This window comes from Canis lupus, chromosome 25, assembly GCF_011100685.1.
Source record: "Canis lupus familiaris isolate Mischka breed German Shepherd chromosome 25, alternate assembly UU_Cfam_GSD_1.0, whole genome shotgun sequence".
Lineage (NCBI taxonomy): Eukaryota > Metazoa > Chordata > Mammalia > Carnivora > Canidae > Canis > Canis lupus.
Genome location: NC_049246.1, coordinates 36,997,167 through 37,141,345, shown reverse-complemented (window position 1 = coordinate 37,141,345; position 144,179 = coordinate 36,997,167). Strand labels below are relative to the sequence as shown.

The 144,179-nt window shown below is 39.1% G+C and overlaps 2 protein-coding genes across 8 annotated transcripts; one reads left to right on the top strand and one right to left on the bottom strand.

The window, feature by feature from the left end:
- Positions 1-57,377: 57,377 nt before the first annotated feature.
- SLC18A1 (solute carrier family 18 member A1) lies at positions 57,378-102,526 on the bottom strand. Of its 7 annotated transcripts, none has more exons than XM_038573922.1 (19): positions 102,384-102,526; positions 101,627-101,688; positions 88,691-88,886; positions 82,498-82,710; positions 80,312-80,533; positions 79,239-79,599; positions 78,545-78,603; positions 75,419-75,502; positions 74,237-74,329; positions 71,942-72,031; positions 71,477-71,520; positions 69,394-69,454; positions 69,175-69,270; positions 62,306-62,384; positions 61,327-61,378; positions 59,689-59,752; positions 59,111-59,230; positions 58,760-58,893; positions 57,378-57,940 (listed from the first exon to the last, which is right to left on the bottom strand). In XM_038573922.1, exons 5-19 carry the CDS (start codon positions 80,433-80,435, stop codon positions 57,827-57,829), a joined length of 1,575 nt encoding a protein of 524 aa, XP_038429850.1. In that variant the 5' UTR covers positions 80,436-80,533; positions 82,498-82,710; positions 88,691-88,886; positions 101,627-101,688; positions 102,384-102,526; the 3' UTR covers positions 57,378-57,826. The 7 variants fall into 7 exon arrangements, with proteins under 7 accessions (XP_038429850.1, XP_038429846.1, XP_038429849.1 ...); XM_038573918.1 differs by having other exon boundaries at positions 57,519-57,940; positions 88,691-88,883; XM_038573921.1 differs by lacking the exon at positions 88,691-88,886 and having other exon boundaries at positions 57,519-57,940.
- A 206-nt stretch (positions 102,527-102,732) lies between these two features.
- ATP6V1B2 (ATPase H+ transporting V1 subunit B2) lies at positions 102,733-128,007 on the top strand. Its single transcript, XM_038573923.1, has 14 exons — positions 102,733-102,910; positions 109,203-109,258; positions 114,585-114,683; positions 115,449-115,542; positions 115,675-115,752; positions 116,186-116,325; positions 116,700-116,801; positions 117,151-117,248; positions 118,381-118,504; positions 120,102-120,252; positions 122,195-122,277; positions 123,684-123,788; positions 124,644-124,773; positions 126,574-128,007. Exons 1-14 carry the CDS (start codon positions 102,775-102,777, stop codon positions 126,711-126,713), a joined length of 1,536 nt encoding a protein of 511 aa, XP_038429851.1. The 5' UTR covers positions 102,733-102,774; the 3' UTR covers positions 126,714-128,007.
- The last annotated feature ends 16,172 nt before the right edge of the window (positions 128,008-144,179 follow it).

Sequence of the window (144,179 nt, the reverse complement as noted above, 5' to 3'; positions counted from 1 at the left end):
CTCACTAAACTTTTTTTTTATAAGTTTTTTATTTATTTATGATAGTCACACACAGAGAGAGAGAGAGAGAGAGAGAGAGAGGCAGAGACACAGGCAGAGGGAGAAGCAGGCTCCATGCACCGGGAGCCCAACGTGGGACTCGATCCCGGGTCTCCAGGATTGCGCCCTGGGCCAAAGGCAGGCGCCAAACCGCTGCGCCACCCAGGGATTCCCCCTCACTAAACTTTTATGTTGTCACTTTATCAGCCTTTTATCGCTATTGATTTTGAGTCATAGTAAGAGCTTTTCCACTCAAAAGACATAACAAATCTTCCATATTTTGCTCTAGGTCTTTAATAAATTTGTTTCTTACATTTTAATATTGGATTTATGTGGAATTTATGTTAGTTAAGTAGTTATGTTCGGAGTATAGATCTAATTCTTTTGTCCCCAAATGGTCCCCTAATTGTCATTTATCAAGTAGTACTTTTCCCCACTGATTTTGAGATGCCATCTCTATCATAAACAAAATTCCCATGTGCACGGAGTGTATGTCAGGTCTTTGAGAACTGTGACTTCCAACAAGTGAATCCACCAGAAAGTGTAAAATTGTTGGAAGGCAAACAAGAAGAGCATGGGACTTTGTCAGGAACATTATCATCAATATGACCCTGTGTCCTATATTCCTGCTATTTACTTTAGAATCTTTTTTAATACTCTGGAGGAACTATGCTACAGGAGGTGGAAGTTTCTGGGCAGGAACTGGTTCTACATTTGTAGAGAGTATATTCATTATGGAATCACATCAAAATAAATATAAAATCTACTGTGGCTGGACTGAGACTACCTGTGTCTGTTGAGGGTCATAAAAGTCATAAAAAGATACCTAGCAAATGGAGTCAGATTCAGCCTCAGTTCTAAAGCTTCTAGTGTCCCTAGGAGACAGAGCAAAAAACTATTTAATGCCATTTTTCTTTACATTTCTCTCTAGTTACCCCTTCAAAGTTCAAGTCATTGTAATAATAATAACTAAATGTATTGAGAGTTCTTATGGGACTAGACCCTGCTAAGTGCCTCATTTACATTATCTCATTTGATCCTCACAGCAGCTCTGTGAAGGAGCTTTTCATATCAGGTTTTTTAAATGTAGACAATGGAAGCCAACTCTACCCAAGTCAAGCCCAAGGAGAATTTATAATAATGACATGAGTAAAGGATGGTCACAGAATTCAAGGAATAGCTGAAGAAACAGATTTGGAAAGGGCAGGGAAGAGTAAGTAGGATTTGGATGAACAGGAACTAATTAATATACTGGTCTGTTGGAATTTCCCTGAAGAAATGAATTAACGTTAGCCCTTTCTCATCATTTTTTTTTTTACATCACTTGAGCCAAACTGTCCAATAAGCCCAATTCTTTTCCAATTCACCAGCTAAATTCAACCACATAAGTGAACTCAGGTGAAACCAGCAGAAAAATTGCCTATCCAGAATTGTGAGAAATACCAAAATATTGTTGTTTAATTGTTAAATTTAGGAATAGATAGCTGATGTTGTTCGATTGATCTAATTTGAGTCATATCTACCTCTTGCCTCATGCCCTTTAAGAGAAAGCAGAGAATATTAACTAATAGTTCAATTAGGACTAAACACAAATGAGTGATATCTTAAGGATAGGGGAATGTATAACCAGTGATCAAAAAACCCAGCAAATATATACTAGACTATGGTCTTATGTATATGTATATTATAATCATGGTATATATAGTATATCACTATAACTATTATGCTTTATAATACTATAACCATTTTATAGAAAATAAAGGAAATTAAGACTTAGAAAGCAAAGTCTTTTTATTTTTTAATTTTTTAAAAAGATTATTTATTTATTTATTCATGAGAGACATATTGAGAGAGGCAGAGATATATAAAGGCAGAGGGAGAAGCAGGCTCTCTGTGAGGAACGCAATGCCAGACTTGATCCCAGGATCCCGGGATCATGACCCAAGCCAAAGGCAGATGCTCAACCACTGAGCCACCCAGGCATCCCAAAGCAAAGTCTTTTTGTTCTCTAAAGCAGTGAAATATTATGGGATTCTGTTACACATATTTTTCATTTTGAAATAGTTTCTCACCAAAAATTTCAAAAATAGTATAGAATGTCATTATGTACCGTTCCCTCAACCTCCTCCAATGATAGCATCTTATACACCCATAGTCTGTTATCAAATCAGATGGAATTGGTTTGAACAGTTTTATCCTGTTCTGAAGTCCTCATTAATAATGAGGACTCTGAGTCTCAGAGTTGTGCTCATTACACACTAGCAAGAAAAAACATCAATTTATCTCAAGCCTATTTCTTTCCTTCTCCTTTATTACCTGACTGCTTCTAGCAAGAAGAATGCTACCACAGTGGGGTGTTCTCTGGCTTCATGAGTGAAACCATCTTATAGGGCCTCACATGCCGCCCCTGTAATCATCTCTCCAACTGGGAGATACATTCTACATAGTCCTAAGTCAGCATCTATGTGAGACCTTCCGGAGAAGAATTAATAAGTTCTTCCTATTTTTGAAATAGCTGATACACAATTTGTATCAAAATTATTCGAATTTCAATTAGATCATGAAGCTTTCAAGACTGGCAGACATTTTATTCATTCTTATAGACCTAGAAGTTAACACATTCTCGGTAAATGTTTGCTGACTTAAAAGAAAAGGAGAGGATCTTCTATGATTTACTATGGCAAAAGACTTTTTAATTTATTGAATATTGGGATCCTTGGTCATCTCGACTTTACATTTGCTTGTTTCACATCATTAGTATTGGTTGAAATACAGGTTCAATCCTTTTTATTTATCTCAATTATTGTACAGCAAACTGCACACCAGAAACCACTATTGACTTAGCTAAGAGACAACAACTCAAATGACTAGAAGTTCCATCATTCTCCCCACCATCACCCACCTCCATTCTACCTTTTCCAAAAAATGGAACAACAACAACAAAAATCCTCAACAGCAAAAACTATGCAAGATGAAAATGGGTTTTTTATTTTAGTTATCTTAAAACAGTGCTTTGAAAACTAGATGTACATCTATTTCATCTTGGGATCTTATTAAAATGCAGATCCTGACTCTGTAGATCTAGGGCTTAGGAAATATGGTATCCTACATTTCCAACAGCCTCCTGGAGGAAGTCAAGGCTACTGGTCTGTATATCACACTTGGAGCAGCTTGAACCTAGGGAGACCAGCTGATAGAGGTGTTAGATAAACAGATGAGCAAAAAAGATCAGAAAACCTGGGAAACACTTATCTCAAAGTTAATGGATTGCTTTTGGGTCATCTGTAGCTGGTCTCCCAGTTTAATTGACTAACAGAGTTTGCAGCTGTTATAAATTGAGAAATGTCTCCTATGACAACTCTTCCACAGGACATTCAGAACTTGGAACTCAGCCCTAACACACTGATAAATTTCATAAAGCTACAAATGTGTGAAAAGAGCAATGGATGGCTGTTTGTGTGTTTTTTATTTCAACAATATGTGCCAAAGCCCACAATTTTGGCACTTGAACTTAATTTCTTAACTCAATCGGAAAACCCTTGACTTGTTGACATTATTCTATATGATTTGAACCCAAAGATGCATCAGATATTATAACTGATTCTATTTATGTAAGTTGATAAAATATAAGACTACATATGTAATCTATGCATCTGGTGAGCACCTAGTATTTACTCATACTGTGAAGGAGAAATAGAAGTCTCTATCCATAAGATGCTTGAAACAAAAATGATGAGAAGTTAACTATAGTATAGAGGGATCCATGGTGACTAGTATAAGGTAGAAATAATTCAGTGCTGAATTGTGTGGTACAATCCACACTAAAATCCCAATGGCCTAGCATTAATCTAGTTTTGAGAGTTCAGCTTTGAGTTCCATAATAAGATAATTAGAGATAAAACAATTAAAAAATAATAAATGAGTCACTTTCAAAGAGTACAGCCCAATCTCAAGGGCAAGAATAATCTGACCAAGGTAATAACTAGTTCCCACCAGCACTTTGCTCTTTTAGATCTACATCCTTAATGGTGTAGTTAGCCTCTGTCATTAGCTCTTGGTAATGGTAATGGTAATAGTCAGCAGGTTGTGGTAGGCATGCAGTAGTCACCCACTTTCCCACCCATACTTTACCTAACTTATTTTGCCTTAACCAGAAACAAAGTTCCTTATCTCATCAGACTATAGGCAAGAGTGGGTGAATAAAATACACATGGACATATTGTCACCTTCTAATAGTAATGAGAAAAATAATTTTAAGTCTCTAAGAGATGATTTCCCCATGTGAGGGTAGTTTCTTCATGTTGCTATCAGGTATCTCAAGGGAATAAATAAAGGGATATTAGCAGTAGAAGAAAAATCAGGCTCCACCTTAATGTTTATGTTTTATTAAAGACTGAAAGTAACCTTATAGTGATAACAGCTAGCCCCTCAAGGTCCTGAGAACATTGCTTCCAAATTCCTTAGAGACTTACACTATCCGTAAACCCCACTAATTAAAAAAATATAATCAGTTCCTCCTCACAATCCCAGTGCAGTTCTTTCTGGCCACAGGTCCTGTCTCTGTGCTATAATAAAATCATGTTTTTGCACCAAAAATGTCTCAAGAATTCTTTCTTAGCCATTAGCTCACAAACCCCAAAACTTCCAAATTTCGTCATTACCATCTTGGAGAGATAGCCATGGGGCTCTCTCCCTTTGATGAGTCTGAAAGGTAGAGTGACTAGGCGTTAGGTCTTAGGTAATTTTAAATACAGGTTTTATTATTTAGGTACAGCAAGGCCAACAGGTCAGCATCATTGAAAAGATCATCTGTTAAACTCACAGATCCCAAGAAAAAGGGGCCCACGTTAGGCTATACAAGGTCACAAGGGAAGTATCAGGGTTGGTCAAGAAACACAGGGAGTGGGGGGAAATGAGAGCAAGTGCTTTTATTGTGGTTTCCATGGGAAGGAGCAAACAAAGAAAGATGAACAGGCTTTAGATTCACTGGTTTGAATAATTTCAGCATTGTAGATTGTGGCTCAGATTGTGAGAGCCAGATAGGAAAGGTGGTTATGAGTGTAGGCTCTGGATTGGCTAGTTTGCTTTTGAAAGGCCTTCAGTGTGAATTGTTTACTAGCTTTGTTAGAGCTAGGAGGAGCAGTATGTTGTTAATAGGCTATCAGATTTCCTGGCAATGAAAATATCCGTGGCTGAGGTTGGAGCTCCAGCATTAGGTAGGTTTTTGTTTTCCAATTTAGCCAATATGTGTGTGGGCCCTTTTTCTCAGTCGTTGGTTTCATCAGTGACATTCTTTGAGTTATAGGGCTAGTCTTACACAACTAGAAAGCACATGAGTCTCAGTATTTGCCATGTCTGGTCAAAATAATGGTTTACTTGGAAGATTTGGGCCTCTAGATTGCAAATCAATGAAAGCCACCAGATCAATAGTAATGAAACCAACAGTCAACAGAAGGGTGTTGAGCTGCACTTGACAGTTTTTGTTTTCCCTTGATTTTATAAGGCAGAAGTTTATGATCAAATGGATTCCACATAGATGAGTAGGTACCTGGGTCATGGGGCAATCTATGGTCAATGAGTCCTTGGTTAATATTAGGCATTCTCCAACTGGTCTTTAGCCTTTATGGAACAGAAGCAAGATCAAACATGTATAAAGAAAGAGGAAGACAAAGGATCTCATATATATTGAGTCTTTATATACACAGATGTGACACATATCCTCCTTTACATATAGGGAAAGATGAGGAGAAAATTTTTTTAAAAAGATTTTATTTACTCATTCATGAGAGATACAGAGAGAGGCAGAAACAGGCAGAGGGAGAAGAAGGCTTCCTGTGGGGAACCCATTAGGGGACTTGATCCCAGGACCCGGGGATCATGGCCTGAGCCAAAGGCAGATGCTCAACCCCTGAGCCACCCAGGCATCTGGGGGACAAAATTTTTTAAGTTGGTACTCAATGCAAGTCATTCAAGGAATCTTCAATTAAAAGAGATTGAAGCCTGGGGCAAGGTGGAGATCTTTTTAGGGATACCCAATGCTAAAATGACTGAATAAAGTTTGGCTAATTGTGTTGATCTTTGGATCTTATTACTTATTGGGGACATCCTGGCCAAGGAATGGAGAGTAGCAGCATTTCACTGAACTCCATTATTTTGATGGTTGGCAGTGCAATTGGTATATTCTATCAATTCTCATTGCTGTTTACTTAGTAAATCCCAAGTAGCCAAGGGATCTAGGGTAAGGGTGACCACCTCTAGCACTATGGAATCTGGTAAAAGGTTGAAGTCAAAGGAGACCACCCCGTCCTATAGATGGAATATGCCAGAGACCTCAGGTTTGGCTCTGTTATGTATTTCAGAGATCTTGATAGACATCCTGAACTTGTGGAAACTGTTTCCATGACTCAAAGAAAAATGGGCAACTAGAAATGGAAATCACAGAGGTTTAGCATCTTTAACAGCCTCTAGTTCCCACAAAATCCAGTAAATAACCAGTCATTTTGTTTTTTGTTTGCTTGTTGCTATTTGTCTTTAATGGTATATAGCACGAGGCTGAGGAGGGCAGTTTCTGGCATCAGAAGTCCTTGGGCAATTCATGGACATCAGAGGTGATCCAAAGATTTAAGTGGGAAAAGTTTGTCAAAGTCTTTATAGTGAAAGAGTCACTGAGGCACTAATGGGAGTGCCTGTTGATTTCAACTGGGACAGTTTTTAAGTCTTTTGTTGGAGTGAGCCCAACTTAAGGTGGGCTGATTTGTGGCAGCACTAGTAAGATTAAGTAAAATTTGTAAATGAGGAATATGTTGCCACCAGAAACCAAAAAAGACTGAAAAATGTTGGACATCTATGTTCTTAATTAGTCTGTCAAAGGAATCTCCTTGGAGGACAATGTCAATGCAGCAACATTTGTGTGCTTCTGGAGAGAGGTGGGTACAGTTAGATCTTGTCTGCAAAGATGGTGTGCCATGGCAAAGTAGTTGAGGTACCTCAGGGGTAGCCTTGAAATGTATTGTGTGCTTTTGAAGCTGAAGACAAACTATGGCTACCCATCTGCTGAAATGGGCACTGAACAGAGCATATTAGCCAGATCTATATTAGTAAGATGGGTACCAGTTGTGGATTAGACAAAGCCAGTGATTTTAATAGTGGGCATTGGGCATGGGGACCCCTGCATTAGGGTTTCAATAATCTACCATGAAGCACCATTTATTTTTTCCACAGCTAAGAATCAGAAAAATTGGGCTTTTGACTGGAGAGGCAATGGGGATAATTGTCCCTTTATTAATGAGATTTTATATGTTTTAATACTTGAAGGCCCTATTTTAACTTAATTTGGGCCGTTTTAACTGGGAGTCCATGGAGTTCCATTTTATCAAGGCCAAATTGTAAGTGCCAAAGACTTGATTCATTTTAATTTATTACTCATGGTGTTGAGAATGTCCATGCCCAATATGGGACATTTTAGAGCAATAGCTACTACGACTATGAGAAATTTAGGCAAGGTTATCATTAAAATGAGTCATACTTACTTTTCCTCTATTCTATTCTTAGTTACTTTCTTAAAATTATAGGGCGTACAGTGTTCAAACTTAGCAGTATCCCCAGATATAACTATAATTTGAGCCTCAGCATTAAGTCTATGAAGCTGTGTCATTTGAGTGCATTTTAGCAAATGCAAGAATTATTTAGAGACTATGCTATAGACACAAAAAGTTGATCAGCACCTTTATTCAAATTAGTAAGCTTTGGTATATGTAATTATTATATATCATTTATTATACATAAATTTTAGTATATAAATATTAATATAACCCTAACCCTCATCCTAACTCGAATGCAGCAAATATTTTCAGCCACAACACAAATGCACACCAGCAGGCAGGGATACCTTCTCAGGCTGCCGCTGCCATCTAGTGAAACCAGTTAGCAAGCCAAGAACAGTCTAGTGCTATGTCATTGCAGTTTGAGGCCAAACCTCCCTGCTCACTGCATCAATTGTTTTAAATACAGGTTTTATTATTATTTAGGTGTGACAAGGCCGACAGATCAGGAAACGATAGCCATTGAAGAGACAGTTCGTTGTACCCACAGTTCTTAAGGGGAGGGGCCCACCACACATTGGAGGGTCATATGAATAAGCACAGGGTCAGTCAGAAGGCAGTGGGGATGGGGAAGTGTGAGGAAGAGCCTTTATTGTGTGCCAAGTTTCTATATATCTCTTACAGGGACATTTGTCATTGGATTTAGGACCCACCCAGATAATCTAGGATGATCTCCTTATTTCAAAATCCTTAAATTAATTACATCTGCAAGGCTCCTGGGTGGCTCAGTCAACCAAGTGTCCCACTCTTGATTTTGGCTCAGGTCATGATCTCAGAGTCCTGGGATCAAGCCCTGAGTTGAGCTCTGTGCTCAGCAGGGCTGTGTGAGGATTCTCTAACTCTCCTTCTGCCCCTCCACCTGCTTATGTCTGCTCTCTCTCTCTCTCTCTCTCTCTCAAATAAATAAATAAATAAATAAATAAATAAATCTTAAAAAAATTAATTACATCTGCAATAAGTTTTCCAAACAAGGTAATACAGGTTCCAGGGATTTGACATGGATTGTTTTTTTCTTTTTTCTTTTTTTTTTTTTTTGGATTGTTTTTTTCTTTTGTGGGAGGAGGAGGGAGATTCCATTCAACTCACTATAACTGCCTTTTAATTATATCACAAATATGACCAAATCTCACCATCTCTACTGCTACCTCCTTGGTCCCAGATATCATCATCTCCCCCCTAGACAAGAGCAAAAGCTCTTTACTGGTCTCTCTACTTTCATTCTTGCTCCTGAAGGAGTTCAAAACAATCTTCCCCTCCACCCTCCCTAAATATGCCACTTTGGCAGGAGGCTTATTTAGAACTAAAGAAAATCTAAACCCATCGGACTCAGGAAAAGCTCTTTACCACCTTTTTAACTGCCTAAAAGAAATACAGATCTCCCCATACGTGGGAAAACCTGGAATTATAAAGGAAATTTACACTGGAAAGGAAGAAATTTACATATTACCGGGAAGAAAGCTATTACCAGAGATAATTTTTTTAAAAAACAACTAATCTACAGGGCAGGGCAACCTTTGTTTGTGGAACATTTCCTTCTCTCAGCTTCCTATGAATTGACTTCCTCCTCTGTAGCCCCAGCTCCCTACTCCTTTCCTTGGCTCAGGATGGTATAGAAGACTCAATTGTTAGCTGCCTTTTGAGTCTTCTATCTTTATGGGGATCCCCTACATGTACATAATTTTATTTTTCTCTTGTTATTCTGTCTTATATCATTTTAATTGTTAGAACAACTAGAGAATCTGGAAGGGTAGATGTAAAAGTTTTTCTTCCCCTACATCCCCTAACTATGTATTCTCTAAAATGCAGCCAAGATTATTCTTTTAAGATCCAAGTCAAATCAAAATCATATCACTAGTCAGCTGAGAAACTGCATTGGCATAGGCCTCCTTCTCATGTAAAATAAAATGTGAAGCCCTTATTCTTGCCTTTGTAATTTGGCCTCTAGATTCCTCTTCAATTTTTATCTCCTACAACTTTTTTTCCTGTGACCCCATTCTCCAGCTTGCTTGCTATTCTCTCAAGCAAGCTAAGCAGCTCCAAGGCTTTCACATTTGGCCCCCACCCCAGCTGGACTCCTCTTCTCCAGTATGTATCCCTGGCTTGTTCTAGTACCTCATCCTGGTTTCTACTCAATTGGGTCCCATCTTTTCAAAGAAGCCTCCACTGAATACCTTACTTGACTTAATTCTATATCTTGCAACTTTTTCTTGGCACTGTGCGGTGTATAATATTCTATGTGTTCACTGTCTGTGCTCCCAGAAGGCAAGAGCTTCTCTGTTCCCGGATAGTACCTAAAACAGTGCAGGGCACACAGAAGGCTTAAAGAATGCTTTCTGTTGGAAGGAATGAACAGATGAATGAATGAATGAACAAATCATTCTGTTGAGGATTTTCCTAATTAGAGTCATTTTACCATTTGCCAAATTATACCCAGTGGCTGCCCCATTTCTGAACCAAAGTCCACATAAAAGCACTACCTGTATTCAAGGGAACAATGAGAACGTTGAAAATAAAAATTTTTATTGAAGTATAATTTTATTGTTTTTAATTTATGTTTTAAACAGTAGAAACTGGGCTTATGTTGAAGAAACTAGGACATGAGAATTATGTAGTTTATTGCTTAGGAAAATGTGCAGCGATATCATCGTTGTTTACACATAGACAAGGGAAAAGCAACCATAAGGATAATTCCTTTCAAATCCTGCTTTCTAGGGATATGGGAAATGGCCATTTCTGACCAAACTCAAATTGAGTTTGAGTTCTCTATAATGGCCAATTCTATTGAAATTAATTATTAATGATTTACTGCATTTTTACCTGAGTTCGTAGGTACTAGATTGAGAAAGAAAAACTGTGTATTCTGTATAAACAATTATGTAAACAATAGACAAATTAAATAAAGAAATGAAAACATAAGAGAATGTTAAGTGATACAGTAAGCACAGTTGAGAGAGGCAGCTGGAGATGAGCTGCTCAGAGCCAGGCTAAAAGTGTTCAGTATCATGCAATGAAGGGCTCAGGGGCTCACCTTAGATCCAGACCCTTCTCTGCCATGCTCCTCTATCAGGGCACTGCATCCTGGTCCACATTTCTCCAGCTATTGGCTGAGAGTAAACATAATTCTTAGAATAACAAGGTACTTTCATATGATGACTCTCTTATCACCTACTGCTTGGAATTCCTTGTCAGCTTCCCCACTGACTGGACTGACCTCTTAATGTGCTTTTGTAAGCAATGCCTGATTTAACCTCTGCCTGAACAAGGCCAGGCCAGGACTCTCTGACTACATGTGCTAGGACTGACCTCTGCAGTTGTATGGGTTTCCCCGGCTGCTCTCTGCTCCTACCTGGCTCTGTTCTCCTCCTCCCAGGCGCCTCCACCTCTCTCACTCATCATGTTATTGGCCCTGAGCAGAGCCAAACTCTCTCTTGGTCCTGTGCCCAGCCAGTCTCATGTGTTCCCCAAGAGGTAGCCAAGAACTGGAAGTCCCTTCTTTCTGTGTAATTCAGATAGACCTGCAGGCAGACTGTAGGCAGGCAAGTGCCCCAGGCCATCTGTCTGCCCTGGAAGCTTCTGTTCACAGCATAGATTGGTAGAGGGGGTGGGTGATTTGAGGCAGGCATAGACACAGGATCTGAATTTTTTCACTTCTGTTTCACTTCTCAAACCTCTCCTCTGAAATGCCCCTTGCTAAGGCCTCTAATGACCATTATGTGCCCAAATCTTATTCACCTAGCTATCAGTCCTGATTTTTTTTTCTTTCCTTGCTTATTTTCCTGTGGCTGCCATAAACTGAGTGACTTAAAACAACATAGTTTCTTTTTTCTATCACTTTTAGAAGGCTTTTATTAATATGATTGTATATATTGTGACCTGTGAACCACAGTGTGGTTAACACATTGGATAAAATTACACTGAACTCTCTAAAAAAAAAAAAAAATACAATGAGCATTCTTGGAAATTTTTTTTTCATACATGTGCCATCACAGAATATTTTAAAGGAAGCACCTTCTGGTAAACATCTTCATTCATAGAAATAACACTACTCTTTTTTTTTCTTCAAGATTTATTTAAATTCCAGTTAGTTAACATACAGCATAACAGTTTCTGATGTAGGATCTAGTGATTCATCATTTATATACAGCACCTGGTATTCATCACAGCCAGTATCCTGCTTAACCCATAACCCATTTGACCCATCCCACTGCCCACCTCCCCTTCAGCAACTCTCAGATTGTTCTCTATAGCTAAGAGTCTGTTTCCTGGTTTGCTTGTATTTTTCCCCATATATTTATATGTTTTGTTTCTTAAATACCACATATGAATGAATTTACATGGTATTTGTCTTTCTCTGATGACTTATTTCGCTTAGCAAAATACACGTTAGCTCCAACTGCATCCTTGCAAATGGCAAGATTCCACTCTTTTTGATGGCTGAGTAATATTCCATCGTGTGTATGTATGTGTGTGTGTACCACACCTTCTTTATCCATTCATCAGTCAATGGACATTTGTGCTCTTTCCATAATTTGGCTATTGTTGAAAATGCTGCTATAAACATCTAGGTCAATGTACCCCCTCTTTGAATAGTATTTTTGCACCCTTTGGGTAGATACCTCATAGTACAATTGTTGGGTTATAGTGTAGTTCTATTTTTAACTTTCCGAGGAAGCTTCATGCTGTAAAAAACAACAGAAATTTATTTGCTACGGTTCATGAGTCTAAAATCAAGATGTTAGTGGGGTTGGTTCCTACCAGGGACTCTGAAAGAGAATCTATTCCATGCTTATCTCCAGCTTCTAGTAATTACTGGCAATTCTTGGCTTTCTTTGGCTGGTGGAGGCATCTGTCTAATCTCTGCCTCAGTCTTCACATAGACTCTTTCGCTGAGTTTCTTTGTCTCTTCTCTTCTCATGAGGACACCAATGATTGGATTTAAGGTCTACTTTATTCAATATGATCTTATCTCAATCCTTAACTAATTATAACTGAAAAATATACCCTATTTCTAAATAAAGTCACACTCTGAGGTTCTAGGTGGATGTAAATTTTTTGGGCGCACAATTCAATCACTACATCTACCTAGTAGCATTTAACAAACTTTCCCACTCCTCATCTTTCTGTCCAATTGTCTCAGTACATTTTCCATCTATAAGAAACATTTAAAAAAACTGCACATACAGTTTCTCTTGAGAAATCTCAGAGCCTATGTTTCTCATCGCTGCTCCTTTTAGATGATGACTACCCATTAGTACTTGCCTAATCCTATGAGTATTTGAGTTTGTGATTCCATTATATGTAAAAGACTCTCTGCAGATAGTATAGGATGAGCTGAAATAGCAGTAATGACACAATAAAATTTCTATCATGCTGGGAAAATCTATTTATTGATTTCATTATGTATCAGATAATGCCTAAAAAATGAATGTCATCTATAGGGTAAAATCTATACTTGGCACTAGATATTCCATTTTCAGCAAATGTTGATACACCTGCCTTAGTGGAGCTTCTTGTCTAGTAAAGAAGAAAGATACAAATTACACAAATAAATAAGAAATACACTTATGATAAATCTTATAAATGAGAGGTCCATGGTGCTGGAAGATAGAATGGGAGGGATTTTAATTAATCTGAAGAGTTAGAGAAGGCCAAGATATGAAGGATGAGGGATTTAACTAGATAAGGAAAAGAAGCAATTCAGGCAAATGGAACTATGTGCAAAGTCCTGTGGCTGGAGGGAACATTATATTCAACAAGACTAAAAGAAGAACAATATAGTTGAAGTGGGAGAAAAATGTGGAAGAAATAAGGAGAGAGAGGCAGCAGCCAGATGCATTACCCTGTTAACCATACTAAGGTGTTTATATTTATCCTAAGAGCAATGGGAAGCTGTTAACATGTTTTAAGAAACAGAACATGTGTAGATTTGTCTTATTAAAAAGATTACACTGTATGCAATTTGTAAAGCAGATTTAAGAAGGGTGAGGGCAGCTAAGGGTACGCAAATTAAGAATTTTTTGATAAAATCTAAGTGAGAAATTATGGTATTTTGGAATAGGGTAGCCTGATAGACATGGACAAATATGAATAGATTTGAGAGAAGCTTAGGAGGTAAAATCCACAGAAATTGATAATGGGTTAGAAATGGGAGGCCAAGGAGAGGGAGGCAAGGGTAACTCCTAGGTCTAGGAAGTATACAATATGCTATTCACTGAAGTGAGGAGCAAATGCTGGTCTTAAATGGTGGGGCAGGGAAGGGGATGTGAGTATGTGCTTGCTTTAGGACTTGTTAAACTTGAGATGCTATTGAAACCCTCAAGAGGAGATACTGAGGTAAGAGATGGTGATTTGAGTCTAGAGCTCAGAGAAGTTTGGGTTAAATTAGATAATGTGTAAAATGCTTGGTTCAGCATTGGTTCATAAGCTCCAGCCAACACTATTATTTTCCAATAACATGTTTAACATGTTATTAACCACATGTTTAACATGTGGTCAAAACTGACTTGATAAAAATTTACATGATTAAATGTGATAACATATTTTAAGTACTCAGTGCCCGGCACATATTAAGAGCTTAATAGAAATTAGGGAGAAAATAAAAGAGATTATCTTTCTGGAAACCTTTTTATTTGTGCCAGTACAATAAATTATTATGAATTCAAAGTTTGGCCTAGCTTTGGGAACTTCACAAAAGAGATAAGTATTTGAACCCATCATTTAGAAAATCTTACTTTGCTTTCTACATAGAAATTTAACATTTCTTAAAAAAAAAAAAAAAAAAAAAAAGCCCTTCATACTGTTATTTAAAAGCACTGAATAAAGAGACAAGAAACCTAGTTCTATTTTTAACCCAAACTTCCCTATTTGGGTGACTTCCATTGGGTCTCCTGAGTGAATTATATAAGATGATCTCTTTCAGTTTTAAAATTCCATATCTGATTTCTAAACATCTCAGGAAAAGACAGCCTTTTACCACTCGGATGGGGGAGCCCACAGGAAAGACACAGAAAACTGGACTCCAACAGAGAAACTGGGCCACATGCTCCATTACTACATTTCCAGTTGTGATGATGATACAAAATGGCATGATCATCTTATTAATAGGCATTTTAGACTTTGTATGTCGAAGGTCAGTGATTTCCCCACTTCCTGCTTCTAAGACTGACAGAGAAAAATGAGAAATGCAAATACAGCAGGGTTCAGAACTCTGGCGCCTAGGGACACATCTGTTTAAGGAGTGAGGATGTGGGTGTACTGAGCCACCACTCTGGGCTCCCAAACCCTTGGGACACTTGAACCCTGGGAAATGGGTGAGGCAGCAGCAAAGAGCTGAAAGTAGATCTAACTGAAGACCATCTCTACCAGGTGACACTTCCAAGAGGAAGCAAACATTTAGGAGAATACTTGGGGACATTGATTGCTCACAGTGACTTCTGACTACTGTGTACCAGAGTAAGACTGCAGATCACAGATTTAGGGGAAAGGAAAGGTCTTTTGGTGGATAAGGTGAGTTGAAATCCTAGCTTGGCCACCAACTCTGTGGCCCTCATCAAGTCACTTTCTGAACCTTACCTCTGTCATCTATAAAATATTCATTATTCACCTGATTTATCTCACAAGATTGTCATAAAAATAATAGCATTACAAGTGAGGGAGCAAACCTCAGTACCTAGCACACAGTAAGGACTAATTTCTCAGTAAACATCTTAGATTATCTACAAGGCAGACTTAAAATTTGACTTATAGTGTTCAAACTTTACTGTTTGAGATGTTTATAGGGATACATTATTTTCTTGGTCCTTATTCCCTTGGCGTGATCTTTTCACAGAATTCTGTTGGGATAAAGGAAATAAAGGAAGAGGAATAAAGGAAAAAGAGAGAGGCAGAGAGAGAGAGAGAGAGAGAGACAGGCTCTGAACCTGTAAACTCCAAACTCTGGAAAGCCTGAAAGGGGTCAGTGGAACAGTTTTGGGAGTGTTCCGCCTGTGTTTTCAACCATGTAGAGTACTACAAATGTTTTCTGGATCATGGGTCTTTTGGAATGCATTTGTAGGCAACTTTTTGGTATAAACAGAGCTATTCTGAGAGTGTGCCAAATCATGAACTCTTCCCAGGGTCCCAAGAGAAACAGGAAAATAGATCTAATGAGTAAAAAATTGGTTTTGTCTATTGCATGTAAACTTTGAAGACAATTTCTTACACTGATACACAAGAAAGAATATTTTCTTTTTTTTTTAATTTATTTTTTATTGGTGTTCAATTTACTAACATACAGAATAACCCCCAGTGGAAAGAATGTTTTCAAAGTTATCTTTTTATGTTCCCTTTAACTTTTATTAAGCTCTTACTATGTGCTAGCTACTGTTTTAAGTATTATCCATGTGTTACTGTATACATCATGTAAGTTTAATCATATTAGTTTTCATTACAATGTTCCCTCTCCCACCACTATTAGAGGTAAAGGGCAAGATATTCCTACTTTCCTCATATCCTCTGTTGGTTGATTTGACAGAGAACATCCGTCAAACTCCCTGTGCCTCCTCTGCCAACCACACACCCATTAGAGTAGCTCAGGGGAAGATTCATAGACTTCTGTCTACTTCTGTCAAGACCCCTGCCACCTCTCCAACACCTACAACTTTACTACTACATCTGCAAAAAAAACCCCATCAGGGCTAATCTCCTGATAACTGGTCCCTGTTAGCCTGCAAAACAAATGCCACTGGATCACTCCTCACTGCCTCTTGCCCAGACAACCCTCACATTCCACAGTCTGGCCCAATGCCCTCTGTGGCCTATTGCCCCTCATCAGGAAAATGCCATCTAATCTTAGAATCTTCCTGAACTTTACCTTCATTTTCTTGCTCTAACTCAGTGGTTTTTCCCTGGCTGCACATTTGAATTGCCTGAATGTGTAGAAAAAAATTTAAGTTTAAAAATCCATCTTCTCTCTCCCACTAATTAAGTCAGAATTTGGGTGGATGGGGTACAGTACGGGCACTTTTTAAAAGTTCAAATAGGAAGTGGTTTATCAAAGAATATTAGGTATTAGTTAGTGTACAGGATCTTCAAGAGAGTCAGAGCACCAGGTGGATCAGCTGGACCACTAAGAATAAAGCTCAACTCTCCTCCCTGGGAGCTACCCTGGAGATGGGGATGTTTCCACTACCACCTTCACCAAAAAGTTGAATCTACTCATTGCTGGCTTCCCCACAGCCCAACTACTGGTAAAAGGGCTGTTTTGTTGTTTATTTTTTTGTAATTAATATATAGAGAAATTGACATTTTAAGTTGGCATACAACTATATGATTTTTAACATGCGTACACAAAACTATTCCATCACATCAAATAACTCAGGAACCCCTCTGTAGTCACACTCTCCTCCTGCTGTCACCTACCTTGTCCCCATGACTATAATTTTGCCTTTTGGGCAGTGTGATATAAATGGAATCATACAGACTGCCTTTTTTTCACTCAACATAATGCCCTTGAGATGAATCCAAGTGGTTGTGTATCAACAGCCTGCTCCTTTTTATTACTGAATAGGTGTTCCATTGTATGAATACACCAGTTTACATATCCATTTGTCTGTTGAAAGACATTTGAATTATTTCTGGTCTTTGATCATCAGCAATGGAACTGCTATAAGCACTCATGTGTAGGTTTTAGTGTGAAAAAAAATTATTTTTCTTGGGTCAATACCTGGGAGTGGGGTTGCTGAAACATATGGTAAGAAACTGCCAAAATATTTTCCAAAGTGGCTGTACAATCTCACCAGCTGCTCTATCTCCTCGCCAGAAGTTGGTATTGTCAGTACGTTTGTTTTTCTTGTGATGTGTGCTTTTTATTGAGGTATAGTTGACATATAATTATATTAGTTTCAGGTGTGCAATGTAATAATTCTGTATTTGTGAATATTGCAAAATCACACCACAATACGTCTAGCTAACACCCGTCATCATACATAGTTATAATTTTTTCTTATGATGATAACTTTTAAGGTTGACTCTCTTAGCAATTTTCAAATATGCAATATAGTATTATTAGCTGTAGCCATTATGTTACACATTGTATCCCCATGACTTGTTTATTTCATATCTGGAAATTTTTACCTTTGATCCACTTCACTAATCCCCAATCCCTCACCTCTGGCAACTACCAATCTGTTCTGTATTTATAAGCTTGTCTTGTTGCTTTTGTGTTGTTCCGTTTGTCAGTATGCTCCATCTTAGCCATTCTCATAGGTGTGTAGTACTATCTTTTATGGTTTTAATTTGCATTTCTTATCAGTATTTTTTAATGTTCTCATGAAACTCCAATATGTAGCTAGAATTGCAAGCCATTGAAAAAACTAAAGTTTGTTCACTCAACAAGGCCAGTTTTCCACTATAAACTCTATTAATGCACCTGCGCATTTATGCTGTTTCCAACTGTGACAATGAGTGAACTGCCCATATTCTCACCAGATGCTCCATCTAGATTCTATCCACACACTGGAGTTTGTCCCTTCTTCCCTGTCCAATGATAGTACTTGTGTAGTTGTTCCTTCTATTTCTTAATATTATCATTTTTTCCTATGGCTGGATAATATTATCAACTACAATTTCTTTACCTCACTTTCACCTACCTCTGTAGCTACCACTCCATTTCTCTACTTTCCTTTTAACAAAAGTCTGTTGAAATAGCTACAACTATCCCTACAACCTTCCCCATTCCATATTTACTATCCCTACAACCTTCCCCATTCCATCTTTTTCTGCCATCATCTTTTATATCTAGTGCAACTCTCCTCCAGTCCAAGAAAACTACTCTTATCAAACTCACCAACTGCCTTCATGAGCCAAATTCAAAGTTCAAGCACTCTCAGTACTATGTATTCAACTGTAATCTTCAGAATTGATCACTGTTTCTCTTTTTACATTTTCTTTCTGCTTGTATTGTAGGCTACTCTCCCATCTCAGTAGGTAGTCTGTCTCTGCTTCCTTTTCTGGTTCTTTCTTATCTTTCTGACTTTTATAATTTGGAGTAGCTCTGGGCTCAGTTTCAGATAGCTTCTCTTAACATTCATTTCCTAGGTGGTCTTATTCTATCCTATAGCCTCAAATACCATCTATAGATTAGTGACTTCCAACCATATATCTCTTGGCCTATGCATTTGGATGTCTAATAGGCATTTAAAATATGGGCATGACTGAATTCTTAATCTCCCAATTATCTTTTTTCCATATAGTCTTCCTTATTTCAAAAAACAGCAATTTCATTCTTCCAGCTACTCAAGCTAAAAACCTTGGAATCATGCTTGATTTATTCCTCTCATACCTTACATCTATCCAACCAGCAAATATTGTTGCTCTATCCTTGAGTAGATTCAGAAGGCAAATAATTCTAATTCCACTGCTACATTTCAGTATAAGCCACCATCAAATCCCATGGAATTATTGGAATACCTTTATAAATAGTCCCCTTTTCCCACTTTCCTCCTTCAGTTTATTCTTTACATAGCTCAAGAATAAACATAACGTAAAGACTGCTAACTCTGGGAAACGAACTAGGGGTGGTAGAAGGGGAGGAGGGGGGGGTGGGAGTGATTGGGTGACGGGCACTGGGGGTTATTCTGTATGTTGGTAAATTGAACACCAATAAAAAAAAAGAAAAAAAGAAAAAAAATTAAAAAAAATTAAAAATCAAAGACAAAAAAAGAATAAACATTAAAAACATTCAAACTTTAAAAACATTAGTCAGACAATACCACTCTTTCACTTAAGTTTCAATGGCTTCCCACCTCATTGTGAATAAAATGCAAAGCCCACTGACTTTCCCGTGACCTTGCCTTAACTACCTTGTTAACCTCATTTCTTCCCACTCTACTCATAAGCAATCACTATGGCTGGTAACTTACAGCAAATACAATTGCAGTTGCATTCTTTTTTTTTTTTTTTTTTTTTTTAAGATTTTATTCATTTATTCATGAGAGACACAGAGAGGCAGAGACAAAGGCAGAGCTCTGGAGAAGCAGGCTCCATGCAGGGAGCCCGACGCGGGACTCCGATCCCAGGTCCCCAGGATCACGCTCTGGGCTGAAGGCGGCGCCAAACCCCTGAGCCACCTGGGCTGCCCTGCAGTTGCATTCTTAGTGAGTCTGATTTGGGGGAACAGGGATGAAACTGCATTAGTGTACTCATTGGCCATTCTGAGCAACCTTCCACTTTGGAGGGCCTGCACCTGCTTTTCCCTCTGCTCAGAGGTTCTTCCCACAGATAGCTGCTTGAATCATCCCTCCCTTTATTCAGGTCTCTCTGCAAATACCTTCTATCAAAGAGGTTTCCCTGGCCATCCTTTCTATATTCTAATTTATTTTTATTTGTCTTTTTTATATTTTTAAAATTTAAATTCAATTTGCCAACATATAGTATAACACCCAGTGCTCCTCCCATGAAGTGCCCTCCTCGTTGCCTGGCCATCCTTTCTAAAACAGCATCTCTCTCCTCTGTCACTCTCACCCAGTTTAATTTTTCTTCAAGACACTTAACATCACCTCACAGAGTTAACTCCCCTTGAAGTTCCCTCTACCTTCCACCTTGAATAAAAGCCCTCATGAAACAGTGATCTTTCTAGGTATTCTAGGTTTTAGTCCTTGATTTAATCCATGTGCCCAGTATTAGTGCATAGTACGCTGAAGGAGTTTAGTATGAGTTGAACGAGTAAGTGAATGAATCTTTTAGTGATAATTTTTCTTTCTAAATCTTCTCTAAATTTCATTTGAGCTGAGTTATAATGTGTTTTTCCCAACCACATTTTCTAGAAATGACTCTGAGACCCTAAGTCATGCCTAGGGATGCTCTAGCTCTAAATCAATTTATAATGGCATCACTTCAGAGGAGACTCCTATTTGGAAAATTCACGCGAATGGAAATTAACCACAAATGCAGTGCTCTGGGTTGACAGTTTACATACAAAAATGCAATGCATAAATATTCACAAACATTCACCTACACACACACATAGTCTCACGAACTCACATACAGACAGTTTGGACTCTTTGGTAAATTATATATTTTGTCTCCAAGTAAGATATATGTTGTATTTATTCTCTGGAATGTGTATTTTAGCTTTTCAAATGTTTAAAATAAAAACCAAAGAGTTTAACTCTTTAGGGATTTTTAAAAAGATTTAATTTATTTATTAATGAGAGACAGAGATAGAGAGTGGCAGAGACATAGGCAGAGGGAGAAGCAGTCCTATAGGGAGCCTGATGCAGGACTTGATCCCTGGACCCTGGGATCACGACCTGAGCCAAAGGCAGACGCTCAACCACTGAGCCACTCAGGTGCCCCCATAGGGATTCTTACAGAAATAAGTTGGCAGCTTAAGTATTTAAAAGCAGGTCATCCACAATGTAGAAATAACTAAACACAAAACTAAATAGAAAGGAATTAAAAAAACAAAAACAAAAACAAAAACAAAAAAACAAAAAAAAAAAAAGAAAGGAATTCAAAATGCATCCATTCATGTAATAGACTTATACTTTTAGGACATAAATTGAGAAAATTTTAATCATGTTGATTTTTTTCAAAGTCCTAAACTGGCATTATAGCAAATTACAAGATTACCTGCCTACAAACGTGCTATGTGTGGATAACACTCTATAACTCAATCAATGTTATCATTTTCATGTGTTTCTATATGGAGTTATATTTTATAAACTTAGCCCATCTTGGAAATCTGCATTTACTCCATAATGCAGGGAGATTATCATGGATGTAATTATGGTTATGTCTATGGTATTTATGCTTTAGAGGAACGAAGGTAAAAATAAAGTAGTCTGGACATTTGCACCTTACTGGCTTCTGAGTATTCTTTTCTTACTAAGTTGTTAAAGCATTGTTAAGGATTTTGTACCATTCTAATATCCTTATTCCTTTCATCATCCATTCAACAAATATTTATTATACTTGTTATATTATTATACCTACTATGCACCTGCTCTGAAAGTTTGGGGCATATCCATGAAAATGACTAGAAAAGATTTCTGTCCTTATGGCAATTTTTATTAAGGAGAGACACATAATAAGAATGTATTATTTTTCTACTGTTGCATAAAAAATTATCACAAACTTGACAGTTTAAGAAAACATACATGTATTATCTCACAATTTGTGTAGGTCAGGAGTCAGTGCACAGTCTGTCTTTTAGAAGCTTCCAATATCACTACAACAAAAGAGTCATGTGAAAGTATTACTAACAGTTTATTAGATACTAAAATCTCCTAAAAAATTAGCAACTTAAAAACTAGGTCATCAACTTAATACCATTCAATTTTAGTTTAGGGATGAAAAGACTATAGCTATGATTTCAAATGTACTTCTTAGGGTCGGATTCTAATCGCTGTCTTTTTTTTTTTAATTTTTATTTTTATTTTTTTTATTTTTATTTTTATTTATTTATTTATTTTTTTATTTATGATAGTCACAGAGAGAGAGAGAGAGAGAGAGGCAGAGACATAGGCAGAGGGAGAAGCAGGCTCCATGCACCGGGAGCCCGATGTGGGATTCGATCCCGGGTCTCCAGGATCGCGCCCTGGGCCAAAGGCAGGCGCCAAACCGCTGCGCCACCCAGGGATCCCCCTAATCGCTGTCTTTATAGCAATTTACTAGGACTGGTATTTATAGTGATGACCTTTAATCATATGAAAAAGTAAGAATCTGCTCAGTGTCATCTGTACAAAAGTCTGCAAACATATATTTTAAATTGATTTCTATCCAAAACAGCTAGAATGTATCCATATTTTGGTGCTTAAAGGCATAGGCCTTCTCTCATTAAAATTAAAATTGGGGGATCCCTGGGTGGCGCAGCGGTTTGGCGCCTGTCTTTGGCCCGGGGCACGATCCTGGAGACCCGGGATCGAATCCCACGTCGGGCTCCCGGTGCATGGAGCCTGCTTCTCCCTCTGCCTGTGTCTCTGCCTCTCTCTCTCTCTCTCTGTGACTATCATAAATAAATAAAAATTAAAAAAAAATTAAAATTAAAATTGGCCCTCAGAAATGACTAATTCCCTAATGTTAACTATTCAAAATTTGACTACGCTTTGAAGTTGAAGAGGAAAGGCCGTGAGAGTTTTCTTGGAGAATGCTCAGAGGGGACTTTCCTGCAATGTAGGTAATCCTGAGCACGTTTAGCTTGTAACCTATGTCCCAATTTCTGGTGGACATATGTAGGTTCAAGGCATACTTCCCTGTTTCTCCTTAAATTATTTCTCACTTTCTTTTTAAGTCAAGTAGCAGCATGATTCATACAATTACTCCTTCTCCCACAAAATCTTAGAAAATGTCTTCCAAATGAGAACAACAAAAAGATTACTATGGTTATTTAGTGGCAGGTCAAGATTAGCTCATTGAATTGCAAAATTTCCCCTTCTGCTTTTGATTCTAAAATGGAAAGAGTTGGGTGGGATTCATGTAAGCATTTAGGTTCTGATTCATATCCGTCCCCAATAACTCATTCCTTGTGACATAAGGGACAGTTTCATCCGATAGTACACAGTTATAAGTGGCAACTTTAATGAGGATGTAGACATTCTAGCATTCACAAAATATTTTCCTTTTTACTTGTTGAAAGTGATTAATTACCATAAGTTAGACTACAAAAGAGAAACAGGTAAAATTAATAGTAAAAGGAATGTTGGAGCTCAGAGATGTTACTCTATGATTAAGGAAAAGTCACCTAAACTCAGTCATCCTCACCTGTAAAATGGTGTTTAAGAATATATATTTTGCTTACTTTACAGGCTTGTTTTGAGGATGAAATAAGCAGTATTTTGTAAGCTTGCCTAGTTATAAGAACTACTTGAGCTGCTTTTTTTTTTTTTTAAGTAACAGTTTACCCAGATTCCTATATTTTCCTGAGAACTTAGTAATTCTTATCATTAGATAGGTTTGGAAAACAATGAGATAATAGGAAATGTAATTTGCCAACTGGAGAAGATTACAGAAATATAAGATGCTTGCTTTTCTGATAGTGTCTTATAACTGCACGAAAATTATTTAAAAAATTATTTTACATTTGTCCTTTATCTACTCAGAGTAGAGATTGTTTTGTTATGGTTATTGTTGTCACTTTTGTTACTTAAGACCTAGGTTCCAGTTGCAACTCTGCTACTAACTGGTTGGGTAATTTGGGTGATTTTTTTCATTTTTCTGGGCCTCACTTTCTTATATACAAAGTGACTAGGTGGTATTCATGTGTGAAGTCCTATCTTCCCTCGATAATCTTTCCAGCTCCTAGTCTCTAAGTGCCTACCATTGTGAAGTATTTGATTATTCCAGAGTTTAACATACCATCATTATTAAGGAGTGGTTGTAATTCTTCAGTTATGTCATTTGAGGACTTACTATTTTAAGAATCTATGGTAATATCACAGGAAATTCAAAAGAGTTCAAAACATTCAATAAGATTTTATTTATTTATTCACAAGAGACACAGAGAGAGTGAGAGAGGCAGAGACACAGGCAGAGAGAGAAGCAGGCTCCATGCAGGGAGCCTGACATGGGACTCGATCCCGGGTCTCCAGGATCATGCCCTGGGCCAAAGGCAGGCCCTAAACTGCTGAGCCACCCAGGGATCCCCACATTCAACAATTTAATTGGGGAGAACAGAGATAAGTGAACAATTATGTGTGAACTCAAAAGAGGATACTGATAAGAATGAGATATAAGTGAATGTGCTATGAATACAGATAAGAGAGATAACACTGTAGGTAAGGACAATTGCTAAATGTTTTGTGAAGGTTTTATTCCTCTTTTTATTTTTAATGACAAATCATGTGTATTTTTAAAAAATCAATACTACCCAAGAATAAGCAATTAAAAGTAAATCCTCCTTCATCTGAAACTAATGATGTAGTATATGTTGGCTAATTGAATTTAAATTTAAAAAAAAAGTAAATCCTCCCACCAATTAGATTCCCAACCATTTATTCCTCAGAAGTCAACTTAGTGAATTCTGCATCTCATTTTCCAGAAATATTCTATACATACACACACATGCACACACAAATCCATAATACACACACATACAATGAACAAACCTTCATACCTTCCTTTTTTCTTAAGAATTTTACTAACATATCTTGTAAAACCATCCATTTCAGCGCATAGAAACATTGTATTTCACATCTTTAAAGTGTTTCATATAGTTCAGCATCATTTACTTTACGATTCCTCATATTGATGAATGTTTGAAGGTCTTTTGCCTTTTTGCTATTAACCAGTCACTAAATAGACCTTCATTGAATATCTTTGTACATATACCTTTGCATATATCATAGGGATTATCTGTAGGATAATTCTTCTAAATGGAATGGTTGAGTATATGCATTTAGAACTTTGAAAGATACTGACAAATTATTTTTCCTTTAAGTTGTAGCTATGTAAGAGTGACTGTTTCCCTACACCCATATAAAGATTCTGTTTATGAACAATCTTTTGCTCTTTGACATTTTAATAGATAAAAATGAGGCCTCATTATTTTCCTTTATATTTCTTATAATAAGGCTAATTTTGAGAATATTCTGTTTTTGCTTCCTTGTTTTCTGCAGTTCTTATTCATGCCTATTGTTCATTTTTAACTTGATTTTATTCTTATTTATAAATTCTTTAAACTTTAAGAAATTAACCCTTTGTTTTAACCACAGGTCTTACAAATATTGTTGCTAAATATTTTTGTCTTTCAACTTTGGTACAGTGTTTTTGTGAAGCACAAATTTTTATGAAATAAAACTATCAGTATTTTTTTCTCATAGTCCTGAGTTTTGCTTCTTACTTAGAAATTCCTAACAAAATAATCCCATTTTTTCTTAGACTGTAGCTTATTTTTCTAATGTTTACATTTATGAACTACCAGGGAAATAATGTAGTGTGAGAAGTAAGTAGGACCCACAACTATATGGTCAACTAATCTTCAACAAAGCAGGAAAGAATATCCAATGGAAAAAATACTGCCTTTTTAATGAATGGTGCTGGAAAAACTGGATAGCAGGATGCAGATGAGTAAAACTAGACCACTTTCTTACACCATACACAAAAATAAATTAAAAATGAATGAAAGACCTAAATGTGAGACAGGAAACTATCAAAATCCTAGAGGAGAACACAGGCAGAAACTTCTTTGACTTTGGCTGCAGTAACATCTTTCTATATACATCACCAGAGGCAAGGGAAACAAAAGCAGAAATGAACTATTGGAAGTTCGTCCAGATAAAAAGCTTCTGCACAAAGAAGGAAACAACAAAACTAAAAGGCTACTATGGAGAAGATATGGGAGAAGACATTTGCAAATGACAGATGAGATAAGGTTTAGTATCCAAAATAACTTATCAAATGCAACACCCAAAAAACAAATAATTCGGGATCCCTGGGTGGCGCAGCGGTTTGGCGCCTGCCTTTGGCCCAGGGCGTGATCCTGGAGACCCGGGATCGAATCCCACGTTGGGCTCCCGGCATGGAGCCTGCTTCTCCCTCTGCCTGTGTCTCTGCCTCTCTCTCTCTCTCTCTGTGACTATCATAAATAAATAAAAATTAAAAAAAAAAACAAAAAAACAAAAAAACAAATAATTCAGTTAAGAAATCAACAGAAGACATGAAATAGACACTTTTCCAAAGAAGACATACAGATGGCTAACAGACACATGAGAAGATGCTCACCATCACTCATCTTCAGAGAAATACAAATCAAAACCATGATGAGATACCACCTCATACCTGTTAGAATGGCTAAAATTGACAACACAAGAAATAACAGGTATTGGCAGGGATGTGGAGAAAGGGGAGTCCTCTTCCATTGTTCGTGACCATATAAACTGGTGCAGCCATTCTGGAGACCAGTCTAGAAGTTCCTCAAAAAGTTTAAAATAGAACTACCCTATGATCCCTCAATTGCACTACTTAGTATTTACTCAAAGGATACACAAATACAGAATCAAGGGGATACATGCACTGTGATGTTTATAGTGCCATTATCAACAATAACTAAACTATGGAAAGAGCCCAAATATCCACTGACTGATAAATGGATCAAGAAAATATGGTATGTATACATATAATATTATGGAATATTACTGAGCCATCAAAAAGAATGAAGTCTTGCCATTTGCAACAACGTGGATGGAACTAGAGTGCATTATGCTAAGTGAAATCAGTCAGAGAAAAACAAATACTAAATGATCTCACTCATATATGAAACTTAAGAAAAGAGATGAACATATGGGAAGGGGAGAAGGGAGAGAGAGAAATAAACAATAAAAGATTCTTGATGATAGAGAACAAACTGAGGGTTGATGGAGGGGTGTGGGTGCAGGCTTGGATAGATGGATGATGGGGATTAAGGAGAGCACATTTTATGATGCGCATTCAGTATTGGATGTAAGTGATGAATTACTGAATTCTACTCCAAAAACCAATATTGCACTGTATGTTAACTAAGTAAAGTTCTAAAAAAGGAAGGAAGAAAAAAAGAAAGAGAAAGAGAGAGGGAGAGGGAGGGGAGAGAGAGAGTGAGAGAGAGAAAGAAAGACAAACAGAAAAACAGAAAGAAAGAAAGGAGGGATTGGGGCTCAGTCAGTTAAGCCTCCAACTCTCGATTTTGACTCAAGTCATAACCTTAGGGTCCTGGCTCTGTACTCAGTGTGGGCTCTGCTTGGGATCCTCTCTCTTCCTTTCTTTCTGCCCCTCTCCCAACTCATGTGGCTCAATAAATAAATAAATAGATAAAGAGATAAATAAATAAATAAATAAATAAATTCTTAAAGAAAAAAAAAAAAGGTAAGGTAGGAATTTATTTTTCTCCAGATGGGTAGCTTGTTGTCTCCAAACCATTTATTGAATAAACCATCATTCCTCCAATTAATTGCAATACTTTTTAAAATTACATATTAAATTCACACATACATTAAGTCATATTTCTAAAACATCTATTTTATTATATTGATTGAACTGTAATTATACATCCCACCATAATTGTTTCAATTACCATAATTTTATAATATATTTCAATAACTGGTAGGATTTTTACTTTGATACTCTTCTATGCAGATTTTTTCTAGGTATTCTCACTAGTTTATTTTCTATATTAAAATTTAAGAGAAGTTGGTCTAGTTTCTAAAAAACATTTATCTTGGTATTTTTACTGGGATCATGCTAATTATAAATGATTTTGAGGAGACCTGACCTCTTTACAATATTGAGGGTTTTTTAAAATACAAAACAAGTTATATCTTTCCACTTACTCAAATCTTCCTTGGGTATTGGGAGCAGAGAGAAATGGAAATGCGAAGAAAGGGCAGTAAGATTGAAAAGCTGTAAAAGAAACATTTTGGGAACCTGAGCAGATCTATTGTTTGGAGTCAAAGGGAGAGTAAATAAGACTGGGGGTGTATAGGAGTCAAGTTGTTGAAGAATCTTGAGTGCCAAGTTAAAGAATGTGGACTTGATTCAGGTTATTTATTTATTTATTTATTTTTTCCAGTTTTTTTTTTTATTGGTGTTCAATTTACTAACATACAGAATAACCCCCAGTGCCCGTCACCCATTCACTCCCACCCCCCGCCCTCCTCCCCTTCCAACACCCCTAGTTCGTTTCCCAGAGTTAGCAGTCTTTACGTTCTGTCTCCCTTTCTGATATTTCCCACACATTTCTTCCCCCTTCCCTTATATTCCCTTTCACTATTATTTATATTCCCCAAATGAATGAGAACATATAATGTTTGTCCTTCTCCGACTGGCTTACTTCACTCAGCATGATACCCTCCAGTTCCATCCACGTTGAAGCAAATGGTGGGTATTTGTCATTTCTAATAGCTGAGTAATATTCCATTGTATACATAAACCACAGCTTCTTTATCCATTCATCTTTCGTTGGACACCGAGGCTCCTTCCACAGTTTGGCTATCGTGGCCATTGCTGCTATAAACATCGGGGTGCAGGTGTCCCGGCGTTTCACTGCATCTGTATCTTTGGGGTAAATCCCCAGCAGTGCAATTGCTGGGTCGTAGGGCAGGTCTATTTTTAACTCTTTGAGGAACCTCCACACAGTTTTCCAGAGTGGCTGCACCAGTTCACATTCCCACCAACAGTGTATGAGGGTTCCCTTTTCTCCACATCCTCTCCAACATTTGTTGTTTCCTGCCTTGTTAATTTTCCCCATTCTCACTGGTGTGAGGTGGTATCTCATTGTGGTTTTGATTTGTATTTCCCTGATGGCAAGTGATGCAGAGCATTTTCTCATGTGCATGTTGGCCATGTCTATGTCTTCCTCTGTGAGATTTCTGTTCATGTCTTTTGCCCATTTCATGATTGGATTGTTTGTTTCTTTGGTGTTGAGTTTAATAAGTTCTTTATAGATCTTGGAAACTAGCCCTTTATCTGATATGTCATTTGCAAATATCTTCTCCCATTCTGTAGGTTGTCTTTGAGTTTTGTTGACTGTATCCTTTGCTGTGCAAAAGCTTCTTATCTTGATGAAGTCCCAATAGTTCATTTTTGCTTTTGTTTCTTTTGCCTTCGTGGATGTATCTTGCAAGAAGTTACTATGGCCGAGTTCAAAAAGGGTGTTGCCTGTGTTCTTCTCTAGGATTTTGATGGAATCTTGTCTCACATTTAGATCTTTCATCCATTTTGAGTTTATCTTTGTGTATGGTGAAAGAGAGTGGTCTAGTTTCATTCTTCTGCATGTGGATGTCCAATTTTCCCAGCACCATTTATTGAAGAGACTGTCTTTCTTCCAATGGATAGTCTTTCCTCCTTTATCGAATATTAGTTGCCCATAAAGTTCAGGGTCCACTTCTGGATTCTCTATTCTGTTCCACTGATCTATGTGTCTGTTTTTGTGCCAGTACCACACTGTCTTGATGACCACAGCTTTGTAGTACAACCTGAAATCTGGCATTGTGATGCTCCCAGAAATGGTTTTCTTTTTTAAAATTCCCCTGGCTATTCGGGGTCTTTTCTGATTCCACACAAATCTTAAAATAATTTGTTCTAACTCTCTGAAGAAAGTCCATGGTATTTTGATAGGGATTGCATTAGCTGGTGTTCTGGGGGAGGGGCCTGTTGTGCTGATTTTCAGGTGTTAGCAGTTGAGGGAGCTGCTGTGCCCCTGCCTGGTGCAGGGCTCAGTGGGGGTTGTTTACCCCGTGAGGCCGCAGGAGGAACAGCCCCAGTGGCGGGGCAGCTCTGGAAACCTGGATTCAGCTCCGGCAGGAACTCCGTCTGCAGGGCCTGGAGGCTCCGGGGCGGGGCCGCTGATCTGCTCAGCTGGGGCAGGAGCTTCCTTGCTGTCCTGGGCCCTCCCGGCCTCTGCCTGTCCCGGGGGAGGCGGGATCCTGGGCTGTGTCCCGGCGCCCTGTGCTCCGGAGCCTGCGCTGGTGGATTCGCGCTCCCGAGTGTCCTGGGGACACTCGCCCCGGCCTCAGCCCGGTTCCTCCTGGGCCCCTCCCCCTCGGAGGCCTTTGTTTCTTTACTTCTTTTTCCCCGTCTTCCTACCTTGATAGAAGCGGGAACTCTTCTCACTGTAGCATTCCAGCTGGTCTCTCTTTAATTCTCAGGCCGAATTCATAGATTTTCAGGATGATTGGAAGGTTTTCTAGGTAATTTGGTGGAGACAGGTGATTTGGAGACCCTACTCTTCCGCCATCTTGCTCCTCCCCCCTCGATTCAGGTTATTTAATAAGCTTGCTTCAAGAAGATTCTTAAGAGCTGTCAGTGGTTCTCAACAAGAGGTGATTTTGCATCCAGGGGACATTTGACAACTCCTGGAGACTTTTGTATGTCAGAGTGGCATGGAAAGTACTACTGGCATCTAGAAGTATTGGCCAAGGATGCTGTTAAGCACCCTATAACACACTAAACAGCCTACCACAACAAAGAATGATCTAATGCAAAAGGTCAGTAGTGCCAAGATTGAAAATCCCTTAACTGGAAGGATTAAAAGGCAAAGAGATTCCAATTAGGAAAACAATTTAAGAGGCCGGTGCAGACACAGTGGGCTCTGACCATGCCTTAATGTAATTCCCATTGTCATCTCTCCTTCCAGCATCTACTATTCAAAAGCCGTGAGGCCTAGACAGTCCTAGTAGGCCCCACCGCTGCAAAGGAATTGTTATTTAGTGATTTGCATACTTCATACTTAGCTACGTTAATTCAGACAAAGAAAAATCTCAATCCAGAAAACGTTTTGAACAATTCTTGGTGTAAAACTTTCTTTCAAAAGAAAAGCTTGTTTAGAATTTAAATGCTCCGAATTACAGAAACTACACTAGGCTAATTTTAGAAATTCAAGTAATTGTGGGTGGCTTTTCCGATCTTGAGAAAAACGAACAGCATTTCCTGCTAAGGAACCACATCCCTGAAAATGTTATACTTCCCACTGTTCAAAGTGGGCTTAGTTCCTGGGCCCCTAAAATAACAGCATAATACACGCAAATAGTAGGCACTGATAAATAAAAGTGAGTGAGTACATAGTAAGGGAAAAGTAAATAAATATATATAATTATGCTATATGGAACAATTGAATATTATAATTGACTTACAACAACTAAGTTTATTTTGCCTTTAATATGAGCAAACACTGAGTGGATTATCTCACTTCTCACAACAATGAAATGATGAGATAGGTGTCGTCATTGCACATAAGAAAATAAGGCCCAGAGGGTAAGTGGATTGCCAATGGCCACTTAGCTAATGAGTAGAGAACAGGGATATAGGAAATCTGTCACTAGAATCTATCACGTTAAGCACTAGGTTGTATTGACTTTGCTACTCCTCTTACTAATGATACACAACTCCCACCCTCTGTCTGATTTGACCTTAACAATGTCCTTGAGGGATAAGCATATGGTCGTGGAATTTGAGGATCAGAGTTGAACCTGCCTGAAGTCCTACATCCAGTGAGTCGCAGTATTACGTCTATAGCAGCCTGATGTTTTTATAAGATGTCACAGCCTATATCAGTTTTCAATTCATTGCCTCTTAGATCAAAATTCACACTTCACTGCTTTGTGAAAATTCATTTACTGCTTTGTGTAAATGGAGCTGGATCCCATAAATATATCTCCTTTGCCAGTTGACATAATGTTAGTTTTTGTTAGTAGAAAATGTTGGAGAGACACTGCCAGAGGAGGGGGTTTTTCTCTTCTTGGTTCCAGAGTGCTTCTTTCTTGAAGTTCTGGCAAAGCATGATCTGCCCAACATCCAACTCCTGCAGTGAATGACCTCTTTAGCACCCAACTCCTACTGGGTCCAATGACTGGTACCACTCTTTGGCCACTTCTTGGGAAGTTTTGCAATGAGTTTTGAGACATGGCATTGTCTTGTAAGCAGTGTCCCTCGTAATCCAGAGGGCAGGTTTCCAGCAAGTTCAACCAGCATGTTACCTGAGCAACATCATGGCCATCCAGTGAGTTATGGCTATGCCCTCCAAGAGACCTCAATCTTAGCCTTAGGGAGAGTGACTGCTCTTTATATCTGCAATTCTATATTCTTCAGGCCTCTCTTTCCTCCTTACCAAACAATTCCCCATAAATTCAATGTCCTGTTATAGTTAATCACTCTTTATTTTAAACTTTCTCTATTCCAATGACTGTGGAGTCTCTCTCCTGGTTGGTTAATTCCCTTCAGAACATCTTATTAAGAGTAAGACCAGAAAATTACCTGGCATTCCATAACATTAGCAATAGAATCAGGAGACAGAAGCCAAGGGAAATTTGCTTTTATCTTCTTTTCTTTGTCTGTTATTTCAGTTTCATGGAGTGCAGGAGAAAAGGATAGACCATATTGCGCTTTTTATAACTGACATGTATGAAATATATAAATATTAATAGTTTAATGTTCTAAAATAATTCAAAATCCTATTTATTTCTAAACTTATGTTTCAAATACATCTCTAAGTTCAATAGCCAGCATCCAATTCTCCAATCATGGACTTGATTGTTTTCTATCATTTGTAATCTCAGTATGTCCCTTCTTGCAGGAACAAGTGCTTTTGATCACCAGCTCTCATGAGAACAATATCACCTCACATAAACATGGCAACTTTACATATGTTAGGTCATTAAGCTATCAAAGAACCTCCTGGGACATCCAAAGCAAGTTTCCCTGCGAAACCTGTCACTGGGAAAGTTAAATGACTTTCAAAAGAACGAGTGATAAACATCAAAGCTGCAAGCTAGGAATAAAATTCAGACCTTCCGAGTTTTATTGTTTTTTTTTTTTTTTAAATCTTCCCCTTTTTAAAATCTTCCCCTGCTCCCTATCTCCCTGTTTCTTGAACAGAAGCTTTGAGGAATTTCAAAGATAAACATCTGAGAGTATATAGAGGACTATTTGAGAGGCCGCAAGGTTTTTCTAGCACCCCTCCTATCACTGTTGGGCAGAAAGTATCTCAAGTACTGGACCAGCTACTCCTCCAGCCTGAAACAGAGGCAGTGACCGAGGGTAGGCAAGGGCTGGGTAGGATTGGGGCCATGAAAATAGCATTATATAATCTGAATGTAAATTTAAGATCCTTCCCCAGCAGAGGGCCAAGACTGCACAGAGAAGGAAGTAAGTGTGTATGTAGGAAGAGGGGGGTCACAGTCATTTTGCCTGTCCTGCTTAGATACTAGCAAGGCTTTGTGGAAGAAGTAGCCTGCCATCTGAAGGGGTATGTAGCCTGTCCTTACATGGTGACTTAGGACTTGTACACTAGCGGAGAACTATCATCACTTTATAGATAAGTTTAGGTATATCATGTTTGCACTAGAGCATTAATTTCTGCTAATTATTTTTAGTACCCTTTCACTCTCAAAATTAAATTACAGTCACCATGTTAGGTCTACCACAGACAGTGAACACTGAGATGCAGAACTAAAGGTTGTGCAATGATGCCCCCACTTTGAATGGGAATGTTCATTCTCTCTAAAGAAGCACTTTGAGTAGAATTGATGTTCTTTGAGGTTCCCTCATTTTGTGGAAAAATTCTCTCCTCTTTTCACGACTGATCCAGCTATTTCTCTGCTGATCAGCACCTCCATCAAGGTTTAGTAGAGTAAACTTGAATTCATTCTCTAATTCTGTATCTTGCAAAGTAGCTAAAGACAAATTTATCAATCAGTCAATCAATCAATCATGTTTTCAATTTCCTAACAAATTATGATGGAGTTGGGTAAGAATCAAACTAAGAGAGAGATCTAACCGGGAAAGAAGGTATATGCAGATGTGAAAATTTCCAAGTGAGATATGTGTGTGATCAGAACACCTCTAGGTTTTACCACCTTGTAACAACGATGGCGGCAATGAAGATGACATTAGGAATGATTAGCATTTATTAAGCAATTATCATGGGCCATTGACTATTCTATGCATTTTTATGCACTATTCCACTCACTGCCAAAATAGCCATATAAACTATATGTAAATTTAAATGTTTTAATGTTTAAACTTAAATGTTTAAATTTAAATGTTTTAATATAATATAAAAGGCATAGACACTTCTACCTGTAGGACATCTTCACTCTCCCACACCCTACCAAAGACCTCCTAGCTACAATCCTCCCCCCCCCTATTTTTGGTACCCTGGAAAGTTTCACAAGTACTTGTGTTTTTCTTTTCTTTTTTACTTTTTCAAACTTCTCATTCTGAAATAATTTCAGACTTATATAGAGGTTGCAAAAATAGTACAAAGAATTCTAGTATACTTTCACCCATATTCCTCAAATGCTAACACATAGGCCAATGATCACAGTGAATAAATTAGCATTGCATAAATAACACTATTGTCTAGTCTATTAATAAGTCACTAATGTAACTTTTTCTTCTCCAGTATCCAATCCAGAATCACATTTTTTTTAAAGATTTTATTTATTTATTCATGATAGACACACACACACAGAGAGAGGCAGAGATAGGCAGAGGGAGAAGCAGGCTCCATGCCGGGAGCCCAACGTGGGACTCGATCCTGGGACCCCAGGATCGCGCCCTGGGCCAAAGACAGGCGCTAAACGGCTGAGCCACCCAGGGATCCCCAGAATCACATATTGTATTTCTTATTGTCACTTCTCCTTAGTAACGAATCTGATATAGTTCCCCAGTCTTTCTTTGACTATCCCCAACCCCGATACTTTGGCAGAGCACTGATTGTATATAGTGTTGTTCAATTTGGGGTTGTTTGATGAATCCTCATGATTTAAGTTCAACTTAGGCATTTCGGGCAAGATTATCACAAAAGTGATATGTATCCTTTTCAGTGCCTATCAGGACACAGATGATTTTATTTGCCCCTTTACCAGTGATGTTGATTTTGACTGCTTATTCTCATGCTGTCTATGTTTCTCTAAAGTAACTTTTTTTCTCCTATTATGATTAGTAAGTATCATGAGGGAAGATATTTTGAGCAGATAAACACTGTATTTTCATCATGGCTTTGTCAATTAAGTTTAGTCTATTTTGATGATTCTTGACTGTAACAGTAATAATCACTGCTGTGTTTGCCAAATGGTGATGTTTTACTGTATCAATCCTTCTACATTTATTAGTTGGAATCCTACACTAAGAAAGAGTTTTCTCTTCTCCCTTATTTATTTTTAAAAAGATTTTATTTATTTATTCATGAGCGAGAGAGAGAGAAAAGGAGAGAGAGAGAGAGAGAGAGAGAGGCACAGACACCGGCTGAGGGAGAAGCAGGCTCCATGCAGGGAGCCTGACATGGGACTCCATCCCGGGTCTCCAGGATCACACCCTGGGCCGAAGGTGGCTCTAAACTGCTGAGCCACTTGGGCTGCCCTGTTTATTTATTTTTAAAGATTTTATTTATTTATTCATGAGAGATGCAGAGAGAGAGAGAGGCAGAGACAGAGGCAGAGGAAGAAGCAGGCTCCATGCAGGGAGCCCAATGTGGGACTCCATCCCATGACAGGATTACCCCCTGGGCCAAAGTCAGGGACTGAACTGCTGAGCCACCCAGGGATCTCCTCCCTCATTTATTTAATGATTCTTTCTATATTTATATCAGTGTGGACAAAAAAAAATAAATAAATTTTTAATGCACTATTCCACTCATCACCAAAATAGCTATATAAGCTGTATGTAAATTTGAAATGTTACATTTAATGTAATATAAGAGGCATAGATACTTATTTTATTCCATTGACTCTCTAATCACCTCAGACTTGGCCACTGGGAACTGTTTCATGTTGTGCCAATAGGACTCATGTTCTCTTGAGGCTCTTTCCTTATGGAGGTCTGTGTCTGAGAAGCCACTTTTTGCAAAAGGTGGTGTGGCACCATCACTACCTGAAAATCCTGCTTCCCTAATTCTGTATCCCACTGGGTGCTCCTGCCGCCGCTGCTTCTCTTCTGCAGTTCCTGGCTGCACTGGGTTCCAGGGCAGGAAGGAGACATTGCCCAGTTCAATGTGCAGTTGAGCAGTGACTCAGCAGTGCCTCCAGCAGCACTGCCCATATCCCAGAATCACACATCAAGTGTGTGCATTTTCAGAAAGTGATTTTCTCTAGCTTCTAACTTTTTTTTTAATCTCATGCAGAGACTTTTAGAGGAGTCCTAACAGGAAAAAAATGTGGTGAGTGTAGAGGCTTTGGAACAGCTGACTTCTACAGAAAAGAATCAAAAAGGATCATGGAAAGAAAGTTTAGTGATAAAATGTGAGGTGGAAGGATAGTCTCCAAAACCAAATGCATTAGGACCCTCCTATTGGAACAATAATCACTTTATCAATCTCTTTCTATTAGAGTAATAGTGAGCATCCCTCATATCAAATGCAAATAGTTTCTTTTTCCCCTTCAAATGGCTTTTGCATCCACTATCTGTCTCAATCTTGATGCAAAACAAAGTTGTTATTGCTTAAATCCACTTAGGGATGAGAAAACCGAGGTACTTATAAGATCATACAGGCTAAAGTGAGTATTTAGATGTCCCTGATATAAATGCCTGATTTTACAGTTCAGGTCTTTCTCAGGTCACATTGCTGACCAAGTCACTTTCCTTCTCTTGGCTGGGCTCCTCTAATACACAAAGCTGTGTTTGGATTCAGATTATGTTTATTCTGGGAGGCATATCAGAAATTGGTGGGGAGATGATATAAGACAAAAACAAAGCAGATTGTTGGTGAGAATGCAAACTTGTTTTTTTTTTTTTTTTTTTTTTTGAAGCAAACTTGTATAACCACTCTGGAGAACAGTATGGGGGTTCCTCAAAAAGGTAAAAATAGAGATACTATATAATCTAGCAGTTGCACTACTAGGTATTTACTGAAAGAAAACAAAAATACTAATTCAAAGGGATGCATGCACTCCAATGTTTATAGAAGCATTGTCAACAACAGCCAAATTATAGAAACAGCCCAAGTGTCCATTGATGGTGACTAGATAAGGAAGTTGTGTATGTTGGTGGCAATGCAAACTGGTGCAGCCACTCTGAAAAACAGCATGGAGGTTTCTAAAAAAGTTAAAAATAGAGCTATCCTATGACCCAGTGATTGCACTGGGTACATATCCAGCCCACTCACACCTTCTTCCTCCAAACTCTTGGATCCTGGGGGGATTGAGGGATTGGGATATGAATCAGCTTTCATTGATATAAATGATCCAGAAACGGTTCCAGGTATGTTTTTAGAATGTTTGTGGTTGAGAGGTAGGAGTTAAAGGATAATTTTTGCTAGAAACTAACAGCAAATTTAGCTCAGAGCTTCTCTCTTTTCCTTCTTCTCCTGCCAGGATTGGAAGGAACAGAAAATTAGGTGTTTCTTGGCTTTAATCATAAATAATCATTATCAGCTGGTTAAAAATCAGGTCAAATATGTAATATAAACAGCTATTGTAATCACTGTTTTTATAGATCATTTACTCAGAGAAGGAAATAGGTTCACATTTTAAAGAATCAGGGATGCCTGGGTGGCTCAGCGGTTGAGCGTGTCCCTTCAGCTCAGGGTGTGATCCCGGAGTTCCAGGATCAAATCCCACTTCGGGCTCCCTGCAGGGGGCCTGCTTCTCCCTCTGCCTGTGTCTCTGCCTCTCTGTATGTCTCTCATGAATAAACAAATAAATCTTAAAAAAAAATAAGATAAGGAATCATCCTTTCAGTGTTCAGAAAGTACTGTGGCCTGAAGTAAAGGAGACCTGATTTGCATTCTGAATCTGCCATCTGTTCGTTAAGTGACCTGAGCATGACACTGAACCTCGCAGAATGTCTGTGTCTCCATTTACATAGTGGAGCAAATAATGCCTGCTGTGTTCAATCTGGATCAAGGGAGGGGATTTCTATATGTTGTAAAGTGTCACAAAAATTTAAGATGATATTATTATTATTTGCCATCAGAGACTTTCATCTGCAAAACCTATACTAATTTCCATCTCTCCCAAGACCAAAGGAGACCCTGTCTGTGGTTTTGTTTGTCCCAGACCCACAGAAAGATAGAAGGTTGCCAGAAGCTCTGTTGTTCCTCTCCTCAGAACTGAATGTGCTGTGCGGCTCAATACCTTCAACAGAGACTGCCAGAAACAGAAAGCTCTGTCTTGATCTGAACACAATTTGACATATGATAAGATATAATACAGTGTTATTGCTTCGATAGATCCAGTTTCAGGCCACGCAGTTTCTCAGCCAACTTCCTGTCCTGGGGCTCTGCAGAGCAAGGGTGATTCGACCATGGACCATACTCCAGAAACCACTGGCTTTAGTGTCAGAAATGACTACATCTTTACCACATCTAGCGCCCTGTAGCAGCAGACTTGTGGGAAAAATCAAGGCAGATACTGCTTGCCATTGGTTTGGATTTTTTTTTTTCTTGATTTAAGATTACAGAATTGTGTGGAGAATTTGATCAAGGCCTCTTTCACCTAAAAGGATGTGTCTCTAGCTTTCTTTGCCAAGCATAATGAAATGTCTTTACCACAGCTCTCGGGGGAAAAATGGTCATATATTTTAGAAACATTTGGCTCAGCACTGTGAATTATGAAATGATTTTGAGAGAACTATCCAGTGATATCCATTTGGATAGAAAGAGAATGTGAGTTTTTTGTTGTTGTTTTGTTTTTTAGTGGAAAGGTGAATCTTACAAAATCAAGCCAATTCCCTCTGCTTTCTCTACTTCCCTTCTCCTGTATGTAGGAGAGACAATATAGAGGTTGTCTTCTGTCAGTGTCTTCATACTTCCTACTAGACAGAGAAATCATATTCCTGCCAGTGAGCACATTAATCCCATAGTGACCTCTCAGATGCAGTGTATCTCCTCAAAATTGTTTGTCTCTGGCACCTTGAGATACGTGCTTATGATCTGTTTCTCTGGACTGCCATATGCTTCTTGGCTCTCCTCATGCTGTTCTCTCATTTCCTTGATCCAAACAAGATAATGATTTTGAAGAGTCCCTTGGACTTCTGCACCCTACACTAGATTGTGCCATTTTCTCAATTCCGAGAGAAAACAAAGTCAGAGATTAACAGCTATAATACGGCAACTGCAATGCAAGACCTGAAGCTCTGGTTCAGGCTCTGCTTCTCCCAGGAGGAGGCACTGCTGCAGCCTCCTTCCCAGTAGGCCTGTCTCCTACTGCCCCCTCTCGGTCTTGCATAGCCCTGCCAACATCATCTTCCTGGACCATCCTTCTCATGGAGCTCCTTTCCTATCATCAGTAAGATAAAAGCCAACTTTCCTCAACCTGGCTTTAGAGGTTTCTTATAACCCAGGGTCAGCTCATTGCTCCTTTGGTTCCCATTTTGCTCAACGTGAAATTTATTTCCTATCCCATTGCCTCCTTCTTCCCATTGTCACTGGTGTTTTGCTCAAAGCATCTGTGTGCTTTCCTAAGATACATTTCTGAGCATTTTTGCTCAGCTGAAAATAAGCTTCTTTTTTCTTTTTCGTTTTCTAGTTTTTATTTAAATTTCAGTTAGTTATATAGAGTTATAAACTCTGTTAGTTTCAGGAGTAGAATTTAGTGATTAATCGCTTTCATACAATGCCCAGTGCTCCTCCCAAGTGCCCTCCTTAATCCCCATCACCGGTCTATCCCAGCGCCCACCCACCTCCCTCCATCAACCCTCAAATTTGTTCTCTAACATTGGGAGTCTCATATGGCTTGCTTCCCTCTCTTTCCCTTCCCTTATGTTCATCTGTTTTGTTTCTTAAATTCCACACGAGTGAAATCATCCGGTATTTATCTTTCTCGGACTGACATTTTGCATAGCATAAAATCAGCCTCTTTTTTAAAAAAAGATTTTATTTATTTATTCATGAGAGACACAGAGAAAGAGAGAGAGAGGCAGAGAGACAAGCAGAGGGAGAAGCAGGCTCCATGCAGGGATCCTGATGCGGGACTCGATCCTGGGACTCCAGAATCCTGTCCTGGGCCGAAGGCAGGTGCCAAACCGCTGAGCCACCCAGGGATCCCCCAAAATCAGCTTCTTCTTGAGACTACAGTTCAAACTTTACAGCTTCCATAGTGCCTTCCTTCACATGAACTGATCTCTCCATCCTTTGAACTATTTCAGAAATTTTCTGTATTTTTCACTTCAGTCAACCAATCTCCCACAACTGTAATCTTCAGTAATGGCATCGACTGAATGTTTGTATTCCTCTAAAAGTCATTCGTTGTAGCCTTATTCCTCAATGTGATGATATTTAGAGAGGAGCCTTGGGGAAATAATTAGGGTTAAAAGAGGTCATGAGGGCAGATGCCCTGATGAGATTAGTGCTCTTATAAGATTATAAGACATGAGTTCTCTCTATTCTCTCTCTTCCCCTGCCCCCTGCCTCCCTTTTCTCCCTGTAGGCAGGGACTAAGGAAAGTACATATGAGGACAAGACAAGGTGGTGTCCATCAGTAATCCAGAGAGAGGTTCATCACCTAACCATGCTTGCCCTTAATCTTCACAAGGAAATTTTGTTCTTTTGTTTTATTTCTTACTTTCCCAATGGGATAAGCAGACTTGTCGGAAAAGGTCTTCAGTACCTTAACATCCCCCCCCCATAGGGCTTGATATTAAAAATATTTTTTAAGATTTTATTTTTATTTATTCATGATACATGGGGGGAGGGGGGGCAGAGACACAAGGCAGAGGGAGAAGCAGGCTCCATGTAGGGAGCCCGATCCCATGATCCAGGATCATGCCCTGAGCCAAAGGCAGAAGCTAAACCGCTGAGCCACCCAAACATCCTTGATATTCAAAATATTAATTGGTAACATTTGAATTCAATTTAGCCTTTCAGGCCAATTGAAAAAAGATCTATCTATATTTATGGAAGTATGTTTTTAAAAAATAACCCAAGAGTTATTTATATCCTCAAGCTTTATATCCTCAAGATCATACCTTAAGTAGAATAATGTTTCCTAAAAATATTGCTCAAAAAAACTGTTTTTGAGTCTTTAATGTATACATAGAAATTATTTCCTGATTCCCTTAGTAACTGGATAATCATGTGTAGTCCTTACTCTTAACAAGATTTATTTTTTCACCCTTCCAACAGTTTGAAACTGACCTTCCATCTTGTTAATATGACATCTTCACAAAAGCCCTTTATAATCACAAAGGTTAATGTCAGTTTATCCTCCATCCTGAACCACTGTGACTTTTCAGGAAGCTGAATCAGAATTGGTGAGGTTTAATAACATAAGCATTTTACAAAATACGTTTTCTTTCTTTCTCAGTCCACATTTTGCAAAAGCTTTATTTTTTTCTTAGCATGCCTAGTACTATGTGGGAGAGGAAAAAAAGCCCCCCCCCCCAAAATGGCCAAAGGTTTGTTTCCCACTCCTCTCCTACAACTGAGGTGGGGTTCTGACTCTTTGAAACACGTCCTGAAAAAACTCCAAGAATAGCAGGAAGGAAAGGACTGACTTCTGGGAACTCATTGCACTTCCACTTAGAAATTCAGGAAGACCAGGTGGCCCAGAGATGTCAGCAGCTGATGAAAATAAGTGTGTGAGCATTGGACAAGTGACCTAATTCAGTGGGGCTGCTGTTCGCTCATGGGGAAAAAGTCCACAATGCATTTTCTGTCCTTAAGTAAATGTCAGTTTGTCAGATGTTATCCATAGAAAGCATATGATTAACAGCTCAGTCTATTAACCCCAAGGACCTAGGCATGATTTAGAGTGCTCTCCAATTTCTCCTTTACTGCAGTGGCTGCTTTCTGGGGATTCTGTTTCCTGACTCTCTGACCACCGCTCTCCCTGCACTTACTGGCCCCAAGTGACTGTGCTCAGCATACTTATTCAGAAGCATTTGATGGCCTTTAAGAATCTACAACATTAATTCTAAACAAATTCAGAACACTTTTGAAAGCCCTCCACAACATCTCTTCTCTAACCCATTCAGGCTTCTCTCATTATATCTCATACATGTTATCCATAACCCAGTGGATCTGAACACACTCTAGTGCTTCCTACCTTTGCCCAAGGTATTCTCCTTTCACATGCCCTTTCCCTCTTTACTGACCTGGCCAGTGTTGTGCCAACTATGTTGGAGTCAAGGCAAAAGGAAGAATACACGCTCTCAGAGACACTTTTCAAAGTATGCTCTCATTTTTGGAAGCAAATGCAAAAGTCAATAAAAATTCTACAATAAAAAAACTTGACTATCTATAAAGCTCTATGTTGCCCACTCTATTTGCAGGTCATTGTCAATCCCCACCATTTATATGGTAAGGAACTAGGAACTAGGAACCTGGGAGCTGATTGAAACCAACGGTTCCCATTATACAAGAATGCACCATTATAAAACAGACAGACATCCTTTCTTTATTGAAATTTTGATGTTCTAGTCATCATGGGCTTTTTTTGTGTTCAATTTTTAAAAAAATATTTCATTAAAATTCTATTTATCTCGATAACTGAAGAGTTTTTTCTCCCTTATTTTCCACTTGTTTTTCTTGGAGTACAGTTGACACACAATACTACATTAATTTCAGGTGTGCACCTTAGTGATTTGACAAGTTTATACATTATGCTATGTTCACCACAAGTGTAGCTACCATCTTCACCATACAATGTTGTTATATTATCATGGATTGTATTCCTTGCGCTGTGCCTTTTATTCACATGATTTACTCACTTCATAATGGAGACCTATATCTCCTTCTCACCTTCACGCATTTGGCCCAACTACCCACCTCCCTCCCCTCTAGCAACCATGAGTTTGTTCTCTGTTTATAGGTCTGATTCTGCTTTTTGTTTGTTTATTCATTTGTTTTCATTTTTGTTTTTAGATCCCACTAGTGAGTGGAATCATATGGCATTTATCTTTCTCAGGCTGACTTATTTCACTTGATTGAATGCCTTCTAGGTCATCCATGTTGTCTCAAATGGCATAATCTCATCATTTTTTATGGATGCATAATATTTCTCTTTCTCTCTCTATATATATGTATACATGTGTATACATATATACATTTTCTTTATTCATTCGTCTAATAACTGAGTTTTTTAGTAGCACTCTTTTACATTTCGCACCCTAGTCAAAGTGTCTTACTTGCCTTACCTGAATCCCTGCCCTGACTCTGGCAAAACAGGGCTCTTAGATGCTATTTCCTCTAGTAAGCTTTAGCAGATCGCATTCATTGGAATCTCTCTCCATCATCATACTTCTACAGCATGCTGCTTGGGCTGTGTCTGCTCTTTTCCAGGTTATTGGCATGTGGATCTTGCTCACTTACCAGTTGAGGGCTCTTAGAGAAGTTAGTTCACACCTTTTTCATCTCGATATTCTTTGCTGTGCTTAACACAGCACTCTGCATGTGTAACTATTCAATGAATTTTGGTTTGATTAAATAAAAAATACTAATCCTCTGACCTGAAATCCCATTCAGATATTATTTGTTGTAAAATACAACTTAGTATAAATCCTCTTATTGCAACTGAGGGGAACTTGGTTCCTGAAGTTCTGAGGATATTAGAAAGTAGTCTCATTATAGACTGGAGTGTAAATGTACGGCACAGACAAGCCTCCCAACGGCCTCCTACTCTACTCTGTTAGTGTCTCTTTCCAATGAGCCTCTTCCCATTTTTCCCTATTAGATCAGGGAGGGATTCTCCACAATGTAGGCTGCCCACATTCTTTACTCTCTTTGCTAAAGAACTATGCCTGGGCTCAGTACTTCTAGTGATTCTCATATTTGTGCTTATTCCTGATGCTTTCCACTGATCTCTTTCTTCCGGGTAATATCTCTCAATGGGATAGGCCACTGTTTCCCCAGATTGTGGGGGAAGAAGGGAGCTCCTGATCTTTCCTAGTGCAGCCCAAGGTGCAACTGTCCCTGATTTGAAAGTCTTTGGGCCTACTGGTAATTCCCCAGGAAATTTGAAAACATCTCTCCATATGTTTAATGGCATGTTTTTGCATGCTTAGATTAAGTTGCTATGAATTAAAGCAACTCAGAATAGTGGAAATAAATGTTTAAACCAAGAGAATAAATTAACAGCTGAGTAACTGTCTAGGTAAAATGGTCTCAGAGACCTCTCTACCACCCTAAAGGTGAAATATTCCTAGACTCCAGGGAAGAAAGGAAGGAAATGTGGGCCTTTTTATTTGTGGCAGCGTACAAGGTTTTATAGCCTACATCTAAAAAAATTCAATTAGGGACACAGGGGAACAAAACTGAGGATAAATTCCCCCAAGTCAAGCACTGTGACTAACCTGTTGCTTCTAGGTCCAAGAAGCATTGAAGCATCTTTTAAACTCTGTTACAGTTTGCTGTTGCCTGCTGTGGACACCTATCACAAACTCTTTTTGGCCATGTGACATAGCTTCCTGGTGGCCACTGCTGATACAGCCAAAGCATGCAGCCCAACTCACTGGGCTAAGCCTGGAAATTCCTCAAGAGAAACAAACCACAATGCCATGAAAGAGTTACAATAGCCTTTAATTTGGGTTAACACTATACTTGCTCTATTCAACCTTTGCATCAGCCAATTCTACAGATTCCCAGAGAAAGTCACCAGAATGCTCTCATTCTCAATCCCACATCTGACAGACTGCATTTACATGTCCCAAGGGAGCAAGTATGATAGGTGGTTTTTCTAGAATAAACCCTACATGGCCTCTCAAGCCAAGAACAAGCCCTGAGAAGTCTCTTTAGGAAAGATTTTCTCAATATTCTAACTCCTACTTTTCCTACATCACATCAGTGTATATGAAGTGTGAGTGACACAAGCACTCTATGAAGTTGAGCACCCCAAATTCCAAGGCTGATCGGCTTTAGACACACACTGAAGCATACATGCTAGCCTGTTTATTCACCTTGCTCTATTCCCAGTACTATGTTCCATCAGTATATCTCTTTCTCAGCCCATTTCCGTTGCTATTCCATGTTGGTCTTTGCCTCTTGAGTAAATGAGTCAAATTTATTCATTCATACCCTCACATATTCACTTCTTCATCCACATGTTTTTTTTTTTTTTTCATCCACATGTTTTAAGTAACTTCTATATCCAAAGCACTGGGCAGGTGCTGTGAGGGACTCAGAGATGACTCCCAGGGCACCTGTGAGCCCTGCCAGCTGCCACTCTCTTTTCCCTGTCATCCCCTTTCACTGCCAACACCCTTTAGGTTCAAATAAACTATTCCCTTTCCTCTATCCATAATTCCTTGGGTGAATTAAGTTTAAGTCTCTAATAGGAAACGTTTTGGAGACATCCTTACAGGAAGAGGAAAAACAAGATTCCTGAAACCAGTAGACAGGTTTTTCAATTTGAAAATAGAAGTTTGGGTTAGCTAAATACTACTAGGCACCAGGAACTGTGTATAGGCAGAGAAATTGTCTGCAGCAGGGCCTGTGCCAGGAGAATCTGCTGCTCAGCTCCTGTGGGAGTTCAATACGGGCCAATGTACTGACTCACCAGGGAGGGCTTTCTAAGAAAGATGGCAGGACCAGTATTTTTCTAATAGCAAACATGCTGTTTTTCTTGTGGCTAGTTCATCCAACTCCCACCCTAAGCCTACTGAATAAGACAGCTCATTAGCTAGGTTTTTGAGTGCTCAACCTGCCTCACTCTATACTAAATATCCAGTACCCTGCAGTAACTAGAGGCTCCATTTCCTGGCTGAGAAGAGCCCAGACATTGATGTGCGTAGAGAAGATCTACAGGTGCATATAAATAGAAATGAGCAAACACCATCATGATTGCAGGCAACACTTGAGAAGGAAGAAATATTATTGTCAGGAACCCCTTATTAAGAATAAGTATGAAAATAAGAAGCTTAGAATTTGCTTGCCACATCTAAGAAGCTTAGAATTTGCTTGCCACGTTTCAGGTGCAATGTTGCTAAGCCTCACCACAGCCCCTGAAAAACAGATGTTAATCTCATTTTCCCACAGGAGAAAACCGAGGCACAGAGGTGACCTTGCTTGTTTCACGTGACTGTAGACAGGGATGCCAACCCAAGACTGTCTGACTCCACCTCTCTCTCAAATCTTTCCCAGAAATCAAACCCTTCATGCGATACTGTCCTCTGGGACATACAAAAGCCAGGGCTGCCCATTCAGGCAAGGAGGAGACCACGTTTTTTGACACTTCCTTTTATTCCTAAATCTCCGCATTCACCCACAAAAAGTCCTATAAATTCTACTTTCTTTTACTTATTCTGTCTCCTGTGTTATTTCTACTACTGCCCCTTTTGAGTCCTTGTTTTTTCTGATAATAAAGAGACTCCCAATGGATCTTTCTGCTCATAACATATCCCCACGTTAGTGGAACCTCTACATGGCTGTCAAAGAGATTCTTCGACTGTATAAACATGGTCATATCTGTACATGAATAAAAACCTTATACAACCCTGATTCGCTATAAGATAATGTCCGAATTCCATGGATTAGCCTTGTTACAGAGTCGTTTGCTGGATGGCCTGCAACCACTTCCACCATTTACATAGCTCTCCAGACTCTCAGAAGGACTTGTCACTCCTGAAAAGCTATGCCTTTCCATTTGTGCTGCTTACCTCCCCTTTGTGACGAGCACACTCTTATCCATCCCTCAAGGTCCAATCCAAATATCACCTCTTCTGGCCAAGTCCCCCTTCTCTCCCCAAATTCCTTCCCCCAAGAATGATGGAACTGAGGTGCCCTTTGTACATCCATAGCACTTTCATCCCAGCCCCCAAGCCTTCTTTAATGAGTTGTTGGACAGGTAAGAGCCAGGTTTTGTTTAACTTTGTTTTTTCTAATACAGTAACTGATACATCATAGGAACCAAATAAATGATAATCATGATCATTAAAATACATGAGTGAATAAACTATGAATTTAAATTCTTCTTATAAGGGCTTTCAGGAAGGAGGGAAAAAGAGAGATGGAGGTAGCTAGAAGGGGAAGCAGAAGCAATGAACAGGGTAGCATACCTTAGTTTACCAGATTACCAGCTTTATTTATTTATTTATTTATTTATTTATTTATTTATTTATTTTTATATTTTACCAGCTATATTTAAATGAAAAGGCTATATTTAAATGAAATGACTTTTATATCATAGGAAGCCAGCTGGCAGTTTAGTACTAGAGGCTGCTTAGGAACCCCAGGCCAGGTAAGAATCAGTAGAGAGATGACGCCAGTCCTAAAAATGGGAATGGTTATACCCGGCCTCTGGATGCCTGTGCATTCTGAATTGAAAGAAGATAGAAAAATGATTAAAACAAACTCTTCACAACTTTTCCTTGGGCCTTTTTGTGGAGTGACAGTTTTCTATGCCCGAAGAAAACTCCCTGAAATTGAAAAAGCTGAAAGTTTTCAAGGAGAGGAGCTAGGTTTCCATAGTGTGATGAGGGCTCCTCCTGGTGGATCTCTATAAAATGAATCTTTCCTAATTTCATCCTCTTACCCATTTATTCAACATTCTCTGTCTTCATCAACTATTGTATGTATATCAATTTTATACTGCTACTGTAACAAATTATCACAAATGTAGTGACTTAAAACAATATAAATATATTATCTTATAGTTCTGTAGGGGTCAAGGGCCCAAGATGGGCCACTTTACAGAAAGATTATTTTGAGCTGAAGGCAATTGAGACTCTATAAGTTGTCGGGAAGGAGGAATACCTGTCTTCTCAAAGGTCCTTCTAGCTGCACTAAGAATCAAGTTTACATAAGACAGATTAACAGGAAAAAAAATCAAATTTAACATGCATATGTTTGGGGACTCCAAATGCACATGCAAATACCAAAGACAATCAGACAAAATAAGATTATATTCATTCTGAACTAAAGAGAAATGGATGGGGTCTGGGATTTCAGAGGAAAAGAGTACACTTGACAGGAAGAAAAGAAGTGCAGATGTTTGATAATTAGATGTTTGCCCTAATATACAGATGGACCACTCAGATAAAATTTATCTCCATGAATAACATTTATTCTGGGAAAGACTCCCAATTTAGATTATTCTGTGTGGTTAAGGGAGGGACAGAAGTTCCTTTTGAGCCCAGAGGGTCTCAAGTGACTTCAGCTCAAAATAATCCATATGCCAAAGTGGCACATTCGTGGCTAGGGGAGAGGGAAGCTGTCCTGAACCCCATCAGTCTCCCGATCTGAAACTTCCATGGGGGTATCACATATTAAAAGTTGGGCTGGTAGGTTGTTTCACTCATTGATTCAGTCTTTTTGTCCTAACAATAGATATGTTTAATTAAACTCATTTCAGGAAACAGTGGTGCAGGTGTATTCTCAAAGGTAAGCTTATGGTTCAAGTAAACAGATATTAAATGAAAGACATTTCTATGGAAATAAAAGAACACCAATAATTATTAATTGGATTAAATGTTAAGCCTGTGCCTGAGTTCTAAGGGTAGCCAGTTGAGAAGATTTCTAGATGTCAGACTTTAAGCATCTTCACATAGAGTGAGGGCAGGTTGAGGAACTCTGACAGATGTTCCTGCTTTGTAGTTCAAATATTTCTGGGGATCTTGTGAGTAGCCCGTAGAGCAACAGGCACAAAGATTGTCTATGAATTTGTTATTATGGTGATTTCTTTACCTCAAGTTATTGATATTTAGGGAGCCTGGGTGGCTCAGTCAGTTAAGAGTCTGCCTTCAGCTCTGGTCATGATCTCAGGGTCCTGGGATCCAGCTCTGTATTGGGCTCCCTGCTCAATGGGGAGTCTGTTTCTCCCTCTCCCTCTTTCCCTCCTCTCTGTTCTCTTTCAAGTAAATAAATAAAATAATTTTTAAAAGTTATTGATATTGGGATCCCTGGGTGGTGCAGCGGTTTGGCACCTGCCTTTGGCCCAGGGCGTGATCCTGGAGACCTGGGATAGAATCCCACATTGGGCTCCTGGTGCATGGAGCCTGCTTCTCCCTCTGCCTATGTCTCTGCCTCTCTCTCTCTCTCTCTCTCTCTGTGACTATCATAAAAAAAAAAGTTATTGATATTTAGTTTGCAGGGCCTCAGAAAAATAATGGGCAATTTTAGTTCCCAAATGATTTCAAGTCAGAAAGTTCATATCAAAATGTTAGTTAGGTACTATTGGAGGACACTAGAAGAAATCAGGATCTACTCAAGTTTATAATGAATAGTATTAAAATCTAACACCTAAAAAGACTATTGTTGAAATATATTTTCTTTTTATAATCACTTTCATTTTTACCAAAGATAGCCAAATTGACACTAATGTGTTTGCAAAATAAGTCTAGTCTCAGAAAAACTTGTTTATTTACATAAGTGCAGCAAGAATAGTGGTTGACAATATACACTCTTTAAAACTTGTTTGCTGAGGGAAACAAAAGCAAAAGTAAACCTTGGGGCTTCATCAAGATAAAAGGCTTCTACACAATGAAGGGAACAACCAACAAAATAAAAGGCAACCTTGGGAATTGGGGAAGATATTTATAAATGACGTATCTGATACGGGTTTTATATCCAAAATCTATAAAGAGCTTATCAAATGCAATGCCCCCCAAAACAAATAATCCATTTAAAATAGGCAGAAGACATGAATAGATATTTTTCCAAAGAAGACAACCAGATGGCTAACAGACACATGAAAAGTGCTCAGCATGTACTCATCAAGAGGGAAATACAAACCAAAACCACAATGAGATACTACCTCACACTGATTAGAATGGCTAAAATTAACAACTCAGGAAGCCAACAGATGTTGGTCAGAATGTGGAGAAAGGGGGACCCTCTTACACTGTTGGTAGGGATGCCACTAGTGCAGCCACTCTGGAGGACTGTATAGAGGTTCCTCAAAAAAGTTAAAAATAGAGTTACCCTATGACCCAGCAATTGCACTACTAGGTATTTACCCAAAGGATACAAGAGACATGAATTCAAAGGGATATATGCACTCCAATATTTATAGCAGCATTATCAACAACAGCCAAACTATAGAAACAGCCCATGTGTCCATTGACTGATGAATGGATAAAAAAGAAGTGGTATACACACACACAGGAATATTATTCAGCCATGATAAAAGGAATCTTGCCATTTGCAACAACATGGATTGATCTAGAGAGTATAATGTTAAGAGAAATAAGCCAGTCAGAGAAAGACAAATACCGTATTATTTCACTTATATTTGGAATTTGGTCTGTTAAACCAAGTAACAGACTCTCAACTACAGAAAACAAACTGAGGATTACTGAAGGGGAGATGGGCAAAGAGATAGGTTAAATAGGTGATGAATATTAAGGAGTGCACTTGTGATGAGCACTGGGTGTTGTACATAAGTGATGAATTCTACACCTGAAAGTAATATTATACTACGTTAAATAACTTGAATTAAATTAAACCTCAGAAAGAAGAATAAAAAATTTGTTTGCTGGAACTTTTCATAAGAAAGCTCTAGATGAAACTCATAACAGCCTCCTCACGCCAGAAGCAAGCCAAACAGGCTTTGCCTGTAATACCTATAGATTTAGCGAATTATTCTCTTCTCAAGGTCCCCAAAATATCCTGAGGTTCCTACACCTAGCAAGAAGTGACATTCTTTACTTATCTGATAAAGATGTTGGGAACTCTATAAGCAAAGTACCAGGATAATATTTCCAAAGGGTCTTTATTGGCTCCATAAAGCCAACATTTGTTCCTTAAAATTGTCTGATCATATCTGAGTCTATGTAGGTCTTTCTCAAATATGACATTATGGTCAAAGCCAGGTAATGTAACCAGTGTTTCCAGTTGTATCTTGTTAGAAAGAGAACAGATTCTAATTGAACTTACGCAAATAAATATATTGCCATAAAAATATAAGAATATTTGCTGAGAGTTTCTGAGTTCTGGAGAACTCAACTAGAGAGAAACAAATAAATATTGCAATTTGTACACAAAGGTATATTGTGTAAAATTGCTGACTGGTCACTTAAGAAAAAAATGTTTTCTATTCCCCAGTATAAGCAAGAAGAAACTTTGTAGAAGAAGGACCATTGGGAAAGAGCAGCCTAAACCCAACAGCAGAGAGTATACGTGGCATACACCTGAAACAGTTCTTGAAGTTTTTATTGTTATTACTGTTGCTTTTCTGTTTTTTTTTTCTTTCTACCTTTCTTTTCTGGACACAATGACAAGACAGAGAAATTCACCCAAAAAGAAAGAGCAGTAGATAGTACTCAATGCCAGGGATTTAATCAATATGTCTGAACTAGGATTTAAAACTACAATTATAAAGATACTAGCTGGGCTTGCAAAAAACATATAAGACACTAGAGAATCCCTTACTGTAGAAGCAAAAGAACTAAAATATAATCAGGCTGAAATTAAAATGCTATTAATGAGATGTGGTCTAAAATAGAAGCTCTAACAGCGAGGATAAACAAGGTAAAAGAGAGTCAGTGATACATGAGACAAAATGATGGAAAATAAAGAAGGTGAAAAGAAGAGAAAGACAACTACTGGATCACAAAGGAAGACTTTGAGAAAATAGCGATTCCATAAAGCAAAATAAAATCCTGATAATAGGGGTCCTAGAAGATGGAGAGAGAGAGACAGACAGACAGACAGACAGACCGAAGGTTTATTTGAATAAATTATACCTGATAACTTTCTTAATCTGGGGAAGGAAATAGTCATTCAAGTCCAGGAGGCACAGAGAATCCTCCTCAAAATCAATAAAAGTAGGTCATATAATAGTGAAGTTCGCAAATTTCAGAGATAAAGAGAAAATCCTGAAAGCAGCTCAGGACAAGAGGTATTTAATCTACAAAAGTAGAAACATAAGGCTGGCAGCAGACCTACCCACAGAGACCTGGCAGGCCAGAAGGGACTGGCATGATGTGTGCTAAATGGGAAAAAATATGAAGCTAAGAATACTGTCATTCAGAATAGAAGGAGAGCTAGAGTTTCCAGATCAAACAAAAACTAAAGGAATTTGTGAACATCAAGCCAGCCCTTCAAGAAATATTAAAGGGGATCTTTTGAGCAAAGAAAGAGCCCAAAAGTACCAAAGCCCAGAAAGGAACAGAGGCCATCTACAGAAACAGTGATTTGCAGGTAATACAATGGCACTAAATTCATATCTTTCCATAATTACTCTGAATGTAAATGGAATAAATGCTCCAATCAAAGGACATAGGGTATTCCGAATGGATAAAAAACAAGACATATCAATATACTGTCTACAAGGAACATATTTTAGACCCAAAGACCCTCCAGATTGAAAGTGAGAGGGTGGAGAATTATTTACCATGCTAATGGACCTCAAAAGAAAGCTGGAGTAGAAATCCTTATCCCAGACAAACTAGACTTTAGAGCAAGGACTGTAATAAGACACGACGAAGGACACTATATCATAATAAATGGGTCTGTTCAACGAGAAGATCTAACAATTTTAAATATTTATACCCCTAACATAGGAGCAGCAAATATATAATCTGATTAATAATAGAATGAAAGAGGGGATCCCTGGGTGACTCAGCTGTTTGGTGCCTGCCTTCAGCCCAGGGCATGATCCTGGAGACCTGGGATCAAGTCCCACATCGGGGTCCCTGCATGGAGCAAAAAGACAAGAAGACAAAAACTAACTAACTAAAATAAATTACCTAAAATTTGAAACCAGAGTATAGAGTATAGTGGATTCAGGAGTGAGGAAGCAGGAAGCAAAAGATTTTGTATTTTTTTTATTATACACTTGTGGAATTGTTTATTTAGTTTTCCATTTTAAGTATCTGATATATTAAGACAGGATACATTAAGCAACACAGAGAGATGCTGATATAAAGATTACATTAATCAAGTTACTTTAATCAAAACAGGGAGATACTGGCTTAATGAGTAAAAATAGATTAATGAAATAGAAATAAATTCTCAGAAATAAATTCTGACACATGCAGTCAATTGACTTTCAAAAAGGGTTTTGAGAAAATTCAATGGTAGAAAAAATAGTATTTTCAACAGATGATGCTGGGACAACTGGATATTCATATGTAGAAGAATGAAGTCACACCATATACAAAAACAAATGCAAAATGGATATCTAAATGTAAGAGCTAAACCTAAAAACAGTTAGAAGAAAATACAGATATAAGTCTTCACGACCATAACATAGGCAGTGATTTGTTAGCTTTGATGCCAAAGTACAAGGAACAAAGAAAACATTGATACATAGACTTCATCAAAATTACAACTATTTGTGCTTCAAAGGATACTATCAAGAGCATGAAAAGACAACCCACAAAATGGGAGAAAATATTTGCTAATCATATATCTGTAAGGGATTTGAATATAGAATATGCTTCATTCTAGTTGTGTGATCTTAGGCAGCTCATTTTCCCTTATCGGACCTTTGTTTACTCCTTGAGATAAGAAAGTTGGAATAACTGATAATAGAAAGTAGCACTTGAATAGAACTTTATGGTTTATAAAATGTGTTCTTACTTATTATCTTATTTAATCTTCATTACAACTCTGCTATGAAGGCATTACTAGTATTCCAACCTTACAAATAAAGAAGTTTCTATTGTGACATTGCTTTTATGTCGTGGATTTTTACCTGTGCTTCACTTTGTAAGCCTGCTTTCCCCTCCCCAGACCCGACATTCTATGATGATTCCATGGTAGATTGAGGTTGAGCACCACGCCATCTGAACATTGTCATACTTCACTTTCCTTTGTTTCTTGTGAAGATTTGCTAAGCCACCTGTTGCGTCATCCACCTTGTCTGCTGACCCACAGCACACTCAGGACACTGCAACCCTTCCTTTAGGAAATAGTTGCCAGTTACTGAACTGGGCAAGGAGTCTGAATAACCAAAACAAGAAAGATTCGATCCAACTTCACTCTTCTCCCTTGTGATTTCAGGCGACTGCATGATGACTCACTTTGGAGGATAAATGCAAATAGTCCTTGATCACTCCTCCTGCCTCTGCTAATACTGTGCTCTTCCAGAAAAAGAACAAAGACAAAAAAGGGGGAGGAGAAGGAGGAGGAAGAAGCAACACATCTTATTTCCAGTAATTTCCTGAAAGCAGAAATTCAAACCTAAAGCAACATTTGTATTTCTGGAGTGATGTGGAACATTGGACTGACCTCTCAGGTTTGACTCAGGCTCCTCCCAAGGCCCTACCCCTGGCCCTCACTGAAGGGATGCCCCCAAATGAACCAGTGGTGGAAAGGAAACACAGAAAGATCTGCAGATGGTGATGCAAAGGCCCAGAGATATGAAATGATCTGTACCAGGTCATACAGCTAGATGAAAACATCAGAATTAGGCCTAAAATATTAGGATTAGGTCTACTGCTGGCTTTATCCTCCTATCACTTATGACCGACGATCATTCCTCTCCAAAGACCCTCAAGACAATAAGTATGGAGAGTGCTGTGTTCCAAAGCTACCTCATTCCAATCCTCCCTTGTTCGAGAAACAGTTTTTCTCCTACAGACAAGACTGTAGGGATGAGCCGTGTAACAGGGGCTCCAGTGTGCTGCCCATGAAGCTCAACCTGTGTGGGGAGAACTAACAGGTTTGTTACAGACCACAGAGGGACTTGGCCACATCCTATCCAGGGACATCCCGGAATGCTAGGTGGAGGGACTGCATTGCCCTTTCTTCGTGTCAGCCTCAGAGGACAGACTTATTCCTGCATTACAGATCTGCCTCCAGGAATAGAGTCAATTCGATTTGGGCTATATCCGGGAGTAATGAATTCTGTAAGTAAGACAAGACAGTGAGGTATAATATCCCTTAATATTAACTCTCATCTTAGCTCTCCAGTGCTTTTGGAGTGGCCCTTTGTGGGAGTGTTCTAAGACCTGATCACCAAGACTGGGAATTACTTATATATTTTAGCTATTTTAATCACATCCCCTCAGATTTGGGTCTCTCCCTATAAGAATTTCCCTGTCTCTCTCTACATCACTCTCCTTGCCACTGATTCATCAGCTCCTGTGCCTCCTCTGCATTTTCTCCACATCCAGTCACTGCCTTAATTTGTGGTGCTGTGGATTTCACCCAGTTTTGTACTTTGGAAACAGAATATCTTCTGGTTTGTTTCTAATATTCCCTCTGAGAATGCCCAGTATTTCTCTCTCTGGCCTATTGAACACAATGTCTTATCAGTCCTACTGTCTTCTCTGCTGAATCATAATTGATAATTTAGAGCCTATTATTTATTTATTTATTTATTTATTTATTTATTTATTTTTATTTATGATAGTCACACACAGAGAGAGAGAGAGAGAGAGAGAGAGAGGCAGAGACATAGGCAGAGGGAAAAGCAGGCTCCATGCACTGGGAACCCGACGTGGGATTTGATCCCGGGTCTCCAGGATTGCGCCCTGGGCCAAAGGCAGGCGCTAAACCGCTGCGCCACCCAGGGATCCCCCTATCATCTTTTTAAAAAAAGATTTAAAAAAATTTATGTATTCATGAAAGACGCAGAGAAAGGCAGAGACACAGGCAGAGGGAGAAGCAGGCTCCCTGCAGGGAGCCTTATTCGGGACTCGATCCCACGACCCTGGGATTATGCCCTGAGCCAAAGGCAGATGCCTAATCACTGAGCCACCCAGGTGTCCCCAGAGCCTATCACTTATAAATATGTTTATGGCCTCCTCAACTCTTCTCTTTCCAAAGGGGAAAATGCATTTCTTTATCTTTTCCACAGGGGAGGTCATCTGACATTTTATGCTACATAAAAAAAAAAAAAAACAAAAACAACAACAAAAAAACCCCCAAACAATTTATTGTGGCTCATTTTCGCTGGATTGATATTTTCACTTTTCGAAGAACTTAGTGTCACCTGTAAATGTGGGAAGTTTTTTAACACATTCTTCTCTTCATATCATTTATAAAATCATCAATAAAAACTAATCTCATTTTCTATTTTTATGGGATTCTCCTTTTAATACTTTTCCATACCTAGACTATGTTTATGACCTATTTGTGAACTAAAATTTAAAAAATATTCTTGACTTACTTTGTAGTATGTAGTGTTAACTTTTCTATAATAAATTATAATTATACATTATACCCATTGTTTTCCTCCAAATATATGTTTTATACTGCTTAAACGGTGTTAACTGGCAAGTCAGGGATGAGTTACTCTTTTAAAAATTCTTCCTATTTTTTAAAATGTGTTAACAATTTTTGCAACAAGCCATTCTTTATTATAAATCCTCCCCCTGTAAGAGTAAGCAGTGTACCATTATCAGTACCCCTGACTCCTTGGCATCCTACCTTACCTCACTCCCACTCTTGTATGGGATCCAGTGGCCATTCACTCAGTCTACATTTGTAGTTACAGCTTACATATTTTGACGAAGGATTTTCTAATTTTACCCGCGGGTTCTTCAAATTCTGAGAAAAATATCATCTTGGCTAAATGACAACCTAAACACATCTGGTTTTGAAAATCAAGTAAGCCTTGTTAACGTTAACCCTCTAAAAACATATCCATAAATGAGATATCCATTGTCTGAGTGATAAGGATTCATTGAGGTTCAGGTTGAAAGTGTTCTGGTGATTTGATACTTGTACTGAGCCCACCAAAATTCTGCAAAGTAGTGCAATGATCAAAGCCAGATAGAATTCCAGGGTAAAGTTTGAACATCTCAATATGATATCCAGATATCCCCACAGCCTGCATTTGTGGGTCTTTCCATTCCTACCTCTGCCTCCATCTCCACCATTATTCTCCATCCAGACCATGAGCATCCCTGCCTCTTCGTTCTTGAACATACAGTGTATACTAACTTGCAGTATTGATCATATTTATGCCATGTATATCCTGATTGCTCAAGTAGATGAGTGGTTAAAAGTGGGTGCCATGTTTCCCATCTCTTTGAAACCCCACATTTAATAAATGTCCCTAAAAGGTAATAAAACATCAAAATATTCAGAGTACCTATATATTTGCCCGCATATTCTCTTTTGCTATGAGAGAGCATTTAATCGACCGTGTCTGAATCAGGTATAACTTATTCACTAACAAGTGAGAACAATTCCTCATCATAATCCCTGTTTTAGGGAATCCACTATGGGGATGGATTTCAGAGTGGTTGCTTTAAACTTCCTTCAATACATTCTTGGAGTTAATAATTTTTTTTTCTGTCCTTCTCCATTTATTTCTAAGAGTCACAGGAGTTTAGGAAAGGTATAAACCCAGCCCTCCATTTGCAGAGGGCAAAATCACTTTAACAGCTATAGGTTCAGTCACAGAAAAACTACTCAGCTTCTAAAAACCAGGCAAACAATTTCCCAAATTGGCAATCTGGCAGCAAGATAATATTGAGGATACTTTCTCAACTCAGCTGAGAAAACTCAGGAAGGACCACACGGAGGAACAGAAAACAAAAGCTTTATGGTCTGTTGGGAGTGTGCCAAAGAAAATCAAACAACAGATGAAATGAGGTTTGTCGGTCACCCCACTGGTTTCAGGGTCACATTGTACTCACTGCTGTTTCCATGGAATGAGTCACTCCTTGAAGAACCCACTAGCTCAAGTTTAATCAGCCTTACAACAGCTTAGGAAAAGTATCACTATCTCCTATAAAAGATGGGCACCGGAGGCAGCAAAGCTTAGAGGAAGAGCTATACATAGGTAAGGAGAGAATCAAGGAATGGTATTTATGGGAAGGGAGGAAAGGAGATACTCAGGGGAAAGAGAAGTGAAACCCATTGAGCAGCCCATAGTGATTTAGTGATCAGGGAAAGAGGTGGTCATTTTGGTCACTGAAGTTCAAGGCTCATGGATCCACATGTGACAAGGCTCAGAGACCACCTTCTCCTACTACTCCTCACTGCCAGGCTCCTCTTCGCTGTCCTCCCTCAGTGGAAATTTCCTTTTGGGCTTCTGCGTTGTGTACATCCGAGTCTCCATGACGCTGTCCTCGCTCAGAATTGCCTGAAGCAAGATGCAGGAAGACAAATTACTGCGTATCTTTTACAGGATACTGCGTATCCCTGTTCCCTTTCCTTGCTAGCTCATCCAAGTCTAGTGTTGCTCAGGAAAGATTCAAGAAACAAGCATAGGATTCTTTTTCTGCTTCATGTACAGGCACAGGTCTCCCAAGGCACCTAGGTGTAGCAATCCTAGTCAAGACAGATATCTGGTATATCCTTAACTGAATCCTAACAGTGGCAGTGCAAGCTATAGCAGGGAGCCGTCAGAAACTGTTACCATCCCTGTGGTACCAGCCCCTATGTCCATTGCTAAGCTACCCAAACCATTTAGGGTGCTCATGCTACAATAAAAGGAAAGTATCTTATTAAGTAAAATCACATGTTATGGTTCTCTTCCCTGGGATTTTATACTTAAATGATGACCTGGTAAGGATAATGGAAAAGAATGAATGAATGAATGAATGAATGAGCCCAGTAGAGCTTTGCCTACCTTGGGGAGATAATTTGTTAACTCACATTTTGCTGGTAACTAAAATATGGCCCCTGCCCCCAACTCTTTATAAGTTTCTCATTTTTTCCCCTTATTTAGGGCCCTTCTTAACCACCCAGTATAAGAAGTGAAGTCATTATGTAGAAAAGGTAAAATAAGGAAGAGCACAAATGAAAAATAAAGGTGAAAATTGGATCAGAGAATATGGTAAAGGAAAAAGACATCCAAAGAGGGAGGAAATAGCATACAATGAAAAGCAGTGAGAAAGAGATGAAAAAACAAACAAACAGATAGATTATTATTCTTTTAACAATGATCAGAGCCCCTTACAAGATTTTCCTTCTTAGCTGGGGGGCTTCTCAGGTAGTAGCAGAGAGGAGCATAGATGATGTTGATGACTCCAATGATGACCATAAGCCAGGGGAAGCCAATGGCATGCACAATGGCACCCCCAGTTGATGGGCCTGTGAGGAAAAAAACCAAATTCACAATATTTATTTACCCATGATCACACAGAAAACACCATGAAAGGGGCAATGGGTGACACAAAGGATGTCCCAAAGTCAAATATCTTTGGAACCTTGGGAGAATCAGCCTCCTGGGTTTACTTTCAGCTGGTAAACAGTAGATAAGAGAAAATGGGACACCAGGTCCTGGGTGCTCTCTCCCCTGCCAACATACCTATAGCAAAGCCCATACAAAAAGCCACATCAGCTATGGCATAGACACTCCCATATACTGAGGTGTGACGCAGATCCACCAAGTGTCCCATGATGGGCATCACAGAAGAATCAACCATGCCTGTGGCCAAAGGAAACAGAACACTGTCAGCTCTACCACCAGTCCCTTCCCTTTTTGTGGCACCCTTCCTTCCCCTCCTCCCTTTAGTCTATTCCCTTTGCCTGCTATCCTCCCATTCAGCACTAACACCTATTCTTGGTAAGAGTTAGGAGCCCACACCTTTGTCAGCCACCCTCTTCCTCCTTCTGCCTTTCCATATACCTCTTATGATCTGACCCAAAGCCAAAATTCAGGGGCTTGTTGTCGCCTTTTTTTTTTTTTAAAGATTTTATTTATTTATTCATGAGAGAAAGAGAGAGAGGCAGAGACACAGGCAGACAGAGAAGCAGGCTGCACGCAAGAAGCCTGATGTGGGACTTGAACCTGGGAATCCAGGATCACACCTTGAGCCAAAGGCAGGCGCTCAACCGCTGAGCCACCAAGGCATCCCTTCTTGTCTCCTTTAAAAGTACTCTTACCTATGGAAAAGCCAAGCCCTGCATTGGGGCCAATGAGACCAAATATATTGTGAGCCAGAGGAACCTGCAGCAGGAAAGGAGGAAGAGTTCATTAGGAGTCCAACTGAGTCACCACAAAAACAAAGGGTTTTCACATGATATACAATTATCAACCATGTGCTATATACCACATGTTTTATCTATCTGGATTCTCACATATCCTCATGAAGAAGAATCCTTGAGCACTGGATATCATACTATATGTTGGCAAATTGAATTTAAATTTTAAAAAATGTAAAAAAAAAAGGCTAAAAAACCCTTTACTTCTATTTTAAAGATATGAAAGCTAGATTGGTGCCATTTGGGTTAAATGCCCCATCCAAAGTTAAAAAGCTAGTAAGTGGCAAGATGAAGTATAAATCTCAGGTTTGACTCCATTATATATATTAATGGTCCTCTTCTATTGCATGAATTCTTCTTCCCCTTCCTTAACCCGCCTCCCAGACACACTCTGTCCTCACTCTTCCCTGAATGGAGTTTCCTCTCTTTTCTACTAGCAATGTTCAAAGGTTTTAGTTAAATCCTAATTTGGTAGCTACTGGAACAAAAAGACAAAAGACACCAACAACCATTTACCTATAGTCTAGAGGGGCAAGTGGCATGTCTTAGGGTGCTGCATCAGCTTGTGAAACTCATTCTTTTACCTTCCCAATCCTCCACTGAAAGACTTCCTTTCCTCTTTTGTGGATTCCTTACATGCCTCCCTGAGGACCTGTTACCTAAACCTGCTACCCGAACACATTTACTCCTCAGAGGCTAGAGGTTAGTGGTTAATAATTTTAGGGATTATTCCTCAAAAGGTAATTATATTTTAGTAATAGTTTGGGTTAGGATTTACAGTGGGCTTACTGTGTGCCAGACATTGCTGCAGTTTTTATGGACAACCCTATGAGAGGCTATCAGAACCCTCTCTACACAGATGAAAATACTAAACAAAAAGAGCTGATAGATCTAGCTCAAAATCACACAGGCAGCAAGTGGTAAAGCTGGGAGTCAATGTGGAACTCATGCTCCTGATCAAGACCTCCAGCCTTTCTTGAACACTGTACTCCGTGCTTTACAGCTCTAGTCTTATCACCTTTAAGCCTAGGAGGTAAGGTGCTTATGGTCCCCATTACGGGGAGGAGAAATGAAGGCTGAGAGAGCTGGAAGGGGGTTATTGAATATAGGAAAGGACTTCTTTTTTTCTTTTTCTATGAAACATTCTGGCATTGGAGACTACCTCTCAGATGATGGTTCCCCTGGTGGCTTATGGGGTCCTGTCAGGGTGAGATAAGTAAATTATGTCATAAACAAATTTGATAGCTTCATAAATATATACCAACATGAATTGTTTCATGTGCCCATATATAGGGCCTCATACCTCTGTCTATAGCTGCTCCATTGCCCTTTCCTCCTTCCCCACCTTTTTTAATGGGATGCCTAGTGGCATCTCTCCCAGAGCTAAATTCTTACCTATGCAGAAGGTTTTTCCAACAGTCATTCATTGCCAGGTTAGCCTTCTGTTCATTTTCAAGGAAAATGGTCTTTAAATGTTTGAGTCTCTCTCCCCCGCTCCCTCTCTTTCTCTCTCCCTCACCTAGACCTTGTTATACTTACACAAAGCAAGCTGGTGCCTACTACCATCATCCCAATCAGGGAGCACAGCCACCTGGAAGAAAAGAGCCATCAGCAAATAGTGCTAAAGGGAGACATCCCTTTCACCTGCCACCCCATCTCTACCACACTAGCCAGTCCTACCACCCCTAATTCCAGGAACCCCTTAGGATGTGAGAAGATGAAGACATCTTTGCATGATCTGTTTGTAACCAGGTGAGCCCTTCCCTTGCTCTCCTCCTTGCCTGTCTCTATATCACTTTCCATAGTAGAAGCAGAGGAAGTACAGTGGGACATATTCTTTCTTCCTCTAGCAAAGGAATCAGCTTGCTCAGAAGATACTTGCCCCTTGGAAGTAACCCTCAAACTTAATTCATGCTGTTTCCCAATTCAGACTATCTCTCACCTATTCGTATTTTATCTGGTCTACGAAGTGCATCTCAAACCCACAAAAAATACCAAACTTTTTCCTTTTCTTATTTCCTATTACAAGGTTTTTAAACTGATTTTAAAAATCTGTATGCTGAGCTTCAAAGATAAAATTGAGGCTGTTCTCACTGCAGTAGAACAGAATCCAGACTCATACCTTTTAGCCCTCAACCCTTTGCACTTGGTGGCCTCTGATGTACCTCTTTAGAACTCTCTAGGGCTCCAGGGAGCACAGTTTCACGACACTGCCCCCAAAGTACTGAGCTTTTTCATAGCTATTCTCTGTGGGGTTATTTTAGCTCTTCAACTAGATAACAAATATTGAAAAGTAAAGGTTATCCCTCATATATTCACAACCAGCTCAGGGCTATCCTTTGTCCATATCATCCTTAACACCTACCCACTCCTATCCTCCCTTGCAGTCAGCTTTTATCCATGTGTCCTAAAGTTTCAACCTCAGAGAAGTTGTTCATTATGCTAGATGCAGAACAATTTCAAAAGCCTCTCCCATCTTACATTCCTATTACTATCCACAGATTCTCAGGCTACATACCGACCCATCTTGTTGGCCAATACACCAAAGATGTTGGTGCCTATGAGGTAGGACACACTGGCGGGCAAGAAAGCTAGACCTGTAGAAAGACACAGTCCTAAGATGAGGACAGGCCAAGTTTACTATAAAACACCTTATTTACTACAATACAGTGAAGTCAGGGCACCTGGGTGGCTCAGTTCATTAAGCATCTGCCTTTGGCTCAGGTCATGATCCCAGGGTCCTAGGATTGAGCCCTGCATCAAGCTCCTTGCTCCGTGGGGAATCTGCTTCTCCCTCTCCTTCTGCCTGCCGCTCCCTCTGCTTGTGCTTTCTCTATCAAATAAATAAATAAAATCTTAAAAAAAAAAAAAGATAGTGAAGTCCCTCTGTCACCTTCAAGGATTCCAAACCACTTTGTTTTAGGTGTTGGAGGTCCTTGTGCAAACCCAGAACAGTTGGCATAGGGCTCTACACTTCCATTTTCCTCAGAGGCAGGGCTTTGTTTAGCTTCAATATGATGTACTCCCAGCTCTCTACTTAGACTTCCTAAAGAATGACCCTAATGAGCCATTCTCATGTATAAAATCATTATGATTATCAGCATAAGAATATCACCAGCCTTACAGAAAGAAATACATATTTCCTTGGGGGGGGGAGTGAAATTCCTGCCTTGCTATTCACCCTTCTTTCTATTGCCCTGGTAATGATCTTGAATAAGTTACTAAATCTTTCTGAGTTTTAATATCCATATCTGACAAACAACAAAGCTATAATTCTATCATACCAATTTACATTGAGGAGGAAATTGAATAGCGTTCATAAAAGTATTTTATAAATTGAAGCACTGGTCACATTGCTTTTTCTAAAGCAAAGGCTTTGAAGACACACAGTTCTGGATTCAAACTGTGACATGGCTACTTTTTAGCTCTGACTTTGGGTAACTTACTTTTTCTGAGTCTCATTCATTCATTCATTCATTCAGTATTTTTAATGAGCTTTTACTATGTGCCAGGTGTGCTGGGGTAAATAAACTAGACAAAATCTTAGCTTTCAGGGAGTTTATATTCCAAGGGAGGGAGCCAGACAATAAATAAGTAAACAGATGAAGGAAAAAGATAATTTTGACAAATGATGAGTTCTGTGAAAAAGAATTTAATGTTGTATTATGCAAGTATGACCAGGAATAGAACTAACTTCCATTCAGGGGCCAGGTAAGGCTTTTTTGAGAAGATGGCATTTCAACTGAGATCTAAATAACCAAAACAAAGCATTCCAAGCAGAAACAAACAAAAACATCTAATGCAAATACAAAGACCTTAAAGAACCAACTATTTGTCTGTTATAGGAATAGAAAGAAAGTCTGTGTAGCTGAAGCACAATGAACAAAGTGAAAAGTAATGGAAAGCGTAGGCCTGGAATTTAGAATTTGTAATTTATTCCAAGTGCCATGGAAAACTTTGTAGAGGAATGTCATATTTTAATTTATATATTTTTAAAGTCTTCTGGTTGTGGTTAGATGAAGGGTTCACAGGACAAGAGTAGAAGCCAGAAGACTATTTGCAGAAGCCAGGAAGAAATGTTTCATCTTAGAAGTCATGATGGAAAGAAGTAAATAAAGTAAAAGGTATTATTATGGTGGTAGAGTCAGTGGGATTTTCTGTTGAATTGGGTATGGGCATATTGGGAATGAGACAAAGAGAGAAAACAAGTATTACTCATTTTTTTCTTAACTGGGTGACTGAAGATGGAGGAAGAGCTTGGGGAAAACATGAAATGCATATTAGATATACAATTGGAGATGTCAGGCAGTGAGTGTACAAGTCTAGACTTCCAAGGACAGATCCTAAGCACAGATACAAATGATTGACTGTTGGTTTATATATGGTTCTTAAAGCCATAAGAAGAGCTGGGATCACCTCTGAAACATCAGAGAGAGAAGAATAGAGATCCAAGTTGTGAGCCTTCAGGAATTCCTACCTTTAAAAGTTAGCAAAGGAAAACAAGATAACAAAGGTGTTAAGAAGTAGCCAATGAAATAGTTGAGAGGGGATTGAATGAAGAAGAAGAAGAAGAAGAAGAAGAAGAAGAAGAAGAAGAAGAAGAAGAAGAAGAAGAAGAAGAAGAAGAAGAAAAGAAGAAGAAGGGAGGAGGAAGGAGAAGGAGGGGGAAGAGGAGGAGGGAGAGGAAGAAGAGGGGAGGAGGAGAAAGAGAGGAAGAAGTTTGGCCTCTGAAGAAGTTGAGATGCTTCAACCATAAAAAGAAGGCAATGAATATAGGTACAAGCACAGGAAAATGAGTATACTTATTGACGGTACATGTGCATTCCCATCTCATTGCTTCTGATTTCTCAATGACTAGGAGTTGAGAATGATGAAGATAAAGGGATGAGGGTATGGAGGAGGTTTGAGTGGGCAAGTATAAAATTGTCATTTCAGAAAATAGGAAGGAGAACATAATTGGAGACTTAGAGGAAGATTGTTGGGCAATGTGAAGACCTACTTTAGATTTGTAGCTATAAATATAACGTGTAACTGATAGCCCAATTGTGTGTTTTCCCCCAGCCCCGATCCACCACTCATGCATAGGCAAGGAGTGGGAGATCAGATTGGCTTATTCAGAAATAATGCTCTGCCAGCTGACAACCCCAGCGGGAGAGTAGGGCAAAGGAATTAACAATGTTTTCAAAGGAGTGACATCATGATGGAATCCAAATTGAGTACATAAAGAAGAGAGGACATGAGAGGGGTTGGAAATAGAAAAAGAATTGAGGCCAATGGATTGGTGACCTCAGAGCGGCCCAAATTTGTTGATATGGGGATATTAGGATATCTGAGCAGGGAATATGTGAGTTGATAAGTGGACTGCTTGGAGTTGAAATTTAAGAGATAATACAGTTAATGTCAAGGTCAAAATTTTATAAAGGTTTGATTGGTTAAAGTGGAGAGGAGAAAAAGATCATTGTAAAAGATTATTGCAAGAAAGTAGATTAAGGGCTAGACCAAAATGTTGGTAGGGTTATCCACCTGGATATTGAAGCCACCAAAAGTGGTGACAGGAGTAAAGGAGAAAAGAATATGATCCAGGTAACTTTAATGAATGAGAAGGAGTAACTATGAGTCAATAAGTGATTGCAATGAAGAGAGGTGGGGAGGGGTACAATGTAATGGTATGATCTTCAAGGGAGTTGGGGTCTTTGAAGAAGAATTAAGAAGAGATGATTCTGGTCTGCCTGGGTGGTTCTGTCTTCAGCTCATGTCATGATCCCAGGGTCCTGAGATCAAGCCTGGAGTTGGGCTCCCCACTAAGAGGGGAATCTGCTTCTCCCTCTCCCTCTGCTCCTCCCCCTGCTTGTGCTTACTCTCTCTCACTTAAATAAATAAATAAATAAAACCTGAAGAAGAAGAAGAAGAAGAAGAAGAAGAAGAAGAAGAAGAAGAAGAAGAAGAAGAAGAAGAAGAAGAAGAAGAAGGAATGATTCAGAAGCAGCAAAAGGGAGCAAAGTCTAGAAGAACATAGATTTCCATCAAGATGGCTGGGAAACAGTGTTTTCAGGAAACATTCGACTCTCAGGACTAAGAAGATGAAGGGAGTGTTTAGAGAAGAGGCTGAGGACATGGGGACACTTGTCAATGACAAGAGGTTCCACAAGGCCCAGGATTTTAAGGGGGGGAGATATGAAATTGGGTCAGTTTAAGAAATTTCTGAGAAAAGGGGATAATAATAATTCCTACCAGATAGGCTCGTTGTGAGCCTTAAATGAGGTAATGCATGCCAATCATTTTGCACAGTGTCTGGCACAGAATAAGTGCCCTCTGAGCATCAGCCTTAACTATTATCATCATAACCAGTGAGTAACAGGATCAGGACTTGAACCCAGGCCTTCTCCTTCCAACTTCATGTCTCCACTACCCACACCAGCAGTGTGACCACACAGATGTCTCTGACTGACGTAAGGTACTTTACAGAATCAGCAGTGTGAGTTTCTTCATCTCACCAGCCTCTCTAGGCCTTTCTGTACCTATAGGAAACAGTGCTGCCTAATAGAAACTGCCGTGATGATTATAATTAAACCTAAAGTCAACAATTCACCAGTTACTCGTTGATAGCTTGTTTGATTTTAATATTCTCTTCCATGGGGTGGAAGTTAAGCGTATCTTAGTGTATTTGTCTATTTGTACAGGGCTGCAATCTGTTTCAAACCGTACCCATTTAATTGCTTTTAAAAATTTAGAACTATAACTACTCCACTGTTTACCTGAGATCTGGAGATAGGCATCTCCAGGAAATGCACTAGCTTCTTAGATACATCTCTTTACTATCGTTTTAAATGATGGGAAATTTCCTAAATGAGATTTTCCTCAACTCTTGTTGTTTGTTCTTTAAGACCGAGATAGAGCTTGCATTTCAGTAGCATTTTGTGGAAAATAGGTATTTCAAATTATATGTCTACAAACAAACATATATTTTTCACAGCATATCTCCCAAGGAGCAAGAAATTACACATAGTTGTGACTGTCAAAATAATTTCAATAAAGGGACGTCTGGGTGGCTCAGTGGTTGAGCGTCTGCCTTTGTTTGACTCAGGGCATGATCCCGGGATCCCAGGATCAAGTCCCACATCAGGCACTCTGCAAGAAGCCTGCTTCTCCTCCCTCTTCCTATGTCTCTGCCTCTCTCTGTGTGTCTCTCATGAATAAATAAATAGAATCTTAAAAGTAAATAAAATAATTTCAATAAAAACAATGATGAAAATAGTAACAATTTTTATTTATGGAGTATATCCTGTATTCCATGCACTGTGCTAATCCCATTATGTATTTTTAAAGATTTTATTTATTTATTTGAGAGAAAGAGTGTGTGTGTGTGGGGGGGGGAGCAGAGGGAGAGTGACAGACTCCACAATGAGCATGGAACCTGATGGGGGGCCTGATCTCAAGACCTTGACATCATGGCCTGAGGCAAAATTAAGAGTCAGATGCTTAATGGACTAATACACTCTGGTGCTCCTGAGGATACATAGCTCAGGGGCAACAAGGCCCCAAAATGCAGAATAAAAAAATGCTCAAGCCAAAAAAAAAAAAAAAAAAAAAAAAGAAAAGAAAAGAAAAAAGAATACATAGCTCTATTTAATCCTGAAAACAACCCTGAAAGCATCTCTATTTCTTCAGTGGAGTTTGAAGAGGTTAAATAACTCATCCACAGTCACAATCATGTGATCAGGATTGGGCACAAAATGGGTCACTTAGAAAGTACAGTCACGGATTACAAATCACTCTCAAAAGTACTGTCTCCTCTCCTTCAAACACCTGTGACAGGTTGTCTGCATTTAGTCGTATTTTTCAGTGGGGTCACAGATACCATATCAGCATCACTGGGAAGCTTAAAAAAATGTAAATTTGATTCTATTGAAATTCTGGGTGAGGCCCAGCACTCTGAGTTTTAACAAGCTCTCCAGGTGCTGTGAGAGCTTCTTGAAGCTAGACTTAGAGATGCAGATAGCATTGAGGAAAGTTGTAAAGGATGGTGGGAGACAAAGCCTTTTCAGCGTTCTGACTTTCTCTCCTGAGGGCTTTCTACTGTAACCTCACCTGCATAAGGGACTGTGTAGAAACAGCCCAGTGAGTTTCTTTGGGTTTCACTAGCTTCTCTATGCTTTTCTGTACCTAGAAGGAACAGTGCTGCCCACTAGAAATTGTCATAACAACTATAATTAAAGCCAAAGTCAACAATTCACCAGTTACTGAAGGCTAGTTTGCTTTTAATATCCTCTCCTGAAGAAGGGCTGGGGAGGAGTTGTTCTGAGCTGTGTTTGTCCACCTGTACCAAAAGCCTGAGCTGTCAGAGCCTTGGGGCAGAGGATTCTTTTCTGCACCAAGCACCAGCTAACTCAATTAATTGTCATGGTCAGACGCAGTTGCAGCCCAGAAAAATTCAATTTGAGGCTAGGAGTACAGCTTGGAGACTTGCTTAGAATTGTCCCCTAAAAAAAAAATTAGATTTAATGCTTTTCATTGCATGCTGAGCCATATCAGGTCCTTATCAACTTCCCCTCTGGCCGCATAAGCCTCTTCTCTCAATAGTGACTGAATGGCTCATAGCCTTCTCTGTCCTCTTTCCTCAGGCTTCCTGGGAAGGGCCAGAGCCTTCTCTCTAAACTCAAATGAGTCACAAGGACATCTCTCCATAAAGCAGGGGAGACTGGAGGACTTTCTCTCAGAATAACATACTCCATAAGCACCTTGTTAGAGGTTAAAAAAAAAAAAAAGATAGCAAAAGGGCAATCTAGGAAAAGAGTGGTTGAAGAGAGAAAGGCATGGATGGTAATGGTGGTACATATTACTATTCTACAGGTGCAAAGCATTTCCACATATCACGCCATTTATTTCCTCAAATGACCTTTTGAACTAGATAGTATTCTGATGTTCCTTTCAGAGATAAGAAAATTGATCCTTAGAAAATTGAACTATATCTGAAATTAATGATGTACTATATGTTGGCTAATTGAATTCAAATTTTAAAAATCCTTGAAAAAAAAGAAAATTGATATGGCTGCACAAATTTGCATGGCCAATGGAGCTGAAATGAAAACCTAGGTATTTTGACTAAAAATTTATTGATCATTCTACCACATAGTGAGGTATGTTGCCATTCCATAGCTGCTCTCAACCCCTTCCACCCTGCCTTTCTTGGGCTGCTTCTTGGAGGTATTACCTGCCCACTCAGGTTTGATTTACAGGTGTGGACAGAGAAGATAATTCTACAAAGGAAGCCCAATGTGCCTCTGTGACTCCAAAGACCCAGGTCCCACAGAGCTTCTCAATTACTTGAGAAAGGGCTCATGGTACACACCTCCGTCCACGCCCAAGTTGGGGAACACGGTCACTTACCTAACTGCCATTCGGGTGAGCACATGGTCTGCATCATCCAGATGGGCAGTGTGGGCTCCAGTATGGCCACTCCCATGTTAGCAAAGCAAAGGGAGCCTAGAGAGACAGGTCTGTGAGCCATCAGGGCTACCCAGAAGCCCAGACTCTCCCAGCTTACCTGCCCAGAAGCCCAGACTCTCCCAGCTTACCTGCCCAGAAGCCCAGACTCTCCCAGCTTACCTGCAGCCACCAAGATATAAGGATCTTTGAGAAGTGTAAGGAGAGGAGTCCCCCTGGCACTCTGAGAACATGGACAACAAAAAAACTTCCATTTGTACAGTTTACATCTCTCCTATTGTCAAAGAATGTGAGAATATGCAGACAGGACCTTAGAGACTATATCAACTCCTTTACTGAAGAGACCATACACCCAAATCAAAGGAGATAAAGTGACTTGCCCAATGTCACAGAGTCACCGGGCAGTGCACCTCCTGTGTGCAAGGCAAACACCATGGTAGTAATAAAGAACAGGACAACATATTCCAGACATGCTTCCTGCTTTCAAATGATCATCAACCAGATGAGAGTAGATTGTCAGCAAGGCCAGCAATGGACAATGGCTATCTGGATTCCAGTCTTGGGTCTCGCCACTAGATCTTGCTGGCACTAAACTTTGCCCTTGGAGAACCACAGGTAGAGAGCTGAATCCCAAAGGTGAGCACAGAGGTATTAACTCAGAAGTCTCCTCAAGCATTCTGAAGGCTTTATTCTGACCATTTTGAGCTATATTGGCAAGTCTAGCAGAACATCTCGATTAGAAGGCAAGCCTAAATGTTCAGTTCTAATTTCCCTCTCCCCTCAGAAAATCTTTATTCCAGTTAAACTCAATCACTTTGCCTTCTTCCCATGCATTCCAGCAGGTTATTTTTGCCTAAACTATGTTCATGGTTAATTTTGCCTAAACTACCTTCTTTCTCTCTACAGGTCCAACTCCTACCCATTCTTCAAAGTCAGCCTTAAATGGCTCCTTCTTTTCCACTGTATTCCCTGACTCAGTAGCTGAAACTTTTCCCTCTTTCAAACTTCCTGAGGACTGTACTCTAATCTGTGGTGCTAACTACATTCTATCTGGCAATAGATTTAATAGTTTTGATATGATTACCCTCTCTGCATACTCACAGGGGTGGATTAAATATTCAGAAATATTCAAATTAAATATATAATTCAAAATAAAGAGATAGATCTAAATTACAAAATACAAATAAAGAAGTCCAATTAGCCCTTTGGCCCAACAATTCCACTTCTAGGAATTTATTCTATAGATTACCTCCAATGTTATAAAAAATGCATATACATAAGGTTATTAATTACAGCACTATTTGTAACTGCAAAAAAATGGAAACTACCTAAATGTTCAAACATAGAGGATTGAATAAAATATGGTATGGACACAGTGGTGTTTCATAGAGCCAGAAAAATAATAATTGAATTTTTTGAATACGTAGAACACTACCATCAAAGTCAAAGCTATTCAGAAAGATATTAAAGGGAAATCATTTCTCCTCTCACAACACTTTAGTACTAAATGTGGGGGGTTTTCCACCAAGAAATTCTTCAGTTCTCTGTGGGCACCGAGTGTCCTATAATGTAATTCAATTCTGACACTGACTATTTAGAGTTAGCACAGACCCCACAGGTTAAGGGCTCAGTCCTCCAAGGCTGCTCCCTTTCCAGATCCTAACTGCAAATAATGGGTTCCCAGGTTACCCAGACTTCTGTCTGACTTGGCTGTAAAAACAAGGTTTTTAGATCAAACTTTCCCTTATTTTCTGTATTTCCTTATCTTTCATTCTTTGTGGTTTGATATGGATTTCCCAGAGCCATCTTTGGCTTAGAGTCAGACAAATACCAACTCTGACATTTAACCATGATAGAATGATAGTCTATAAACATATTCTTGGGGGAGAGATTATCTAAACATCCTCTAAGGTCTTCTCTAGCTCTGAGGTATTATGACTATGAACATACAGGTCCCACTGTCATTGTCTCCTGGTTCTGAGTTTATATATATATAAATTTTGTAATGTTTCCTTGATTCTTCAAAAGGCCCTTCCTCCATCTTTGTCCAACATCAAGCCAGACTCCCCCATCATCCCTGATGCTACCCTAAATATGACACTATCTGGAATTCCAAGTATGTTTTTACTTTCCTTGACTCCATTCTCTTCACTTTTCTTCTTATGCTTTGACAGGGATAATCAAGAAGTCTTAGTACATAGCCATTCTATACATTCTTTGACAATGGAGCTTAGTGTCTACTTACCTCAGGAGAGACTTTGGAAGGCTGTAGGATACACAGCTGGAGTGCTAAGAAAGGAAATGGGAGAGAATGAGACAGCTTAGTTTGTCTACTGATTAGTTGAAGGCTCCAATAACAGGCACATTGATATCACCTTATCATGCACAGGTCTAACTCCCTGAGTTTCTTCCTTCTTTCCCAGAATAAGGCAGTCCTGGATCTTTTGAGCATGTCAGGACACTCAGCATAGTGCATTCCCAACCTGACTTCAGCTATCGTTTGTCTGGTGACCTATTTTTTAAAAAATTTTATTTATTTATTCATGAGAGACACAAAGAGAGAGAGGCAGAGACATAGGCAGAGGGAGAAGCAGGCTCCACGCAGGAAGCCCAACGTGGGACTCGATCCTGGGACGCTGGGATCATGCCCCAAGCCAAAGGCAGACGCTCAACCACTAAGCCACCCAGGTGACCTCTTATGGTGACTTACCTCCATCCAGTAGTGCTAGGAAAGCCAATATGAGGAACGGTGAAGACCTCCCAACAAACACATACATCACACTTCCAAAAGGAGCTCCCACTGGAAAAGCAAAACAGGTACAGATTTCAGGAGTAAGCACAAATTCCTAATTTGTGTGACGTGTCCCCATTTACCTAATGAACTTCCACATGAGGTTCTGAGGATTCAGAAATGAAGAAGACCTGGTTCCCCGGAGCTCACTTTCTAGTAGAGAAAATGCATGTGGTAGAATGCAAATAATTAGACCACGGTAAAAAGTAGAGTTCAACAATAAAGGTTCAACCTGCAAAGTACTGTGCAGATTACAGTGCAATGAGTTCAGATGGCCACAAGGACTTTGTCAAGTGGATACGACAGGTAGAGAAGAAGTATAAGTGAAGAGCATTGAGGAATCATAAAAGAGAGTGTGGTTGCAATATGGAGGCTCCTCAAAAAGTAAAAAATACAGCTACCCTACAACCCAGCAATTGCACTACTAGGTGTTTATCCAAAGGATACAAGCATAGTGATTCTGAGGGGCACATGTACCCCAATGTTTACAGCAGCAATGTCCACAACAGCCAAGCTATGGAAAGAGCCCAGATGCCCAATGACAGATGAATGGACAAAGGATATATATATAAATATATATATACATATATATATGTATATATATACACCTTGTCATTTGCAATGACATGGATGGAACTAGAGGATATTATGCTAAGCAAAATAAGTCAGCCAGAGAAGGACAAATACATATGATTTCACTCATATGTGGAATTTAAGAAACAAAACAGATGGACATAGTGGAAGGGAAAGAAAAATAAAATAAGAGGAAAACAGAGGGGGAGGCAAACCATAAGAGCCTCTTAGCTATAGGGAACAAACTGAGGGTTGCTGGAGGGGAGGTTGGGGGGGATGGGGTAACTGGGTGAGGGGCATTAGGAAGGGCACTTGAAGTAATGATCACTGGGTGTTGAATGCAACTGATGAATCAATGAATTCTGAAACTCTGAAACTAATAATACAGTATATGTTAATTAAATTGAATTTAAATTTAAAAATTTATAAGATAGACTGTGGTTGGATAACAAATAGGAGAAAATCAGGATTCGGTGTTCAGTCACTGAATATAAGTATTTGGGAGAGGGAGAGTAGAGGTGGGGAATGTTGAAGCCAAATAGTCAAGGGCCCTGTATATCTAGATAAAGCATCTACTTGGCCTTGTGTGGGCAATGGAGAAACATGTCTTTTAGCAAGAGAGAAATACCACCAGCTCTGGGCAGAGAAAGCTTCTTCTGGTGGCACCTTGAGGGAAGGAGAGAAGGCACAAGAGATCAGGCAGTAGGCTGGTTCCAACTGAGATGTGATGAGGAGCCAACCTTGAGGAAGTGGCTGTAGAGAATATACTGGGTTTACAATCTGGAAGTGAGAAGTGATAAAGGAGATGAGGACATACCAAAGTTTTAGCTTGGGTGTTTGGGAAAATGGATATTAACAAAGAGCAGGAATTTTGTTCCTTCTTCTCCCATGGTTGTGGTGGTGGTGGTGAGGGGGTGGTGGGTATGGACCGGGAAAGAGACCTTTGGTGTTTTCTCCTCCACTAGCTTGTGGAGCCCCTAGAGGGTAGGAACCATGTGTGAGGCTTTTTATCTATATCCCCTGTGTGCTAACATTGTCCTTGGCATATAGTAAGTGCTTCACAAAATGCTACTTGTTGGTATAGTCAATCAGTATATATGAGGGATGAACTTCAAAGAAAGTGTTATGGTTTAGAGCTTGGGGTTTGAGTCCAGAAAATCTGAGTCTATATCCTGGCTCTGACATTTTTTGGCTATGTAACCTTAGATGGCTATTTAACCTTTTTAGTCATCATCTCTGTAATAGAGACAATCATTCCTCCTTCACAGTGATGTGAGGATTAAAAAAGATTATATCAGCAATGTATTTAGCATAAAACCTGACAAAGCACTGCTCTTATTTTGAAAGCACTGACCATGTGTGGAAGTAGAGGTGAGACAGTGGCTGCTAATATGGGGCTATCTGCTCACTGGAATAGACTAGGTTTCTTCCGTTCCCAGGACCTCATGGGCTATTTGCTTCTTAAGGGGAAAGAGATTTTTTCTTTCCTGGAAAAAAATTTCAGAAGGACTCAAAACATGATTGGACAGAAAAGGAAAGAAAATACTACCTTCCATGAACCTTAGGGACACTTGCCTCCTGGAGCCATCTTCGAAGAATATGCAGTGTCTGAACCTAGATTTGCAGCCAGGTGCCACTTACCCAGGACTCCCAAAGCCAGGCCCCCCAAGGCGATTCCCATGGCACGCCCTCTCTCATAGTCATCAGTGTAGACACTTGCCAGCATCCCAAGACCTGAAAGGAGAGTATGGAGTTAGCATATAGGAGACTTCTGTCTGCCTCTCTCACTGAATCCTTGATCTGCTAGTCCTTAGTCCACCATCCCTATTATGTCTTCAGGGATCATCTTAGATACAGTTGCAGTTTGAAGGATTTTGTAAAACTTAACCCATAGTATTTTACAAATACTGGACCCCCCAACACCCATTTTTTAAAAAGATTTATTTATTTATTTATTTATGAGAGACACAGACAGAGAGAGGCAGAGACACAGGCAGAGGGAGAAGCAGGCTCCATGCAAGGAGCCCGATGTGAGACTCAATCCCGGGTCTCCAGGATCACGCCCTGGGCCAAAGGTGGTACTAAACCACTGAGCCACCCGGGCTGCCCCCACAACACCCATATTGCTCACTCCTGTTCGCAATATTGTCGGAACTGCAAAGGTCCTTGGCAAGGGTAATACAAAATACCACTGTCCATTGTTATAGCATTTCATTGTATTTCCTAGCACATTTCCCCAAATGAATGGATATGGAGTAAGTCAAAGGAAATTCTATAAACACAGAACACTATTCCATTCAATGGAGGTGCCCAATGAAGAAGAAAGTACAGAAGACATGTAGAAGACAGTATGGGCTGGGCTCTCATGTCATTTACTCATGTGTAAAATGGCATAGAATAGCTACTTTTATAGGATTACATTAAATATTGTTTTTGATGATACTTTGCAAAATGTAATAGTGTTACTGGTAGTATTAGCATTATTCTTCTTATAAAATGTTAAGGAGGAGGAAGAGAAAAGGTCATAGAAGGGCATTAAATAAAAGCTGGGCTTACTTTTTGGTTTTACCTTGGGCTTGGTTTGACCTTAGCTGGCTATATCTAAATATTATCAGAGGAAGTTATGTCAGGCTTAGGGATTTAGAACACTGATGACAACTCTATAATTATCTTGTTTTTGAATCATAATTTCTGCCTACCAGAATACTTTCCTATTTATTCATACAAATCTTAGAGGGTAGTAAGATATGGTAAGAGATGTGTGTGTGTGCACGTGTGTGTGTGTGTGTGTGTGTGTGTGTGCACGCAAGATGTCAGCATTACCTGCAACAGATGAAAATGAGGATCCAATGCCTTGAAGGGTTCGGGCCACAAACAGTAGGGTATAGGTACCAGAAAAAGCAAACACTGTGTATAGAGAATAGTAAGAATGCTCCAGTTAGCAAACTGTCTTTATTCCCTTTCCACCAGAAAATATGCCCATGATATTGTAGATATGAGCCACCATACATATGTTTTAATAAAGCATGATCACTGCTTCCTGTTTTTGGAGTTGTCTTTCTAATCTCTCACACCTTAATCAGGATTGCATTTTAATTGACGTGAAGACAGAGAAACCACAGAAGCATAAACCAATTCATCACTTCCAGTGGATGGAAGTCTGGATTTTCACATTTCCTGCCCAAAGCTCACAACATCCTGTCCACTGGAATCATGGCTGTCTGAAAAGTACAATGCCCTTAGACCCTACTTCTCAATTCTTCATATTCAACACTCCGATTTGACCTTTGCCATTGTTGGGCTTCATTGGGTCATCTACAGTGAGGGAACAAAAACTATATGTAATTGAAGGACCATAGGCATTGGGTAGAAAACAGTATCTTGAGATCCAATCAGATATTTCCTCTTATCTTATACTGGAAAATATTTTAGCTAAATCAGATCAGTGAGTATGTAGCAAGTAATATCAAACATGGAACTATACTAGAAGATGTGAAATAAAGAGAATATTCAGTTCATGCTCTTTAAGAGGTTCCATCTACTCTAAGACTAGCATACACAAGACTAAGTACCAAACAGGAATATGTTATCAAAAACTAAATTATAGGGCATTGGTGGTAAGCTTGGTAAATCCAGACATGTCTCATCTCCATTTCAGGACAATGCCCTTGAAAGAAAGAAGAATTCCTCCCAAAGTATCTGAATCAGCAGAATTTGAATCCCTTTGCCCTTTCATTACAGATGTATTTGGTTGTTTGATGTCTTATAATCTTCTCCCATTACTTCCTGACATGATCACACTGTCTCCCAAACATGCACATGCTTGGTCTCTCTCTGCTGAGCTTCCAGTGCTTTCTCCTAGGACTTCTGATTTCCAGTCTGTTCAAGGTTAGCTATTCCTATGTCCTTTTTTTTTTTAAATGTCTTTTAAATATTTTACTTATTTATTTGACAGAGAGAGGGAGAGAACACAAGCAGAGGGAGCAGCAGGCAGAGGGACAAGCAGATTCCTGCCTGAGCAGGGACCCCAACCCAGGACTTGATCTCAGGACCCTGGGAACATGGCCTGAGGCAAATATAGTTGCTTAACTGACTGAGCCACCTAGGTGCCCCTATTTCTATGTCCTTTGAGAATAGTGTGACCAACTGTCTCAGTTTGCCAAGGACTTTGCATTCTGGGAGGTCCCTGAATTCCAGAGTAGGATGGCTGGTCACCCTATTTAGGAAAACCAAAACAATTTCTTTTTCACTTTACCCCCTAACGTTGGTTATCATTTTGCTCTTAATTACATTACTTATGGCTCTCAGCTGGGGACCCTTAAGGGTAGTAATGGACATCAACTTCTTTTTCTTTTTTTAAATATTTAATTTATTTTTTCATTAGAGACAGAGAGAGAGAAAGAGAGAGAGAGAGAGAGAGAGAGAGAGAGAGAGAGAGGCAGAGACACAGTCAGAGGGAGAAGCAGGCTCCAAGCAGGGAGCCCGATGTGGGACTCAATCCCGGGTCTCTAGGATCACGCCCTGGGCTGAAGGTGGCGCTAAACCGCTGAGCCACCTGAGCTGCCCCTTTTTAGTATTTTAAAAATCTTAAAGACATGCCACATAAGATTCCCTAAAGACCATACATCTGTTAGAATTAGGCCAACTCAGTATAGTGACACTGGTTATGGTGCAGAAATAATGTAATTGCATAGACTTAAGCAAGGACTTCAAGCTAAAGAGTTTGGGATACTCTAGCATTAACTTATTTTGCAGGGTGTTTGTTATATCTCCCCTGGCAAGTATCATAAACTCCTAGGCTGGAACCAAGTCATTTCATTCTTTATCTTTCCCCAGTGACTTTTGCCATCAAGATGTATGCGTGCCTCATAAAGTTTTTTAGAGAGAATTCGAGTCTCTTTGATGAAATGGAGAATCCTATTAGTTTTTAATTTACTGTTTGGCATGCGCTGAGATTTTAGAATTTCAGTGAGCATTTCTAACTTGAATTGCCTCATTTTCTTTGATTTACCTAGAATTTTCACAAGTAAGCTGCAGTTCTCAGAACTTTACACATCGAGCTTCTGCTCTTTCCAGCCCTGAATGCAATGGATTCCTGTTAAGCATTGGTTGATAAGAGTCAAAGCTGTACACTGAAAGCAAAGAAAACTTGAGGAGGAGGAATAGAAAAAGCAGAAAAGTAATGAAAAGATAAGAAAAGCAGGAGGTATGTTATTGGGAGCAGAGTCAGCAGAGGCATCAGGGAGCCACTAATGGCTCCAGATGCGGCCTTCTCCTTCAATTAACCTCTAACCCCCACACATCATTCCCTCTTATTTTAATTCTCAGTGTCAATTTCCAAACAATATGTTTACTTACTGTTGTTATTACATCTGCGTTTTATTAGGACATTTATCTGATACTGGATAGACTGTCTTTCTCTTTCTTGTTTTTTTTTTTTTTTTAAGCAAATTTATTTCTCTATCTAAGCTATAACCTTTAATGTCCTTACTTGAAGGCAGTAGACTTTTTGGTATTATCCAGTTGCTATTGTCCAATTTAGATTCTTTGTTGGTGGCTCTTTACCTCTGTGTATCAAAATAATAAAACTTCTTCCCAAAGATGGGATGTTTGTACTAACCTCATTCAAGGGACTACTGACACACACACACACACACACACACACACACACAGAGTCATATCTATTAAGACAGCTTTTACAATTTTCCCCAGCTGAAGGAAGTAAAGTAGCTGTTCTTCTACAGCAGAATATACAAATTCCAACTAGACTGATTTGCCATTAGTGTTCTAATGCCCATATCCCAAACTGCAAACCATTTAAATCAGTGTCATAGGCCATTTAGTCAAATGTCTAATTAGCTAATTTGACCCTACTCTCTTCACTGTAGTGCATGTGATAAAATCAAAGGTAATCAGTGAGAGAAATAAAAGAGGAAGCAAATTACTTACTAACTGTGGAGAGAAAGAGGATAACAAAGCCAGCAAACATGGGGATATGATATCCAATCCTAAAAGAGAATTAAAAAGAAAAAGGATACACTCCCAATAGGCATGCATATACTGAGACTATATTTTTTTCATGTAATTCTGAGCAGAAATGCAGTTATTTGAGTACATGATAAAAACATATTTCTGAATGCAAGTGTGCAGATGGGATATGACAACATTAATGTGTATAAGTAAATAAACAAACATGCATATTTACCCATAGACCAGGGTCAAAATCCTCATTTCCAGAAAGGATGGCCTAGTCAGAGTGTATATCCCTTTGAAACATCAGGATAATCTCAAACACTGCTAATAAGCCATTGCTCTAGATTGCAGTAGTCCTGCCTTCAAGCCATGTTCCAGAGTACTGAAATAACATCAGCAGTGTACTTCTGATCACTGGTTTGTTTGTTTGGTTTTTTTTTTTTTTTTTGGTGGGGTGGGGGATCCTCAATAGTCATTATACTACTAAGAAAATTTGAAGCCCATGGCATTTCATCAATATCATGTTATCTTTTGGGCAACCAGCTTTCCAAACAGCTGATTTCCCTGGAGACAATGAGTTTTCCCTTATAACTACTTTTATGATACCTTAGCCCATCATTCTCTTATTCCTGAGCCAGTATCATATAGAACATTGCACCCATTGAAATACCTGTTGGTGAGAGGTCCCACAAACGGGTTGACCAGAAGTTGCATCAGAGCCTTTGAAGCAAACAGAACACCAACCCGTACGTTCTCTTCCTCCAAGAACTTTGTGCCTTGGAAGCAGTTGTTTTGTTGTACTGGGATGGCTGCAGTGACTGGAGGGGGGATGGTGCCAGAATTGTCATCTGTCCATGTTGTGCCACTGGGTGCACTTTCTTCAACAGTCATGGTGTTGTTATCAAAGAAGGAGAAGATGGTGGAAAAGGCAGAAGTAAGGACATGCTGAGAAATTGTGGTGGGGCCAAGGTACAGAGGAGCATTGATTTCTTTGAACTCTGTGGCATATAGGAAGTTGGGTACGATGGGCACTGAAAATCAAGAAGAACAAGTGATAAGAACTAAGGATACTTTTTAACACTAATTGGTTCAGGGGGATTACTTTGAGCTTTATATTCATGCTCAAGGAAAGTGTCTAAGTGACATGATTTGAAGTCTATTAAAAGACTGTGCCAATATATTAGTAAGTTGAATTTAAATAAAAAAAAAACACAAAAGATTGCCCAAATTCCAACCTGTATACAATTGATCCTCATTCTCCAAAATTCTGTATTGGCCAATCAGCTACTTGCTAACATTTAGTTGTAATCACAAATCAATACTCACAGAGTTTTCATAATTTTTCTTAGACACACATACAGAATAGGGGAAATTTCAAGTCATCAGATGTTTACTTCCACAGCCGAGGGCAAAGAAGGTAGGCTCTGTCTTACTGTTTCAGCTCTAATACAGAGATGACAGCATGAAAATGGTAGAAGCAAGAAAGTATAGTGCAAGAAGCTCCAGCCCTGGGGTCAGTTGGACAGGACTTGAACCCCAACTTGGCACCTAAGGCAAGTCACATAACATTTCTGAACCTCATTTTCTATTTTGAGTTTTCTAAGCATAAAAACAGAAATTCTCAAGTCCACTTACTGCTGAGTTTTAGCAAAGTGTTTGTTGCCTGCTGGGGCCCAGAGCAAATTAACCCAAATTAATTATAATTTATTAATTATGAATTGATACAAAGACACTCAAACATACCCACTACAGTTAGCAGCATGTTGTCCAGGAGCAGAGCAACAAACACCACCACCAGTACCAGCTTCCGTGACTTTCTCCCCTCCTTTAGCAAGTGCTGAGGAGTGTCCAAAAACCTCCTGAGCATGGTGACAGCTGGGGTGGGGGCGTCTTCTCCAGTTTCTTATGAAAGGTCCTGTTACAGCTATAGGTCTTCTGCAGCCTTTATAGAAGAAAGGAGAAATCCTGCTGGGACAAAAGAAACTCACTATTAAAGTGAAAGGTACAAGTAGTTGCAAATACTAGGATGGTGTTGAACCATTTCTATGCCTGTGTCTCTGCTCACTTCTTATACATCTCAATAATTCCACCTGGTTCTCAGATTGCCTTCTAAGAAAGCACTGCTTACCAGCTTTTTGTATCTGGAATTCTAAGCAGATTCTAGCCCTGTTCACCTAGCTCTGTGTCTCAAATGCCTATCATTTCAATGGTTTTTGTAGATATCTGAGGCCTACTTGTATTATTATTACTTGTTCAACCTTTCCTCTAAATCCATTCTTTTTAAAAACCAAAATACTGTTGTTTTAAAAAATAAATGTGCCATACCAAACAAATTATGGTTTGTGTGCATGCACCAACCCAAAATTATAGCCTATATGGTCTGTATCACCCCCAAACATGTCATGTGCCACAAGTGTTACTTGTGCTGCCCACAGAGAAACTTTGGGCTAGACCAACACTGTCAGTTCACAGATGAGAAATCTGAGACTCAGAATGCTAGAAGAGCTGTTTCATACAATTAGTATCAGACTGGAATGAGACTCCAAGCTTTTTAACTTGCAGGATTATGTTCCACCACCTTCTCTTGTTCCGTGGTACTTAAAACACTTCTCTGTTGTCTGAACCATAAATCCCTGCTCAGGAAGGTGTGTTACTGTGTGTAAATGAAATACTATCGTAATTAGTTCTCTACTTAGGATTTCATGTCATTAAGTCACAGTATTCTGTTAAACTTCAGGTAATGGGGATGCCTGGGTGGCTCAGCGGTTGAGTGTTTGCCTTCGGCTCAGGGCATGATCCCGGGTCCAGGGGTCAAGCCCCTGCACATCAGGTTCCCCGTGAGGAGCCTGCTTCTCCTGTCTGTGTCTCTGCCTTTCTTGTGTCTCTCATGAATAAATACATAAGGTCTTTTAAAAAAAAACCTTCAGGTAATAGTTTCAGGGAAGACTATTTCTGTTTTGGCTTCTGTTGTGGTATCAACAATACTAATCATATATATTTTAAAATATATTACTGTCATGAAATGCCTAGGTTCTAAAATTTATGTAACCTTTGATTCAATAACTCTACTTCTAAGAACATATCTTAAGGAAAAGTTCAGAAATATGGCCAAAGATTTATGTTTAAAATTATGAATTGCTGAATTATTTATATTAGTGAAAAAAAGCAAACATTTTAGTGGTGGAATATAAACAGCTCTTAAAATCAATTTTTAAAAATAATTTCAATGTCTTAGAAATACCCAATAAAATATTAAGGTAAAAAAGGGTATTAAACTGTTTTTGCAGCTTGACCTCAATCACATAAAAAAATTATGTGTATACTTTAAAAGGCTAAAAAAATATACACTCAAGTATCAGCTATTATAATCACTGACTTAAATTATTTTCTTTTTGCTTTTCTGTAATTTCTAAATATTCTTTAATTAACTATTTTAATACAAGTAGTAAATAATTTTAAATGATTATCACTGGAGTTCAATAGTGAGCCTTGTTGGGAGTGTCCTAAGCCCTGAGTTACTCTGTTCTATTCTAAGACCAGAGCTAGGAGAGAAACATCATCCACACTACAGTTGTAAGTGACCAAGTGGTCCCCACCGAACCAAAATCCCAGAGTTTTAACTTTTAACCAGAAAAATGCATGCAGTGATTTAAGATCTTTTAATTCTCTATATAAATAAGGTGTTTCTAAATGCAAATTTACCTAGGATACATAAGGAAGAAAATAAGAGATGAAAAAAAAAGGCAATAGACAACTAGAAGATGTAAAATGGGTAAGTACGATAAAGACAGATCAAAAACCACAACCAAATGAAACAAAACCAAACCAAGAATTTGCCAACCAAACTTTACCGTAGAGTCAAAATTCTCTGTTAAGAGACACAAATTATAAGGAAGGATTAAATGTGTCCAGGGAAAGAAACATCTTACCTTAGAGCCCATCTTGTGTGAGGTACTCAGATATTGGCAGCTGTTAGCGGTATAGCAGGGACTCTGTTCTCTGAGTGGTTGTGCTGATGGATTTATTGCCACCTGTTATCTGAGGATGTCATGTGTGCCCTTTGTCCACAATGATTTAATTGGAACTTCCAACAGGTTTCATTCAGAGCCTTAGTTCCCTGCGTCAGAGGCAGGAAAGCAGGACTGGAGAGGATAAAGAGAGGGGGAAATTATTCAACCAAAGATGGACTGGGCTGGGCTGTTTTTCATCTGTGCTTATCTATCATTGAATTCATTAACTCTTGCATAGGTCTGAATATAAATTGGAAGAGAGAATGAAGCCAGAGTACAGTTCCTGTCCCTTGCTATTTAGTCGAAGGGACTCCAATGTACTCCAGTTGCTTTCCCAGAAGAAACAAATCTTAAAACATCCACCAGACCAAAAGCAAGAAAAAACAAAATCAAAAATAAATCTATGCATGTTGTTCTCAAATCATAAAAATCCAAGCTCTATGTCCTCTGTAAGGCATAGATTGTGCTGCATCTTTGCATCTCAATGCTAGCTGATTGCCTGGAACATAGTAGCCTCCAGTAAATACATCTTGTATGAATGACTGAATTAATGGCTACAGGAGAGAGTGTGGCTCATCGTTAGGTTCTTGGAGTACCACTACAGTTCTTTATTTTTCTGAGATTAAGAATCATTAGTGGGGCAAAGGACATAAACAATTCACCAAAGATCAAGAGCAGCAGTAGAGGTTTCCAACTTATGGCCCCTCCTAATTGTTTTGAACAACTTGGAGACTTTTACTTTTGGCCAAAAAAGGAGTTTTAAAAGAAACCTGGAAAGAGAAATAAGGGGAAGAGGCAAGGAAATTAAGGGAGCATATGAGTTTCTTATTTCTGTGTAACAAATTTAATGGCTTAAAATAATACAAATTTATTATCTTAGAGATCTGGAGGTCAGAATCCAAAATAGGTTGTATTGGCAAAAAATCAAGGTGTTGGCAGAACTGCAATTCTTCTAGAGGCTCTAGGAGAGAATCTGTTTCCTTGCCTTTTTTTTTTTTTTAGCTTCTAGAAGAGACCTGTATTTCTTGGCTTGCAGCTCCCTTCCACCTTCGAGTCAGCAGCAAGGCGCTAACTCATTTAACACATATTCTCTAGCTCCCTCATTCTTAGCTTCCGGTCTATTTCCTTCACTTACAAGAACTCAAGTAATTGCATTGAGCCCATCCAGATAATCCAAAATCATCTCCATCTAAATATCCTGAACTTAGTCACATCCAACAAAGGCTCTTTACCACATAAGGCAACACATTCACAGGTTCCAGGATTTGAATGTAGACATCTCTGGGGGCATTGTTCTGCCTACTATAGGGAGCATAGCATACTACCCCCTCACACATGCCGTGGCCTGAGTCTTTATGAAGAGAGAGGGTTGGGGCCAAAAAATGGAGGAGACATATTTATTAAATGTCTTTATTAGACATTTACAAGACTCCAGGCATAAGGTAGTGTCCTACATGAAACCCAGGGGACACTTCTGCAACCATGATGTCTACCCTAAGTGCAATTCTGGTACACTGAGGGCTTAGGAAAGCTACCAGCAAAGCAAAGCTATGACTAATAGTGAACACCAGCAGCAGAGGGCTTGGTTGGAGCACCTCCACAGTGAAGAAAAAACTGTTCTGAGTTTTTTTCCCAAAAAACTGGGGATGCCCCACGTAACTGGAAAGCCATGGCTTATGAAAGCTGAGGGCCTGAGAAAGCAGGTACAGGTTAAAAATCATCATACTTTGTGCACTAATAGAAACAACAGCAATAATAATAATAATAGTTATCATTTTTGAGCATCTATTATGTAAGGTATGTTTCTAATACATGTATATATTTGTATTTATATTAGTACTCACAGGCTAGCCAAGTCTGGGCTGTTCTCACAAATGCTCATCACTGTTAATATTCAGAGTGTTGTCTATTAAATAGGAATGAGCTTTTATCTTCCTCTTGTTTAATTTTTTAAATATTAATTCCAGTGTAGATAACATATAGTGTTACATTAGTTTCAAGTGTACAATATAGTGATTCAACAGTTCCATATAGTACTTAGTGTTGATCGAGATAAGTGTACTCTTAATCCCCTTCACCTATTTCAACCATTCCCTTACTCACCTACCCTTTGGTAGCCATCAGTTTGTTCTCTATAGTTAAGAGTCTATTTTTTTTTGTTTGTTTGTCTCTTTTTTCCTCCCTTTGTGCATTTGTTTTACTTCTTAAATTCCACATATGAGTAAAATCATATGGCATTTGTCTTTCCCTGGCTGGCTTATTTCTCTTAGCATTTTACTCTCTAGATCCATTCATGTTGTTGCAGATGGCAAGATTTCATTTATTATGGCTGAATAATATTCAATTTCATTGCATATATATATATATATATATATATATATATATATATATATATACCATCTTTTCTTTGTCTATTCATCTGTCGATGAACACTTGGGCTAAACCACTTCCATGGTTTGGCTATTGTAAATAATGCTGCAATAAACATAGGGATATATATATATATCCCTATATATAGGGGTCCATATATATAGGATTCCAGTGTCCATGTCTCCTCTTGTCATAAAGACCAAAAGAGGCTGGGCCACTCTGCTCCACCTTGGACTTCTGCAGCAGCCACTTCTCACCCCCTTCTGATGCCTGCAATGCGCCCCCACCCAAAGATGCTGGGTTGCTCCTCTTGGCTTTGCCCGTTGTGTCACAAGCCCACTTGTGGTTCTCCTCGTTGGTGAATTAGTGTTTTTGAATTAGTGTTTTCATATTCTTTGGGAAAATACCCAGCAGTGCAATTACTGAATAGCAGAGTAGGTCTATTTTTACTTTTTTAGGAAACTCCATACTGTTTTCCACAGTGGGTGCAACACTTTGTATTCCCATCAACAGTGCATGAAGGTTCATTTTTCTCTACACCAACACTTTCTTGAGGGTTTTTTTACCCATGCTGACAGGTATGAGGTGATATCTTTGTGGTTTTGATTTGCATTCCCCTGATAGTCAGTGATGTTGAGCATCTTTTCATGTGTCTGTTGGCCATCTGGCTGTCTTTTTTGGAAAAAAATGTCTGTTCATGTCTTCTGTCCATTTTTTAATTGAATTATTTGTTTTTTTTTATAAGTTCTTTCTATATTTTGAATACTAACCCTTTATTAGATATGCCATTTGCAAATATCTTCTCTCATTCAGGCTGTTAACTTTTAGTCTTGTTGATTGTTTTATTTTACTTGGCAGAAGCTTTTTTATTTTGATGTAATCCTAATAGTGTATTTTGCTTTTGTTTCCCTTGCCTCAAGAGATATATCTAGAAGGATGTTACTATGAACAATGTCTGAAAATTTACTGTCTGGGCTCTCTTCTAGGATTTTTATGATTTCAGGTCTCACATTTAGGTCCTTAACCCATTTTTTAAAATTTATTTATTCATGAGAGACACAGAGAGAGAGAGAGAGGCACAGACACAGACAGAGGAGAAGCAGGCTCCATGCAGGGAGCCCGATGTGGGACTCCATCCCAGAACTCCAGGGTCACACCCTGGGCGGAAGGCAGGCCCCAAACCGCTGAGCCACCCAGGGATCCCCCACTTAACCCATTTTGAGTGTATTTTTGTGTATGGTATAAGAAAATGGTCCAGTTTCATTCTTTTGCACATAGCTCTCCAGTTTTCCCACCACCATTTGTTGAAGAGACTGTCTTTTTCCCATAGCATAGTTCTTGCCTCCTTTGTCAGAGATTAATTGACCATATAATTGTGGACTTATTTATAGACACTCTTTTGTCCTATAGATCTATGCATCTACTTTTGTGCCAGTACCACACTCTTTTGATTACTACAGGTTTGTAATATAACTTGAAGTCTGGAATTGTGATACTTCCAGTTTTTTTTTTTTCTGTTTCAAGTTTACTTTGGCTATTTGGGGTCTTTTTTCATACAAATTTTAGGATTATTTGTTCTAGCTCCGTGAAAAATGCTGTTGGTATTTTGATAGGGATTGCATTAAATGTGCAGATTGCTTAGTGTAGTATAGACATTTTAAGAATATTTGTTTTTCCAATCCTCAACTGGGGATTTCTGTTTCTTTGTGCTGTCTTCAATTTCTTCCATCAGTGTTTTACAGTTTTCAAAATACAGGTCTTTCACTTCTTTGGTTGAGATTATTCCTAGACATATTATTATTTTTGGTGCAATGTAGGTAAATGGAACTATTTTCTTAATTTCTCCTTCTGCTGCTTCATTATTAGCATGTAGAAATGCAATGAATTTCTGTACATTGATTTTGTTTTTTTTAATTGTTTTTTTTAAAGATTTTATTTATTTATTCATGAGAGGCCCACAGAGAGAGGCAGAGACACAGGCAGAGGGATAAGTAGGCTCCCTCCGGGGAGCCTGATACAGAACCAATCCCAGGATCCTGGGATCACAACCTGAGCTGAAGGCAGATGCTCAGCCACTGAGCCACCCAGGTCCCCTGTACATTGATTTTGTATCGTGCAACCTTACTGAATTCATTTATCAATTTTTCATCCTCTTTTTAAATTTCTTAATGTAAAAAAAATAAAGCTGATGTATATACAATGAAATGCAAATTAATGTACTATTCATGCTAATAGTAGCTATACAAACAGATACAATTCTTTTATCAACCAATTTGGGTTTCTATCTTTTGTCTTTTAAGTCATAAAATGTTCATAACTTTTGACCCAGCAATTTCACTTCTTAGGAATCTATTCTAAGAAAATAAGCTAAAATATGCAGGGAATATTATAGGTACAAAATTCTTATCTTAGCATTTAGGGAAAAATTAAAAATATCAAACATCAAATATCCAACTATAAAAAATCGCATAAGTATGTGGGCTTGAAGAACTTTAGTTGCTGTTAAAACAGAGAAGAAAAGATTATTATGAAGACTACCTAGAAAAATTTATGCATATACATAGATATTATAATGGAAAGTGAAAGGTAGGACATAACACTTTATATATATTCATGGCAGAATTATGCACAATTGTCAAAAGGTAGAGGTAGCCCCAAATATTCATTGATGTATAAATAGGTAAACAAAAAGTAGTATATCCATATAATGGGCTATCAAAAGTGGGATATATCGATACAGTGCTTCCTTAAAAAGGAAGGCAATTCTGGGGCACTTAGTGGCCTAGCTGGTTGAGCAACCCTGTCTTGGTTTCATCTCCGGTGAAGATTTCCTGTAGGTTGGGAGACTTATCCCCAGAGTCAGACTCCACCCTCAGCTCTGAATCTACTTGAGATTTTCCCCTCCCTCTTCCTCTACCCCGCCCCCCATGCTCTTTCTCTCTCAAATAAATAAATGAATCTTAAAAAAAAAAAAAAAAAAAAAAAAGGAAGGAAGGCAATTCTGACACATGCTCATCTTGAGGATGAATCTTGAGGTCATTATGCTAAGTAAAATAAGCCAGTCACAAAAAGACAAATACTGTATAATTCCACTCATAGAAGGTATCTAGAGTAGTGACATTCATAGAAACAGAAAGTAGAATGGTGGTTTCCAGGGTCTGGGGGAGAAGAGGAAATGAGGAATTCTTATTTAATTCATAGACTAAACTAATAGAGTTGCAATTTTGCAAGATGAAAAACTGGAGGTGGTTGCACAACAATGTAAATATACTTAATACCACTGAACTGTATGCCTAAAAAATTTTAAGATAATAAACTTTATGTATATTTGACCACAACTAAAAAAGGTTCAAAACTTTATGTATACTATAATTATATACCTATAAAAACTCCACTCAAATAGGATAAATACACTTCTATTAGTGGTTATGCTAAATGGCAAATTATGGGAGATTCTTTATTTATTATCTAAGTTATGTGGAAAATGTAAAGATAAAAAATTGCCAGTAAAAAAATAATAGCTCAGTCTATATGTTTTTGGACTAGAGAACTCTGAGTCCCTGATATGGACTAATGATTTCTAGCCAGAGCAGCCTGTTGAGAGCAATTTGGGACTGAAATGGAAGTTTAAGGCTCTTTGATAGTGGTTCTGTTATCACTCCAGTTAAAGTGGCTGGCACACAGCATCATCAGACAGTTTTTTCTCCAGATCAAATAACATGTATAACCTAATTATACCTACCTTTGCTTATGACTGACATGGCCTGCCAGAGCAGATGGTCCTGTAGCTCAAACCTAGAGGGTGCTTTTGTTTCTCATTGTTTCCTGTTTTCCTCACTGTTGAATATTGAACAATCAGTTCAGACTTCCTCTTATATCAAGTGTATGTCAGTGTTCCAGCCTCAGACTAGAGGGGTTTGGTTCCCTGTCACAGGCTTCTGAAAAGAAGGCCAGGAAGATGTTACTTTATGGCTATGACTTACATGACATTGTAGACCCTATACGGGCGGATTTGTGTCCCAAAAGGCAGGGAATTGCTGCGCCTAGTAAATTGCTGTGCCTAGTAAAAGAGCTCATTTCAGATGAAGGAAAATGAGGTGGTTTAAAACCAAACTCAAAATAAGCTGGAACTTCATTGAATAATTGTATTGTAGGGACCCTGGTGGCAAACTGGATAATCAACGAATAAGTAGACTTGAGATTAGGAAAATTCAGCACTGCCCCATTCCCAACCGACGTCTCTTGATCCCCAGTGCTCTTGAGGACATAGCCCTGCCTATGTAGATAGCAAACTCAGAAATGTTTAAAACCAAAGAAGATATAAAATCTGCCCCCTGTGAAACTAGCTTCCTTATCCCTAGAGCCAGGTCCCTTCAAATTGCCTTGCCTTTAGCCAGGCCTACCAGGGGAGCCTGCAGCTAGCTGTCCCTTGACAATACTAGAGTGCCTTTGTAGAATTTGCCCTTAAGGGGCTTTTCTAGCTGTGGCTTTTCACCGATATCTCGATATCTCGGTTATTTCCTTTGTTTCCTCAGTATAGACCTAAGCCTCATACCCACAGGCCTGCCTATCTTGTACTTTTTACATACTTTTACCTTAATTAACCTGGTAAAGTCTCTCCTTTTCTAGTTTCTTATTGCCTTTTAGTATGTCATTTTCAAAAATCCTCCCTTCTATCAAGTCTCAGCCTGCTGTTTTCCCCCTTGATTATCAGGGTGCATCCTCTCTGCCTAGATTCATGCCCACCATGCTTAGGAAATGCAGCCCCAGCTACCTTTACCAGTCAGTGTTTTCATCTCCTTTCTTTAGTGCCCACCTTGGAGTTATGCAGGAGTTGGTTAAGAACAAGACTGGCCAAAAGCCAAAAGCAGAGATATGATATTTTATAACACTTATGGCATTTTTCTTTGATTGCAGTTATCTGCTTCTAGACTGTATACTACTTAAGGGCAAGGTTTTATCTTCTTCATCTTTGCATTCCATGTGGCACCTGGCATCTTGCTCAGTAGAAGTAACTGATAACTATTTGTTGTTATTGTTCTTATGATGATGACGATGATGATGAACTTTCTTGCCTTTTTGAGTATCACTTAAGACTGGCAAAGTATTAGATGCCTTGAAGGAGACTTGCACTTTTCAGAACCTCACTGCTTAAGAATGGAAATAAGCAAATTCCACCTTCCATATGGAATTCAGCTCCCAATCTCACTCACTTTGACTGTATGAGCAGAATTCCACAAGCAGAGTTGAGAGTTTTGACATCTATCACTGGCTCTTGGGATCTTAGCCTCAGCAATAGCTCCTTACTAGCCATAATTCTAGAGCAGGGATGGAAAATCTACCATCTCATGCACGACTGCACTGAATCAGAGTCTGTAGAAATATTCATGGATGGTATTGTCTCTTAAAAACAAGGGCCATGTTTTCTATAAATATCTTTCTATAAATACCAGGAAACAGAAAAGAAGCACCTGAATTAGCAGAGTTTGGGGCCTACTTCTGCTATTCACCAGGTATGAAACCTTGGATAAACTACTTGATTTCTTTGTGCCTCAGTTTACAAACTTATAGAATTGATGTGGAGATTCAATGAGTAGATTAACAAGGAGTACCTGTGAGACTGCCTAGCACATAGTAGTCATATAACACTAGAGTCTGTGAACTTATTTATCAGAAAAACAGTAAAACATTGACCCTGCTCCAACTGAACTCTATTTTGGAGTAGAATTTACAAACAATTAAGTTCCCTAAAATAAATTCCTCTTCTTAATGGACCATCCACCATGAACTGCTTCACTGCAGTTCTTGTTTACCATGATAATTTACATGCCTTGCTCAAGACTGTCATCAGACACTGAATTAATGTTCCTCTAATCCAAATGCTCTCCAAATTCTAACTGGAAAGATCTGCCTTTCCATGAAGACCAATGTAACCTAAGTAAATCTTAGGTGACTTTTCCCTTACCAGTTAGACAATCAGTGTGTCATTTTATGCTGTTTTGCACATTCTTTTGTCAAATCAGATGTGTTAATCTTGTCTCCACCATTTAAACTTAAGCTTCTTAGAAATAAGATTTTAGATACGTCATCTTTACTTTAATGCGACACTGGTCCAAAGAAACTGTCTGCCTGAAAGCACAAGGCTCGATTCAATGGAGTCCAGTCTGCTTACCACTTAGGAACAGAAATATGTCCTCTAATTCTCCCAAGGCTTTCCAGTGCCTAGCACCATGTTGAGTTCATTATTGGTACTCACTCAATATGCATTTGTTGATAGAAAATTTTATTCAGGCTTTAACTGCACCTCTTTAATGAGTACATTGTAAGTAAATCAGGACATAAGGCCTTCCCATTTAGGATGGTCATATTCAGACATTGAGATAGTACAGGTATGTTGCCATGACAACCAGTGGGAAAATAGGGATGGTCCAGATCAGAATAAATCCTTAGAATTTTTCCTGAGAATCCCAGATGTTCTAAGTCTAGCTTGTCCCCAAGTCATCTTTGCAGTCAAAGTAGGAGCTTCAGGCAGACATTAATTCAGGGCCTGGGCCTTGGATTCTTATTTTAGAGAATTATAATCCCCGCCTCTCTGAGGAATAATTTAGTCTTTCAAAGGACCCCTAAATAGGGATAGAATAGACCATCTACAATTACCCTTCATCAGAGGTAATTTCCCAGACTTAAAGAAATGTATACATAGGTGACAGAGCTAGAACTGAGCAGCTATGGAAGCTATGGACAAAAAAAGATTCTAAAGTTTAGGAAGGTTAGAATGTCTTCTTAGCCCTGCTACTATCTTGCTTCTGGAATTTGGGAAAATCACTGTACTTCCCTGAACTTCAGTTTCTTCACCTAAAACATGGAGAGTAAAGTCTAGTTGATTCCTAAGGTCTATTCTAAGCCAAATAATCATGAACTAATCTTAGAGGTAAAACAGTGAGTTCTCATCAAATGCTGATTCTGTGTCATGTCACTACTTTAACCCAGATTACTTCCAGGTCTCTGTAATACAGAACTTTCCACTTGCCTGATTGTATACTTATTTTACCTCCCTCTGCCTGTTAAAATAAAAACTCTACCATTTTAACCAGAAGCATCTTAACATTCTTAATTTTATTGCTGATTAAAAATGTAATGAAGGCTCATGCAAAAAAAAATATTGACGGAATACAAAACCTCCCATAACTCAGAGACTACCACTGATAATACGTGTTCATATTCCTTTCCAATATTTCCTCTGAGGGTATGTGTAGATAATAGAGATTATACTGTGTATGCCATTTCATATAGAATTTCAACTTAATACTGTATTGTGAAAAATTTCCTATGGTTAAAATATTTCTCTTTGTCTTAATGTTTGAATAGTACTCCCACACATAGACACATCAGCATTTATCCAACTGATTTCTTTTTGTTTGGAACATTTAGGATGAGAAAGGCTTTGACAAAGGGCAGAAAAAGAAAGGCTTTTTTTTTTTTTTTTTTTTTTAAAGAAAGGCTTTGACAAAGGGCATCGAGAGTTTCAAACTTTTTCCCACTTCACACTACGAGGCATGATACAGCCACTACCTGGTAAAAGAATTTCATTTCTTTTTCTTGGATTTACATGTTTAAACATTTGTACCATTTGTTCAGTAGCCATTGTACTGATTATAGGGGGCCCTCTATTGTTCTCTCTCTTTCCAAACACATCAACGACCCTAGTGACAATGAAAACAATATAGAATAAAATTAGAGATCTATTTTCAGGAGGTCAATACAATTTTCAGCCTATAAAGCTCACTTTTCTGTCTGATAGTCAGAAACACAAAATAACCAACACATCAACAACAAAGAGAAAATGCACACACACACACACACACATACACACCCATACATACATGCAGGAATTAATTAACTTCCTTTCCCAGCTGCTGCCAAAAATTTTATATTGATGATTTTATACTGGTTTTTGCCATGTTACAGGGAAATGTACAGCTCTGTTTATTTAAACTGCTGTGGTTTGTCTTTTTTTTTTTTTTTTTTTTTTGGTTTGTCTTCATAATGCTTTCCTTGATCAAAAATTTCCAGCAAGTCAAGAGAGAAACACTGCATATGGGGAAAATTAGATCACTGGCATGAGCTTTTCTTTCACTTCCCTTCTCTGATTTTCTTCCCCCAAAATCATTTGTGATAAAAGAATAAGCTTTTGCATTTCTTTTTTGAGATATTGATTTCTAGAAACCTTCTTTTAAATCGTAGAGAACTATCACATAAAATCTTCCCAACTGACATATGGATGCTCAGAGACAGAAGGGATTGAGTCACACTGTGCATTAGAAGATAGTCCATACTGAGACTGTAGCTGGTGACTCTGAATCTCATGTTTTGACCACATTCCCTAATGCTGGGGCCGGCTGGTCTTGCATTCCTTGGGGATAAAGTAAGGGCACGATTTCAACAAATAATAAAGGAACAATAACCAGCATACAGGATGAATATACCTTAGGGGAGAAAAAAAATCCTTCCACGTGGAAGTATGAGATTGGTGAAAAGCTGCTCATCCTTAGAAAAGGAGTGACACTTTTGGTTCATCTAATAGACATTTATGAAATGCTATGTGCAATTTGCCTTGCTAGGTACTATAGATATAAGACACTGGAAAATTACAACATACAATGTCTGCTTAATACAAACTGGTTAGGGAGACATGCCATTTATAAAAACTCTTAGAAAAGAACCTGACACATAGCAATTAATATGTAAATGTTTGATCAATCAAAGTATATAATAATAATGCCAGCTGATATATATTTAGCTTTTGTTGTTTGTCAAATCAATCTCTTTTAAGGCATTACTATCTCTTAAGGCTTACAAGTTTATGAGGAAGGTAGTCTCATGTTTCTCAGTTTACAAATGAGACTTGGAAAGAATAAATAAACAAATTTTTGTCCACGATCATAGAACTAATAAAATCAGGACTTAAATTAAATCTGTCTGGCTCCAGAGCCTCTAAACCATTCCTGAGGTTACACTCCCTGTGTGAGTAAATGTGAGTTTGGATAGTTAATGTCCACTTAAAAGGGGAAAAAAAGATACCCCCTAAAAAACTGCAATTATCAATTATTTATTTCACTACACAATGTCTCCTGATTTTTATCGGGGTACAAAAGTGTTTTATGCTATTGCAATTGGTCTATATTTGTGTCTAGCTCTTTTTATTCACTATTATTTTGTACAAATAGTTCAATATACTTAAAATCTACTAGCTATATATGTATACCAGTATCCATTAAATATAGAATCCTTCTACCAAAAATCTATTAGAAGTAATAAATGAACTTACTAAAACTAAAGCACACAGAATTAATGTACAGAAATATGTTGCATTTCTATACACTAATAATGAAGTAGCAGAAAAAGAAATTAAGAAAACAATTCTACTTACAACTGCAGCCAGGAATAAACTTAATCACAGGGTCAAAGACCTATACTCTAAAAACTGTAAGACATTGATGAAAGAAATTGAAAATAACACAAATAAATGAAATGATATCCCATGCTCACAGATTGGAAGAATTAATATTGTTAAACTTTCCATACTACTCAAAGCAATCTACAGATTCAATGCAATCTCTATTAAAATACCAATAGCACTTTTCAGAGAACTAGAACAAATAATATTAAAATTTATAGGGAACCACAAAGACCCAAATAGCCAAAGCAATCCTGAGAAAAGATAAAGATGGCAGTATTACTATCCCAGATTTTGAGATATCTTACAAAGCTATAAAATCAAAACAGCATGGTGTTGGCACAAAAACAGACATAGATCAATAGAACAGAATAGAGAGCCCAGAAATAAGACCACACTTATAAGGTCAATTAATCTACAACAACAGAAGAAGGAATATTCAGTGGGGGTAAAGACAGTCTCTTCAATAAATAGTGTTGGGAAAACTGGACAGCTACATGCAAAAGAATGAAACTGGGTTACTTTCATACACCATATAGAAAAATCGACTCAAAATAGATTAAAGACCTAAAGGTGAGATTTGAAATCATTAAACTCCTGGAAGAAAACATAGGCAGTCATCTCTGACATTAGCCATAGCAACATATTCATGGATTTGTCTCTTGAGGAATGGGAAACAAAAGCAAAAATAAACTATTGTGACTACACCAAAAAAAAAAAAAAAAAAAAAAAAAAAAAAAAAAAAAAAAAAAGCTTTTGTACAGAAAAGGAAGCCAGCAACAACAACAACAAAAAAGACAACCTACTAAATTGGGAGAAAATATTTGCAAATGATGTATTCAAGTTAATATCCAAAATATACAAAAGCTTATAAAATTCAACACCGATCCCCCCAAGTATTTTTTCAAATAATCTCCTAGATATTTTTTCAAAGAATATATCCAGATGGTCAACAGACACATGAAAAGATACTTAACATCACTAATTACCAGAGAAATGCAAATCAAACCACAATGAAGTATCACCTCACGCCAGTCCGAATAGCTAGTATCAACAAGACAAGAAATAACAAGTGTTGGTGAGGATATGGAGAAAAACTCCATGTGCACTGTTGGTGGGAATGTAATTGTTGAAGCCTTGTGGAAAACAGTATGGAAGTTCCTCAAAAAATTAAAAATAGAAATAGTGTATGATCTTGCAATTCCATTACTGGGTGTTTACCCCCCAAAATAAAACCATTAATTCAAAAAGTTATATGCACCCCTATGTTTATTGCAGCCTTATGTAAACAGCCAAGATATGGAAGCAGGCTAAGTGTCCATCAGTAAATGAATTAAGAAGACATGATATGTATGTGTGTGTGTGTGAGAGAGACAGAATATTATTCGATCATAAAAAAGAATGAGATCCTGCCATTTGTGAAATTATGGATGGACCTAAGGGGTAATATGCTAAGTGAACTAAGTTAGACTGAAAAAAAAAACCCATATTATTTCACTTATATGTGGAATCTAAAATAATATTCCACATATAAGTGAAATAATATGGGTTTTTTTTTTCAGTCTAACTTAGTAACACACAAAGCAACACACAAAGCAGAAACAGATCCAGAGGTTGCCAAAGGAGAAGGGGGTACAGGTATGATCAAAATGGATGAAAGGGAGTGAGAGGTACAGTCTTCCAGTTATGGGAAGAATAAGTCATGAGGATGAAAGGTACAGCATAGGGAACATAGTCAATTGTATTGCAATAGTATTGTAAGGTGACAGATGGTGCTACACTTTTGGTGAAAATAGCATAATCTCTATGTTATACACCTGAAACTAATGTAACTAATGTATAGTTGTGTGCCAACTATATCTCAATTAAAAAAATAAAATTGTTAATAGCCATACACAGATATAAATACAAATTCTTTGTCCAGTTCACTATTGTTAGACATTTGGGTTATTATTTCATTTTTGCTATGATGAATAATAGTATTACTGTAACAAGCTATAAACATGGTTGTATTAACTTTGTTTAATAATCACATTCTTGAGATTACTGAAACAAATTATTGGATCAAACACCATGACCAATTTTGTGATCCCTAACCCACACCAGGTTGCTCTATAGAAGGAATGGCTAATTTACAAAGCTAGGAGAAAAGTGTTGGTTACCTCTTAGTCCCTAATCCTGTCAACATTTTAAAAAATCATTTGGTTAGTTCTGATAACTTTAACAGATGCAGTGAAACCTCATGGTTGTTTCAGTTTGAATTTCTTCATTTTTAGGGAAACTAAAATTTTTCTGGATTTTCCTATCTTTATTTTTCTATATGTAAAATATTTATTTTGGCTTTTGTTTTTTTATATGAAGAAAATGTTTTTTAAAACATGAGGAAAAGTGTCTAAATATTAATACTCTAATTTTTTTTTAATTTTTTTTTATTTTTATTTATTTATGATAGTCACAGAGAGAGAGAGAGAGGCAGAGACACAGGTAGAGGGAGAAGCAGGCTCCATGCACCGGGAGCCCGATGTGGGATTCCATCCCGGGTCTCCAGGATCACGCCCTGGGCCAAAGGCAGGCGCTAAACCGCTGCGCCACCCAGGGATCCCTTAATACTCTAATTAACTGAGGAACTCTCATGTTCAATTTCAATTGACTAATATTTTTGAGTTATCTGTCAATTATATCATAAAACCTTAAGGAATTTTAAAATAAAAATAATTATAATTGTCCAAGAAGTTGGAGATGGTGCCAAGTAATACCAACTACCTGACACAATCATATAGAAATTTAACACCTGTGAATCTATAAATGGATATCTCATTTATCCAATTACTCAGTGATGCTTAATTATTTTTTTTAAGAGTTTCAGGTTCCTTTGAGAATCTGATAAAAATTTATGAGTCATTTCCATGAAAAATACTCATATGCATAATGTTTATTTTGTATAAGGATTCTATTCCTAGATAATGACACCTGTTTTACAGCAATCTTAAACTTATCTCTATTATTTTTCCTTTCATAATGTTTCCCCTAAGTGTACTCTTCTCAACCCCATTGCCAATCCCCTTGCTCTGTATCTGAGATTACAGAAAGGTATAGCAGAGGAGAAAAATATAAATGGACACTTATCAGTGCTGTCATTAGAGGTCTGAGTTCTGTGACAGAGATAAAGCCAGAGTGCTGTGGAAGTGCTGCAGGAGAGCCATCAGTCTAGTTTGAATCATTCCTGATCACCCAGACCATTTCAATAGCACCCTAACTGATCTCTCAGTTTCTTTCTCGTCTTTTGTCTCAGTTCTTCACCCAGTAGAACAAGATGTTTTAAAGTCTAATTGGATAACATTATTCCTTAAAACAACTTTCTGCTAACCCTAATAAAATTCAAACCCCCATCCATATCTTCCAAGGCTTTATCTGACCTGGCCCAGCCTTCTCTCCTACTACTCTCTGTTTAGCTAAATTCTTTCTGGCTGCACTTTAATTCTACCTCAGGACTTTCTACTCACTGTTGTCTCTACGTGGTTCACACATCTTCTGGGCTTCCATGACATCCTTTCTCTTTTAATTTGGGTCTCAGATGGCTGAGACCTTGACTATACCACTTAAAATCTTCTATCCTTCACCTTGTTTTGTTATTTTTCATCATACTTGTCACTAGGCACTTTATTAATCTGTTGCTTGTTTTCTAATTTTCCCACTCTTTTATTCTTTTAAAGATTTTATTTATTTATTCATGAGAGACACACAGAGAGAGAGAGAGCCCAATGTGGGACTCGATCCCAGGATCTGGGATCACGTCCTGAGCCAAAGGCAGACGCTCAACCGCTGAGCCACCCAGGCGTCCCGACTTTCCCACTCTTATAAGTGCCATGAGGACAGAGACTTTGTTTATTTACTGGTATATGTCTAGGGCTTAGAACAGTACCCAGGACATATTTGTTCAAATATTTGTTAAATGTAAATATAAGTCAATTGTCCGAATATTTGTTAAATAGATTTTGAGGTTATATTTTTTACAGAACTAAAACAAACAATCCTAAAATTTGTATGGAACCAAAAAAGAACCCAAATAGACAAAGGTATGTTAAAAAAGAAAATCAAAGCCGGGGGCATCATAATTCCAGACCTTAAGCTATATTACAAAGCTGTAATCATCAAGACAATATTGCACTGGCACAAAAACAGACACAGAGATCAATGGAACAGAATAGAGAGCCCAGAAGTGGACCCTTAACTCTATGGCCAACTAATCTTTGACAAAGTAGGAAAGAATATCCAATGGGAAAAAAAGAAAAAAGTCTCTTCAACAAATGATGTTGAGGAAATTGGACAGCTACATGCAGAAGAATGAAACTGGACCACTGTCATACACCATATACAAAGATTAACTTGAAATGAATGGAAGACTTAAATATGAGACAGGAATCCATCAAAATCCTAGAGGAGAACAAGGCAACAACCTCTGTGACCTTGGCCACAGCACTTCTTGCTAGACAAGTCTTTGGAGATAAGAGAAACAAAAGCAAAAATGAATTATGGAGACTGCATCAAGATAAAAAGCTTTTGCATAGCAAAGGAAACAGTCAACAAAACTAAAAGACAACCTACAGAATGGGAGAAGATATTTACAAATGTTTTGTCAGATAAAGGACTAATATCTAAGATCTATAAAGAACTTATCAAACTCAACACCCAAAAAACAAGCAAAAAATTCAGTCAAGAAATGGGCAGAATACACAAACACACATTTCACCAAAGGAGACCTCCAGATAGCCAACAGACACATGAAAAAACACACAACATCACTCAGCTTCAGGAAAATACAAATCAAAACCATAATGAGATATCACCTTACACTGGTCAGAATGGCTAAAATTAACAACTCAGGAAACAACAGATGTTGGCAAGGATGCAGGGAAAGGGGAACTCTCTTATACTGTTAGTGGGAATGCAAACTCTGGAAAACAGTGTGGAGTTTCCTCAAAAAGTTAAAGATAGAACTATCCTGTGACTTAGCAATTGCACTATGAGGCATTTATCCAAGGCATACAAACAGTGATTTGAAGGGGCACATGTACCCCAATGTTTCTAGCAGCAATACCCACAATAGTCAAAACATGGAAAGAACCCAGATGTTCACCGCAGAAGAATGGATAAAGAAAGGGTATATATATATATATATATATATATATATATATATATATATATATCGAATGGAATATTACTCAGCCATCAAAAAGAATGAACTCTTACCATTTGCAACAATGTGGGTGGAGCTAGAGGGTATTATGCTAAGCAAAGTAAGCCAGTCAGAGAAAGACAAGTACATATGATTTCACTCATATGTGCAATTTAAGAAACAAAACAGATGAACATAGGGGAAGGGAAAGAAAAATAAAATAAAAGGAAACAGAGAGGGAGACAAACCATAAGAGACTCTTAGCTATAGGGAACAAACTGAGGGTTTCTGGAGGGTAGATGGGTGGGGGAATGGAGTAAATAGTTGATGAGTATTAAGGAGGGCACTTGAAGTAATGATCACTGGGTGTTATATGCAACTGATGAATTAATGAATTCTACCTCTGAAACTAATATATATATTATATATTAATGAATGTTAATGTTATGTAATATAATGTTAATGTTAATGAAATTGAATTTAAATTAAAAAAATTTTAAATAAATGTTGAGGTAAATACTTTAGGCCAGGTCATGATCTCAGGGTCCTAGGATTGAACCCCATGTTAAGCTTTCCATTCAGCAGGGAGTCTGCTTCTCCCTCACCCTTTGCTCCCCCTCACCCCCTCCATTTGTGCTTTCTATTTATCAAATAAAGAAATAAAATCCTGAAAAAAAAAAGTAGAGGGGCCCCTGCATGGCTCAGTCAGCTAAGCTCCTGCCTTTGGCTCAGGTTATAATCTCAGGGCCCTGCATCAGTCTTCCTGCTCCTGGGGAGCCTGCTTCTCCCTCTCCTCCCTTCTCATGCTCTCTCTCTTAAATAAAGAAAGAAAATATTTTATAAAATAAAAAAAATTAAGAGGTAGAATTCTCTCACATATATCTACATATATACTTATATATGTACATATATACATACATACTTATATGTAGATATATGTACTTTTCTACATTTGTGCTTATATAAACATGTATATACTTATAATACTACATATTTATATACTACCTAAAACGTCTACAAATTTATCTACTTTGCAGTTGCTTTTTAAAAAACTTACTAATTTAATTTGATATATATATATATATTTTTTTAATTTCAACACTTAAGTCTATGCTGAATTCTTCAAAGGTTAAGGAGTACCTTTGACTCGATAGGAATGGACATCTAGATTATTTCTAGATTTTTGTAATTTTAAAATATTTCAATGAATATGTGTGTATATATCCATGTATATGTATATCAATATAGATCACATATATAATACTATGTGATGTTTATCATATATAATTGAAAATATTCATCATATATACTGATACAGATAAATAGGTGAGTCTGACACCACCAAATTGCTTTTCTAGATATCATACCAATTATACTTTTAGCAATAAATATGAAAATTCTTGTTTCCTTATGTTTTTGCCAACCTAATTGTTGTCATTCTCAGAAATTAAAGCAACATTATGTCTCATACTGTTTTCTCTTTCTTTTCTTTAGTTATTAAGACATACTAAATGATGCTCAATATCACTCAAAATTAAGGAACACTTGCTTCAGTGGTATGGTTCAAAAAGAGCTGTGGGCATTTATACCAAAGGGCATGAAAATGAGATTCACTTAAAATAGACTTTAAATAACCAAGTAATATTCACTTAATTTGTAATATACCATCATGACATATGGTTCAAATCCTAAAATTTTCGCATATGTGAAAAAGTTTATTACTCTCTTAAGCATCCATGGTCCCATCACATCACAGTGGTTTTCTAATGGCCAAATACAATGAATATTTGTAATACTTTTATGACTTGCCTTCTCTTTGGTTTTTGGCATTATACAATAATCTGTCCTAAAGCTTTTCTCTTCCTTTTGCTTCTAGGACATGTGTTCTAGGTTTTCTCCAACTCTAATATCATCCCAAATTTGATTGCAGGATACTCTACATTTGTTCATCCCCTAATCTTAGTGATCCCATATAAGTGGTCTTTAGCACTTCCCCACAGTACACCCATTCTCTGACTTATTTATTTTATTTCTATATTACCTACATGGTGATAAGTCACGAATTTTGATCTCATTCAGCCTAGGTATCTTCTCCTGAGGCATTTACCTATATAATCAAATAGAAATCTCATTCAGAATATTCCACTGGAAACTTAACAGATCCCCAATTAGCTTTTCACTTTTCCTCCACCACCACCTGCAAAGTTCTTCACTTCCTTCTCTATTCCCCACCTAAAAAAAGCACCACAATCAATTCAATCACTCAGACCCTACCTAAGCCTGGCCTGTCAACCTCCACAACCACCTAGTCATTCTTATATGAGTTCTATCTCTTAAATAGTATCGACATATGTCACACTTTGTTTCACACTGCTAACAGTACCCTACATATTTCACCCTGTTTTTTGGATAGATGCATAAATGAATTCATTGGATCAGTAAAGTGCAGGAAATGATGGCACAAAGTGCCCTATGTTAATCACTAGAACAAATTTACTCATTGTTTTTCTCTCTCTCTCTTTTAAAATATTTTCTTTATTGATTGATGAGAGACACAGAGAGAGAGAGAGAGAGAAAGAGAGAGGCAGAGACACAGGTAGAGGGAAAAGCAGGCTCCATGCAGGGAGCCCCATGCGGGACTCTGATTCCAGGACCCAGGGATCACCCCCTGCGCCAAAGGCAGATAGATGCTCAACCACTGAGCCACCCAGGTGCCCCTAGAGCATCTTTCTCTTTTACAAAGTGCTTTTTCAGATTTCGAGGTTTCGTTATTCAAGGTCATGGAAATGGACACCAGTTGACCTTTTCTTCTCTGCGCTCGCCTTTCTTCCCCCTCCGTGCCTTCATGCGCCTCCCTTTTTTCCTTCTCTTCCTCTCTTAAGTCTTGCCTTCCCGGGACCCTCTCAACGCTTCTCCCCGCCGCCCTGGCCCCGCGCCCTCCCTCGCAGCACGCTGGTCAGCTCCCCTCGCCAGTGCGCGGACTCAGCCCCGCCCACCCGGAGCCGGAGTCACGAGGCTGCAGGAGGGGAGCCGCGAGGGGGCGGGGCAATGGGCGGGGCAATGGGCGGGGCGGGGGCGGGGCAAGGCCGAGGCTCCGCAGCGCGCATGGGCGGAGCCGGGAGCCTAGGCCACCCCGGCTATATCTGCGCCTGCGCGGCGCGGCTGCGGGGCCAGTCGGGACGGAGGAGACAAGATGGCGCTGCGGGCGATGCGGGGGATCGTGAACGGGGCCGCACCCGAGCTGCCCGTGCCCACCAGTGGGCCGGTTGCGGGATCTCGGGAGCAAGCGCTGGCGGTTAGCCGGAACTACCTTTCCCAGCCTCGCCTCAGTGAGTATCAGAGAACGAGACGAATCCTGCCTTGCTCCTTACTTGGCTCAGCCTCTTGCTCCCCATTCACTTGCTTAGCGGGGGAGGGGGTCTGCTTCTCCCCCCCCCGCCCACCCCGCCCCCTTAGTCTGTCTCTAGGAGGAGATCTGAGTGTACCTAGTGTTTTCGTAAACCTAGGAGGGTCGAGGGCAGGAGCCGCGGCGAGAACTTTTTCCCGGGGTTGGTGGGCTCCCGGCCCGTGCCCCGCCCTCCCCAACTTCCCTGCGCTGGAGCCTAGAGTTGGGCCCCGGCTCCTCGTCCCCGAGGGAAGGCCGCGGCTGGCCCCTTCAGTCTCGGTCTTCCCCTGACCTCATTTGGGTCTGTGGGGTCGAGGGAGCGCCCCTTCCCGTCTCCCTCCCCCGGTGTGGGCCTCCAGGGATGGGCAGGAGCCCCTGCGGGGGGAGCCGGCGTCGTGCGATGGCTGATCGCTGACGGGGATGGAGGCCAGGCCCGCAGCCCGAGGGAGATGTTCCGTGGAGGGGCCGCTGCGCCCGAGCACACCTTGATAGAGAGAAGCTACAGCTGAAAAGTACCCCGCAGGTTATCTAGTCTAACCCTCTCATTTTACAACTGGGAAGCTTAAGGTTCTGGGAGGGACGGGGACTTGCCAGACTTTAAACACTTAATTATTGACAGAGCAGAAACTAAAAATCGGTTTTTTTTTTTTTTGTTTTTGTTTTTTTTAATCTAGACTCCACGCTGGGCGTTGAGCCCAACCCGGGGCTTCAGCCCACGACCCTGAGATCAAGGGTCACATGCTCGATGGACTGAGCCAGCAGGGGCCCCTAAAATTCCATTTAATTCTCACCTTTTTTTATTTATTTTATTTTTTTTTTTTTACCGTCGACTCTTCATTTACAGAGGAGTTCAACCTATCACAGTTAAATGCAAGGCTGTCTTGGGAAAGCCAAGCAGCTTTGCCGGTATTATTATATGCAAGACTTATCATATGCATGTTTAAATGTTGTGATTATTTAAAGAAAAAAAAAACCTACCTTAATAAATAAATCCAAAAAAAATTACCTTAATAAATAAATCCAAAAAAACCCTACCTTAATAAATAAGCCTTTTAAGTGGGCTCCCCAGCCATTCTGAAAGAAATGGATTTTTATTACTAAACCATACGGTTCTCTTTGCAGCTTCCTTAAGGAATTGGGGATGAGCCCTGGAAATAGACTCTTTTCAAAACTTGGGAAAGCTGGTGTTTCCCCAGGTGGTGAGACTATGTTTGCTCTGGTTAGTTGCCAGAATGCCGGTTTGTGGGTGGCAAACTGGTTAAAAAGAATTTCAGATGAAGGGTTTCAGTCCCGGCGCGCTCTCCTGTCTGACTAATCCCATCCTGATCTGTCACTGGGTCATATGACAGCACTGCAGCTGAGGAAGAAGGGAAACACAGTTGATTCCATGGTTTGCTGAGATGTGATTTTTACACTGAGAATTATCTAAGAGAATGCCTCCTGGAGGCTTATATAAGCTGAAGTGAATGTTTCAGGAAAATGAACAGATGTTGCATTCTTACATAGATTTTGACAATAAATTTATAACTAACAATTCGTATTTGCTTTTATGAATTGCATTTGCATGCTTTGCCTTTCTTTGGGTTGAATAGATAGACGTTAGTGGTGCTTCTAGGAGATGATGATAAGGGTGCAGTAGCCACTTTATGTATAATTATTCATTCTGTGTCAATTCAGAGAGTATCAGCTGAAATAATACAATTGTTTATAAGTAGTACTCTATGATTGTTAACCCTTAAGAGAAGTGAGTTTGGTTTTTCAGCATTCTTTGCGTGTTTAGCCGGTGGCTAAAGAATTCCAGATGAGATTGCTCCTGACAGAGTTGTTGCAATACAATGTTTCATACTGAAAGTCAGGAATCCTTTTTGTATCCTCAGTGCCTAGTACAGCGCTTGACGCATAGAAGGTGTCTTGTAATTAATTGTTTTATCACTTGCCTTTAAACCCCTTGTTCTAATAATTTAGTCTATTCTTAATGTGGGATGGAATCAGAATAGGGAGTTGGGACACTTGGTTGAGTTGCCTTTCTGTATCCTGGTTATTCTAAAAAGCATAAATGATACCATACTTAGACTAACAGCTAACTACATTTGAATATCATTCTAATTTGTCACATTCTTGATTCTAGTTCCACAGTTTTCATTGTTTCTGAGTAAATATTGTTTAACCTCAATTTTTCTAAAGATTGATTATACCATCTTAGGTGGTACGTTATTGTAGTTATTTAATGTGAACTTTTGAATGAAGGAATGGGACTAATAATATTGGCAGTACCGCTGTACAAATTGGATCCTGTTTTAAAACAACTTCATGATTATAGTCTGTTAACAAGAAATGGAAAATGAGATCCACAGGCTTAAAATAATCTTGAGCACTTTAGTTGAATTTCTAAATTTACAAGGAAAGAAAACTTAATTGTGGTTTAAACTTTGAGCAAAATTCAGTAATATATAGAACTTTTAGACACTGAACAGTTTGAATTAGATAATCTTGAGACCTTAGATCAGAACTAACCTTAGGTTTTTTATTTCATGAAGCAGAGATAGCCTTAGTAAAAAGTCAAGTAAATCATAAGGCCTACTTTTTCTAGAACCTCTCCCTCATTGCCCACCTGTCAGGGTGTGGGTCTGTGCTGTTCTTGTGCAATAGAAGATGATTGCTTGGGGTTTTTGTTTTGCTAATAAGGTGGAGGCTAGAGCACTGGATCTCTTCTTGTGCAATGACTGCCTCATTTTCTCTTTGAAAATTTCACAATCATTAAGTGGGGTTTCTAGTGTTGAACAATCTCATATCCTGCAGGAGGAAGAGGATGTCATCTGATAAAACATGTGCTTCTTAAAACCTTTGTAGATTTTGGTTTTGAAATATTAGTCCATAAATATTTATTGCCTTCTTGATCAGAATCAAGATGTAACCAAAAAGATGTAACTTTTTGGTTGTAAAATGTGTTCACATGTAAAGTAAATACGTATCATTGTTGTCAGAAGTTCTGAATATTCCTTGCAGACCTAACTTCGTACTCATTTGGAAATTTTCATAATGAAGAATGGTCATTATTTTGGTAAATAGAAATGTTTGTATAATATGTGAATGGGTTTTGACTTTTTAGAAGAGCAGCTTAATGTCTTTGGCTGCCTTACTTGAAACTGTTCTCTCTGCTTTGGGCTGTTAATGGTAATGGTGAGAAAGTCCTTATCAATATTGTCGAGAGTTAAAAAGTAATGTTTGATATCATTTTCTCGTATTTTTTTAAATAGTTTTATTATCATGAAAAAGAGCTATAGTTGCTATATAAACTGTCATCTAGTACCTGTTTGTAATACAAATGTTAGGAACTGTGTCATCTATATTTTTAATTATATTGTAAACTAAGTTCAGAAATATTATAAGGTCATAGATTAGCAACCTTAGAATTGGAGGGGGGCGGGGGGGAGAAGCCAAACAAACAACCAGTTTTAAGTCTGGTTCTCCTATTTAGTAACAGATTTCTCAGAGCCTTAGTGTAGAGTGGTGTATCAGCCTTGCCTACCTCTCAGCAGTTTGTGAAGCTGAAATGAGGTAATCTGTCTGAAGATATTCTGTGTTAAGTGTAAAGCACTCTTCAGATGTAAAGTTTGGTGATTATTTTTTATTTAGTTTGAATTATAACATTGGCTCAGTTTGTGTTTTGTCAGTTTAATTTAAATCAAGTGTGTTGCTTAAGCTCTGATTTGTATCTGAAGTAGTCTCCTTGCATTTTCCATGCTTTGCAGTGAGGGGAAGCTGCTGAAGTAAGCATCTCCATTAGGTTCTCCCTTTTCTGCTTAAAAACTTCCAGCGACTATATTACCATTAAAGAAACATTGTTTAGCAGTAGTGACAAAATGTAGACACAAGAGAAATACTGTCCAGTGCATTAGTTTTTTTTTTTTTTTCATAGCTAAAGTTGCAGACTCATGAAATTAATCTTGAGTGGTATAGCTACGTAACTCTTGCAAATAATTACAAGAGTGTACCAGGCTACAAAAAACAACCAGTTCAGTTTTGGAATTTGAGCTGTAGTACAGAGTTAAAAGAACAAGTGACTTTGGAGCCAGACTATGTAAGTTTAGGTCCTTGGGCAAGTTACTTGATTTCTGGGAGTCATTTTTCTCTTCTAAAACTTGGAATATTAGTTAACTCATAGATCTGTTATGGAGATTAAGTGAGAATTCCTGACAAATACTTATTAAATATATATTAGTGGTGTAGGTATTAATCAGTTAATTTGGATGATTATTTATAGGCTTTTTAAGGGCTGTATACATTGTTGCAAATCAAACTGCTTTTGATTGAAGTAGAATCTTCTGTAATAGGAGTCAGGTTGATTCAGTGTTTCCAGCAAAGACAATGACTAGTTTCTTTCTCTTGGTCATGCTTTTGCTTGTGACTGGCAAAACTTCATAATTTAAATGAGCTTGAATTTAAACATGAGATTCTGAAGCATCTTTGTTGTAGAGGTTAAAGCTCAAAGGAGGTGCAAATCATGGTGGAAAAAGTAGAGAGAATTCTCAGAACCTGAAGGATTTTGTTGGTTAGATTTTATTCAAGACAATTGCCTCTAAATCTCAAAGGTAGATCCTCTCCCCAACCCCACCAGCCCACACCCTACTCTTATCCCTGACTGTTTAAGTGAAGGTTTTGAGATCTTGTTTCTATATTTTTAAAAACTAGGTTCTAAGAAAGTATGTTTCAAATGTAGCTCCCTTTGCATTTCTATATAGCAATTTTAGAAAGTCATTTAAAAACTGAATGCTTGAACACACTAAAAATGAGAACAACAAATAAATTTTTTTAGCGGTGGGAATTATTTTCAAGAGTATTAGATTATTTTCATGCAATGGGAAGGATTTTCATAAAAGTAAATGTAACAGCTTAGATTTTTCTATAATTTAAAGGGAACAAATGACTAATTCTTTTACAGTACCATACATTCGAGTACTTTTTAAATTTGTGACTTGCCTTTTATTATCTAGGTTAAAAAATAATTTGGGAGCCTCTGTTGAGATATTTACAATTACAGATATTCAAGCAAATATTTGGTATTAAGTTTAAATGTCCTATGAGTGTGAATAACAAGTGCGTGCCCCTATACTGCTTTCTTACTCCCCGCATTCGTACCAGGGCACTTGCTTCCTGGATGGAGAAATTGTTTTTAAGTTCGTAAGCTCCCTGAGTGGGCTATAGTAAATGGTTTCCTCATTCTCGGGAGTCTACATTTGTGCCAGAAATCTCTATCCCAAGACCTCATAAGAAATCAAACAAGTGAAAAATTCTCAATTAGTTGACAGATTTTCATCACCTATTCAAAGCCTTCTAGTAAGTTTTCTTTAGACATTTACTTTTTTTAGCGGTTCTGATTATGAAGTGTGGTTAATTCTGATGTTGTTAGATTGTCTCCTGACTGTTCTGTTTTATACCTGATCACCATTATATTTGACGTTTGTAGGTGTAGAATTGCAGGATAGCTACCTCCTTTCTAAAATGAAGGATTTGGGTAGTTCCTTATAGACTAATAGATAAGTTATTGCTAGAGAGTAATTTGCAACGAAAATAGAAGCCTCTGAACTGACGGTAACACTTTTTTTTTTTTTTTTAAAGGATCTTGTTTGACCTCTGGTGTTTCATTCTGTTGTCACTCCCCTCTCCTAAAGCTCTGTTCCCTGTGGTTTTTATGACCTCATTTAATGAAGGCTTTTTATCTCACAGATGACATTTTCTCAGATTTCCTTTGTGAGTTCTGTCACTTACGCTTTAGGTTTTTGAGGCTTTCCTTTCCCTTAGCTACTTTGCTAAGTGTCACCTCTAAAGCATCTCCTTTTCTCTTCTAGGTAAGAACTACTGCTAGGATTTTGCTCTGCTCCACAAACCCTCTATACCACTGTTAAGCAGACCTTAACTCTATCCCCCTTCTCCATATAAAACTGGGAACTCTTAAAATAACTCTGCCCCTCTGTGCCTCCTTTTTTTTGTATCCTGGGTCCTTAAGACTGACTGACGTATGGTAAGAATGCATAATGCTTTGGTTGGATGAGGGTAGACGGTGAAAAGGTGTACAGGTACAGGCATGCTTTATAAATTCAATAAAAAAATTTTGTATCTGTTTTCTCTGTTTTATAATAGGTGCGGTAGAGAGAGGAGCTTTTTGGTAATACTGCAGAGATAATTGGAGGTTGTTGTCCTGTTTGACTAAAGCTGATTCTTCTGTTTCTTTCCAGCATACAAGACAGTATCAGGAGTCAATGGTCCACTAGTGATCTTAGATCATGTTAAGGTAATACCACGATGATTATCATTTCACCATTTATCTAGTTAAAAACATGGCACTGGGATCCCTGGGTGGCGCAGCGGTTTGGCGTCTGCCTTTGGCCCAGGGCATGATCCTGGAGATCCGGGATCGAATCCCACGTCGGGCTCCCGGTGCATGGAGCCTGCTTCTCCCTCTGCCTGTGTCTCTGCCTCTCTCTCTGTGTGTGTGACTATCATAAATAAATAAAAATAAAAAAAAAAAACAAAAACAAAAAACAAAACATGGCACTAAGTCCTTTAAATTTTATGTTAATGATTTTTAACCCACTCTTGAGTCTGAATGTCAGTGCTAAATAGGAGATGAGTTTTAAAAGTCAGAAGACTGTATTCCAGTAGTGGATATGCAAATTTAAAAAAATTTGAGGGGGATGTCAGTTGTACTTCATAGATTTATTGAGGAAAAACAATAATAATCTGTGAGTGTGTTTTATAACTTTTAGGTTATTATATAGCTATGTGGCATCTTATGGCTCTTGTCACAGACTGCCATGAGTTTTAATTATTTGTTAATAGTATTTGTCCTTTTTACTAAATTTTAAGGTCTTTGAATGAACAGTTACTTTTATCTTTGAGGGCGTGACACTGGTATTTAAATAACAAATAAACAAGAAGAAATTATCTCAACAGTAACTAAAAACCTAACGCAAAGAACAGTTTTTACTTAGTTTGTTGTAAGGATCTTTAGTTATATGTTGGCTTTTTAGCCTCACCTATACATAAGAATTATAAACACTATTGCTGTTATCATAGATTACAGACCATAATTGAATACCCTAGGAAAAGCCTCCTACCTGAGCTCTATGATCAAAATATCTTCAGGAAAAAATAGTTTATATAGTATGCTCTCTAGAATAGTAATTCTATACTGATTAGTGTTGGGGTGCGTTAGGGGGAAAGGCACACAATTATTAGTTTGTTGAGAAAAGTAATGATGGAAGTATGTTTGAGATGTGACTCCTCTGGAAGCAGAAAATAAATTGAAAAACATTTCTAAAAAGAAAGGGCAAAGTGCATTGTCTCTTCAGTTTTATCACTTAAGATTATATTTCTGTGTATCACAAGGTACCTATACAGGGGCACCTGTGTGGCTCAGTGGTTGAGCATCTGCCTTTGACTCAGGTTGTGATCCTGGGGTCCCAGGATCGAGTCCCCCATCAGGCTCCCCATAGGGAACCCACCTTTTCCTCTGCCTATGTTTCTGCCTTCCTCTCTGTGCCTCTCATGAATAAATAAAATCTTTAAAACAAAACAAAACAAAAAACCCCCACGAGGTACCTATGCAAATTAACCTCAGGATTAAACAGAACAAATTTACCTCCTGACCACAGTCTCCAACTAGTCTACAATTTGATTCAGTCTTAATATAGTGCAATTTGTGCAAGATTTAGGCAGGTGTTCATTAATGTTTTGTGAAAGAGAAGATCCTACACTTTTAATTTTGAGGGAAAAATAGGAAGCTTTCTTTGTTTTTTTAATCCTTCTCCTTTTTTTCCTATAATCTTTATTAGATAACATTTTTGGTTCATATTCTAAAAACATGAAACTTTTTTGTTAGTATGTTATTGAAAACAAAAATATTCCCCACTTTCAACAAGTGCCCACTTTCAACATCACTGTCACCATGACTGCCAAGATGCTAGTCCTGCTGATGGGCAAAGAAGGTGTCCACGGTGGTATGATCAACAAGAAATGTTACGAAATGGCTTCCCACCTGCGGCGTTCCCAGTACTGACCTTGTCCGTCCCTGCCCCCTACCACTCCCCACTACTTTTGCACCCCTCTCCTCCCCAGACACACACGTACACCATTTTTATTTTTTGGGCCATTACCCCACACCCCTTATTGCTGCCAAAACCACATGGGCTGGGGGCTGGGGCTGGATGGACAGACACCTCCCCCTACCCAAACCCCTCCTGTGTGTGGTTGGAAAACTTTTTTGTTTTTTGGATTTTTTTTTTTTTTTCTGAATAAAAAAGATTCTACTAAAAAAAACAAAACAAAACAGAACAAAAACCTCACTGGGACGACCGCCCATCACTGGGCATCAGACGCCTGAATGGCAGGTACCCGGTCAGTGTTACTGATTAAAGGTTGACTTCAAACGACGTCTAAACCATATTTCGGAGACCTCAGCTCTGGCACTTTCCTGGATGTGGGGAAGTACAGCCCTGCTTCTTCACAGCACCGGGCAGAAATCTTAAAGATTTTGTTTATTTGAGAGAGAAGAGAAAGAGCACGAGCAGGGGGATGGGCAGAGAGAGAAGGACAAGCAGACTCCCTGCTTAGTCTGACACAGGCTAAATTCCTGGATCCTGAGATCTGGATCTTAGCTGAAGTCAAACTGAGCCTCACACGTGCCCCCCAGATATTCATGTTTCAATTATGTTAAACACTTAGAATAGAAGATAATGGTGAACAATGGACTCTCCCCCAGTGGAACATCATGTAGTGGAGAAGCAAATATAATGCAGATAAACACGTCTAATAAGCAAGTGCTATGAAGTCTAAGTGTGGGATGCTGTGAGAGTAGTGAGAAGGACTTTAGAAAACATTTTGAGGAAATAATTTTAAGAGTGCTTAAAAAGTTTCAATGAATTTTTGCTTGGAGTACAGCTCCAGCTGAGGAAAACTCACGAATAAATTACAGATAGTTGTAGGAATGGCTTTATAACACCAGATTTAGAGTGGCTTTGTTTTTGACTTAAAAGATCAAGGAGTAGATAATCTTTCACAAATTATGTCAGAGTAGAAGACCGAGTCTGCTACTGAATTCATGTTATAAAGTTGGCGTATCTTTGCTTTCCAAAGCAAAGGGTGTACTAGAAAAGAAGGACAATTATCCTCACTTAGAGACACAGATTCCAAAATTCTTAATAAAAGTACAGCCATATATTGGAGTTAAGCAAAAATAACTATGTAAAAAAAAATCACTGGAATTATGACAAATAGAATTAGTAATACAAAAATGATTTGATGTTAGGAAATATATCAGTAACTTAGCTTAATACTCAGTTCATTAAGAGCTTGTAGTCTTCTTGATAAAAATAGTGTCTGATAAAGTTACTCATTTCTTTAAAAAAGAAAAGATCTTTTGGAAATATGGAGTAGAATATACTTAACCTCTTACAAGATATCCAGCCATAACCTATAGCAAACAACATACTTAAGGAGAGACTCTGGTTAACGTTCTCCTTTAAATCAGCAATAAGATGAGGATGTCTGGTTGTCACCACCACTGTCCATCTTTGTATTTGGAACCAAATAAAGGTGTTAGGAGGGAAAAGGGCCAGCTGTCATCATATCTTGGTCTTAAAATTAATGAAAACCCAAGGCATTCAGTGAGCAAACTATTAGAAACAATGGTATAACACAGAGTTGCTGGACACAGTCAGTCTACAGAAATCAGGAGTGTTGTGTATACCGTAGCTCATTATTTATAGAAAACCATAAAACTTTGTTGAAAGGCATAAAGGAAGACTTAAAATAATTGGAGATTCCTTCATGAATGAAAAGACTGAGTGGTAAATATATTGATTCCACTAGGCAACAGAATCAGTTAGGGATAAAGTAATTAAGATTAAAGATGTGGTGCAGGTATAAGCAGTTGTATCACTGGAGCAAAATTAAGCACCCTGAAACCGGGTCTTGTCACTCTGGATATTTGACTTGGTAAATGGTAAAAGCAGCATTACAAGTCAATGGGGGGACATGTTGTGCTGCTTAGCAAATAGTATTGGGGTGATTGGCTTTCTATGTGAGAAAGAATGAAAATGAGAAAAATAAAATTGCATACCACAAACAAAGCCGATTGGATTAAAAGCCTAAACCTGAAGAACCTATTAGAAGACAAAACTGAAGACCATTTGTATGAATTTAGATTAGAAGGTTTTCCTAAACAAGGCACAAAAGGCACAAATCATAAAGGAAGACAAGTCATTTTATTACATAAAAGGTTTTGAAACTTTTGTATGATGAGATACCATAAACAAAATTAAAAGACAAGAAACGGTGGAAGCACATGTTTTACAAAAAGGATTAATATCCAGAATCTATAAAACTCCTACACATTAAAGAAAAAGCAGATCCACTTGAAAAGTGAATAAGAGATACCAGCCAGTCGTAGGTAATGAAGTTTGAATTGTCAGTGAGCATGAAAAGCTGTTCAGTATTAGGAAAAATAGGAAAGTGCAAGTTGAATAGATGCTATTTTTTTTTATTTTATCAAAGTGGCAGAAATTAAAGTTTAATAATACAAGATTGGCATCAATGTAAGGAAAAGATTTTCGTATACTGCTCAGGAAACTGTAAATACAGTTCCTTTGCGGAGTAATTTGAAAATTTAAAGAACGGGCATAGCCTTTATGTAGCCCACCACTTGGTAACCAGATACCTTAGGGAAAATATATGGCATGAGGAGCCACATGTTAGAATGCTCTCATAGCACGTTTGTATAGTGTAAATTTGGAACAACCTTGAACTCCATTGGTAGAGAACAATTAAATAAAATGTGTCATTTGATTTCAACTACATTTGTTTTGTTTTAACATTAATTCTAAGATACCCATTTATTCACCTTAGCATCTCCACAATCAAAAGTTTCACAGTGGTGCACCATATTTTAATTGACAGGTATTTACCTTCATATCACTCAAAGTAGTGATGCACTTTTCAACAGATTATGTTGAAAAAAATGAGGTAAATATTACCATACATAACAGAATCTATAAAATGCCAAGTGAAGAAAATGAAAAGTTGCAGGATGATATATTTAGTATGTTGCCATTTATGTAAATAGAACACTAAAATCTATTTTTGAAAACCTTTTAGTATTTTAAAATACTAAAAGTGGAAGAGGAATATATATTTGGCTAGGAGAATTTGAGGGGTGAGCATTTATCTTATGATAGCAATTATTGTATTTTTAATTGACATTTTATTGCCTCCCCACAAAGTATACAGGTGAGTATACAAACGGCCCAGAAGCAAACATCAGTTCTGAGTAGTGGGAACATGGTTATTGTTAAGTTTTATGCCTTTTCTTTAGTCTCAGAGTTTAAAACATATACATGGGAGAAAAATTTAATTGCTCTATTTTTATGGAGCTTTCTCTGGACCTTATGCTGTGTTTACCATTTTATGTGCCAGTGTTTAAGTATTTTAAAGATGTTACCTGAGGATGTTATAGACTCTTAGTATATATCTGTGTGGTTTAGGGGGGGTGGGGGAGCATATAGAGTAATATGGGGAGTTTTAAAATATTGGTTATTGATCTTTTATATTTTCCTGTATAGTTTCCCAGATATGCTGAGATTGTCCACTTGACATTACCAGATGGCACAAAGAGAAGTGGGCAAGTTCTAGAAGTTAGTGGTTCCAAAGCAGTGGTTCAGGTAAGTATCACTTTCAAAACCTGGCCAGTTGAACAAAAATATAAGGAACACCTCTTGCCTTTTTTAGAGATTGTAACGTAAGTCTGTCTTTAGAGACTGATTACTGGCTGTGGGGAGAAAATATTTTTTCTCGTTGTCTTGCCTAATGTTGGCTACCTGTATCCATTCTAGCCCAACAGCTCCACTGCCACTGGCGAATAACCTTTTTTTTTTTTTTAAATGGATAAAACAAAGCAGATAATTACATGGAAGGAGAGAGATGAAAGGCAGAATTTATAGGTTATGGGATGAAAACAAAACAAGATCTGAGTCTGTTTCTTTAAGTTGTCTCTTACAATACCTAGTTTTTAATGTTACGAATTATAGGAAATGCCAGTTTTCTCAAATACGTATTCCCCTAAAAAGTGATCTAGAGCAAGGGTCAGCAAGATTTTTGTAAAAGGCTAGATAATAAATATTTTAGGCTTTGTGAGGCCACTTAAGGTCTCTGATGCATATTCTTCTTCCTTTTCCTTTTTTGTTTTTTTAAACCCTTTAAAAATGTGAAAACATTCTTAGCTTGATGGAGGTGGACTAGAGTCATGATCCTTGGTCTATAGATAGGTTGGCAATTTGGTTCATCACCATGGACATCTCTTTGTTCATTATATTGAAAATAGTATCCCCTTATGTATTTTTATATGGGCTGTTGAACAGACAAATAATATTTAAGTACTTACAGTCTAAATTCCTTTCGCCTTTCTGATTACTTGTCTTTCTCAATAGGTATTTGAGGGAACATCAGGTATAGATGCCAAGAAAACGTCCTGTGAGTTTACTGGGGATATTCTTCGAACACCAGTGTCTGAGGATATGCTTGGTAAATGGATGTTATTATGCATTCTGAGCAGAGATCTGTTTTCTTTTAAACATAATTCCATGGGATGTTTCTTAAAAATTACACCTATTTGAGTCATAGTCCATTCTGTCCTGTCTTGTTACTGTTTCACAGGTCGGGTCTTCAATGGATCAGGAAAACCCATCGATAGAGGTCCTGTTGTACTGGCTGAAGACTTCCTTGACATCATGGGTAGGATGATAAATGGGTTTCTGTTTTTTGAAGAAAATAGCTTCTGTTTTATATCTTTGTCAAATAGTGATTTTTGTGATATTTTAAATAGATGACCAATATGGTCCATATTAATTGCTCTAATGTTTAATAAATTTGTTTTCTAGAAATCATCTTAAAATTTTATATAAAATATTTTAAGATATTATAAAGTATTGTGTATCTGAAATGTAGATAGTTTTCAAATGTAAATGGCTTCTAAATTAGGATTTTTCTCTTATTTGCATACTTTTATTTAATTTTAGGAATTTATTCTGCTACCATGTGTTTTGTGAGTCTACAAAAGACTATTGGAAAATTTCTTAAACAGTTTCAGATTTTAAAAAATAACTGATTTTCTAAGAGAAGAAAGAAAATCTTAATGTCTTAATTTTCTCTTTTGGAAATGCATTAGGCCAGCCAATCAATCCTCAGTGTCGAATCTACCCAGAGGAGATGATTCAGACTGGCATTTCAGCCATAGATGGCATGAACAGTATTGCTCGGGGGCAGAAAATTCCAATCTTCTCTGCTGCTGGCTTACCACACAATGAGGTGAGAGCTAGGTAGGCTCTGTTTGGTGTGAAATTTAACAAGGGAGAATTTCTAAATGCTTCATTTATTAGTAAGAAGCCAAATAAGAGGTTTTCAGCAATACTCACTTGTACCTAATACCCATTTCAATAATACTCAATGTTACTGTTTATATAATCAAATTAAATTGAATCTTTATCCATGCCTGATATCTATATTCTTGCTTACTCTTACAAATCTTTACAAAAATACAAAATAGCTTTTTTTGGGTAAAGTCCTGTAGAACATTATTTCATATATGTAATTGCAATTCCAAAAAGTTTGGGATAAAAGTTATTTTGATGTAGAAATGTTATTTTAGAGCTCAACTCAGTTCTTTTGTACTTTCTCATCAGATTGCAGCTCAGATCTGTCGCCAGGCTGGTTTGGTAAAGAAATCCAAAGATGTGGTGGACTACAGTGAGGAAAATTTTGCAATTGTATTTGCTGCTATGGGTGTAAGTATTTTTTTGTTTTAGTGTAACAAATAAGATTGTTTATTTTTATTAGAACAGTGTAGAAAACAAAACACACATACTTGGATTTATCTCTAGGCAGAGGAGTTACAACTTGGCATTTTGGGTAAACTCAGGATTAAAATTTAACATTGACTATAAAATTTAAGAATAATTTTCTTTATGCCCAAAGCAGGCTGTTTACTCTGTTGGCTTTTGTTTTTGAAATTTTGAAATTTTGGAGGTACTTGAAATTTCAAAAGAAGGAATAGTGTAGATCCATAGATGAGCCTTCCTCAGAAATACTGAGAATTTTTCTTCTCCCAGCACTGATGAACTCATTGCTATTTAGGTAAACATGGAAACTGCCCGGTTCTTCAAATCTGACTTTGAAGAAAATGGCTCAATGGACAATGTCTGCCTCTTTTTGAACTTGGCTAATGACCCAACGTAAGTAAATAGAGCTATTTCTTTCTGTTCACTCAGGCTTCAGATAAAAAATGGTACTTAAGGCAAGGAAAGTAAAATGTTACAGTGAAGGCAACATGGGGCTAGGAGTGGGAGAGCTGTGTTTAATTAAATACAGCTCTATTTCTTGCTGGTTACTTGGCTTTTGATGAATCATGTAGGCTCTGAAGTTCAGTTTTCTCTTTCAGAAAGTATGACGAATAATACTTGTCTCATATAGTTATTATACTTCTTAAATGAGAGAATACTTGTAAGTTATCTAGTACCCAGACCATATTCAATAAATGATTCTTTTCCTTCTCTCTAGTTCTTGGCTGAGAACTAGCCACTCTTGTTTTTTCCCCCCCTCCCTGTTTCTCTCTCAGTTTTGAGAGGGATGTAATTTTTTTTTTAAAAAGATTTTATTTATTCATGAGAGACATGCAGAGAGAGAGAGAGAGAGAGAGAGAGGCAGAGACACAGGCAGAGGGAGAAGCAGGCTCCATGCAGGGAGCCCGATGTGAGACTAGATCCCGGGTCTCCAGGATCACTCCCTGGGCCAAAGGGCAGGCGCTAAACCGCTGAGCCACCCAGGGATCCTGAGAGGGATATAATTTGAATAATTATGGACCCATTTCTAAAATATTCTAACTTTGTAGCATTAAGTAATTCTTATGAAAATATATAATATATGATTGCTTACTTCTAAAGTAATAATTGCTTTCTTATTTATTAAAATAAATTTATTTACTTAAAACTTAAACATATTTAAGTTTCCCAGAATTTATTTAAAACTTTGAAGAGAGGGCAGCCCAGGTGACTCAGCGGTTTAGCGCCACCTTCAGCCCAGGGTGTGATCCTGGAGACCCGGGATTGAGTCCCACATTGGGCTCCCTGCATGGAGTCTGCTTCTCCCTCTGCTTGTGTCTCTGCCTCTCTCTCTCTCTCTCTCTCTCTCTCTCTCTCTCTCTGTGTCTCTAATGAATAAATAAATAAAATCTTATAAATAAATAAAATAAAATAAAGTAAAATAAAATAAGATAAACTTTGAAGGGAGACTGTAATTTCCAGAATCATGTTATTTTGTCTTTGGCCTTTTTATTGGAATAACAAAGGACTTAATGTTCCATTTCAGTATTGAGCGAATTATCACTCCTCGCTTGGCTCTAACTACAGCTGAATTTCTGGCCTATCAATGTGAGAAACATGTATTGGTTATCCTAACAGATATGAGTTCTTATGCAGAAGCACTTCGAGAGGTAACTTTTTTCTCAAAATGGATTACTTTTCAGAGTTATCGTGTCTCTTTAGTTATCGTGTCTCTTTAGTTTTCATTTTTCTTTAATCATGTTTTTTTTAAATTCACTCATATATTAATAGAATACCTTAATTAATTGAGAAGGAAAACTGTCAACTTAGTTGAAATGATTATGAGATTTAAATCATTAGCCTATAAAAAAAAATAAATAAATAAATCATTAGCCTAGTCATACTGTCACATCTCTATGCATTTAAGAATTTATTCTAAAAGGGAATGAATGATGCAAGCTATTTGTTCAGTTACTCTCCCAGGATGTTCTTTGTCCAGATTGTCAATTTTTAACCCTCTTCAGAATTTCATTTTTAATAATGTTAGTATTTGAATAAATGAAGAGCATACTCTAACAGCACCCTGTTTAGAACTTTTTTCCTTTAGAAAACTTGGTGTTTATTTAGGTGTTAAGATTCTAGCAGTTACACCCAGAAGTTTGGAGTGTTCATTATAATACAAGTTATTGAAATTTTGGTTAAGTTACTCTTTTAAACATGTGAAAAGGGGAAAAAAGACTTTGAAGAGACCTACTACATAAATATGTAGCTTCTTAAAAGTCCCTGAGATCTATCACCATATCTTACTCTGTTGCAGTCCTTTTCCTGTAAAGGACTTTTTTTCCATCCATCACAGACCAGTAATTTTCTAAAGTACGATTAAAATGAGTTAGTAGAAAAGGGCATGTTTTAAAGAAGATATACAACTTATAAGCCTGGATTTTTTTTTTTTTTAACTAATTTCAACAGACAAAATTATTCTTAGATTGCCATTAGAGTTTTTCAAATGCTTACCCTACTTTCTGTGTTATCTCATTGCACATTAATAAAAGCTGGCCTGCAGACCACACTTTGAGTAGCACTGCTATGGCATACTCTTGGAGGTGCCAAAGTAGCACCTAAAAGTTGGGCTTAATGCTTTTAGGGTTTGGCTGTAATGTAATGTTCATGTCTCCAGGAGAAAGACTGTTCATAACTATTATGTTGTGCAATGAATGGACTTCCTGGCTCTGTAATTTTGGGAAATTATTTAACTGACCCTTGGTTCCAACTGTAAATTGGGGTTAACAACATTTCCTTCCTCATTTTGGAAGGATTGTGAGGATTAAATTAAATATGTAAACTGCATCAAACGATTCCTGGTATATATTTCCTTCCCTTTTGACCTTTTTATTATTAGCTTACATTAATATGGCAAGATCCATGGCATGAAATAGATCTTTGAACTAAGAATGTTCTTCTAGTTCTAAAATAACTTCCTTTGATTTATAAAATTGCAAGCAGATTTTTTTCTAGCAAGTTATTGAAGATTTTCATTATGGTGATATGACTGTAGCAAAAAACTTTTGGTCCCCAGTTGTCAACGTTTTTGTTGCAGAATAATCTGAACTTGTATTGGTAAATTTTTAAATTTTCTTCTAGAGACAGTATTTAAAATTAAAAGATGATGCTTCCAACTTTGTGATTGAGCATGTTCAGGCAAACGTGTTCTAAGCTTTTCTTTTCCTATTCTAGTATGTGACTTTCTCCTTCTTGTGTTACTGTCAGGTTTCAGCAGCCAGGGAAGAGGTTCCTGGTCGACGAGGTTTCCCAGGTTACATGTATACAGATTTATCTACAATATATGAACGCGCTGGTCGAGTAGAAGGTAGAAATGGTTCCATTACTCAAATCCCTATTCTCACCATGCCAAATGATGGTAAGTTTTTGGTCTTTGGATTAGAGCAGACCTAATCATTGTAAAGACTTGATTCTAAGAATATCTATGTTTTTGAGTTGAAATTTTTAAATTTCTTTCCAAGTGTTTACTTAAATTCCAGCTGGTTAATTAACATCCAGTGCGATATTAGTTTCAGGTATAGAATTTAGTGATTCATCACTAACATACAATACCTGGTGCTCATCCCTAGTGCCCTTCTTAATCCCCATCACCTATTTTACCCATCCCCCTACCCACCACCCCTCCAGTAACCCTCAGTTTCTTCTCTGTAGTTAAGAGTCTGTTTCTTCGTTTGCATTTTCCCCCTATGTTCATTTGTTTTGGAGTTGAAATTCTTTGGAGGGCTTATCCTTTGAGAATTTCTTAACTAGTGATTTGTTTCTAAATGAAAATTTTCATTTGTAAACTGCCCATAATAATCTTCCTTTTATGGATGCCTGGGTGGTTCAGTGGGTAAGCGTCTGCCTTCGGCTCAGGGCACGATCCTGGAGTCCCGGGATTGAGTCCCACATGGTGCTTCCTGCATGGGGCCTGCTTCTCCCTCTGCCTATGTCTCTGCCTCTCTTTCTTTGTGTGTCTCATGAATAAATAAATAAAATCTTAAAAAATAATAATAATCTTCCTTTTATGGAAGAAGAAAAACAATTTTCTTTGTAATTAGAATTTTCAGTTTTCATTTATTAGGTTACTGTTGAATGTCTGCTATTTGTGGGACACTGATCTAGATATGAGGAAATTTTTTTTTTTAATTCAGTCTCTTATTTAACATAAGTTAATCTAGTTGGATATTTTTATGTACATGCACCAATAAATTAAGGTAGCTTAAGTATCAGATGAAGAGCACAAATAGTAAATGCCACCAAGGCTTTAGGGACAGAGTGATCACCAGAGGCTGATTGAAAATGACTCTGTTTTATTTTGTATGTGAAAGCACATGGTGCAGTGCCTATTTGAGTGTATGCTTGGAGATGAAACCAGTCAGTATTCCTCTTCTATTCTCCTTTTTTGTCCTTATCTCAATGTTTAGAAAGCACTTTTACAAGGCATTTTCAGAAACAATAATAACTCATTATAATTGAACACTGTTTACATTGCAAGTATTAACCTCATTTGATCCTCGTAGCAACTTTCAGGTAAATGCTGTACTCTGAGGCACATGGAGGTTAAAGTAATCTATTGAGGTTAAGAAGTGATAGCTTTAGAACCCAGGCAGTCTGATTTGGTAATTCACACTACACTGTCTCTGACATGAACATTATTTGTTCCAAGAAAGTACCTAAGAAATTACTTTATGTAATTTAACCAACTTAGGAACATCTTGCTTTATAGAACTTTTTTAGTGCTGACCGCATAGTGGAATTTTGTTCATCTAACATTCCTATATTTTCCATATTGAAATGGTGTGCATCCATCTGAAATAGCTTATGAACTAAGAATGTTTTTTCAATATATATTAAATTGGCAATCCTCTGCTAGGGAACTTTGTGTTTAAAATGGAGTTCTATTTATATTTTGGGGAGAAATAACTAGGAGAAATGGTACTTTTTCTGAAAGCTGAATTACCTTATGTGCTAATACGTATCTAACTGTGCTGCAACTCTGTAAGTAATACCATCCAATATGATAACCGCTAGCTACATTTGGCATTTGGCTGCCTGTTTAAATTCTAAAGTTCACTAAAATTAGAGGAAATTTGAAATAAAGTTTTTTGCTTACGTTAACCACATTTCAAGTGCTCAGTAGCCACATTTGTCTGGTGGCTTAACATATTAGCACAGATACAGCACTTTTCTTTTATCACAGAAAATTATTTTAAAGAGCACCATTTTGTGCAATGCTGTAGGTAATGCACACTCACTTCCTGTGGATTTGTTTGTATGCTGTGGACACTGTGACTAATGTCAGATGTCTTCTCTGGTAGATATCACTCACCCCATCCCTGACCTGACTGGATATATTACCGAGGGGCAGATCTACGTGGACAGGCAACTACACAACAGACAGGTGTGTGACATTTCAGCAGTACTATGAAGCTTAAACATTGGCTCTCCAGTCATCCTTAGGGATTAGTGACTTTGACTTCACTCCTAGGAATTATTTTTTTAGAAAATAATAACTCATTTCTCATGTAATTGCCATCTCTATCTACCAAAATCCTGTTGTGATTAAGAGTAGCAGTATTAAGAATTAAGTTTCCACTTTTCTGTACTGTGCCTTAAAATGGAGTTAGTGGTCTCAAAGAACTTTTATGGGTCTTCTCTTCCATAGTAATATCTACCAACCTTATTAATATAAAAAAATACATTTTTATTTTTTTTACTGATATATAATTAACATTATATTAGCTTTAGCTGTACAAAGTAATGACTTGATATTGATATATATTGCAAAATGATCACTGTAAGTCCAGTTAACATCCATCAGTACACATAATTACAAAGTGCATTTTCCTTACAATGAGAACTTTAGGGCAGCCCCGGTGGCACAGCGGTTTGGCGCCGCCTGCAGCCTGGGGTGTGATCCTGCAGACCCAGGATCGAGTTCCACGTCGGGCTCCCTGCGTGGAGCTTGCTTCTCCCTCTGCCTGTGTCTCTGCTTCTCTCTCTCTCTCTCTCTTTCTGTGTCTATGAATAAATAAATAAAGTCTTAAAAAAAAAAAAAAAGAACTTTACCTAGCACTCTCAGATACATAATACAGTATTATGCATACTTATAGTCCCTATGCTCTGGATTACATCTTTATGACATTTCATTTTGTAATTGGAAATTTGTACATTTTGACCCCCTTCACCCATTTTGCCCAGCCCTTGTCTCAGGCAGCTACTTGTCTGCTCTCTCTATCCATAAGGTCACGGGTTTTTTTAGGTTCCACATATAAGTGAGATCATAATACTATTTATCTTTTTCTGTCTGACTAATATCATTTAGCATAATCCCCTCAAGGCCTATCCATGTCGTTAAATGACAAGATTTCTTTTTTTTTTAATGACTGAATAATCAAAAAAAGATTGATGGTTCTGTAACAGATGCCAACTTCTATTAGCTTTTAGGTGGAATTACTTACTGCTAATCTTTTTATTTGGTATGTCATCATATGAGTTAGAGCTCAGAAGGCTGTTTAGATTTGATGCTATAGGCAAATGTTAAAAATCTAGTGAAAATCTACTGAAAAAAATATCATCTTATATTGCTTTTTGTAGACTTCATTTTTTGAGTTTGATTCTTAAAGAAATACTATGCCATAAAGTCTCACTTCATTTTCTTACTAGCAAAAGATATTAGAACCCCTCTAGGAAACATCAGTTTTTTTATAATTTAAGGGATAATAATGAGTTTCAAAATGTTTCTTTACTACTGGTAATTCTTGAGTTTGTTCTTAAATGTATTTTTTCCCGTATGTTCTATGCAAGATTTACCCACCTATTAATGTGCTGCCCTCGTTATCACGGTTAATGAAATCTGCTATTGGAGAAGGTATGACCAGAAAGGATCATGCCGATGTATCTAACCAGCTGGTAGGTATATCCTTTTAAGGATGGTGCTTAAAGAAAAGAATACCTTTCGTAGTCCATTCTTTCTGCTGTCTTATATCTCTTATCTTTCTCCCATATCACTGTACTTATTCCCCATCCAAGTAGAATTTTAGTATAGGTTACATGTAGAATATATAATCATTCATTAGAATCAAGCAAGCAGTCCTTTTTTTAATAAGGATAGATGCTGATAAGCAAGATTAAAATATGCTTGAAACCCACATCTAATGCTGTACAAGTAATTTGTAAAATAAAAAATAAAAAAAACAAACAAAAACAAGCCATAAGGCCATTTTAACCATAATAATTAGAATAGTCCTGAAAATCTTCTCTAATTTTGTACTTTAGAAATGAAGCAGTGACTAGAACACTAAGGGATACATACAGCTTTATATATTCTATGAAATCCTTGGTTTCTCTGATTGTATGAGAGTGTACACCAAGCATAAATAAAAAAGGATACTTTTGAAATGGTAAACTTTACTCATACCATGGATATTTTTCTTGACCTTCAAGTAGATTTCTCTGTGGTATGAGTTCTGACTTTCAAGTGCTCTATAAAATGGAAGCTGATTGACATATTGAGGAAGTATATTTTTTAGAGAGTGTTAGTAATGCCCATGGACTACATGCCTGAAGATTCCTTTCTCAATGAGACTACTTAATAATAAAATCTTTCTGATACTTTCATATGAACTTTATGTGAATTGTGTTTGTAAATGTGAAATTCCGTTTGTGGTCTCTTGTGAAGAAGATAGCTCTTAATATATAGCCCGGATTATTGCTAACATTTATATAATCTTATCTGCATTCATATAAATATTTTTTTCTCTTTAGTATGCTTGTTATGCTATTGGTAAGGATGTACAAGCCATGAAAGCCGTAGTTGGAGAAGAAGCCCTTACCTCAGATGATCTTCTTTACTTGGAATTTTTGCAGAAGTTTGAGCGGAACTTCATTGCTCAGGGTAAGATGACTATTTTCTTACAAACACAAACAAGATCATGTATAGTTTTGAAGACGTCTTTCCCACATTTGGATTGGTTTCTACATGATTTTCTTTCTGATTAGAGAAGAGCGTTCTTCAACTCATGTCTTTTTGCACTTAGCTCTCTGGCGCCCTCCTCTCTGCCTCCAACTTCATAGTCTGTTTAGCTTCCAACTGAATTTTTCCCTTCCTTATACTTGGCTGCCTTCTCTTCCACCTCCGTTGCTGGTTCTCTTTCCTCCTTACCTCTCTGCAGTGACCTCCTCTTGCTTTGGGAATTTGGGGCTTTTCAGATCAGCTTATTTTCATCTCCTTTTCTGATTTTGTATCTTCCTGCTCCTTCATTGTTTGTGTTCTCAAAGGCCTAACTCCCTGTTCTTTCTGTGCTTTCTCCTCCTCCTCTCCAGCATTGACTTTTTCTCTATGCTGGTGACTGAATTGCTGTGTGTGATACCCTCTTTCTGAAGTTCTAATCCCACATGGCCAACTAGGATACCTTTGTTCATGCTGCCATCTCTTCAGGCTCAGAGTGGTCAGAACCCAAAGTTTTTTGTTTTTGTTTTTTAAGCTGGCCACCTGGCTAGTGATTCCCTTTTCATTTTGTCTACCTCCTGCATGAACATTATCCTACCTAGCCCAAGCTCAATAATTGGGCATTATTCATAACTTTATTCCTTTAATTCCCAGTGACCAAATATTTACTGATTTCTGCTTTTCTTATTTAAAATATCCTGTTCTGGTTTCACTTCCATTACTGAACCTTAGTCCAGTGTTTCTCAAATTTTAATATGCTTTTGAATCAACTGGGGAGCTTGTTAAGTTGCAGATTCTGATTCAGTAGATCTGGATAGGGCCAGAGATCCTGTTTCTAGACAAGTTTCTCATGTGATGCGGAAAGCTGCTGATCTCTGACCACACTTTGAGTCTTAAGACCTACTCCAAACCCTTGTCCCATCATCCTGTTGTTAGTGCCAGCCTTTTCATCGTTTTTCCTGATTGAATTTATTATTAATTCTATTGCTAGTCCCTCTAGTGAAAAGACTGTAATGATTTTCATTACATAGCACATGTATAGTTTTCAAGCTATTTTGACTGGTCTCTCCCTTCCCACTAGTTCTGACCTTACTGGTACTCAACTAGTACCAGTAGTTGTGTTAACTTTGGAATAATGCATCACACTACACTCTTATATTTATTTGATGCATGTTTTATTAACACCAAACCCCACAAAATATGTATAATTTTTTAATGGAAAACTATAATACCTTAAAAAGATAAAAATTGAAATTCTTCTGGTAGAGAAAAAACCCAGAATTTCAGGCGCTGATTCCTTGGTTAAGAAATTAAATTTCTTTGCAGAATAATGATGACTCTGCTATTAAGAGTAGCTAGTAACAACTTTGAAAACAGCTGACCTATTCAAAGTGTTCAGGTGGCAGTCATCCTCTGTTCCTGGAAAACTGCCTTTTTCAATCCATAGACAAAACGCTGGGTCTAGTTTTCATTACTCCAGGTATTTAGAATCCTACCCAGGTGTCCACAGAGTTGTCCCATACACACTAGATGGCCTGCTGCCTCTAGCTTGCAGGCCTCGCCCTTTACTCTGATTTCTAATGGTACTTAACTCTTTGAACCCTCGCCTACGCATTTGGTTGCATCCAGTGTTAGGAGACCTAACTGCTTTTTATGCCTATAGTAGTCATACAGTGGAATAAATAATAACACTGATAAGTTGCAAGTAGTTTGCCTTTATTCATTCAATTTCAATTTTTTTCTAAGGTCCTTATGAAAACCGCACTGTCTATGAGACTTTGGACATTGGCTGGCAACTACTCCGAATCTTCCCCAAAGAAATGCTGAAGAGGATCCCTCAGAGCACGCTGAGTGAATTTTACCCTCGAGACTCTGCAAAGCATTAGCTGCTACTTCATCGCTGGCTCGATACACTTGTGAAATACTGGTTCTGTTTTCTTTATTCCTTTTGCACTCCCCATCCCCCCATCTTTGTGTTGGAGTTTACCTTGTTACCCTGTAATTAAAAACAAAGAATAGGTAACATATTGTGCCAGTGTTGCAATGTTTTAAACTTCTAACAGACTTTAAAATATCCCCTGTTCAGAAAACCTGGATCATCAGTGCTTTTTTAAAAGTAGCTGCAGGGATGGAGGTACAATTTTCCTATGGATGTGTGTGTTTGTACATAGTGTTGTAGTTAGTTGCCTAATAATGTCTTCATTATATGGTCTCCTCGACCTTACCTCTCAGCCCCCTCAAGAGTTATCATTGTCTGAAGTTATAATGCTTTGATCTCCAAGTTAGAGCTAGGATCAGGTCTGAAAGAAGCCTCCTCTCTGTAGAGCCAAGACCTCTTCCCTGAGCATTTGAGTTTTGGATTGTTGCTGTGCCCATAGGTCTGTGCTGCTGCTCTAAGCAGATGGTTTTTACTGTCCACCTGCTCTTTCCTAATTAATGACTAGATTAGAAAAGGAGTTTCCTTTTTCTCTTTAGTTCTTATGAGTTGGGACTCCTATGTCTTACTGTTCTCCCTCCTTCTGAGTAACACAGAATCCTGCAGCTTTTGCACAGCTGGCATTGATCTGATAGTAGTGAGATGCCTTGTCTTAATGATCCATACTGTGTTTCCCTGCAGAGGAATCATAATTAAAATAACTAATAGAACTTGCTTCGAAAGAGTTGGGGTACAATAAAAGAAGAAAGAAAAACCCATATGCATTCTACATTCTGACATGTTAAGAGTGGTTTAAGTTTCTAAAGTGTTTACCAGATGCTGAGGGCAAGGTGGGGAGGAGAAAGCTCTTCTGTGAATGGATATTTTAAACTCTGTTAGCAGTCTTTGGAAGATCCCCTATTTGGTCCTGTTTTCTGACCCATCTCTACCTTTTCAGGGTAATCTTTGTGGCACAAGTGATAGCATTTAAAAGCTTTAGCCTTTTAATTCTCGCTCCTTGCTGTGAGCCCTGAGCTGTCTTCTATGCACTTCGGCTATGTCTACTGTTTGGTCTCTTTGTGTTCCTTGTTACTTGGTGCAATAGCAACTTCTTTGTGCATTCCATCTTTCCAGTTGTGTAAAGTTCTTCACTTTTTTCTCTGAGGGTGTAGGGGGTGGGGGGAGTCAGCATGATTATATTTTAATGTAGAAAATGTGACATCTGGATATAAAATGAAAATAAATGTTAAATTAAATGGAAGTTACCTAAAGTGACTCTGTATCTTCTAATCAGAAAAGCAGTATCAACAAATGGATATATAATATATAATAATGTACCTCTTTGATTTACAGTTTTGAACATCATGACCAGAGTTGTGAACTGCCCCCCTATGTTTAGGGACACGGCCCAATTTTTATATCCTGTCTTAGGCTGCCCTTTCTACCCTTTCACACGCTTTCCACAGTAATAGATCTTCCAGCTTAGTGTATTTTTTTTTTAAAGATTTATTTATTTATGATAGACATAGAGAGAGAGAGAGAGAGAGGCAGAGACACAGGAGGAGGGAGAAGCAGGCTCCATGCCGGGAGCCTGACGTGGGACTCGATCCCGGGACTCCAGGATCGCGCCCTGGGCCAAAGGCAGTCGCTAAACCGCTGAGCCACCCAGGGATCCCCAGTGTGGTGTATTTTGATCCAAGCTTGAGAGTTATTACTGCAGGTGTTGTATAGCATTCTTTGTTTCAAATCTATCTGCAATAAATGATAGAGGATGATAAACAGTAAATGAAATACATATTAAAGCAAGCCAAAACTTGCTTCAAATAAAATCTTAAATAGACGTCCAGAATATTAAGAAAACATGCTGGTTAAGGACCAGGGTGTGGCATCATGGAGGCCTTTCATTTTTCTCCCCTCTTCAATTCAAGGCAACTTTTAGAAGATACAGAGGAAGAGGCTCAATCAGGCAAGAACTAGGTAGACCTGTGTTCTAATTCTGGTTCTGTCGGTAACTGTAGGACCTTGTTTAGTCTTCTGACACATTTGAGTCTGTTTGCTTGTGTTTCTTTGAGGGTTATTATAAGGACCATAGATACTATGTATAAATGACTAGACAGTGCTCGAACCATAATTGGCACTCGTAGTAGGCTACTTTTATTAACAAACTTTTATTAAGGCAGATTTGACTTAATATTCTTACATAATATAACTTAGGAATAGTTGACTTGGTAGCACTCTTGTTAGTTATTTTTTAGTGGAAACATTTTCTTTTTTTCTTTTTTAAGATTTTATTTATTTATTCATGAGAGACAGAGAGAGAGAGGCAGAGGGAGAAGCAGGCTCCCTGTGGGGAGTCTGATGTGGGACTCAATCCCGGGACTCCAGGATCACGACCTGAGCCAAAGACAGACGCTTAACCACTGAGCCACCCATGCATCCCACGTGGAAACATTTTCTTGATGTACCTTTTTATACCAGTGATAAGACCAAATGAAAGGACCAGTTAAAATGAGGCTTTAACATGGATTCTCACTGTGATTATGTCATTTAATAAAGGAAATATTTCAGTCAGCTTAAAATACCTGGGAAGAGAAAAAGTATCTTCAAATGTCAGGCTAACTAGATGACTCATTAAACATTTATTGCTTGCAGTTGACTGTCACTGCAGTTTGTGAGATTTCACGTAAGTGAAAAAATGTTTTCAGACTAACGTAATAAATACCTCACCTCACTGAGCTCTGTTTTATTTTCAGATGTCTGAGGTCAACAAAACATTGTGTGCTTTTAAATTTTTCTCTTTTTTTTTCTTTTAAAATTTTCTGATTGTTAACACAAGTAAGGGAAATTTCTGGGTTAGCTTAATCTAATATTAAAAACAACAGAAAATAGTTTTCTAGACTAAAATGTACCATTTGTAGACTACAAGAAAAACTTGGCAAAGCAGGTCTTGAGGGAAAATGATATTTGGGGAAAACTTAAGTACAAAGAAATGGGTTTTAAAAATAAAAATTTATAAAAGCTACCTTATTCAGCTACCAACTAGTTTTATTCCAAACCCCTTTACCAAGTTGGGGTTGAACACCTGCCTATCCTTAGCTGCCCCCTCTTCTATATGAAGCCCTGCAATGGCAACAGTGAGCAACTGACTTGATGTTTAGAAACAATGAGAAATCTCTTTCAGTGACTAATCAGTTCCAGAGCTTTGTAACCTCAGCAAGAGTGGCAAAACATGCCTGGAAAACTTAATAAATGTTTTCAACTTATCTCTCTGTAATCATTCTGATGCAGTTCCTATGGAAGGAAAAATAAGAGTCTCTGCCTACGGCTATATCTGGAATTGAAAACACAAATGAACAAGATCTACAGTTGTCTGGTTCCCTTTGTTAGAAGCCTGGGGGCCCCCTAGTCTAGAACAGAGCGTAAGGCCATTTGCTGTGATGAACAGCTATAAGTGGTGCACATCTATTTGGCAGACCGCTTTCCCAAGGATTGCATCTCCAGACTCTAGAACATTTTATAAATGTAATTTGTGACTTGCTCAAGTTCAAATTACAGAACATGAGCTAGAACCTGGACCTTTAAAGTTAATCTAGTGTTCTTTCCATAGCATGTTAACATCTGAAGTTCACTCCATAAACTGAAAGGACATCCACAGATTCTGAGTACTCTCTGGAAATCAGGATTTTATATTGTGACTAGAATTCCAGTACTGCATGGGACATATGCTGTGGTGAATGTGAACAAAAGGCCCTGAGGGGCTAGGGTCCGGAATTTCAGGGCTTATACTTTGGTATCAGAGTCCAGCTTTGGAAAGAAGACAAGGCTGTATGTGCTGACGATAACCTCAAGCGTGTCTTGATAACTTTTAAACAGTTGTATTCTTCATTCCACAAGAGGGCAGCAGCTCTTAACGGCCTTGCACTGGCTCAACACGGGGCTCCAGAAATGGGGACACTTCAGCTCTGGCAGCAGGACAGTCAATGATCATTGAGTCATGTGGTGGTTTTTTGGGCTATACATTAGCCTGAAGGCTACCAGGGACCATGCTGTAATAAAAATAAACCAAAAGAAACCAAAATTGGTGCCAAGAGCCCCGGACTGGACTCAGAAGTTCTGGGTTAGAGGGACTGCAGAGGTCCAGCTCTCCTGACAATTGAAGGCCCTTTTATAAACATCAGAAGTGTGGAACTCTGGTTCTGGTGAACATGAAACTGTCTCAGGAGGCAGTCTACTTAAGGAATTAACCTCTCTGATGGTTGGGGTATTCCTAAGTCAAGGTAAAATGCTCTATAACTTTACCTTTTTTTTTTTTTTTAACCTTGGCCTGTTCCCTGGGACTCTTCTGTGTGATAACCCTACACTGCTTTAAAGATAGCTGTCACTTTTAAGTCGTCTTCAGTCAAATTTTCTCAGTTAACCTGTTTATGGGTGATGGAATTTTTTACCTTCTCAGTTACTGAATAGGATTAAGACCCATATCTAACCTTCTAGAACAGGAATCTTTGTACTTCTAGTATAAGCCTTATGCTGTCCCCAGGAGGAGAAGTTCTCCATAAAAGCTCAGCTTATGAGAATCAAGTACCCTCCCAAGCATAGCTCTGGAACTGAAGTCATGGAAATGCTGAACATGGTCTTCGGGACCAACTCCCACTGAGGCTAGGACTCTGAGTCAAGCCAAGGTTACTGGAAATCTCAAAATGCTCTGACCTAAGACATTCTGTTCTCTGGTTCTATTGTACTTTCCCCCAGGATTTGCTTATTCAGTAGCTCTCAGACAGAACTCAAGCACTAGGAAGTTTCATTAATGGTTTACCTAATAGATACTCATTGTACAGATGAGACTCAGAAAGTATAGGTAAGTACAAAGAAATAAGAATCCCATACCCGCCACTCAGAAACTTCACAGTTTGAACAGTCCTGGCTTTGCCAACTGTGGCTTTGCCCACTTAATCTTGTTAAGCCAAAACCCATGGCAATTATGGCTTCTTTCTCCCACAGACTATGTATATCAGATGATGTGAATCATGTCAACAAGAAATGTGTCTAAGCTACAAACTCTTAATACATACAAAACAGCAACATGTTCTAATCTGAGTGGTATCAGAGTTAAAACAACCCAGCTCACGTAACAAAAATAATTTCAAATAAAGTTCTGTTTGGGTTTCTTCAACCACCATGAAAGGATTTCTGGTTCCTTTCTAGTACTCCTTAAAAGTCCCTCCGTATTGGCCCACTCGCTACTTCTATCTCCTTCAGCTGCTTTGATCAAGGTCGCAGGCAGGTTTGAGGAAACTTTTCTTTCATGCTGCTTTCTATGCTTTTCCATCATAAGACTTCAGGAACCAGAGTGGTCAGGCTGTGGGAGGGTGAGGGAGGAGAGCAGGCTAAGGTTGAGCAAAGCGAACCTGAAGGCAGGGACAGGGTAAAGGCTGAAAGGTCTGTATGCTCTTATCTGGGCCATCTGGAGAGTGACTCGGCCCAAGAAATGTACCTTTGAGTGCTCCAACGATGCCAGACAGTTCCCCGTGTGTTTCGCCAAGGATTCTGAACGATAAACATGAACATCAAAGATGTTTTAAGCCAGGAAGGGCTGGATGGAGAAGTTTAATCACAGGTTCAGGCTGCATGCCATGGTTTACAGGAGAATCTGCTTTGGCAGATCATTATCTGGACCATTGTAGGTCATACAGGAGAATGGTTACTCGTGTGCGTGTATGCGTGCATGTGTGTGTGTGTATTTTAATAGCAGCTGTAGTGATGTAGAATTTACATGCCACACAATTCACCCACTTAGAGTATGCCAGTCAGTGTTCTTAAGTATAGTCAGAGTTGTGCAACCGTTACCACAATCAATTTTGTACATTCTGATATTTCCTCCCCCCAAAAATCCTGTACCAATTAGAAGGCACTCCCTATTTTTCCCCAACCTTATTGATCCCTATGTGTTTGCCTATTCTGGGCATTTTACATAAATGGAATTATATAATATATGGTCTTTCATAACTGCTTAACCTAATGTTTTTAAGGTCCATTCATGTCTAAGCATGCTTCCTTTCTTTTTATTACTAAGTAATGGTCCCTTGTATGGATATACTACATTTTATTTATTTATTTATGCATCAGTTGATGGACATTTGGGTTGTTTCCACTTTGTGGCTCTTCTAAATGGCACTGCTATGACCATTCATGTACAAGTTTTTATGTAGACACGTATTTCATTTCTCTTGAGTATATACCTAGAAGTAGGATTGCTGGGTCATGTGATAACTCTATGTTAATCTTTAGAGGAGCTACCAAACTGTTTTCCAAAGCAACTGCATCATTTTACATTCCTACCAGCCATGCGTGAGGGTAGGATTTTTTAATACCAAAGAATTTAGTTTGCTTGAGAAGTGAGTAACCTCTAGAACTCGTATATACGGTGTTTTTAAAAGATGTATTTAATGCCTTTTTTCAAAAAATGAGACCTTACTTCCTATGAGACCAAGTGCTTAATTACATACAGTAGGAACTAAAGAGACAGAAGTGCTACATCCTGCCTTTTTCCGTAGTTGCCTATGAAGCTGCATTTACCAAGCATTCAGACAGCTTAATGACTATATAACACTTTATCAAAAATAGACCATATTTTCTCTATTGTTAAATATTTGGGATAGTTTTAACTCTCACGCCATGATGAATTTGTTGGCATATAAATAATTGTCTGTATTCTGAGATATTAAGAGATTTCCAAAAGTATAGGAAAAAGAATATAAACACTCCTAAAGCTCTTGACATATATTGGCACACTGAGTTTAAAAGATATTTATGACAACTTATGGTCCTGCCATCGGTGTATGAGTATTCATTTCACTGTGCCCTCACCAGGATTAGGTGTTCTTTCTTGCTAAACAGCGTCAAAGACAAAACCTTAATTTTATTAAGAAAAAAATTCCATTAATATAAGATACATAGAAAATTACATAAATCATTAATATATAGCTTGATGAATTTTCGCAAAGTGAATACACCTATATAACCAGACACAATTCAATAGACTGGAAATTTCCAGTCCCTCAGAAGTTCTCATCATGCTCCCTTCTGGTGACCCAACCATTCCACACTCCCTCCCCAGGGAAACCACTATCCTAACCTCTGATACCATGGAGTGGAGGAAGCTTTGCTAACTTAATGCATTTTTAAAAATGTGTGTTGTAATAATTGAAGTAAATCAAGTTACCACAAAATTCCCAACCTTTTTAGCCATTTGTGTTACTTTTGGAAACCTAGGACCTATACTTTGCAGATATATTTCCTTACTTTAAGGTCACCAGTTGGATGGAGAACCAAGAAGACCACATGATTTCTAAATCCCATGATCAGTGAAAGGGAATAGAAGGGAAGGGAGAAGAAATGGGTAGGAAATATCCGAAAGGGAGACAGAACATGAAGACTCCTAACTCTGGGAAATGAACTAGGGGTGGTGGAAGGGGAGGGAGGCGGGGGGTGAGGTGAATGGGTGATGGGCACTGAGGGAGGCACTTGACGAGTTGAGCACTGGGTGTTATTCTGTATGTTGGCAAATTGAACACCAATAAAAAATAAATTTATTATTTAAAAATAAATAAATAAATAAATAAATAAATAAATAAATAAATAAATAAATCCCATGATCTTGAATTTGACCTGGGTCAGTGTGCCAGGCTTCTTGTGCCTAGATCCCCCTGAGAATCCAATGGCACTTTTTTTTTATCATCTTGCTTAGGTGATGAGGGCTTTTTCCTGCCCCCCATACGTCATCAGACAAATCTCCAAGGAATGTCACTCCAGGATTCTAAGCCAGCAACAGAATTTTCACACAATGAATGAAACATTTTACCCAAGACAAGTCTACCACTAAACTCATGGCTCTACTGATCAATTTTTCTGAAAGTGGTGAACTCCTTTCTAGAATACGATAGAATAAGTTTCTTAGGAAGTATCTCTTTACTCGACAGACCTGGGCAGAAGACTGGAAAAGGAGAACTCCTGTTTTTCCAGGTCTGGGAACCCAGGACACTTCTCTCAGAAGATCAAGCAATATTCTCTAGTCCCACCTTGTCTGCTCTGTTTCCTGGTCTTTCTCTTACACTGAAACCCAAAGGTTAACATACCAGAAGTGATGTCACCACAGATTCAAGAGACTAGAGCATGTACTTCTCTGCTGCTGCCATGTAAAGGGAAGAAATAAGGAATAGAGGCTTATATAGGCTCTCGGAAGACCCAAGTGTATTGCTGTTTTCCGCACTATCTCCCAGCCCCACTGAAGCCCACCATATCATAATAGTCTTTACAACTACCCCAAGATAGGCCAGAATAACATTATTCCCTTTTATCCAAGAAGCAGGAAAGTGAAATAATTACTTGGATTTATTGGTAGAACAGGGATTAGAACTCAGGAATCCTGAAATCTAGTTGAGTGCCCTTCTGTCGTTCTCTTTCTTTGTCAGGAGTTGTCAGACTCCGGCAGCCTTGTGTGGATTAATCTTGGGCTTTGGAGAACAACAGGCCCGCAAGAGGAAATCTATGTTCCACCACTATATTATGAGAATTTAGGCAAGTTATTTACCATCTTTGGCCCTGTTTATCATATAAATGGGGATAATACCTACTCTAAACACATTAAGTGAAAACATCACCAAATACCTAGCAGAATATCTAGGTTTGAATCTGGCTTTGCCGCTTTCTTACTGATTGAAACACTGTTTAATCTCTGGCCCTTCATTTCTATGTCTATAATAATATGCCTTTTATTAAAAAAAAAAAAAAAGAAAAAAACACTTATTTTATCGATGATCAACTTGTTCACCAGTGGAGACATTCAAGGTCCACATCTCAATGACTAAATCAGTTAATTTTGATTTTCAACTTTATTTTTTTAAAGATTTTATTTATTTATTCATGAGAGACACACAGAAAGAAGCAGAGACATAGGCGGAGGGAGAAGCAGGTTCCCTGCGAGGAGCCTGATGCAGGACTCGATCCCCAGGCCACGGGATCATGACGTGAGCCAAAGGCAGATGCTCAATCACTGAGTCACCCAGGTGCCCCTGATTTTCAACTTTAAATTATTCTGAGCAGGGGTCATCCCTATAATCACCAGGAGGTAAGAGAAATCAAAAGTAAATGAAAACCACTTAATAATGCATGATCTCAAAACAAGGTAGAAATATTAAAACTTCATGTTTCTTAAGAGTTTGTAATCTTAAGCCTTAAGTGTTCAGAGGAAGCTAACATGTCTCTTGTATGGCTGGTGAGATACTTTCTATTTTATTAAGGTCCGCACTGAAGCTAAATACTGAGTAACTTGCCCATAGATAGTACACAGTTGACCCGGGTTTAACTCACAGTTTGTTCTCCAAAGACAATGTTTTTTAGGATAAGAAGACATGAACAGGACCTTAAGTCTTACTAGAGAAATGAGACCCATAGCCATAAAGGTGAGTCATAAGAGTTTCTTAGTGGGCTACCAGGCTTGTATCTTTAAACCAAACTGAGGGAAGAGGGGGTCAGGACTGACAACTTTTTTAGAAGAGCAAAAAAAAAAAAAAAAAAAAAAAGGCAAAACATAGTGACTCTACTGCCTTCTCTCCCCACCCACCACCACTGCTCCCAACCAGGTTAGCAGGGACACCTCAAAAGAGCTGCCACGGGGGTGGCAGCATGGGACCTGGGAGATCCGATTATCCCACTGACCAAGAAGACCTTTCATCTTGCCATGTGATATCCACCAAGGACTAGGTCTCAGAGGACAGAGGTGGCAGTGACTAGGTTGCTCTCACAGCCTCGGGGCAAGACGGGTTCCTGTGGCTTCTGAGGCACCTAGGGAGGAAGATACAGAAACAGAGTTCAGCTCCAGGAAGCCTTTACCCTACAGGCTCCAGAGTTTCAGTGGCATAGCCCTGTCCCCTCCAGGAGAGGGTGCTCTTCCCCAAGAAGTTCTCAGGAAGGTAGCCTTGGCACAGCCCCAGGTGGCAGTTGGACAAGCTTGAGACAGGGAGCCCCCATCCCAGCTCTGGCTAGGTCTTTAGGCCGCAAGCCCCAGGCGCCACGGCCCATGGTTTGATCATCAAAGATCCTGCATTTCAGGAAATGCCTGGTTCGTCTTGCAGCTGGAGGCTGTGGACCTTGCCCTGTGGATCTCAGCCAAGACGGAGCAGCACCGTGGCCCTGGAAGAGGCAAGTGACCCTGGTAAGTGGTAAAGTGACCAGGGTGGAGTAGGAGGAGAAAGGGAATGGGAGGAGGAGAAGGAAGGAGGCAATTACGCCTCCTGCATGTCTGAGTACCAAGGCCGCCCTGACAGCCATACGCCTGATGTTTTCCTCACTTAGCCCACCTCCCGGGGGGGTGCTGGGACCTCAACCTTTCCCGAGGGCCCCCGAGTCCTAGCGGAGAAAGAGCCTGCCCAATACTGCTGTGCGCTCTATTGTATGTACTGTCTCCCAGCGATCCACGCAGTAAGCGCTGATGCCCATTTCACAGATGAGAAAACTGAGGCTTGCATGAGCTGCTGTGACCACAGCCCCACAGAAGCCGAGTACCGGCAACAATCACCCTACTCGTGCTTCTGCCAAACCCCGGCTTTTGGAGCAGAACCCTGCCTTGCTTTGGGCCTGGGGTTTCAGGGCCTGGGGTTTCAGGTGGAGCCAAACAGTGTCCCTGGAGCGCCCCTTCTGCCAAAGGGACTTCTTATCATCAAGTTCACCGAGTCTTATCAGAGCCATCAAACGTCCTGTCCCCTCCTTGTAAACTAGCTCAGATGGCCCTAGGCTGCCGGGAAGTAAGCTGCCGGTTAAACAAAGAGCCACTGGTCCCCCTCCCCTCCCCCCTCCACATTCCCTGTGGGGACAGCAGGTATCTAAGCAAATGGTGAAGCGGGACCGCAGCTGCCGCCCAGCACATGAAACACTGTTTTCTTAATTCGCTCTCCCACTAAGTGGTGATTACGGGACTGCCTGGGGCCGAGCCTTCCAGCCACCTGACTTCAGCCCGTGGGGCGCCCGGAGCGCAGGCGGGAGCAGCTGGCGGGGCCCTTCCAGCGAGGGGGGCAGGATGGGGCGGGCGGCAGATGCTGGGCACTGATTATTCGGGGGGTGGGGTGGGGGTGGGGGGTGGCTGAAGGGAAGGGCCAGCATTTGCACTTCAAAGGGGGACAGGCCCCAGTTCTCCAGTCGTGGGACCTGGGTCTATTCTGGGGGGAAAATCAAGTTGCTTTGAGTGAGTTATACATTGGGGCCCACCCCTTTCCTCACTGGAGGGTGGTTTTAACTCCCCCCCGCCCCCCGCCCCCCCGGGCCAGAGCTAAGGGGCTTTCGCTAGAGGCTCCCAGGGACCCTCCTCCCCTCCTCCATCCTGCAGTTCTCCTCCGAGGAGGTCTGTTTCAGGCTGCGCTGGGCATGAGGGACTCCCCGGTTGGCCACCACTCCGTACGGATGCCCTCTGAGCTCAGTCTTCCCGACAACCCCTTGTTAATGGGCTGGCTTGTGTCCCCCAAAGAGATAGATTGGTGTCCTAACCCCCCGGTCTATGCAGGCTGTAAACACCACCTACTGTAAGAGCTCTCAATACCCACCACCCATGGCAATGGGCGACCTAATGGATCAGAGTGATCTTACTTGGAAATAGGTGTCATCAGTTAAGGCGAGGTGACCCCTAATCCAACATGACTGATGTCCTTGAAGAAGAAGAGAGAGACCCCGAGAATGCCCTGTGCGGACACAGAAGCACAAGGAGATCAGAGGAGACGCCAGCAGAGATTGGTGATGCGGCTTCAAGCCAAGCAGCATCACCAGCAGAAGCTGGAAGAAAAGGAAGGATCCTCCCCTGGAGGCTTCAGAGGGAGCAAGGCCTTACCGACACCTTGATTTCAGGCTTCCGGCCTCCAGAACTGTGAGAAACATCAGTGTTCATTGTTTTAGGACATCCAGTCTGTGGCGCTCGTTAGGCAGGCCTAGGACAAAAAGGTAGGTGACATTATCCTTATTTGACTGAAGAAGAAACAAGCTCCAGAGCTACTCTGACTTCCTGACTTCCCCAGAGGCAGGAAGCTAAAGTTGGGGGGCCTCTGCTGTTCACACACCACCCCTCTTGGCATAGTTTTGCAAGGGCCTCCGTATAGGCCCAGAGCAGAGTCTGCTGTGGCTACAGGAGACCAGCCCTGGTGCCACTCCCTGCCCCCTGCCCCCTGCCCCCTGAACCACCCCCTCCCCGTGATTAAGCCCCATGGGGATTAAGGTGTGGCCACATAATGAAATGGAAAGACTAGACTATAAGCAGCCCTCCCCACCCAGATCAATCTTCCCATCCGGGGCTCCCCTCCCAACCCCGCTGTGCTGTTGGCTAAGTTGGCCTGACGATTACTCCTGTGCGGGTCTTCTCCTCAGCCTGACAGTGGTCTTGTTGGAGCTGTGGAATATAGGTGAGGTTTGGAGGGGTGAGGTCCTGAGCCGATGACCAAGAAAGAATTCTTGAGATGTCTCTGGTGCAAAATGGTCGTTTTATTAAAGCACGGGGACAGGACCCAGGGTGGGAAGAGTGGCTGCCTCGGGCCTGTGAGGAGTGGCTGCTTATATACCTGGGAGTTGGGAGGGGTTTGAGGATAGCGTACTAAGGAATTTTGGAAGCAAGGTTTACAGGACCTTGAGGGGGCTAAGTATTGTTGGGAAAAGGTCATTTATTACTGTCTAATAAACCTGAGTCATGAGAACCTTCAGATGTATCCTGGTGGGCCGTGTGCTTGGGGGATGATTGTTGACACGAATCTTGGCGGGGGATGGGGGCGCGGTTTAGAGATAAAGGAAATATCTAAAGAAATTTTTATACATTAAAGTAGACTCACAGGATCCTGGGGCTTGGGCTAAGATTGCCTTTTGCCCTCAGCAAAGTATTAACATTGAGGCATCTGAGAGAAGAGGAGGGACAGTTACTGTGCCTGCCCTTTTTGGGACACAAAGCCGAAGACCCCTTCCCAGCCCCGTACTGCCCCAACTTTCTTTCCAAGATGCTGAAGCAGCCTTCATGATTTCTACTCACCTCATTAGACTGTTGAAGGCCTCAGCCCTCCCCAGGCCAGTGTCCCCACTCTCACAGCCATTTCTCTCCAGGCCTCTTCCCTGTCTTCTGTGTAGAGCACAATAGTCTGGAAATGCCTACCTCCTCTGTCACTTACTGCCTGGATGGTTTTACCAGGCAGCCTCGGGGTAAGAGACTTGCCATGTGCCCTCCAGATCACCAGGGCCATGTGGGTATCCAGGAATCCAGGTCCTTGGAGTTAAGGGGTTTGCTCAAGGTCATTTGGCAGCTGGCAATGGAGATCCACGGGAAATCTGAGTCCGCATCCACAGCCCTCTGCCACGTACTGAACACTCCATGTGGCTGAGGACCTGTTGGGCCAACTTCTGGGGCCACTGCTCAGTGGTTAAGTACATCTGAACTGGCAGGCTGGCTGTTAGGCAACCCGCAGAACAACACAACACAGCACGACACAGCATAACCCCCTTAGCCCTCCCTCCCTTGCCAACTGTTAACTCTGGCTGGACTAGCTGCCCTGTATGCACCTAAAATTCCACCACTGGAGAAGAGCTGGAGACATCCAAGGATCCTTACAAGTGTGTGTCAACCAGGCACATTGGAGATGGTCAACAAATGTGCCTTCTCTCCTCTGTAATCTGTCCAAATTCATGAAGTTTGGTTCTTGGCAGTAAGCATCACCGAGCACCTATACAATGGTATTTTGGAAGCAGGAAGAGGGGACTTGTGAATGTAGCCTGTGCTTTAGCTTTGTCTGGGACTCTTGGTTTGGTCTCGGTGCCATCCATGAGGGCTTGGAGGGTAACTAGACCAGGATGGAGATCCCCCCCAACCCCATACATAGTGCTTTGGTTTATGGTGCAGTGTTAGGAGGGGGGAGGCAGTTATAAGGATATAGAGAGGAGGGGGAGAACAGAGAGTAGGGGACCTGGTGTAGGCCATGGTGGGTGGCCCAGACTCCCCCCTCTAGGAAGAGACTCATTCCCTCACTTGCTCTGCACTTCCCTCAGCTGCAACTCTCAGCTGAGTCCCTCTCTGAGGTTTGCCCTTGGCTCCAGAGAACTTCCTAGCCCATAGCCACGGGGGTCCCCAGGTGATGGCTAGGATGGGGGGACAGGTGAGAGGGTTGTGTAAAGGCCCAGCCCTTTCAGCCCACCTTGCGTGAGGATCTGCTAAACCCTCTATTGTGACTGCTTCAAAGTGAAATGTTCCCTGATGCCCGAAATTTCAATATCAACTTAAAAACATCCAGAAACTAAAGAAAGGAGCACTGTCTTTTTTAATTGGTTTACTCTGTGCGCGTGTGTGTGTGTGCGCGCGCGCACTCATGCATGGGCATGTGCAGAAGAAAAAGAAATGATCTATCTTCCTAGGTTTGTTCCTTTTCTGAAATAGTTATGCTGAACTGGTAAGTGGAAAAATACCCTAAGAAACCAAGATTTTTTTTTTTTTTAAGATTTATTTATTTATTTGAGAGTGAGAGGGAGCAGGAGGGGGTGGGGGACAGAAGGAGAGAGAGAAGCCCAAGTAGACTCCCTGCTGAGCTTGGAGCCTGATGTAGGGCTCAATCCCAGGCCCCCGAGATCATGACCTGAGCTGAAATCTAGTCGGCCACTCAACTGACTGACCCACCCCAGTGCCCCCAAGCTAAGACATTTTAAAGATAGCAGTGTGACATTGAACCTGGGAATGTTTTGCTTTTCTTGGGCTCAGGAAGCAGGAGGAAGGGTGGTGGTAATGAGACTGGGGAAACCACTCTTTGGGGTGGAGGGTGTTACTTTGGTTTTCCTTTGGGTGTCTTTCTGCGACACCGGCCCTTGCCTGGAGCTGGCCAGTTGGCATTACTGTGGCCCCTCCCGCTTTCTAAGTACAGTTTTTGAGGCTAATCCAAATGAGAGCCAGAGCCAGAATTTCCCTGGAAAGCATTTGCTTCCATAGGGGCAGGGCCCGGGAAACTGGTGCAGGACGCTGGTGGGCCTGGTGGGTGTGCTCAGCCCCCTCCTCATTTCTTCTTTCCTGGAGTGGACGGGGTTCCCTCGGGCTCTCTATGCGTGACGGGCTTGGGTGGATTGTCCTGAGGTTCCTCCCAAGCTGCCCCTCCCATCTGGTGATAACCAAAGCTGGGGCCAGAGCAGGCCAAGTTCTAAGCTGCTCAGATTGGCATTTGCAGGGGCTGGAGGATGGGAGGCTCTAGCAAGCTTGGGCCACTCTGATGGACAGTGGGGGAGAAAAGCAAGATGACTTGAACCAATTGACATTTGTCTACTAACCCTTGCTCCCTTTTGGCACCCGCTTCCACTCCACCCCCTAGCCTGGAGCCCAGCTTTCTCCCATAACCCCATTTTTTCCCAATTTGGGAAATGCCTCAGAAACCCATTCACTTACTCAGAGGTCACCTCTCCTGGGACATGCATGCTTCTGAAAGCTCAATCCAAAGATATACATTTCTAACAGTGGAATTTCAGGATTCTGATGGAAAGGGCCTGCACTGAGGGGAGGGTTGGGCCTCTCTCAGTATGTGGGACAGTGAGACACAGGAGCTCAGAATACAACCTTCCATGGCTAGTCGGGGATGGCTGGATCCAGGGGTTAGGAGAAAGGTTAGAAGGAAGAAGCAGCCTGGTGTCAGAGCGAGAGCTTGTGCAGTAGCCATAATTAGCCCCCCCACACACACACACTGGGGGCTGCAGGGTTGCTTTGAGCAATAAATGCAGATGCCAGCTTGAGAAGCCAGCCAGCCCCCAGCCCAGTAAACGTTAACTTCCCTCTTCCTGGGCATGGGCAGCACCCCGCTTGCCCTCACCATCTAGTCTGCTCTATTGCACATGTCTTCTTGCCTGGATGAACTGATCAAGTAAAGGGAAACTTGGGCCTTGGACACCCAGGCTAGGTGTGTACTGTCTGGCTCTGGGCCCCCGCAGCCCGAGAAGGTGCCAGCAGGTGATGGGTTGTGGCAGGCAGATTGTCCTGTCACTTTGGTGTGAGGACTTGAATTTGTCTCACCTGTCACTGATGGCAAACGCTGTCTAAGGCTACTTACAGCGAGCTCAATTAGCCATAACTGAGGCCGTGAGGGGTGGTGGGCACTGACGGGAGAATGTAGTGGGGACTCTGCGTGTGTGCATATGTGTGTGCTGGGGCTGGCACATGTGGCAGGGCTGAAGGGGGTCTGTTTGATAGGAAAGGCTGCACCTAGGGGAGTAGAGAATAAGATTCCAACTGGTTCCCTGTGCTCGTGGGGTTTTGGTGTCACAGGCGGGCTCCAGCCCAGACCTGCTCCACTACACCCCCTGGCAAATCCCTCTTTGCTCCTTTCTTCTGCCAGCTGTGCCCTCCCTCTCTCCCAGGGGTTTTGTCTGACAAGTCAGCCTTCTGGAGGGGAGAGCTAGGGAGAAAAGCTTGGGCGGGGGGCCAGTTGACCAGAATAAAGCCAGCTGTTCCCCAAGGGGTGGGGTTTTCCTGAAGCTGCTGGGGTCTTGGGCCCCAGTGTAGTTTAGCACAGCTGGAAGCAGTGACATTATATTAACAAATAATAATGGTAGCAATAAATTATGATAGTAGTAATACAAATAATAGCAATACTTTAGCTAACTTTCAGTGGGCAGTATAGGTCATTGAATGGTCAAAAAAATCCTCTGAAGCACAGGTTAAGTAACTTATCCACTGTCATGAGCTCAGCAGTGGTGGAGTCTGGACATGAACTCAGCTCTGATTCTGCAGATTGAGCACTTGACCCCTTGCCACACTGAATCCCATTGAGGTATCTCTAGCCAGGTCTCAGGGTTGAACAGAGGGCTGGGCAGCAGAACAGGTTTTTCTCACAAAGATTGTAACAGATGAGAGGAATGTCTTGACATTTATTGAACTTATATTGATGGTAGATGTGATGTTTCAGGAATGTGCTTTAGGTTTGTTGAGGTAGGTGCTGGAACCACGAAGTGGAGAGACTTGAAGCCAGCTAAGGGGATTTCACTTTATTTGGAGGTCAAGGGGGAGTCCCTAAAGGTTTTGAACAAAGGAGACACATGGTGGGAGAAGCACTGGGTGGGTGGGTGGGGTTTGATGGTGATAAACCTGCACCTTGTAAGTCAACAGATTTAATGGACCAGAATGGGGGCAAAGAACCCAGTGGGGTTATTAGATTGTCAAGGTGACTACCTTATCATTCACTAGCTGGGTGACATCGGAGAAGTCCTTTCTCCTCTTTGGGTCTCTCTTTTGTCATCTATAAAAGTGAGGTGGTTGGAATTCGATGTCTAAGATGTCTTGGGCACTTGGGGAGTCTTTTGGTGACCTTTGCTGGCCAGAAGATGAAGAAAAAAGGATGGAGGGGAGGGCTCTAAGGAGATCGACAGGATCTAGGATCTGATTGGATAGCGAGGATGATGC

Coding starts and splice junctions, on each gene's coding strand:
- ATP6V1B2 (XM_038573923.1), top strand. CDS start 102,775: ATGGCGCTGCGGGCGATGCGGGGGATCGTGAACGGGGCCGCACCCGAG. Junction 102,911..109,202: donor CCTTTCCCAGCCTCGCCTCA/GTGAGTATCAGA, acceptor GTTTCTTTCCAG/CATACAAGACAGTATCAGGA. Junction 114,684..115,448: donor GTTCCAAAGCAGTGGTTCAG/GTAAGTATCACT, acceptor CTTTCTCAATAG/GTATTTGAGGGAACATCAGG.
- SLC18A1 (XM_038573922.1), bottom strand. CDS start 80,435: ATGCTCAGGAGGTTTTTGGACACTCCTCAGCACTTGCTAAAGGAGGGG. Junction 69,455..71,476: donor CTTCCAAAGTCTCTCCTGAG/GTAAGTAGACAC, acceptor CCATGTTCTCAG/AGTGCCAGGGGGACTCCTCT. Junction 59,231..59,688: donor AGGGCTTGGCTTTTCCATAG/GTAAGAGTACTT, acceptor CTTTGGCCACAG/GCATGGTTGATTCTTCTGTG.